At 41.4% G+C, this 144,179-nt stretch overlaps 3 protein-coding genes across 4 annotated transcripts in view; 1 reads left to right on the top strand and 2 right to left on the bottom strand.

Moving 5' to 3' along the window:
* Positions 1-12,794, bottom strand: part of NUP35 (nucleoporin 35) — an 18,877-nt gene extending 6,083 nt beyond the window's left edge. The window contains exons 1-4 of the mRNA XM_080928134.1: positions 12,700-12,794; positions 11,129-11,299; positions 9,264-9,391; positions 5,730-5,784 (exon numbers count right to left, since the gene is read on the bottom strand). Coding sequence (XP_080784260.1) covers positions 5,730-5,784; positions 9,264-9,391; positions 11,129-11,299; positions 12,700-12,739 — 394 coding nt within the window. The 5' untranslated portion in view covers positions 12,740-12,794. The remainder of the gene's footprint in view (positions 1-5,729; positions 5,785-9,263; positions 9,392-11,128; positions 11,300-12,699) is intronic.
* A 5,683-nt stretch (positions 12,795-18,477) lies between these two features.
* DUSP19 (dual specificity phosphatase 19) lies at positions 18,478-32,863 on the bottom strand. Of its 2 annotated transcripts, XM_080927028.1 has the most exons (5): positions 32,614-32,863; positions 29,414-29,460; positions 26,443-26,595; positions 21,397-21,595; positions 18,478-18,784 (listed from the first exon to the last, which is right to left on the bottom strand). In XM_080927028.1, the coding sequence occupies exons 1-5, from the start codon at positions 32,834-32,836 to the stop codon at positions 18,699-18,701; spliced, it is 708 nt and encodes a 235-aa protein (XP_080783154.1). In that variant the 5' UTR covers positions 32,837-32,863; the 3' UTR covers positions 18,478-18,698. The 2 variants fall into 2 exon arrangements, with proteins under 2 accessions (XP_080783154.1, XP_080783155.1); XM_080927029.1 differs by lacking the exon at positions 18,478-18,784 and having other exon boundaries at positions 21,194-21,595.
* Positions 32,864-69,640: 36,777 nt separating this feature from the next.
* On the top strand, positions 69,641-137,011 carry NCKAP1 (NCK associated protein 1). The gene is made up of 31 exons (XM_080927131.1): positions 69,641-69,978; positions 80,283-80,393; positions 93,312-93,404; positions 93,695-93,751; positions 94,331-94,473; positions 94,553-94,643; positions 97,178-97,315; positions 98,209-98,257; positions 100,738-100,894; positions 102,954-103,010; positions 103,860-103,956; positions 105,200-105,306; positions 106,995-107,127; positions 111,422-111,503; positions 113,071-113,129; positions 114,250-114,395; positions 116,079-116,211; positions 118,795-118,914; positions 119,561-119,700; positions 120,501-120,632; positions 121,382-121,600; positions 121,972-122,102; positions 122,287-122,384; positions 123,335-123,428; positions 126,151-126,233; positions 126,529-126,609; positions 129,362-129,455; positions 131,534-131,650; positions 132,057-132,166; positions 135,295-135,384; positions 136,174-137,011. Exons 1-31 carry the CDS (start codon positions 69,871-69,873, stop codon positions 136,288-136,290), a joined length of 3,387 nt encoding a protein of 1,128 aa, XP_080783257.1. The 5' UTR covers positions 69,641-69,870; the 3' UTR covers positions 136,291-137,011.
* Positions 137,012-144,179: the final 7,168 nt, after the last annotated feature.

The raw sequence follows: 144,179 nt of genomic DNA, 5'->3' as shown, positions 1-144,179 counted from the left end.
AGGGACAGTCATCAACAACCGGGGATCATCTGTCACTCTGTCTTTGAGATGGGCTTTCACTAGATAGCCTAGGCTAGCTTCAAACTTGCAATCCCATCATAAGCATGCTAAACATTTGCAAACTCCTAACAGAAAAGTAATAGAAGCTCCTTCTCCTCCCCTAGACCCCAGTGCTGGGGATGACTCCTAGTGTGTTACACACAAGTCCACTGCCTGCACTGTCACTGAGCTACACTCAACCCTTGGTTGTTTAAAGACACCTGATCAGGGTGCTGGATAAAAGCAGAGAGTCCACTTCTTCCACATGGAGCACACTGAGGAAGACTGGGACACCAGCTCATGTGGAAGCCCTGGTAAAATCCACTCTAAGGGTGTATATATACCCAAGGTCCAAAGAAATGGGGAGAGAGGAAGAAAACAAATAGCCTAAAAGACAGCTAACCATCTACACTGGGATCCTTAGCTCTGACTGTCTGGTTGACACAATGCAGTGTCAGTGAGGACGTGGCTACCCCTGTCGGTGTGGTCTGTAGGTGTGCTTGAGTAACTTTAAGTGGAAGGCTTATCTTCTCAGGGTATGCAGGTGAAAAGGCAGAGCACAGACACGCATGCGCTGACTCAGTTCTTTGCTCTTTAGAGTGGATGTACTTTGACCAGCTGCTTTAAGTCGACGTTGCCTCGGCTTCTCCACAATGATAGTCTGTAGCCTGGAACTGTGAGCCAAATCAACCTTTTCTCCCTTAAGCTGTTTTTGCTAGGGTGGTTGCATTAAATCACCACAACAGGAAGAGAAACTATAACATGTTATAACACGCTGAACAATTATTCTTCATGTCATCACAGATTTAATAGGTAAAAAGTTATTTTTAAAATGAGACATTAATAATGGAATATCCATTAATAATGGAATTAATAATGGAACTGCAGAGTTGGCTCAGAGGTTAAGAGCACATAAGCCTCTTGCAGAGGACCTAAGTTTAGTTCCCAGCACTCATATCAGCAACTCACAGCTGACTGCAATGCCAACTTCAAGAGACCCAATGTCCTCTGTGGACATACTTAAATGTACATTCAGGCTCTCACACACACACACACACACACACACACACACACACACACACACACACAGACAAAAACACAATTAAAAACACATCTTTCCAGTTACAGTGGCACACCTTTAGTCCCAGCACTTGGGTGGCAAAGGCAAGAATATCTCTGTGAGTTCAAAGCCAGCCTGGTCTAAATAGCAGCAAGGTAGAGGGCCAGCCAGGGCTACACAATGATAGATAGATAGATAAGCCTTATCAACCATCTCTTTAAAATCTAATTAGTTCTTACGAATAGATATGCCTTTAATAAGCCAAAGACAATAAAAGGTACATTAGTATAAAGCCAATTCAATTTTTTATGCCCTATATAACCATTAAGATGCAGCTTAGTTATGTTATTTATCATGTAATAACCTTCAAGCAAGAAATTAAATTAAGGCTCAAATTGAGACAACCATTATGACCTTTAAAAAGACAAATCAAAATTAAGTCTCAAATGAATAAGCAATCTAATCTTCGCCTTGTCAACTAATCTAAAAATTGCAATTACTTATACTAATGGAAAAGTATTTACATAAGTTTAGTGTAATTGCTCCACACCAAGCTAATATTTAATTGCTCCACTGATTTTACTTCCTTTAACTCAAACTTCCGGTACCTACACACTATGCTTAAGCTAAAAATAAAGTGCCTATCAAACCACATCAGTTTAGACTATAATATACTTCCCTTAGCAAATCACTATCCAAACATCCTTCACAAAATCAAATTAAAGTGAGGGCAAAAGCCCTTATTATCCTTCAATTAAAGAACAGATCCAATTATTCCAAAATAAGTGAAAACAAAAGAAAAATTAAAGAAATTTCAGAAAGTATGACAAATGAACACTAGAAAAATGAGGTCTTGATCATGACACCTTCTCACCAGGAAAACAAGTAGGACAGATCTGGAATAAAGGATTTTCCTCAGCCCAGTGGACACTCTAGAGCCACTGTATCAACACCTACACCAGGAAGTATTTTTCTTACTCACAGTAGGTTCCTCAGACTGAATGTGATAGCATACTGATTCGTGCTCACTGCAGACAGATTACAATAGCACTAGCAATGGTTTCTCAGAGCCTTTCATGTAAGTTATGAAAACATAGACTCATTTGGTAACCTCTAAGTTTATATCCAATCCATCTGAGGATATGAAAGTCCCGAATGTCCTCACACCCACAGCCTGTCTGAAGTGAGGATAAACTGGTGGGTACTTTCGTTACCAGTTAAGATGTGAGGTACTCAGGGATCCAAATGTTGGCTGGACCATGGATGAGGTGCCCAGCGAAGCACTGCTCCCTGCAGCCCGTCCAGACAACTAATAGCAATCACTCTAGACGTTCCACTGCCTTGACTTTCCCACAATTTCCTCATTACAGATGGATTTAGTAGGTAAAATAGATTTCTAAACTGAGAGATTTAGAACAGAGTACGTGAGGGTTGGAGAAATGGGAAGTTAACTTGAAGCACAGACAACAAGGAAGGTGGTGCTTAGGACCTGCTCATCTCGACCGCGTAATGACTGTCACTGTCTGCTTACCATGGCTTGTTTGGCTGGCTTCTTATAGAAGGCAGGACCACCTGCTAACGGGTGGCACTGCCCACCATGAGCTAGACCTGCCCAGACTAATCAGTGAATCAAAACATGCCCCACAGACTTCCTCAAATGAAGTTGCCTCTTCCCAGAAGATCCTGGCTTCCAACCCCATGAAACCAAAGATTCTGACTCTAAAGAAATGGAAGCTAAACACTTCATAGACGAGACAAGAGGGTAAGTGAAAATAACAAGAGGGTAAGGTAAAAATCTGCATACTAAAAATGAATTTGCCTCTCTAGACTCAATACTAGAGCCAGGCAACAATGACTAAAAACAAGTCCATTAAGACTTTTCTTTGAAAAAAAAAATTATAAGGGCAGGGGGAAAAAAACTACAGAAGCTAAAATTGTCCCCCCAGCGTCTCAACCCAAAATATTCGGCATATTATCCAATTATCTTATAGTGCCACGCAGTAAGAAACAAGAGTGTTTCTATTCATCTGACCCCAATCCCAATCCCTGCCTATGTAAAAGATTTCATGTGGCAGGCTTTTTAGTGTCATGTTCAATAAGTATGCTCTCAACAACAAGGACAAAATAAGTATAAAAAACTAGAAAGGAACAGAATGTAAGAGTACTATTAACCTCAGCTGGTGAGACATCTTTTTAAGAAAACAGGATGTTAGAATTTTCCAACTTCCTTCAAAGAAAACAAGTGGAAATGAAGACGCCACAGAGAAGACTCCTTGAGGAGGAAGTCTCTGAGAAGGCAGCATACAAATGTGAATGGTAACAGAGGAGAAAAACAAAAGTTCAAATCTTCAAGGGATCTAAGTACAAACAAAAGGAATTCCCCAAAGATAGAAGGTAAAAGAAAGCAAACAAGCATCCAAGATACATACAGAACTTCTTCAGCCTTAAGAAATCTATCTATCAGTACCCCAGTAAGGCCTGGAGAGATGGCTCAGCGGTTAAGAGCACTGACTGCTCTTCCAGAGGTCCTGAGTTCAAATCCCAGCAACCACATGGTGGCTCACAACCATCTGTAATAAGATCTAATGCCCTCTTCTGGTTTGTCTGAAGACAGCCATGAACTGTTGTGGTAAATAACTTCCACAAAACATTAGAAAATACATGATCAAGGAACTTTGTCTCTGAAATTCCAATCTCGTACAGGATTAAAAAGGAGCAATTCCCCCCGAGTTTGAGTTTTACTTATTCAGCAACCTTTATGATAAAACTACTCAAACATGAGCTTTGCTAAAACTATGAAGAATAAAGGAAATGGAGATAAATCATTATGAAAACAAGCTCAACACAGAAAATGAAGGTGAATCCTAGGACAACAGTTGTTCACTATCCCGAAACAGCAAACAGCCAAGAGAATGATGTTCTCAGCTTAAAACAAGTAACAGAACCGTGCCTGAAGCTGGTATAGTAACAGAAACCTTCCAGGGAGCAGTGGTGCTGTTAACTGTGCTTCACTGGGCACCTCATCCATGGTCCAGCCAACATTTGGATCCCTGAGTACCTCACATCTTAACTGGTAACGAAAGTACCCACCAGTTTATCCTCACTTCAGACAGGCTGTGGGTGTGAGGACATTCAGGACTTTCATATCCTCAGATGGATTGGATATAAACTTAGAGGTTACCAAATGAGTCTATGTTTTCATAACTTACGTGAAAGGCTCTCAGAATCAGCTGTTCCCTTTCCTTCTGTCTAGAACATTTTTTCTTTACCTCCCTCACTTCCAGTTTTGGAACAAAAAAAATTTTTCTCCTACCTATGAACAGGTAAACTAATGCCCCAATGATGTTCATAACCTGACCCCTCCTGAATATGGGGACTATTGTACTTGGCAGAAAGAAATCATAGCTGCAGGTGGTCCTTTTAACAGATTCGGGAGGACAATATATATATTCATAGAGCTACTAAATAAATAAAGGAATTGAGATGTAACTGCAAGAACGCTCAGTGTGGTGGTACGCACCTTTAATCCCATCACTTGGGAAACAGAGGTCTATCTCTGTGAACTGGGGCCAGCCTAATCTACACAGCCAGGGTCCATGACATCCAAAGCCTCATAGTGAGACCTAAGAGTAACTGCTAACACTGAAAGTGGAAGAAATGGACCATCACCCAAGGAAAGTGAGCCATCTCTAGAAACAGAAAGGGTGGAAACTGTACTCACAGTAGCCTCCTCCACAAATTACAACAGCCTTTCCAACGCCCTCATTTGGCACACTAAGAACTATGGCACGCTCTCGATCTTCAGAACAGCACAATACACAGTCCAACTTAAGCCATTGCTCCGTATATGTAACTAATAAAATAGCAACAGCAAACACTACTCTAGAAAACTCCAAGCCCAGCCAGACAGCTGGCACAGCTATAATCCAACACCCAAGAGGCTGAGACAGGAGGGCTGGAGTTAGGAGACTAGCCTGAGCTACATATTAGCAACACTCAGGTCCCATCCCTCCAAACACACACACACAAGCACACTCACATGCACACACAAAACCTTTAAATACCTTCTACCCCATACCTTCCCCTCTACACAAAACATATTAATTTCTAATGAGATTTCTAATCTTCTTATTGTTAATAAACATAAACCCTGTTGTCTATTTGAGGATTATCTACTGTGTTAGTTCTTTTCACACAAGTTGTTTCTGAGCAGCTGAATACATGGGAATGGTAAACATGTATTAAGGACCATGTCCTAAGAATGATACTGAGAGAAATTAGAATGCTGTTAAAGACAAACCAGGGATTAAACTCAGTGGCTGTTAGGCTTACAGCTCAGTGTCAATATCCCTTAAAACACGTATATTGTTTGATGTGAGTATTCTTTCCACGGTGGCAACTCTATTTTATACGGCTTTTAATAACTCAAGAACTACTTCAAAACTCTATTAAGTATGCATTCTTAAATTCTTAATGCTTTTGGAAGACTAGCCTAGCTGTAAATTCAAAGCATTCTCCACAAAGCACTGCCTTCCTAAAGACTACTGGCGTCTCAGGCAGCCTCCAAGTTTAAAGAGTGAAGGTGAGGGTGAACATCAGAGCAGAAAGCAAACACTGAGTAAGAACTCACCAGTCACAGGAGTTGTAACTCCAACAAGAGGACTCTGCAACACGGAAATGTTTGCCTACATGAAAAGAGTGCTAAGTTAAAAACACAGTTCTAACCAGACACAAACACAGTAATCACTAAAATTCAACAGGTGTCTTAAGACTTAAGACAACTAAATTCCTATAATTTACTACTAACTAGAGCTGTCTCCATTAACTCAAAAATATGGCAAGATCAAACTTCCTTTGGCTCCTGGTGACCTGAGGCTGGAGACCTGAGGCGGTGAGATGGCTTAGTGTTAAGTGCTCTTGCTGATGAGCCTAACACCTTAGTTCAATGCCCAGAACCCACATGGTGGGAAGAGAGCATCCCGTGGTCTCCACAGTGCATCTCAGCACTTGTGTGCCCACACACACACACACAAAAATAAATAAATAAATAAAAACCCAATTTAAAAGAAGTTACACTGGCAAATGAAAAACGTATAGGAATTAATAGCAACATAGTAGCTATTTGGTCTTATTTCACAATGAACAATATTCAAACTAATGGATATAATGATAATTTCTTCATCAAATCACACAGAAAAAGAGGAAAATAATGCAATTTTAAACACACATACTATAAAACAGAACATTCAAATGACAACAAAAGAGAACTTATTAACACTCAGTAAAATATTACTAAAAAAATATTATTAAGCATCTCTAAGTAAGAAAATATTTAGACTTAGAAATCCATTAATAGAAGCTTGACCATCAGGGAAATGCAAATCAAAACAACCCTGAGATACCACCTCACACCAGTCAGATTGGCCAAGATCCAAAACTCAGATGACAGCAGATGCTGGCAAGGCTGTGGAGAAAGAGGAACACTTCTCCACTGTTGGTGGGGTTGCAAGCTAATACAACCACTCTGGAAATCTGTCTGGCGATACCTCAGAAAATTGGATATAGTACTACCTGAAGACCCAGCTATTCCACTTCTGGGCATATACCCCAGAGACACTTTAATACACAACAAAGATATATGCACCACAATGTTCATAGCGGCTCTATTTATAATAGCCAGAAGCTGGAAGGAACCCAGATGTCCTTCAGAAGACGAATGGATACAAAAATTGTGGTACATATACACAATGGAATACTACTCAGCCACCAGAAACAATGACTTAACCAAATTCTTAAGAAAATGGCTGCATCTAGAGAATATCATCCTGAGATAACCCAGTCACAAAAGAACAGACATAATATGCAGTCACTGATAGTGGGATGCTAACCCCAGAGGCTTGCACTCCCCCAGAAACAACTCACAGACTGTATGAAGTCCAAGAAATAAAGAAAACAAAAAAATATACATATATTTACAAAACAAGAAGACTTTGACTATTTCCATGTTGCGTTTTGTTTTGCATGTACTTTACGCTTATTGTAACTATTAGGTTTTCAATGCATACTGTCAAGCCCTTGAAAAAAATCAAGTACTGACTAAAAAAATATATTCACATGGTTTTATGTAAAAATTATTTCAATGTCTGAAAAAACAGTACTGACAAAAATGTATAATTTTAAGCAAAAAATGTTTAAAATCTGTACATTTATCTTTGTTTTGTAAAATAAAGTCATTAAAAAAAATAGAAGCTGGAGATGACTCAGATATTAAAAGCACTTGCTGCTCTTCCAGAAGCCCTGAGTTCAGTTCCCAGCAACCATGACCGACAGTTTGCAGAGGCTTCTAAGACCAGCCCAAGGGGATCCAGGGCCGTCTTTTGACCTCCCAAGGCACTCACACCGTAGCACATATCCACAAAGCAATACACACATACTCACAAATAAAAATAAATCTGTTTTAAATCCTCCTATAAACAGAAGAAAAGAAACAAAAAACCCACCCACTATCCAACTATCTGATCCAAACCAGAGCTGAGCACAGTATCTTGGGAATGTAACTAATTTAGGCCTTCTTCTATTAATAACGTTCATACTTCAAATTCAAACACTGGTATATGCTATATGTATAAGTCTTGTCAACATTTCAAATGCGTTAGTAACTAATGCTAGTTCTTTCCATGAATCAGAAGAATAATGAGAGTAAGTCCTGAATCCAGAAGCCACTGATTCTCACACTAAGCTGCACATCGGATCTTACTTAACCTTTGGAATTATCCCCACTCAGGATGCTCTGGAAGCGGTAACCCTAGAACAGCACTGACCATTAACAATGTAACCGTACAAACCAGGCATGGCATTGCACACCTGCACCAAGAATCCTCACACACTGACTGAATACTAAATGATTAAATTTGCAGGAGGCAGTTTCTTTAGTAAAAGAATACTGGCCTTATGTAAATAAAATAATAATGAAACAAAGCTCTCAGGCTAGGCATGATGACACATACCTTTAATTCCTGCACATGAGAGGCAGAAACAGAGATCTGTGAAAATTCCAGGCCAGCCAGAACTACATGGTGATACCCCATCTCAAAACTACCACCGACAAAGCACTCAAATCATTATTAAACATTCAACCTCCAAATACAATACTAAATTTTTACTTACTTTTTTCAAAAAAAAAAAAAAAATCCCCACAAATCCTATGCTTAAACAAGTGAAATGACTTATACTCTACATTTACAATAATCAGGTTAGGAACACGGACAGGTTAGTAAGATATACCTAGCCCATAGAACTACTTACATGAGAAAACAATCTATAGTCTAGCACCTTCCTTTTTGGGCAATTACAGGATCTTACTATATAGAAGAGGCCAGTTTCCAGGAACCAGATAGGGGTGCCTCCTCAGGGGCTCTGCCAGAGTAATGCAGCTGAGCATGCTTGCAGCCAACCATCAGACTGAGTTCTGGGACCCCGGTGAGGGTGCTGGAGGTGGGGAGCGGGGAATGAAGGAGTTGAAGGGGGTTGTGGACTCATGGGAAGAACAACTTTGTCGACCACCAAATCCTCCAGAGCTCCCATGGACTAGATCACCAACCACTGAGCACACATGGAGAGACCCATGGCTCCAGTTGCATATGTAGTGGAGAATAGCAGTGTCTGGCATCAATGTGAGAAGAGGCCTTTGGTCCAGTGAGGGTACGTTTTCCCATTGTAGGGGAATGCCAAGGCACTGAGGTGGAGAGGGTGACTGGGGGCTAGTGCACCTTTGTGAAGACAAGTATAGGGGGAGGGGGGATGGGAACGGGGTAGGGGAAGGGGATAACATTTCAAATGTAAATACAGAGAGAATCTAATAAAAAAATTAAAAATAATAAATAAGAAGAGGGCAGCCTCAAAGTCTTCGTGCCCCTGGCTGCCTTGCCTCAGCCTGCCTAGTACTGCGACTACAGGTGTATGCCACCATGCCCACCTTAGGATCCTATGACATATTAAGTACATTTCATGTTAACTGAGTACATATGTACTTAATCTTTACTCTATGCTCATGGTTACTTCAGAATTAGTATTAAGGGAAGCTTTCTAATTACTGACCTTACTGTGTAACCACACAATATCACAATATAACCACCTATTCAGCATGGGAATTCGTTTTTATCACCTGTCTTCTTGAAGTCAAAGGTGTTGATCCAAGTCCTGGGCTGGAAATGTCATCATAGATACTTCGAACAGGCGGAGCCCCACTTTTATCTTTATGAGCAGGTACAACTGGCTGTGGTGGTGAGCCTCCTACAAGGTACAAAAACAAGTGAAAAACAAGGTAACTGTTCATCTCTCTTACAAGGTATATTAAGTTTGTGGTTTTTGTAGGGCTGGAGAGATGGCTCAGACACACCACAAGAGGGCATCAGATCTCATTACAAATGGTTGTAAGCCACCACGTGGTTGCTGGGATTTGAACTCAGGACCTCTGGAAAAGCAGTCAGTGCTCCTAACCACTGAGCCATCTCTCCAGGCCCCATGCTTTAATGTTTCAGTCACCTGGGGCTCTTGTTTGAAGTCAGGCTCTGATTCAAATAAATAGTGCGTGTGGAACCTGTGACTACACCTCTGATGGCTGCCAAGTGATGTCACAATGCTGATGAGCTGCAGAACGCACTTTGAACCAAAGGTTTCGGAATAAACTGCTATTGGAAACTTTAGTTTTTAAAAAACACATGTAACATTGCTTTTTCTACTATATGCTTAACATTCAATACTCAATGTGATCAATCTCAGGGCCACACATGGCGATTAATGCCCTTGGTCATAACTACCCAGGAGGCTAAGTTGGCAGATCATTACAACAAGGTCAAGACCAGGATAGACAACATATCAAAACCCTGTCTCAAAAGGAAATATAACCCATTTCCTTGAAAGTAGGTATCAAACAACTCCATTATATATTTACCTGAATAATTTAAATCACCCCCACATTGAATTTGACTATCAAAATTAAACAGATCCTATTTAACAGAGAAAAAGGACAACCTTTTTGTCAAAAAAGCAATGGTAAACAATAAAATAACCCCAGCCTTCACAGGCCACTGAACAGCTTCAACAGCCTCAGCCTCAGAGTCCAGACTAGAAAACGAAACTGACCTGGGGTCAGCATCATACTACCACTAAAGAGCAAGTTTGTCCAATTACTATTGAGTTTCAGATTCTTCTTCTGAAACTTTATAAATCAATATATATATTTGAAAAATGGAGCTCTTCTACCTATCAAGCTGATTCTTTTTTTTTTTTTTAGAGATTTAATTATTTATTTCATGTAAGTAAACTGTTGCTGTCTTCAGACACACCGGAAGAGATTATCGGATCCCCATTACAGATGGTTGTGAGCCACCATGTGGTTGCTGGGAATTGAACTCAGGACCTCTGGAAGAGCATTCAGCACTCTTAACCGCTGAGCCATCTCTCCAGGCCCAAGCTGACTCTTTAATGGGAAAAATATAAAAGGATTAGCACACAGAGTCCCTTACCACTTAGTCAAGAGCCTGAGGGGAAAAAAGTATACCTCCATTTCTTGTGGGGTTTTCTGGTAGTTCCCTATTAGTTTGTATTTTATTGTTTTGAGACAGGTCTCCTATGGCCCGAGCTGACCTCTGAGAATCCCAATGAGGGGAAGAATGTCCTTGAACACCCAATCCCCTTGCCTTTATTTCCTAGATGATGGATTATAGACTTCCACCACCATGCCTGGCTCTGTAAGACTTTTTAGAGAGGGTCTTACCCTATAGCCCCAGCTTGCCTAAAATAGCCTTTGTGACCCAGGCTAGTCTTGAACTCACAATTCTACATCAACCTCCTGAATGCTGGATTATAGGGCTCACTACCAGGCTGGGCTAAGGCATAGCTTTATCATAAAAGTATTTTAAAACCAATAACGACGTGTGGATGATGAAGAGTGCTCCACCATTACTTCTCTGAAACTCTACTATGCATACCCATGTACCACAAAACCACCGAAAGCAATTAACCCACCTGCAAGTAAAGGTGACCTCATCTCCATCACTCCTACTGAGGGGCCGCTAACTGATCGGGGCTGTGGAGTCACTGGAGCTGGTAGGTCCCCCATCAGAAACCCAGGTAAGAACTGGGCATTAACGCCTGACTTCGGAGATGTAGGTGAACCCAACATCATTGGTTCAGATCCTAAATTAATCAAAAATGGAAATAAAATGAAGCGGTCTCCATTATAGTACTTCGCAAACAGATACAGCAATTTATGATAAAAGTTGAATAATTTACCCAAAAAAATTAAATATTATGAACTTTAGTTGAATTCATTTTAAAAGCTATTAAAAATTCTTCCCAAAATGTGAAATGATCTTGTAATCACAATATTACTCTACCATCCATTTCTTCACTGTGCTAGAGATCCAGACCAGCAGACACCTGAAAAATGTGCATCTGACTCTCAACAGTTAACATCAGACAATGTCAGACCCTAACCTGGGTAACAGACTAAAATGTGTTTCTTCACATTTATTACACCTGGAAATATGCTCTCCAAAATATCACAGTTGAACAGAAAAAAATCTAGAACTGCTAATGAAGTATCCTGATCTCTAAATAGCATAAAAAGAAAATCTATAAACAAGTTTTAATGCAACAGTGTATCTACATAATTAACATTATTGATTCAGTTTTTATGATGCACTAAAAAAAAATCAAGTTACATTATTCTTTTTTCCCCTTTTGCTTTTTGTTTGCTTTGTCTGTTTTTTGTTTTTTGCTTGTTTTGTTTTTGATACAAGGTTTCCCGGTATATACTCCTAGATGTCTTGGAACTCCATCTGTAGAGCAGGCTGGCCTTAAACTCAAGAGATCTGTCTCTGCCTTCCAAATGCTCAAATCAAAGGCGTGCGGCACAGCCGCCCAGCAAAGTTACACTATTCGTAAAGCAACTTCTTGTTCAAAATGTGGCAAGCATTACAAGGCATTTGAATCTACAAAGTTAATTTTGCACAATATATACAATGCTTACTCACTTTAAAAGCTCAGCGATTTATAAACTAATACTACGATACGTCTACCAAACTGTGGACAGGTTGTTTTTGTTTTCAGTTGTAGAATAGGACCGTTGTCATTACTCACAAAACTCGGAGGGAGTGGGGAGTCAACCTGTTACTTTGTTTTTCCTAAATGCGGCATATTCCGAACGTTTCCCCAACTAATAATGGGATGAATCTTTAGAATCAACTGCCGTCCAATAGATCCACGTTCCAAAGTAAAAGGCGGGGGAGGTGGGGGAAGCCAGGTTGGTTCTAGGTCAGGCGTTCATAAACGTATTTCTTTTGTGACGTTAAAACAGGACTTAGAAATGTAGGTGGTCCCGCGGCAGCCGGTTACTACCGCAACCAGGGGTTCACCGCCCCCGCCCCCGTGCACGCTTTCGGGGTGCGAGGCAGGTGACCACAGCGGAGCCTAGCGTAGTGCTGGGCTCCCGGGTACTGCCGCCCAAATGTCACGCTCTCTCCGTAGCGTGTGGCGGCCACCTCCGGGTCCACAGCACGCTGGCTGTGCCACGGGGGAAGCCGCGGTTCACTCACCCAGCGAGGGCGCCTGTGGATCCACCGCAAACGCTGCCATCGCAACGGCCGCTACTACTCCAGCAAGGATCTCCCCAGTTTTCAAAAATGGCGGAAACGCGTCTCACCGTCAGAGCCGCGCGGCCTTATGGGTTGCGTAACTTCCGACCATGCTCTTTGCGGAGGCTGTGGGCGTTTCAGCCATTTTGGAAGAGGGCAAACTTCTTTACCCTGAGATTCTAAAGATTTTTATGAGGATACTGGGAGTAATGTGGGGATCTCTGGTTCTATGAATGGCAAGTCTCTTAATTTGTTGTTGTTTATGATTCATACAAACAGATTCCTTTGCTCTCTTCATAATTAGTCTGATTTTGCATCGACTTCTCTAACACCTGTTAAAGTAGATTTAATAAAACTATATATACCCTTTTTTTCAACTTGATTTTGGACGTTTGTTTCTCAAAGCATGGTTTCCATCATCTATATGTCATTTCCTTTAAATGGTGTTATGTAAGAGTAATTTTACATTAAAGCATAATCATAAATTATCACATCAAATAATTATAAATTTAAAATAATTTTATTTAAAAAGCCCTGGAGCCACATGCCATTCTGCCCACGACATCCCCATGCCTCCCTCTTCACTCTCCTATCTTTCCTTAGAGTATATTCATGTACTCATGTTTGTGTTAAAATACTTTTGGTTTTGGCTGGGTGTTAGGGCACACGCCTTTAATCCCAGCTCTCGGAAGTCAGAGGCAGGCAGATTTCTGAGTTCAAGGCCAGCCAGGTCCACAGGGGAGTTTCAAGACAGCCAGGGTTACACAGAGAATTCTATCTCAAAACAACAACAACAATAATAATGCAAAGGTCAATAGTAATAATAATAATAATAATGCAAAGGTCAATAGTAATAATAATAATAATAATAATGCAAAGGTCAATAGCCTTAAACCTGACATTGTGTTAAATTTATGAGTCACCACAAGGGAGTCAGGTATAAATCATTACACAGGCTTGACCTCTCTTGGGAAAGTGTCAGTAATGACTGGGAGATAACGGTTTATTCCTGGACAGGCAATACAACAGCGCCATTGGGTTAGAGCTGTCTGTCACATCTTTACAATAATGATTCCAACATTAAATGACAGATTCCTAGAAATCAGTTTTGCTTTTGTTTTATTGTTGTTTGCTTTGCTGAGATCTGTTTTCTTTGCATAGTCCTGGTGGTCCTGGAACTTGCTCTATAAACCAGGCTGGCCTCCTTGACACTGCTTCCAGAGTGCTGGACTTAAAGGTGTGCACCACCACCCAGCCAGAATAAAAAATTTAAAACCACTTCCATGTTCAATGTGTGCTTAGTGCAATGCTGTACACCTTTAATCCCAGCACTCAAGAAGCAGAGGCAAATCGATCTCTGCAAGTTCAGAGTCATCCTGGTCCTTGCATGGTGAGTTCCAGGAGAGCTAGACCTACCCTGTCCCCACCCCACCCCCAAAATAAATAAAAATAAATTTTAAAATGAGTGTGAGTTGTATGTACATGCCAAAAGACACATCTTGATCTTGTACATGTAAATGTCTACTCAACAATGGTCTTTATAGACACAGAAGCACATTGAGTTTGTGCTGGACCACTAGTAATTAATAACTTAAAGCATCACCAAAGTTTTTTGTTTTTTGTCTTTTTTTTTTTAAGGCCAGAAATCCAAACTATGTTTTAAAGGGTTCCTAACAAGGCAGTAAGTGAGATACAGAAGGAACTTGGGTTTCCTTTCACCTTCTACAGATTCCCTCTCTCTCTCTCTCTCTCTCTCTCTCTCTCTCTCTCTCTCTCTCTCCCTCCCTCCCTCCCTCCCTCTCCCTCTCCCTCTCCCTCCCTCTCCCTCTCCCTCCCTCCCTCCCTCCCTCCCTCTCTCTCTCTCTCTCTCTCTCCCTCCCTCCCTCCCTCCCTCCCTCTCCCTCTCCCTCTCCCTCTCCCTCTCCCTCCCTCCCTCCCTCCCTCCCCCTCTCTCTCTCTCTCTCCCTCTCCCTCCCTCTCCCTCCCTCTCCCTCTCTCTCTCTCTCTCTCTCTCTCTCTCTCTCTCTCTCTCCCTCTCTCCCCCTCCCCCTCACCTCTTCCTAATTACCATGTGACTAACACCACCATAGTGACTGACACATATCCCTCAGCCTCCTTTCTAATGCTTCTTAGGGCTCACTCTCAACCCAAGTAACCCATTTGAGGTAATTAAGTCAAAAGCCACATCTGTAAAACACTTGTGGATGTTTTTGAGAAAAGGAGCCACTATCTTTCCTTATTTTCATTTTATCAGTAAAGATATGAAAAAAATTAATCACAAGTTAAAACAAATATTGAACAAAGAATAATTATCTGACATAACTTATTTGATGCAATTTTGGATATTTTCTTTTAAAGGTATATTTATTATGTGTACAGTGTTCTGCCTGCATATATGTCAGCAGGCCAGAAGAGGGCACCAGATCTCACTACAGATGGTTGTGAGCCACCATGTGGTTGCTAGGAATTGATTCAAGGACCTCTGGAAGAAAAGCAGGTGCTCTTAACCACTGAGCATGTCTCTAGCCCAAGATTTTTCAATCATAAGCTTTGTACTTTATTTCTATCATAAATGCTTATTATCATAAACAAAGATTTGTATTTTTATATAATAAGAGTTTCAAAATTTGGATTATCTTGTATGAGAATCACTTGTTCAGTTTTTATCCTTCTTGTCACTCTTAAAGATGTTCATTTGGTTTAGTTTTGTTTGGTTTGGCTTTTAGAGAAAAGGTTTCTCTGTGTAGCCTTGGCTGTGCAGAACTCACTCTGTAGACCAAGCTGGCCTCCAGCTCAGAGACCTGCCTGCCTCTTCCTCTGAGTGGTGGGATTAAAGATGTGAGCCACCACCACCCACCTTAGATTAGCATTTTAACTACAATGCCTCACTGTTTTCTCCTCTGAACCAATTGAATGAAATGTCACACAGACTTCCTGCACATCTAAATTACTAGTTTACTCACAACATGAGATCTCAACAACATGCTGTTTTGTACTCTAGATTTTCAAGCTTAAATGGAGAACTCTTTCTTCAAAGCATGGTGCTCATGTCTGAGCAACACAGAAGTACTGCTCTAGTTTTTAAAAAAAAATACAGAAAATGTTCAAGCCAGACCAAGTCAGGGTTCTTGCCCACCAGCCTGTCATTTAACAGTACAGGAAACACAGGTGAGAAACTTGGTCTCCAAAGAATTCAACTTTAAAACTAATTCAAGGCTGGATATACAAGAATTTTCTTCTAAAATTAAGTTTTGAAATTTCAGAAATATATATCTCCAAATGTATTCACCTTTAATTGATACGGTGGGTTACACGTTTGTGTATCACATATACTCATAATTCATCAACTTCATTAAATCTCTATTAACATATTTATACATGAATACAAAATTAAGTTCTTAACACAACTGTCTATTTTGTAATTATATAAGAACACAATTTCAAAAAATTAAAGTGGGGCCTGGAGAGATGGCTCGGTGGTTAAGAACATCTACTGCTCTTCCAAAGATCTAGAGTTCAAGTCCCAGAGCCCACTCCAGGCAGCTCACAGCAACCTATGACCCCAGCTCCAGGGGGATGATGCTTCTGTGGGCACTTGCCCTCACAGGCACTTATCACACGCATTCATAGGATTAAAAATAATTTCAAAATCAAAAACTAAAACAAGAAGAAAAGATATCCACCTTTTGTTAGACTTTAGGAAAACGATGGGATTTGTCTTCTTCAGACAGAGAGCGAAGGGATGAAACATCATGTCTGTGCTTGTCACCTCTGCCTCTGGCAGCTTAGATGTGGTGGGTTGTCATTCACTTGGACTGTGACGTTACATAAAGCATCCACATGACTCATAGTGGCCAAGGTCATATGATCTCCAGAACAGTTTCATGTTTCACGGTTTAAACCATAAGGACCATCTCAACAAAAGTACAAACCATCCAGCTGGCACTGCGTTTCAGGGCTCCATGAACAGTAACAGCAGAAGCTGTATCTCTTAAATGTCTTAAAGAATTACAGAGACACGGCAGTGTGCTGCGGATCTCATTACAGGAAACCACAGACAGAAAAGACACAGCCAGACACCGGTGGAACATGAGCTCAGCTGATTTGCCTGCTCGTTTTTTTTTTTTTTAAACCAACTAAATGGATCCTTTTGCTATTTGGAAGCAAAGAGTAATTTCCAAACTTAAATAACTTACCTGTGCAATTCTGTACCCTGGTCTTGTATTCAGATACCAGTTAGGTTTAATTAGATATGATAAAGGCTCGGGAAGTTTTAACAGTCAAAACAGACTTCAGGGGAGGGAGAGTTGTCTCAGTTCTTGACAGTTACATCTGGAATTTACCTTGAGGGGACGTGTTCACTTGTTAAAGAGGATGACTGACAGGAAACAAGAATTGTGGTGATAAGTATGCTATTTTCTATCATTTTGTTTGACATTTTCTGTCTTTTTTTAATTCTAAGATATTTAAAAGTCATACATTCGTGTCTCCACTTATGTGAGAACTATTAGTGAAAAAAAATCAATGAAGCAATTACTCTTTGCCTGGTAATTATTTAGTGAGCAGGTATTTTGCAGAGGTCTTTGAACAGTTATAATCATGGGGCACTGGTAACTCTAGGATTTAGTTTAATCATCTGAATCATAGAAATTCTGTCCTTCTACATAATGCACTGGTTTGTTCGCCCCAAAATAGTTATGTTATTGCCTTATCAGTAATTCAACAAACTACGTAGCAGTGAAGAAACACCAGTCTGGCTTCTCCCATTACTGACTTCACCAAACTGATCTTTCCAAGGTCAACAGTAACCTCCATGATGCTGAGCCCAGACATCTTCTGTACACATTTGTCACACGTAAAGTCTCAGAGTCATTTGCTCTTACTCAGCATGCACTTTGAAGCCCTCCCTGCTTCCTCTGACCGAATGCTTTGCTTGCTATCTTCCATCTGGCCGTATCTCTTTTCTTGGCCCACCCTCCATCCAGCCTTTAAATGCGGTTGTTCTCCAAGCTCCAGTTTCATACCTTTAGTTTTACTCTACACTTTTTCCTTTTGTGATGCTACCCATTCCTGCTGCCCATTCATGCCAGTGCCCCAATGTTCCACCAAGTCACCCTCTTGACACCTCACTTCACCTGGGTCTCTCAAGGATGCCTCAAGGTAAATGTAAAGGGCCAACTTAGGAATGAATATTCATCCCAAAGAACGGGACCTGCAGTCCTCTCATTATTAAAGCTGGAGACCCTGGGGTGCTTTTTTGAAAACTTCTCTTTTCAGTAAAATACAATGCCACGGCTTGTAAGTTCTGGTCTCTAAATATTTTCCAAAGTACCCACTTCTTTTCTTTTTATAAGATTTGTTTTTATTCCATTGTGTGCATGTGTGTGCGTGGGGGGGGGGGGTATTTGCATGTGTGTGCCGGTGGCAGCAGTGAAAGGCTGGTCATATAATCTAGAAATGGAGCTGCAGCTACACGCTGTTGTGAGTTACCTGATAGTTGTGCTGGGAACCAAACCCTGGTCTTCTGACAGGGCAGTGAGTACTCTTAACCACTGAGGCCCCTCTCTAGCTTCGGCTTCTTTCCATCATTACTAAAGTTAGCATCGCCACTAGAAACCTGGACCTAACTTCCTTGCTGATCTTGCTTTTTCCCCTAATTCACTCTAGGCAATATACCCAGACTGAACTTTTTCAAAACACCCTAAAGATTAGGGATCTAGCTCAGTTGGTAGAGTGCGTACCGCGCATACAAGAAACCAGCACCAACCACCTAACCCAGGCTTGGTGGCCACGCCAGGAAGTCAGAGTGCACCAGTTAAACATCAGCCCCTGTCTCAAATGAGTGAACTACCATTTCTAAAGCTGGAGAGATGGTTCAATGGTTAAAGGCACTGGCTGTTCTTCCAGGTCCTCAGTTCAATTCTCTTTACCCACGTGGCAGCTCACAGCGATCTCAAATTCTAGTCCCATGGAATCCAACGTCCTCTGCTGGTCTCCAAGGACACCGACCACATCTGGTGCGCAGCCGCACATGCAGGCAAAATACCTATATACACGAAGTAAAAATAAAAATAAACAATAACAACAAAACATTCTAAGCAAAATCCCGATTACAACCTCTCGATCTCCTAATTAATCCAAAAGACTAACACCCCAAAACTCTGCCACGCTCCCGCTTGCCCGCCAACAGTCCCCCATCGCAGAGGGAACATCATGCCCTCCTCTGCTCCCCATCTCAGCGCTTCCCCTTCTCCAGCGTTCAGTGTTCCTCCTCAGTCCTTGGCCTTTCCATACATTCTTGACTCAGTTCTGAAAAATCTGCCACAGCCCACTCACCTTCAGTCAACACCCACTTATCGTTTTAGAACTTATCACAAATGTCACTCAAAAGGCACGAAAGATTTCCCTCATAACTAGACAAAGTTAAAGTTTTCGGTATGTACTTACATAAAAATTTAAAAGATCTCTTTGTGTGTGTGTGTGTGTGTGTGTGTGTGTGTGTGTGGTGTTGCTGATGATAAAGTCGGGGCCTTTTGCAAACTAAGCATGCACTCTGTCGCTTGATTTGCAATCTCCTGCCCCCAAGTTTAAAGTCAAAGCCTTGAAGCAAATTTACAATGCACATAGTTCAATGTGGTTAATGGAAATGTAAAAGGGGGCAAAAAGCTCTTCAAAGTGTTTCTAGGAAACAGTGTGTATGATGTTAAGCATCTTAACAATGTTTACAATTTTTATAGGGTTTTTCTCTAAAAAATATTTTCCAGCAGAGTACTAAAATATAAAACAGATCAATCTTAAGATTACATCTTTAAGTGCAGCCTCAGTGGCAATTAGTGCCCCAGGACTGACAGTAGTGTTCTGGAGATGCCAGTGCCATGAGATGACCACCAGGAACAGCAGCAGCAGTGGAGAACAGGCAGCTAGAGCCTAGAAGACAAGGTGAGTGCTACAAAGGGCAGAGCTGGAGAAGGGACCCAAGCCCTTGGAGGAGCCCAGACGTTCGTAAGTGGATTTCCAGACACTGGATGGTTAGAGATTGATTTTGCTTTTGATTGTAACTGTGCCCTGATATTTTTCCCTCTTGAAGGAAGAAGTGGAACCCACAGTTAAGAGACTTTGAATTGTAAAAAGACTTTAATTTTTAAAAGAGACTGGATATTTTAAAGGAATTTCAATTTTAATATGTAAGAATCTGTAAAGACTGTGGGACTCTTAAGGTTATTTAGATCCTGAGAATGAACAAGAAAGTGAGGGTTGAGGTTTAATAGTGATGTGTTTGTGTGCCAAGTTGACCAGGGGTCAATTGTACTGGCTGGTTTTGTGTCAACTTGACACAGCTGGAGTTATCACAGAGAAAGGAGCCTCAGTTGAGGAAATGCCTCCATGAGATCCAGCTGTAAGGCATTTTCTCAACTAGTGATCAAGGAGGAAGGGCCCAGCTCATTGTGGGTGGAGCCATCCCTGGGCTGGTAGACCTGGGTTCTGTAAGAAAGCAGGCTGAGCAAGCCAGAGGAAACAAGCCAGTAACATCCCTCCATGGCCTCTGCATCAGCTCCTTTTTCCTGACCTGCTTGAGTTCCAGTCCTGACTTTGGTGATAAAGAGCAATGTGGAAGTGTAAATTGAACAAACCCTTTCCTGCATCCACCCCCAAAATAAATTAATTTAAAAAAGGATTACATGTTTAAAACTTGGCTCTCACTATGAGGCAGTTTTTAGGGATCCAAGAAAAGCAAAACAGTATGGCAGGTGACCCATAAACAGAACATTTTAGCACCCAAGTTAAAAGGCTCAAAGCGTGGGGGAGTCAGTGCTGAAACCCCCTCTCAGAAGCAAAGGGGTAAGGGATGGAGTGAACAACTTTGGGAGAAGGGACCGAGATGGGGGTAACATTTGGAATGTAAGTAAATAAAATAATTTAATAAAAAGTTGAAGTTAAAAAAAGTTATTACACAGTATAAGTGAAAACACCTAATTTTATAAAATCATAAAATCTTCAGAGTATCTAAACAATAACTGGAGGAGAATACAAGAGAAATGTTTGTATTAGGACCAAATTATAAAGTCAAAATGAAAAATTAGGTTTTCATAAGAAGATATAAAGATCACATGAATTTATAACCATTACATAAATGTTTATATAACCCTTCTGATTCTGGTACTCCTGAGTGTGGGAGAGGCTAAAGGTATTATTTTTAACCTTAAAAATATTCTGAAAAATTCTACCACCCTTTGAAATGGTACCTTGGTAAGGCCATCATTCAAAGTTCCTCTGTCCAGAAAGTGTGTACGAGAGAAGAGTGAATTAGAAGGCTTCATGGCTTGTTTTTCTAACTCTAACAAAGGTTTTAGGTTTAAACTTTCTCCTACAAATCAGTGATTTTCTGACTTGATAATACACTGCTTTCTCTTAGAACTCAAAGAAAACACTTAACCAGATACTGAAATAACAAGGAAAAGGTAAAACTTAAAATGTATTAATTCAAGAGGACAAAAGTAACTTCCATTTCCACTGGTAAAAGACAACAGAACAGGGAAGTTTTACAAGTTTCCTTCTAAAACACAGGCGAGAGGACGGAGGCAGATGCAGAAGTTGTTAGCCACGGCTAAAGCACAGATCCCGGCCCACAGGCCGTGTCCACTGCGGGCACTTGGTCACCTCCACTGTGCTCTGTGCCCACTTGGTAGGTGCGGAGTTGTTCCATGAAGCCAGGATTCGGACATACGGACGGCCTTGCCTCTTTCACCACCGACAAAGCACTGGCGAAAGTGAGTCCTTCAGAGCTCATGAGGAAGCCGATGACAATCGCAGCAGCCCTGGAAACCCCTGCGTTACAGTGGACGAGCACCACGCCACCCTGAAATGGCGTCAAAACAAAAGTCACATCAGACACCCGGGAATGCTTAAGTTAACTACACATTCTTAGTAGACTCAAAACTACAAAGTAAATGACCCAATAAAGTTCATTGCAAAAAAAAAAAAAAAAAAAAAAAGAAGAAGAAGAAGAAGAAGAAGAAGAAGAAGAAGAAGAAGAAGAAGAAGAAGAAGAAGAAGAAGAAGAAAATTGCAAAAAAAAGTCATCCAACATTTGCTCTTGCCCAGGACTTAAATGCTCTGAGAATGTGGTTGGGATTCTGGAATGGCACTTTTTACAGGACTCAAGTGATTCAGTACACATAAAAGCCTACTAACTTACTGTGGATATAAATAACTGGTGTCGCTGGCTTGACATCTATGTACAAAATGACTGGCAAGGGGAAAAAAACCATGCCCTTGGGGATATTATTCTGTAAGGAAGTAAATTAAAAATGCTTTTAACCCATCAGTAAAAGATGGCATGGACCGCTCATAACAAAATGGAATGGAGAGGGTAACTAGATCCCAGCGGTGACGTCAGTAAGTGAGGAGCCTCCCGGGTAACCTGTACAGGATACTTTACCGGGGAAATGAACACGATCTGGGTGGGTGCTGATGCAGGCCATATTGTGTTAATAATGCATGCAGGAGCTCTGAGGGGTCAGCACTGATAAAGCCTGGCCGACTGCAGGCTTTTAAAAAGTTAATGATCTATAGTGAATGGAGCACACCCCACACAATCAACCCCTTCAGCAACTTTGTTTCTTCACTCTTCATTGGGTACAGCACAGAAAAGGGAGCGGGAGGGGGGAGTACCATATTACTGGAACCCCTACCCCCAAAGCACCGAACACACACTGTTGTTATGAGTCACTTGGCCACATTAGGTTGTCAAGGCAAGCTTCCTCACATCTGCCTATCTGTGGTAAAATTTCTTTCTTGACCCATTATATCAAACTTGCAAGGGTATCTCTTCGAAAGAATGATTAGCAACAAAATGAACAAGGTTTCAAAATTTCTTACATTAGCAAGTCTGCTTCAAATGTTTTCTTATAGATACCTGTAATTCACTTTTGAGTTTTGTTTCTATACCAGGAGAGGAAAAGAATGTTCATTAGATACATCTCTGTGTCAGGAAATGTTCTTGCTTTTAATTTTTTTTTTAATTTTTAAAAAATTATGTGTCTGTGTACACTCACAGACACAGTGGGTTTGTGCACATATGGTGCAGTGCACATGGGAGCCAGAAGATGGTTGTGAGCTGCAAAGTACTGAGAACGGGGGCATCTCCCTAACCCCATCTGTGGTTGTGTGTGTGCATGTGTGTGTGTGTGTGTGTGTGCATGTGCCTGTGTGTGTTTCTTTTTGCAGTACTGAGAATTAAATCTGCAGCTGTGCACACACTAGGAAACTACCCCAGACTTCCTTCCCTCCTTCCTTCCTTTCTTCCTTTCTTTAACATTTAATTTCAAGGCAGGTTTTTCCGGAAGTACGCCAGGGTGCCATGGTGGTTCCGAACTCAGTCAATACTTCTCAGTCCTCTTGCCTTAACCTTTTTTTTTTTCACTTTGTACCAGTAGCTAATCTTTTATGACTTAAAATGCTTAAAAACTATATTACAACAACTTAAAAACTACTAATATATATTATTCAGCTCAAAACAAATCTCCAGACCTCAAATTTACGTGTTTAAATGTTATTTCTCTTTCACTATGTTATATAACTACTTTTCTTTTTACGATTTATTTTATTTTCTATATATTGCCTGCCTGCATGCATGCATGTTCACTGTGTTGAATTCTGTGGAACTAGAGTTACAGATGGTTGTGACGTTACATACTGTGTAGAAACAAGAGCTCTTAACGGCTAAGCCAAGCCTCCAGCCCCAATTATTACTTCCTATAGCTTATAAATTATTTCCTTCTGATTTTTAAAAATTATTATATAGGGATCATATTGTGTATAAAGACATTTGTAAAAGAACAGTTGGGTTTTATTTCTTGTTCCCAGAGCTAAAAATAACAAAACAACGTTTTCCTTTACACTTACTACTATGCTACCTCTGACAGACCTCTATCTCTTCTTGGCAAGCTGACCCTGGCCCTTGTCCTAAGAAGACTGACTGCCCCTCAGCAAGTAAGACGAGAGAGGAGGGCTGTGTTACCCATTTTTGTATCTCTAGCACTAAGTTCAATTCTTAGCCCATAGTAGGAATTCTGTAAACTTTGACTAAGTAAATAAATAAATTTAGTGTGCATTTCTGTGAGTAAATCTAGTTAGCCTAAAAGTTCAGAGTAAGGGAAGATGAGATGTCCAGTAGGTAAAGATGTTGATTGTCAACTTTTCAGTCCTCAACCGGGGAACGGTCTTGGTAATACAGATACTCTTGGCCATTCAACATGCAAACAATAGATGTCTGCACAGTGCTCAGCCATAAGTGGAACATCTATGTGAACCGCCCCCCCCCCAGCATCTCGGAAGAGGGGGTGGAAAGACTGTAAGGGCCAGAAGTCCAGGGTGGGTGCAACGGTGTCTTCTGAACTTGTCAGGAATGCTGCAGTCAATCACCCATTGCAGCTGAAGTTGTCTGCAGCAGACCTGCGAAAGATCAAGCCAGTCAACACTCCAGCTGGGGTGGGAGGTTCATGAAGTCCGTTGACGGGTACTAGGGGAGGGAAGGGTCAGTTTTCTTTATACATGTAGGTTGACCATGTTCCAATGGGTGTCCCATGCCTGTGTTTATATGGGCAGTTACTTTTTGGACTCAGTGAATTATTTAAAAAACAAAACAAAAAAGAGGACATGAATTTGAGAGGGGTATGGAGGGAGAGAGTAGGGGAGAAATATGATTAAAATACATTGTATCCATGTATGAAATTCTCCAGAATTAAATTTAAAATGTTATATTGAAAAATAAAATGAAATAAATTAATGAAAAACTTCCAAACTCTTAGATTGACAATCAGTGAAGCAAGACTCAGGTCTGGCTTTCAGCATCTGGCAGCACAGGTCACGTTGACAACACTCACAGCTGTCTGTGGTGCTATGGTTTGAAAATGTTTTGAGCTTGTGCCCTAGAGGTTCATGGTTTCAAAGCTTGGGTTCATGTTGCAAGGTAAGGAGCTGGTAGGACCTGGGATGTGTAGCTGTCGTTTGCTACTGTGTGGTTCTGTCTTCTACCCTTCTCCACCCTTTTTCTTTTGCCCTTTCAACCTCCCAACACTAGACAGAGCTGAAGGGAGAGGAAAGCAGAGATCCCTGAATAAAGTCAGGAGGTGACATCATCGTTAGACCACTTCCTGCTGATTAGGGGTGTTGAGTTCCTTGAGGCAAGTCTGATCTTCCGCATGAAGATATCTAATTTCTCCTTCTTCTGGTTTCTTCTTTGCACATGACTACTTAACAAACCACAACCAACAACCAATCAATAACTCACACCGCATCTCAGGGTCCTAGTTTTTATATACCCTCTGAAAAGTCCCCAGAATGCCAAATGTCACCCAGTCACAGAAGGCATCTGCAGCTGGTAAAGTCGCACCCCAGCTAGATCATAGTCAGCTTCTATGAAGCAGTCCCATATCTCCACACCTGATATTAAAATGAAAATATATTTTTAAATTTCTGATTTTGTTTTTAAAAGAAACCAAAATTTCAAAACTGTCACTACAGAGATGTGCTCTTTTGTGGAAGGTAGTAACAGAATTACCATGGAACTCCTGATTAGCTCTTAGGGGAGGGAATTATTATATAACCTGTGGATGTGATATTGCTAACAATAAACAAGGCTATAAGGGTGAATTCTCTGATACTATTTATTCTGTATTAAAGATGTTTAAATATATCTTTATTATATTACATATAGTCAATTATATATAATAATTAAACTTAGTTATAATAAAAATGTAAAAAAAATTTATTGACAAAAACTATCATTTCAAGATTCAACTTTAGGTAATAACTGTCCTAGAAGCCCTGCTATCACAATGTTGATGTAGATCAAAAATTAAGATTAAAGTAATATGCCATGTTGGTCTTCTAAAATCACAAAACCAGTAGACCATTCCTGATTAGGATTCCATATAATCTCAGCACACATGCGCACACACACACACACACACACACACACACACACACACAAATGCATTCTTCCTTAAAAATCCTATGGTTCAAAACACACAAGGGCCTGAGATAAGGCTCGGTTGGTACACTACTTACTTGTCGTGAAAGCCCTGAGCTCCAGCCCAGTGCAGCATAGAAACAGGCACAATGAACGCCTGTGATTCCAGCACCCGGTAGTGGAGCCAGGAGAATGAAAAATCAAGCATCATCCTTGGCTATAACAGCAAGTCTGAGTCTTACCCTAAATCACACGAGCCCCTGCCTCAAACATAACCATAAACACATCAGTGCACAGATATACAGTCTCTGTGCCTTAGTCACTAAAATGAATGAATATTCACCACCACGGATACACTCACAAGACTAGAGAAGACTGTACCCTTTGGTCCATCTGGTTTCTTATGAATCTGTCAGAATGTGGGTCCCAATGCAGCTTCCGAGGATATCTGACTACATATTTGCAGAGAAAAAAAAACCATTAAGTGAGGGAGTTTATCCCCCAGTGTTCCTTGGTAAGGACTCAGAACAAAACTAAATTAATATGAGAAGCAACCTCATTAAGAAAGAAAAAAGCAAATTAATGAAAACCTTAAGGATTTAATATTACTAGAGGGAAAATTTCACAATAACGCTTCCCAAATTCATTGCAAAATGTACAAAGACTGGGTGGTGGTCCTATTTTTTTTTTTAATTTCTACTTCTGAAGAACTGTATCAGAATAAACCTCACCTTCAGTTTTGCTTGCTCAATAAACTCAAAGCATTCTGGAAAATAAGACAGGATATTGGTTTCAGGCACATCCAATATAGAGATGGTCTTATATGTAAACTCACTGAGGAAAGCATTTTCAACTCCATATGCAACATTGAGAATATGAGTCACCTTAAAGGAAAGGGGGGGGGAAAAGACAATTTTTAAGTTGTATGAATCAGATGACCTAAAAATAAACTATAATGTCATTTAATTCCTGGAACAAGAATGATCTGAAGTTTAACTCATCTCACTGGATGGTGAGTTGTCTTTGTGCCCTTTCCTCTGCCTCACCCCTTAACAGCAATGCTCTTTTACATGCACACCCCTTTTTTGGTACCCCAACTCCTTAGAGGTCCCTGCAGTAGAAACTCAGTGAAAACACAGACTAGGTTGAACTTAACTAACATAAGCAGAAAGGACTTAAAATATCTACTGGGGGGAAAAATAAAACAAACAAACAAAAAACCCTCAGTGCACATCCATACAAAACCTTAGGTGACAAAGGGGTGGTTTTGGAGTTGGTTGGTTAGTTGGTTGGTTAGTTGGTTGGTTAGTTGGTTGGTTGGTTGGTTAGTTAGTTGGTTGGTTGGTTGGTTGGTTTGGGTTTTGTTTTTTACTGCTAGTGAACCACAAACTGTAAAGCTAATGAAAGGCCCAACCTAAAAGGCCTTTTTTTTTTTCAAATAAAACTTATCTACACTACTCAGGTGGAGAACTGTTTGTTGATGCTGCCTTGGGATGGGATGCCCTCTATACTATGCACAGTGAGAAGAGTTCGCTTCTCCTAGGCATTATGAAGGGGATGACTGTGCAGAGAGCAAGCCGGAGCTGATAGAGATGCTCTTGTTTCCCACCCCAACAGTGAGGCTGAATGTGGACGAGTGTGCATTAACACAGGAGGAGTGATTAAAAAAATACTCGCCAATGCAAAGGCTTTCCAGATTCCATTTGCCACACTACCCTGAATAGCTCTGACCTATTACTGGAGCTAAGGCTGAAACTTCCTCTAGTTTTGTTGAACTGATAGTGTGTTAGGGTTCCGGTGGGAGATCCAGGCATTCTCATGCGTTTATACAATTAAGGGCCATTATTTCCCATTATCAGGTGGTAGTAAGTGTAATAAAGCAAAGAGAAGGGCTGGAGAGATGGCTCAGCGGTTAAGAGCGCCGACTGCTGTTCCAATGGTCCTGAGTTCAAATCCCAGCAACCACATGGTGGCTCACAACCATCTCTAATGGAACTGGTCATTAGATATCTTCCTTCGGGAAATAACTGCAAATAATTATCACGTCGTTTTCATCCTCCATTCAATCGATTTTTGTTTCCCTCAGAGCTAGGATGATAAACACAAAATGAGTAAGGTCTTTACCCTCTCGGAGTCTTGGTAGTAATAATATCAGGCAGACGGTGGTGAAAGCTAAGAGGCTAAGGGAGACCAATGAGAGGAAGAGATTACCCAGCAGTACCACTTGTCTCAGCCCACACCAATGTGGGGGCAGGGCAAGAGAGGTGACAATTGTGCATAGGGATTCGCTCAGCCTAAATGCTCTTCTCATCCACACCATGGTTGGCAGCTATGAGTGAAATGAACGCTCTCAGGGAAATTAGCTCGCGCAAGCTGCCTTATCAGCCCTCTTGCTGCTTTGTTTGATTCTTTCAGAGGAGATGATGCCATCGGAAAGTGTCACGTGGCAACCTTTACACCTTCCCGTCAGTCAGATCTCACCCATCTTACCCATACCCTTCCTTCCTGCCTTATTTCAATAAACGACACATCCCTGCCTCCTTTGCGGGCTCTTCCCAGTATGCGCGCTGGGACCTTACTGCTATCTCTGCACTTTTCTCTAGTGACTTCCAGCATCTTCCGTTTCTCTCTCTAACATGGACCTTAAAACATACTCAACACCTTCCCATCGCCACCCAATATCTCTTACTTGCAGCTGTGGTCCTAGGAAGAGACACCGTGAACAAGGCCACTCCTAATAGAAACCATTTAACGCGGGGATGGGGGGCGTGGGTTCTTGCAGTCTGGTAGCAGCCAGCCAGCCGCTGGAGCAGCAGCCGGGAGCTCACATCTGACCCACACGTTACACACTGAGAGAAGGCGTCACTCTGTGCCCCGTATGGGCTTTTGAAATCTCAAAGCCCAGTCCTAGTGAGACACCTCCTCCAACAAGGCCTCAGCAACTAAGAACCCCCTTCTCCCTGTAACGAGCCAATCACTGAATTGTGAGGATTGGGACATCCAAGAACGTCTCAAATCCACTACTATTACATTCTCTGAGCTACTAAAACCACTTCACACTTGGCCTCCCCAACTCTAGCTCAAACGATTCCCACAGTCGATTTCTAATGAGAAATCTTGTTTGCATGCACGTTTAACCTCGCTACTTCCCTGGGTTAAAACCCCTCTGGCTTTCTGCCACGTTTTGGATCAGGTGCAAACAATCGGCACCGGTTTGCGTGGCCCTGCATATTCTGTTGGTGTGCTCACCTCTCTCCATACCCTTGGCTCTCACACTGTTTTCTGAACTGCGTTTCTGTCCCTGAAAACATCCGCCTTTCTTTTCTCTAGCTTTGGGGTGTCTACACGCCCCGTCTCTTCTATCTGAATCCTCCAATGTCTGTTCCTTTTCTCACGCCCTTCCGAGAAAAATTGAAGATCTGTGACGAGCAGAGATGAGGGAAAGTCTGCCCCTCGCCTCCAGCAGAGGCAAGTCCGTGAAGGTGGGAAGGAACCAGAGAAGAACAGGAAGCCAAAAGGCTGAATGGCGGGCCTGTCTATTCAAAACAGAAGCAACGACGCGGGCAATGCTACTGAAAGGAAAGCCCAGATGATACAGATTAATCCAAAGTACGCAAAAGTGAGCAATTCAGTCCTTTCCGCGTTAGAACGGACATCCTCCTGTGTGTGGTGCCAGGGTTGAAAGCTCATTGTCTCGCTTACCTTGTGTTCTCTCAGTAGCTCCAGATCATGAGCAGCGTCCTGCGACCCTGAGGAAATAAGTCACATTACCTTGAACATAAGTGCCATCGTGGGAACTTTATGTAACGATTCTCTCAAAAGGCACCTCAGAGGGGCGAGAGTAAACACTGCGGGGCTTCAGTTCAGGTTTCGGAAGGGAAATTTGGTAATATTCATCATGGAAATGTATCTTTCAGAATCTATTTTGAATAATTTATACTAAAGTTACAGATGTTGCAGTGATCAGCTCTCAACACATGACAAATTAACAAAACCAGCAAGTAAAACAAAATCCAAGTCCAATAGAGGTGCTCAGATAAATTTTAAAAAAATTACCATAGTAAAATCTGTACCGTCATATGCACCATGAGAAATAAAAATTAAAATAGGTAAGGCCTGGGACACATGCTCTCAATATATTAGGAAATAAAATGTGCTTCAGGGGCTTTGGAAAGGGCTCAGCGGGAAAAGTAATTACTAACACAGGACCTGAGTTTAGATCCCTAATACACACATAAAATCCAGGCATGCTGTGAAATAAACAATAAAAAATACGTATATACTGAGTAACAAAGTGTACCAAACAGAGCACTAAATGCAGGGTTGCAAAAAATAAACCTTTCTTTTATAAAAGAAAAAAAAAGGTATTAAGGGAACCAGACACCCACAAAGTTCAGGGCAGCTGGTGAGGGAACACTCAGTAGCTTTGAGGTTCCCAGACGCCCACACACACACACCGCGAGCGCTCCTACGGTGCCTTTCACAGTCTCTTTCTGTTGAAGACAGTCTCTACTCTCCCACATTTGGAGTTAATAAGCAAATTTTTACCCAAGAATTTAGCAGGTAGAGCAGGTCTTGCAAATGATCAAATAGGATATTCACAATGAAAAATTTCAAGAATTTTGTTTTCCTGTGGTTCCATTTCCATAAACAATGTTCTATTTTCCCCTCTCCCATATCTAGGAATCAGCTTTTTTCAGAGGATAACCCAGGGCCACAAGTACAGCGATTCCCAGCTGAGAGGTTCTCCACTACACCTGATAAGCAGGATGTGCATTCTGCTGCTTTCTACTCGGAAGTTCGACTTCCAGTACATGAGCATTCGATAAATACAGATGGTGGGTACAGACACTGCCTGTTCTCTCTCCTTCCCGTGACTTGCTTTCAGTTTGAAATACTTCACGCCTAAATGACGATTCTCAGTTTTCTACTATTATAGGGCGCTTTAACGGTGTTGGGGTGGAAAAACAGGTTGAGATAAATTAACTTTATCTTAATAGTTTAGTAACATATCTTTTAACTCACTATTCTATTCTGTTTGTATTTGAAAATAGTACAAACTGTAACATGGCTCTCTCTCTCTCTCTCTCTCTCATCTATCTATCTATCTATCTATCTATCTATCTCTAAATCTGAAGCAGACAGCTCAGGTCGACTATACTGCAGGAACAGTGGCCGTATTTTCTAAGTGACTACTAAATTATGACAATACTGATCAAACACAAACGCCGTGTGTTTGGTGCATCTGTGGTGTTGAGGCCAGCATTCCATCACTGACTGGCACCACCTCGCTCTGGAGCCCAGGCAGGCCTTGAGCTAGTGATTGTCCTGCCTCAGCTTCTGGGACACCTACAACTGCCGCCAATCAAGATTCTTCTTCAAAATGGATTTGCTCACTTACTCTTTCCTGCTTATTGTGTGTGTGAGAGAGAGAAAGGCAAAGAGGGGGTGAGAGGGAGACAGATAAAGGACAGAGATGGTGTTTGTGATCAACTGTGGAGGTCAGAAAAGGATGCCAAGTGTGCATGTGTATATCCTCAGCCTTAGATACATACGACAGGATCTGAGCCATCCAGCTCAGCCAAATCATTCACTTAGCCTTTGCTTACCTTTGGTTAGAAGACGGTATTTTTCTTTTCTCTAAACTGCACATTTTTATCTGATCTTATTTATTTAGTCACTCTAAAGACAACATGTATGGCAATTCTTAAGATGCATGGCACAACTTAGAGGTTTTTCCCAATAAAATAAAATAAAATTCACAATGCCAGAACGACCTTATAGGGTACCACTTCAGTGAAAGCAGCCAGAGCTGGAGAGGCGGATCGGAGGTTGAGGGCTCGAGTTGCTCTCGCAGAGGACTGGGGTTCAGTTCCCAGCATCCACGTGTTGGTTTACAACCATCTAAACCAGCTAGAGAAAATCTAATGAGCTCTTCTGACCTCCAAGATTACCATGCACACACACAGTACATGTGCATACACACATGCACATAAAATAAACTAAAAGGTATTGTAAGCAGATTTTTTGGAAGTTTTGAGAGAATAAATGAACTGGAACACATACTGTTAGTCTAACCTAAACAACACAGTACTGTGACAGTGTGCAGGAGTCAGTCAGGCTTGGACCTAATCCCCTTGGACAATGCTATTTACCAAACCTATGGCCGGTGCAAATTACTTACCCAATCTTAGTGCCCAATTCTTATTTGTAATACGAAGATAACCACTACTTGAAGATCTTTAAAACAATTATATGCTGTGTAGAGTTCGTATTGTAGGTAAGTCTAACTCTTGGTTCTGTGTCCAAGTGTTAATTTCTCATTCATAAATGCACAATAGCACAGACTTACGCTGGGGTCTAAGGAACACCATACCAGACCAACAAGGCAACAATTCTCTTACAAGCTTGTTTCTTTTGTTATCGGTGGGTGATGACTGTACACGAATTCAGTATCTCCATATTAGAAGAGGTAAGACCAAAGGGTTCACAGCTGTGAAGCAGAAGTTTTTAACACCCAGACAGGCACCATGAACACATGCAGCCACAGGAAGAATGCTCTCAGCATCCTCTAAACAGACCAGGAAGCACTTGCTTTTTTGCATTTTTAAAGGATACCGTCTTTTTTTATATATAATACAAGAAAATAGAGCATCCCATTATCCTTTAAAGAAAGTCAGAAAAACAGAGGAACATTTCTTCTAAAACGCCGTAATCTGGCATTTTTAGAATGTTGTGGGGGCAGACAGGGCTCTACTTTGTTCCTAACAGAAAGAAGTAAACATTTCAACCCTTCATCAGGATGGCTGATATTGTTGTGCGTGGGGGATTAGTATGCGTAGGCCAGGCTGCTGGTAAACAATTCAGTCCTCCACAACGCAGTTGCAAGTAAGTCTACTCACCCAGAAGCAACCAGGGCTTAACAACGCCAACCTGCAGGTCCAAGGTAAGGTCCTGCACATAGCCACAACTGCCCCCATCGCTGGGTTCTGTTTCCACAACATGAACTGTGGCATCTTTCCAGGTCTCTATAAGTTTCTTTCCAGTTAGCGTGGTCACCCTGGTGCACTGCTTCCTGAGATTATCCCGGGAAAATGCTTTGATTTCTTGGCTCAGGGAATGCATTACATGAGCGGAGGAGAAAAAGCAGCAAGCACGGGGGCGGAGCGGGGGGGGGGGGCTGCACAGGCTACTCAGCCTCTAGTCATTTACTGGAACTGGCCCCGGCAGTGACAACCCCACCTCTTTGAGAGAGGAGAGCAGCCCAGCACGGTTGTCCCGAGCGCCTTTGTAAGGCGAGAGATGATTGGCCGCTAAGAAACGGGCACCGATTGGATGTTGTTTCTCCTCCGCTGAAGGAAGTTGTATGCCTTCCGGATCCCTTCAGATGCTTTTCCTCCGGGCCTGCCTTTACTCTTGTTTTTTTATCCTAGGTATATTTTGGACCGGAGGGATAGTCATTTCTAAGACTCATCTGGAGAGAGCTGATATCTCGTAGCTTTCTAAGTGATTTTCCTGGAAATGTTCGACTGGGTGGGGAGATGACAGTGAAGACATCAGCTGTCCCCACGGCCTTTTCCCACGCATGTCCTCCTGTGGCTCACAAAGGCCTTAGGCTGCAGAGGCTGCTCCTCACTTCTGCCCTCACCTTTTTCTCTCCGCTGTTACTCCTCGAAGAAACATTGACTAGATAAAGCCACTGAGTCTGTTAGTGAGGCTCCAACTGAATAGAATCTACATTTTAAAGGCGTTTTAATTATATGTTTCTACAAACTAGCAAGAGTTAAAATTTATGTGTATTCTGACTTTTCCATGCCTTATACAGAATGAGTGGTCATAATTCTATACATAGTTGGGGAAAGCATAAACATTTACCAAACAGATGAATGGCAGTTCTACCTGCAAACGGGATCAGCACTATTTCTTCAACTGAAATTTTTCTTATTAACCCTTAGTAAAATGCAATTTTAAGATACTGTAGGTACAATGTAAAACTTTAAGATATAGAAAAAAATGTATTCTTCAGCACTGCAGACAAACATTTTGTTGCTTTCCAAACCTTCTGACATAAAGTTGTTTATGGGCTGAATGTTTGTGCCCCTTCAAAATAAGTTGGAATTATGAGCCCAGGTGTTGAGATATTTGGAGATAGGACCTCTTGGAGATAATTAGTATGGTGTTAAACCATATGACAAGATTAATGGCTTCATGAAAATGAAGGAGAACTCGTCCTACCCTTATACTGTACTAGATAAAGTGGGATTAAGGGAGGAAGTTGGGAGAAGTGGGTGTCAAGGAAGACCAAACACACCAGGACCTTTGCATGGGCCAGCACCTTGATTTTGGACTTCTTGGCCTCCAAACCACAAGAAGTAAATTTCTCTTGCTTAAGCTAGCTTTTAGTTTTTTGTTATGGACACCTGAGTTATGGACAACTTTCCTTCAAATGGAGTTATCTGCCCACAAAACCCACTGGAAATTCCAAAGTGAACTGTAAATTGTTTGCTTCATTTAGTTGACCACAAGCTCATCAGAAACAACTCTAACCATAGATTATGTATTTAACAATGAGCACTTACTGTATGCACAAGACTCTGCTAACAACTTTCGCACATTTAATGGTACACACTCAGCATATAACAACACTTTAGACATTATATCATTTTAGATATAGATTGTACTGTACTGGCTGATTCTGTGTCAACTTGACACAAGCTGGAGTTATCACAGAGAAAGGAGCCTCCTTTGAGGAAACGCCTCCATGAGATCCAGCTGTAAGGCATTTTCTCAACTAGTAATCAAGGTGGGAGAGCCCGCCATTGTGGGTGGTGCCATCCCTGGGCTGGTAGACCTGGGTTCTATAAGAAAGCAAGCTGAGCAAGCCAGAGAAAACAGGCCAGTAAGTAACATCCCTTCATGGCCTCTGCATCAGCTCCTGCTTCCTGACCTGCTTGAGTTCCAGTCCTGACTTCCTTTGGTGATGAACAGCAATGTGGAAGTGTAAGCTGAATAAACCCTTTCCTCCACAACTTTCTTCTTGGTCATGATGTTTTGTGGAGGAATAGAAACCATGACTAAGACAACACACACACACACACACACACACACACACACACACACAGTTTACAACTCTGGAAAACTGGTTTCTTTACTATGGAATGCTGCACTGCCCTCAAGATAACAGCAACTGTATTAACAAATATTAATTGAACAGGTTGCTGCATGGATTAAACACATTAGTGGTTAACTCTGAGTAACCAATACTGTATTGGTGTCACATTAAAAAGAGAAATAAGTTGGGCAGTGGTGGCACACATCTTTAGTCCCAGCACTGGGGAGGCAGAGGCAGGTGGATCTTTATAGTTCCAGAATAGACAGGGCTACACAAAGAAATCCTATCTCCAAAAACAATAACAATAACAACAAAAAGAAATAAAAGCACTTCCTTTAGGGTCTTTGAACCAATAGTGAATCCAGATTTGAAATGTACACCATACTCCCTGTGTCTTCCTTCCTCTGTCTGTTATGAGTCTGAATCTGTGCCTGCCTGGATGCTGTCTTGTGACTCTGTCCCTGTCCTTGAATCTGTCCTAGTACCTGTATATCTGTACCTGTACCAGTGTCTGTATCTGTGCCTGCAATTGTCCCTGTGTCCCTATCTGTTGTCTGACTGTGTCTGTGTGTTCAATCTGTGTGTGTGTGTGTGTGCATGTTTGTGCATGTTTGTGCATGTGTGTGTATGTGTCTTTTAAGCAGCACAGAAATCATCACATAGGAAGGAATAGTAAACAGAACAGAAATCTTTAACAGGGGTTGAGAAGTGATTCAGTCATTGGCTCCAACTGACCCAGACAGTACTACAGATATTATTGTTTATCAGTCAATATGCAAATGTATTTTCAACGTTTATGGTGGAAATACATATTCATTTTTAGATTTCAATCTCTGTATTTGCTGCTTTCAGCAAATAATACACATTATTATGGGTCATGGGCCTAAAGAAATATTAAATTTTAATTCATGATTAGTTACATAATTTTAGATTACAGCTTATATTACCTTAGTTTCTAAATGTGATTACAGGGGGAATCTGGGCAAGTGAGGTTGATAGTTAGTTATATTGTTTTATTTTGCTTTGTTTTGTTTTGCCTTTACAGACAGGATTTTCCCTGTATATCCCTGGCTGTCTTGGAAGTTGCTTTGTAAAGCAGGCTGGCCTCAAACTCAGATCCCCTGCCTCTGACTCCAGAGCAGGAGGACTAAAGGTATGTATACGCCAACACTACCAGAATTACATTATTTTCTTTAAATTGGTTTAAACAAATTTATTCTATGCAATATAAATACACTGCTGTTTTCAAACACAAGAAGAAGGCATTGGATCCCATTACAGATGGTTGTGAGCCACCATATGGTTGCTAGGAATTGGACTCCAGACCTCAGACAGAGCAGTAGGTGCTCTTAACCTCTGAGCCATCTCTCCAGTCCCCAGCCTTAAGTCTTAAGTGACCTCAGTGTGTATCAGTGGCTGTGAGGTCCAGGAAAAGATCCAGTCTCATTGAATGTAAGGACATTTTATCGTAATGCATTGCAATGAGGTGCTGTTATACTCATGATTATTAGGAGGAATAAAACTCCTGCCGTTTCATGGAGTGTGGGTTGGTGTGAGAAGGTTCATTTAATAAAATAAGTCTTGAAATCGACCTGAGTGACATGCAGAAGCCAGCCTGAGAAGTATGTGGGTAAAAGTCATACACTTAATGCTGGTGCCACGAGCTTCAGCTAGTGTCCAGACGAGAGGAGGATGCTGGAAGTAGGAGAGGTGGGTGTGGAGGCTCAAGATCAGGCCAGGTGGGTAATACGGCTTCGGTGAGTCAGTTTTTTTAATATGTTGGAGGAGATAAGGTCAGGAGGTAGGAGAAGTGTTGGGCTATCTTCTAAGTGAAACCAATAACATGGTGGACCCTATGCTGTGTTAGCATAAGCCACTCAAGCAAACACCTCTCATTTCTACTGCTCTGAATACCACTGACCAACAAAGGGTCAATTTCTTCAAGGTCTTCCTCTGTTGCAGTAAATATTTAATAATGAGGTTTGACCTTTTATCAGCCCCCACCGTCTCACTCCACAGATGCCGCTCTAGTGTGGAGTACGGACTCTGTCACTCGGTCCACGAGCTTCACTCTCCCTGAGATTTCCTTTCCAGGGAGGTTCACTCCACCCACCTGCCCTGCTGTTTCTGTCCTGGGTGGATATGACTGCCCTAGCGTGTTTCTTTCTACTACTGCCCAGCACAAACATTACTTCAAAGTCTGGAAGCTTTTCATGGTTGTTTTATATATTAAATTCTCAGTCGACAAACCCTTTAAACAATATGATTATATCCAATGGACGAAATACAAACTGCCCTTCTATAAGAAATAAGAACTATAGAATCCCTTAAGAATATTCATATTTACCTATTGCCAATTATAGCCACGGGGATCTAGGTTGACTTTCTCCAGCTCCATCTTGATCACCCCTCCCAATCTCTACTCCTTTTCTGTTTTCCTACCTTTTCTCCATCTACATCACCACTGTTTAATTATGCATCACCCCAACATCAATCCACATTCCTCCTCTTTAGAATGCTACTATCTGAGGTCACACCCCTGAATGATTGATGTGGGAACCTAGAGGCCTGGTCATCTCAGCCTAAAAGGTCACTGTAACTCTAGGGGACAGAACATGGTTGCCCAAGGCTCTCATAAACTCTTTATAACCACTTGATTTTTACCTTCTCGGTCTTGCTTCCTTTCCCCTTTTACAAGCACTGATCTAAAAAAAAACAAAAACAAAAAAACCTTTAAAAAACGTATTTATTATTTATTTGGTGTACATGGGTGTTTTGCCTGCATGTTTGTATGTCTATGCACTGCATACATGCAGTGCCTATAGAGGCTAGAAGAGGGCATCAGATCCTCAGGAGTTATAGGCAGCTGTAACTCCTATGCCCTATGGATTCTAGGAACTGAATCTGGGTTCTCCTGTAGAGCAGTCAATGCTCTTAACCACTTAGCCATCTTTCCTAGGCCTAACTCCACCACCACCTCCACCAAAAGTACTTTTTTAATAAAAGAAACCTTGAATGGTGAACTATACCCTGCTCTGCTTGGAATGAAACCGAGTTTTTGACAAGCAATGTGTTGCTTATTCTCTGGAGGAATTAAGGAGTGACAAAGTTTGTGAGGGGACTGCTGTCTTAGTCAAGATGAAAGATGGCACCTGCTTACACGGGAACGGCACTAGAGAGGGACATAACAAGACTTTATTCTAGATACACATGTTTCTGAACTTACGATGAAATTATATCCCAAAAAAATCCATCTCATGTTGAAATACCGTTAAGTTGTGAGTGCGTTTGATACACTGAACCCTTTCCACACAGAAGCACAGCCACAGACCCTCAGTAGAACAGTGGGAGTTTTGTTTGCTTTTCTCCTCTGGTGGCTAACTTCCAGCTGGCCACTTTCACTGCCTCTGCCCGGCACCGCAAGACAGCACAGCAATTCACATTGCTAATCAAGGCAAAGATAAATTTTCAAAGTGCATCTTCCACAGAAAATTATCACTTTTGAATCATCATTAATTAAAGACATCATAAATCAACACATTACAACTAGGGGCTGTTTGTATAGGAGAATGAAGCCGCAGGGAATTGCTAACAAGATAAAGGATAGTTGAATAATTCCAAAATCACTGGCCTGGGCAATTGAGTAATAAATTTGCCATTTACTAATAAAGGATTAATACAAAAATGAGAAGCAATTTGGGATGTAGTCTGTGTGCCGGCTAGTGTCATGTCAACTGGACACACAAGAGTTATTTGAAAGGAGGACCCTCAATTGAGAAAATCTATGAGATCCAGCTATAAGGCATCTTCTTAATTAGTGATTGAAGGGGGAGAGCCCAGCACACTGTGGGTGGTGCCATCTGGGTTCTGTAGGACAGCAGGCTGAGCAAGCCATGGGGAGGAGGCAGATAAGCATCCCTTTGTGGCTTCTGCATCAGCTCTTCCTTCCAGGGACCACTCCCTATGTGGAATCCTGTCCTGACCACCTTCAAAGATGAACAGTGACACAGAAGTATAAGCCAAATAAATTCTTCCCTCCACAATCTGCTTTTGGTGGTGATATTTTGTCGAAACAATAAAAACCCCAACTAAGACAGCATGGGCAGAATAATGTTTGAGTATTGATGCTGGTTGGGCAGCTAACTATCCACAGGACCCTGAACCCCCTAAGGCAGCTAACTATCCACAGGACCCTGAACTCCCTAAGAAGGTTATCTCTGAAAATATAAGTTTTGGATGCCATTACAGCTACTCAACTGAGTAAGGGGATCTGGTTGCACAAGACTGTGAAGCCCCATATATGGTCTCATTCAGGTATCAGAAAAATGGGGCTGTGGGGGGGGGCTCAACAAAGGAAAGCTGTAAGGAGAGGTCAGGGAGTAGGAAACAAAGAATCCTGAGACTTCAAGAAATGGTGTGACTTTGCAGGTTTTGCAGAGGATGTGTAGAATTATTGCTTACGTTTTGATAACCACAGCCATTCTTGATAATGCCGAATCACCCATAGACATGTCTGCAGGCTGGTCGGATCTAGAAGATACGTCAATTGGGATTCCTTTCCCTGAAGACTCTAGGGTATGTCAAGTTGACAGATCAGGCTAACGAGGACAGACGTTAACCCCTCTGCTCTCTCAGTGTTTCTACTTGAATGCATCCTGTTTCCGGAGCGAAGGTTCAGGAAAATAAACTGGTTGGCCAAGTGTCACATCACTTGCCATCCCAGATCCCTCGATTCAATGCATAGTGAATATTCTACCCTATTGAAAGGACTTTAAGGGTCAAAGTCTTTGCTAAGCTAGCCGGGGTGCAGAGCTGCTCACTGCTCTCCATCCTGCTCCTAAGAGGGAAAAAAAAAAAAAGCAACAAAATGCCAAGAGAACCAGGCCAGGAGAAAAGGAGGAATTTCACCCTGGAGTGCGTGTGGTGTTCCACTATGACCAGTAAGGGGTTGTTCTGGGAAAGGAGGTACTTCCCTATTTGCTGTCAGTAACAACATTTAACCTCTGGTGCTAACTTGTATGGGAGCATGAGGTGAGGTCAAGCTATTAACACTCCCCTGTGGAGGGGTGGAGGCTCACAAGGCTGCTCCCTCCCCTGGAATTATGTGATCCAAGCATTGACTATGGGCCCGGTTCTCCAGCTGTGCGGCTTTATGTGAGTCATTCAGGGGTGCTGGGGAGTCCTTCCGTGCTGTCTCTGTGGCTTCCACGCTTCTGTAACCAACCCCAATCAACTCACTGATTCACCAAAAGGGACCCAGATAGAATCCTTCCGCTGTACCTGAAGTGATCAGACCGTGTTTCTGTTTCCCCAGAAAACATGAATCACTTGAAACCTGGGCAGGAACCGACAGACTCAAAGATGCGTGGGAAAACATTCTAGCATCTTCATCTTCGTTGTGGGATGGCGAGCTTCCTCGACATGACTGCACTTGCGCAGTGACCCACACTCCGCCCCTGCCAAGGAAGAGTGGACCACAGCGGGAACTGGCCCACGGAAGGGAGGGATTAAAATGGAAAACAGGCGTATAGGAGGCATGCTCCATGTTTGGCTCTGATCTGGGAGGAAAAGTGGCAGACGTGAGGATCAGACCGTTGCTGGCTGCTTCTCTCAGCCGTGGCTGTGTCAGGCAAAGCAAAGGACTCTGAGCTACTCAAAGCAGCGGTGGAGATGGTGGCAAGGTGTGTGTCGAGCCAGATCTCTAAAATTTCCGTTCTGAAAATGTATCAAAAAGCTGGAAGGCGAGTTTGTAAGCGTCTGGGCAGCTTTAAAACCCGCACGAGAGTCTAGTGAAGGGGTGAAGGCTCTCTTTCTCTTGTTCTTACCCCTTTGTCCCTCCTCTTCCCACTCCCTCCGCCTTCTCTCTCCAAGTGCTCATGGCTGACCTCTACTCCTCTTCTTTCTCTTTCTCTGCCCCTACTACCTCTTAACTCCCCCCTCCCCATGCTCTGAATAAACTCTACTCTATACTTTAAAAAAAAAGAGGCCCATACACCCACTGTACCCTTTAAAAAGGTGTAGGAACTTCTTAATCTCCTAGGTAGGAACTTCCTAATCTCCTAGGTAGGAACTTCCTAATCTCCTAGGTAGGAACTTCCTAATCTCCTAGGTAGGAACTTCCTAATCTCCTAGGTAGGAATTTCCTAATCTCCTAGGTAGGAACTTCCTAATCTCCTAGGTAGGAACTTCCTAATCTCCTAGGTAGGAACTTCCTAAGAGGGTAACCAAGGTTTCTAACAGGTGAGGATTGCACAGGGTGATGAGGGAAACCGTGATGAATTATAGATCGTTTTGGTTGAAGGACCCTAGAAGCTTTCAGCAGCCTTACACCCACCGCCTCAGGTCAAGGCTAGGCCAAGTTCCATTCTCCACCCACAGTTCTCAGGAGGAGCAGGAACATTCTTGGAAAAAGAAAAAGCTGCAGAATGTACTGACTGATAATCACCTGACCCTCTGGTCCCAGATAGAGTTGGAATGCCTTTCACATGCTCACTAGCCAGTAGATTCAAAGGCCAATACGCTTAGCCAATAAGTTTAAACTGTAACCTTGCCGATGTAACCTGTACCCCTAAAAAGTATAAAAACTGCTTGTAACAGCCTTTCGGGGTCGCCTGTCCTTTGGATGTAGGCCACCCCAGTGCTGGACAAATAAACCTCTTGCTTTTGCATCGATCCCCGATCTCTCATCTCATTCTTGGGAGCTTCAAATAGATCAGACTCTATTTGGGTCTTACATGTTTACCCACTAATAGAAAGAAGAGTCAGGATTTGCTTGGGTCTGGAAGTTGAGCGCATCTTAATGCATGGTAACCTCTGAAAGCCTTGGAGCTGGTGGGGGGTGAATTTCAGGAGGTCAGTAGGGAGTTAAAGCAAAGAGAGGATTAAGCCTGATCTGGGGGTAGACTGTTCACATCAACAGTTCATTTCTTCCCTGCAAGAAAGTGTTCTGGGAATGGACATTCTACTGGGGAACACATTGCATATCACACTTGGAGAAATTTTGTTTGAGGGTACAGATTGTAAAATCAGTCCTGTGTAGTTGAGTGAAACTGGAACCAATAAAGTTGAGAGACCCAGTCTGAGGCCGTTTCAGTGACAAAGTATGGTCAGTGAGGAGCCCAGACAGCTCCAAGAAAACGATCACTGTTTATGAAATCGTAGATTTCCTAATCAATGTTGCTGTAGCCACTACAACCTTTTTAAAGATGTCTTCCTCCCTTTCTGATCTATTAAAAAAGGTGTGTGTTTGAGAGCGAGAGAGAGAGACAGAGAAAGAGACAGAGAGAGACAGAGAGAAAGAGACAGAGAGACAGAGACAGAAAGATACAGAGAGAGACAAAGAGACAGAGACAGAGAGAGTGCATATTGCCTGTGTAAAAGATTTTAATTATTTTCTTTTCTCTCTGGGCCCTGAAGAAGTAATGAGTTCTAAGCCTCTTGCCTGACCAGTGAGAGGGCCTTGAAAAAAGAAGCCAGCTCTTATTCAAGCACAAATACCAAGAAACCAGTGCTTATTAAAGCACAACTAATAAGATTATAAGGCCAGAGATCATCAGTCTTTAGCCTTCATCCAACACTGTCCCACCCAGTACCACAAAAGGCTGAGGCAGGTCCCCAGCAGGGTAACATTTCGTTTCTCTCAAATTTCTAACCGGTTACTTTGTCTTTAGCATACTCGTGGCTTTTTTCTACAAAGTTCAATTCATGGTTCCTTGGTTGGGTGAATATCACATTTTGTTCAGGTGAACGACAAATGTTGAAATAGTTACACCTATGTTTCCAGTGGGACTTCCTAGTTTAATTAACCAAATTTTAAAAATCCCTTACAAGTATGCCTAGAGGTTGTATCCATAGTGAACCTAAAATTTTCAGGTTAAGATTAACTATTATAATAATTCCTAGCTATACATTTTCCCCTTGTGTGTATACTATGAACTATTTCATTTAATACTTGGAATATTTAACATAATTTATTTTAGTTTAGTTTATCAGAGGGATTATTTCATAGCTATAGTCTCATGTAGAGGGTTTTAATATTTGGTAAGATTGGTCTTTCAAGTCTATTTTAGTCACTGTTCTATTGCTGTGAAGAGACATCATGACCAAGACAACTCTTATGAAAGAAAGCATTTAATTAGGGGCTTGCTTACAGTTTCAGAGGTGTAAAAGTAACTTGTTTTAAAAGCAGAATTCTAAACGTTTGGTTTTCCAAATGAAGACTCATGAGCTAGACACTGTGGCGAAGGTCTGCTATCTCAGAGAGGCAGCAAAGCTCCTGGCTGACCTTCCTACGATACCAACGACTTCCCAGGGAAGAAGCTCCTTCTTCACTCTGTCTTAAATACCCTTCATCTCAAACACCCTCCTCTCTGGGTTTCCTTATGTTCAATCCCTGTCAGCGGGTTTCTTGTTTTACTTCTTTGACTTTCTTTGGCTCTGGTTTACAGAAATCTCTTGAGTTAAAGGTGTGTGATAAGACTGAGCCACACCACAACAAGAAACAGATTATTTCAGTTCACAAGGTGATGAAATAGCCTTCGACAGTAACTTTAATTCTCTGATGTAATTGTCATCTTGGAGGCTTACTGCTGAATAAGCTCTTTCTGAACTCTGGCTGGTTCAAGTTAGCTGTTTTAGCCAAACAAGTTGTTTTTCCTCTCAAGTTGACTGATTCAAACTGACTTCTCTCTTAGCTTCTGACTGACTTGCTCTGCATGTCCTCAAATCAACTCTGTCAATCTCAATGAGACATCACTTTCAAACATGGCTGCTTCCTTCTACAAACTAACTTAGTCTTCACTGGTTGGGATTAAAGCTCTATATTAAAGGTGAATCCATATTCCAGCCAGAAGGATTAAAAGTCTGTCATTCCAGCAGTATCACACAGACTTAGAAGATCTTTGGATATGATCCCTTGCTAGCATCTATTTTTCTGGGTTAAAATTCCTCCACCCAGAGCATCGATCCATTATGTCAGGGAGCATGGTAGAATGCAGACAGGTACTAGTGCAGTAGCTGAGAGTCATATTCTGATCTATAGGCAGAGGGAGGTGAGGAGGGGAGAGGGGAGAGGGGAAGGGCTAGGCCTAGCATGGGTTTTTGGAACCTTACAGCTCACCCTTATTGAAATACTCCCTCCAACAAGGCCACACCTCCTAATCCTTGCGATCCTTTCATATAATGCTATTTCCATTTGAATGCAAGGATTCAAATATCTGAAATGCAGCCATTCTTATTCAAACCCCCAAAAGGCCCAAATTATTAAAATTTTATTTATGATTAGTAATTTAATTTGTTTTATTATTTTGGCATTGTACTAGATTCCAACCTGGGAAGTTAAAGGACAGTTACATCACAGAAGAAAAATCAAATAACAATATAACTTTAATTTCTTTTCTAATGAAATGGGACTTTATTGTAATAAATAGTATTAGTAATATTAGTAGAAACGAGAAGCTAGAATTGTGAGAAATCTGGATTTCATTGACTTTGTGAGGTAATTTTAGCTCTGAATTTACAGCATTCCAACTCTCTACCATCACAAAATTCTCATCGGCCAAGGTTTATCAAATCTAGATGTGGATTCTTCCCCCCCTCCCCGCCCCCAAGGTCTCATTATATAATGCTACTCACTGAGTGACTTACAGATTTGAAAAAGGCATACCGAAAAATAATGAAAACAGAAGGTTTTTTGTTTTTTTTTAAGACAACCTGCATAGGTGGGAAAAGGCACTTTAAGGAGACTGTGCAAAATGTCCCAGTGCTGGGAGTACAACCCCTTGATTACCCCTGCCTAGAGATTTGTTGAAATGTCCACATTTCTGAAGAACATGAAGAAGTAAGGCTGGGACAGAGTTAGAAGCTCCCTCCTGACTGTGTGGCATGCACAGTAAGCAGACTGCTTTGAAAGACTTGTAAATGGTTCTTCCCAGCTACGGACACTGTGTTTTATGCTAGATAGGTAATATGTGGCCGCCGGTGCAATCATAGCATAACTTTTATCAATAAAACCAACTCTCCCAGTTATATCTCAGTACCTCCCCAAAAGAAGAGGCCTACGTTTGTTACTGTAAGGGCAGGCAAAAATCTCTGAGGAAATCACAGGTCCCAAGCCAAGGCTACTACCATTTGTTATGCCGTATGACTGTCAAATTTCCACACACATATTGTTGCTGCTGTCAGTACCAGTCAAAGGTGGTTTCTGTTTTGCAGTAGGCAGTGTTTACTATAGAAGCTTATGGCTGGTGTGATGGTTTGAATGATGATGCCCCCCAATAGGCCCATGTGACTTAATGTTTGGTTAGTGGAACTGTTTGGGAAGGATTAGGAGGTGTGACTTTGTTGGAAAGCTGTATCACTGGAATGGATGGGCTTTGAGGTTTCAAAAGCCCATGTAATGCCTATTGGCCCTGCTTCACAAAATTCAGTTTGTCCCCTCTCCCTCCCACCTGCTGCCAACAGTATGTAACGCTGTGAACTACTTGTCCAGCTCCGTGGCTACCTGAAAATCCATGCCATGATCCCCACCATGACGGCAATGGACTAACACTCTGAAATGGTAAGCACGCTCCCAGCTAAATACTTTCTTTTATAAGAGTTGCCTTGGTTATGGTGTCTCTTCACAGCAATTGAACAGTGACTAAGACAACTGGTCAGGCTGCTGAGAGGGTTTGGTGCTGGGACACAAGAAATAATAAATATCACACACTTACACACACACACACACACACAAACTCTCTCACACACACAAACTCTCTCTCACACACACACTCACACACACACACTCACACACACTCACACTGTCACACACATACACACACAGAGATCACTGTGGAAAAGAAGTAGACAGAACGAATGTAAGGGAAGGGGTAGAGTTTGGTGAAGCCTTCTTGGAGCAAATCAGTTGTGACTACCCACATCAGAGTCTCGTGCGATCAAGATTATTAATATTCCCTTGAGAGCTGGGCATGGTGGCTCATGTCTTTAATCCCAATACTTGAGAGTCAGAGGCAGGAGGATCTGTGTGAGTTTGAGGTCAGTCTGGTCTTCATAGTAAGCTCAAGGCCAGTCAGAGATATTTAAAGACCCTACCACAAACAAAACAAACAATAAAATAAAATAAAAATCCCTCATGGAGGGAGGGTGTAGGTTCCCGAAGCTGTCAAAGTTCCCAAGGCATCCTTTCCTTGGAGTAACATCAGCAGTAAGCTATGCTTGAGGCAGTGGGGGTGGGGCCCCTTCAGTAGCACAGCTGCCTTCAGGAAGACATGAATGTGTGGGATGCGCTGGGCCTGCAGCTGCCTTTTCACTGAGTTACCCATGCTCCTGTATGTAAGTCTGATACAATAGGTGACTCTCTGCGATGGATACAAGTGGAGCTCTTTCTCTGGTGTGCCTATGCCCTCTATCTGGGACGCATGTCTTTAGAGCTTCTCAGGAAGAGTCACACAACAAGGGGACTGGGGGTAAGTCACCTGAAGTGTGTCTGCTCTGCAGATGATTTCCTCACGCTTCTCTTCCCTTTTCTTTTTCCTCCTTGCCTCCCGAAATTATATGTACTAAGCCTGGGTTTCTGAACACAAAAGTACTCAACCAGCCCGCCTTTTGCTTTTCATTTTAGAAATGGTCTAAGATGTTCAGGCTGACATTAAACTCGGTATGTGGAGCTCCTCCAGGCCCTGAGCCGATGTGTTCCTTCTTCCTCAGACTCCTGGGTATCTGGGATTATGGGCCCGTGCCACCAGGACTGGCTTCGTTTCTCTGTCTTGGCAGATTTAAAATGCCTATGCCAAGTAGTACACTGGGCATTTTCCCAGCATTGGCTCTAATCTATCTGAAAACCTCAGTTTCAATAAAGTAACTAAAATGCACATAACTAGTGAGCTGCAGACTTGGTATTGGGTGGAAGGTCTGCTGGGATTTAAGGCTCGCTTTCATTTTCCTGCATAACGTGGCCTGACATTTTGCATGATAAAATCTGCCATGGTAATATATAACTTTTATTAATTCAGAATGACTACACGGGTAAAATCTTTTTATGAATGTTGCTGTCAGAATCCTTCACTTTGCGTTACGGTTTCTGGCCGGCATCAGTGATCCCATCTGCAATGCGCTAGGGCAGAACAGGCACAGCCTGCAGTGAATTCTGGGAAAGCAGCTCGTGAGGGTCTTAGCACCTGCTCTCTGATCTTTTGAAAGACATTTAGAAATTAGTTCAATTAAAGCCAGCTTGAGTGCAAATTTCCTTTGTGAATTCAATGCCTCATAAATGAATTTGCTAATGGAACATTTTGGTTCCACAATATATTTGCGTCATATTTCTATGGTCTCTGTAAAGAGAAGCAATAAAACAGAAATAGCTCCTTCTGCCTTCCCTACTAATATTAATTATTTGAAAATTTGGGGTAGTATTTAACTACTTTGCGCTGCCTAAAAAAGCAGGATTTTTTTTTTTTTTTAAACATAGAGAAAAGCAGCTTAGGCCAGAATTCAGAACTCCATTTTCCTAGAAACAATTTATTTATTCACATAAAAAAGTCGGCTTAGCATAATTGTCGATTTCCTTCTCATCTGTTCTTACTTTCCTCAGAAAGTAAACGATTTTTAAACTTTTTTTTACATTAATGATATGCAATTATGCGGATTATTTTTGTTACAGCCATTTATGCTTCTAAAACCTCATTCATGAAACCCACTGATCCACACTTCTGGAGTGTCTGCAGTTAGTACAGTGCCTTCATCAGAGGCTAGTGAGGCGCAGAAGAATATATCTCACTGAACTTTCCAGAGCATTCATGATAAGACCTGTCATTATTTATATACCAACCCAGAGAAATATTTCCAGTTTAACAATACTACACTTCAGACACTACTGCTCTTAAGATGTATTCTAATTTCGGGAAAATCTGACAAAATCTTTTAAAATCAACTCAGAGGGGCAGAAGAAATGGCTCTACAGTTAAGAGTATTTTGTTGTTCTTGCAGAGTTCGCTTCCCAGCATCCACGTGGCAACCAGCTCACTCCGTAACTACAGTTCCAGGAGATCTGATGCTTTCTTTGTGAACTTCATGGGTTCCTGCACACATATGGTGCAGGCATAAACATAGATGTGCACATAAAACACATAGGTATTTATGAAAAAATAGATAGAAAAAAGAAATCTCAGGGGCTGGAGAGATGGCCCAGCGGTTAAGAGCACTGGCTGCTCTTCCAGAGGTCCTGAGTTCAATTCCCAGCAACCACATGGTGGCTCACAACCATCTGTAATGAGATCTGATGCCCTCTTCTGGTGTCTGAAGACCACTACAGTGGTACTCATATACAAAATAAATAAATAAATCTTAATATTTGTATTATATAAAGGGTGCGGGCTTAAATTAATATTTACATTGTGTATTCATCAGAGTTCCCTAGAGAAACAAATTTAAAGGATGAAAACACATTACAAAGGGGATTTATTAGATTGGTTTACAGGATACGGGCTGTCTGACTTGCTGGAGAGACTGAGAAATTGGTGGGTGCTCAATTCACAGGGTGGAATGCCCATTCTGTTCCAATCCAGTACAGAAGGAGGAGTCCTGGAGAGACGTCAGTCTTCGGTCCAAGTGGAAGGATGCGAGAGCTGGGCTGTGGCTAGTGGAGGTTGGCCACGGCAACAGTAACGAAGTAGACACGGAGGAGCTGAGGTGTAAGCAAAGGTCAACAGTGCCTTTCCTTCTTAGCTACTCTCAGAAGAATGTTGCCTGCTTCCTTGTCTTCCTCCTCATTTAATCCTTCCAGGAAATGCCCCTGGGCCTGCCTTAGTTGACAGCCAAGATTATGCATTATATACATACTAGATTACATACGTGTCAAAGACAATGGTAATTATTTGGGTTTAGAGTGTTTGTGAACATGAGGAATGCCATGATCAAATAGTATTACAAGCATTGAAGAAAATATGTCTGAGGACCAATTAGAAAACTAATTAATTTAGTTATAAGTGACATGAATAACTTGACTTGGTTAAAAACCCTTTCAAAAACGGATTCACAAGCATTGTTTTCTTTAAAAAGGGATGGGGTGGGCTGGGCTGGAGAAATGGCTCTGGCCCTCACTGCTCTTCCAGAGGACCTGGAATCAGTTTCTAGTACTCACATGGTTAACTTATACCAACCATCCATAACTTCAGTTCTAGGGGATCGGACTTCTCCCGACATCTATGGGCGCCAGGCACACATGTGGTGTAGGAGGTAAGACACTCAAACACAGTAAGAAAAATAGGTAAATGTAAGTACAATAAAAGAAATTTAATAAGTAACCAAATTATTCAAACAAAGGCTATAGGAATCAAATACAGATGCCATCACATGAATTGTGTGTGTGTGTGTGTGTGTGTGTGTGTGTGTGTGTGTACACTAAAGTGTGTCTTTGTATTACAGGCAGAGACAGGAACACAGGCGACCCATTAAACAACTCTACCAAGATTCCCACTCCAGTCAATTGTTTGCTTCTTTAGCAGTGATGACTGGAACCTTGGGAGGAATCAAATAAGGGTCTATGAGCCTCTTGAGTCTGTCTCATAAAGCTCTCCTCCCTCTTCATAAAGGAATGTTAATCTCATAAGGGTCTCATGCAGGTCAACATAGGTGCCTTACTTCAAAATGAACTGGGAGCCTCCTTATCTGAACAAGATAAAACTACAGAAGTCCATCAAAGATAACTTGGCTGTGTCTTGTTAATGAAACATGACATTGGTACTTAATTTATATGTTTTCTGTTTATTTATTCTCATGTTTGGGGATACGATGGTTCTATTCCAGCTAGCTTTGAATTGGTTCTGTAGTTAAGGATGGTTTTGAATGACCTGCCTGCTTCCAACTTCCAAGCACTAGTATTACTAGTATTACTAGTATTACTAAAGGTGTACCACCATGTTGAGCCCTTATTTTACAAGTACATTAGTAACTTTTGAATTTGATTCAGACTGCATTTTAAAAATGGTTTTGGTGACATTGTACATTTTTGGATGTGTAGGCTTTCCAGTCCCTTCTACTACCAGGGGTGTTGCTGAAATAAATGTTACTTTACAGGAACCGGGGAAAGGTACGGCTTCGGTGTATATGGGTTGTTGAGTATCTGTATATATAGCTATTTATGTCTTAGTAACACAGATGATTCTGACTTACCAGATGTAGAGTCACACAATGTGTGCCCATCTCTATGGTAACCATTTCTAAGATAAATGTGTTCTGAACAATGGGCCCAAAATAGTCTATTACCCGTTTTAGTAGATTTCCACTGTAGCAGCCAAAAACAATTTAGGAAAACCTGAACAATCCCTTAACCAATCAGCAAACAGACAACAAACACACCTAAACCTGCAGAGAAAATACATCTAAGTGTATCTCTGGGTTTAGGGAGAGCTACCTTTACATTAGTGTGTGGAAGCATGTGCGGAGGTACATATAATAGGTGTGTGTGCACACATGCTACAGTGCATACATGAAGGTCAGAGGACAACTTGTGGGAGTCCATTTTCTCCTCTCACGGTGTGGGCTCCAGAAATCCATCGTAGATCCCTGAGACTTGAGAGCAGGAGCCTTTACCCCGAGTCACCTCTCCGGCTCTGCTTCATGTTTTGGGAGTTTAAAGCCTCATCACCTAAGGAGAGTTTTAGATAGCAGGTGGACTCAATGCTTCAGCATACGTTTGCAGATGTGTGTGTTATGTGCATGCCTGTGTTTGAGTGTGTAAGAATGCATACTCATGCCTGAGGGCACACAACTACTTTGGGTGTCATCCGCAGGAAGGCTGCCTACCTCCCTCAAAACGAAGTCTTTTGTTGGCCTGAAGCTCATGATGGTTTTACTTTGGATTCACTAGCAAGCAAACTTCGGGGGTCCTTCTGTCTCTGCATCCCCAGAGCAGATTGTGGAAACACACTGCCAAGCTCAGCATTTTATGTGGGTTCTAGGGTCAAACTCATGCATTGTCCTAGCAAGGCGAGTGTTTTTCTAACTGAACCATCTCCCAGCCCAGGTCTGCTTTTGTTTTTTATGGCAGTTGGTTGCTTTTCCTTAAATATTAGAATATCTTAAATATCTCAGTTTCCCTCAGGAGGAGAGATTGCAAAGGGTTCAGGGTTCTTATACTGGGGCAAACACATCACATAGTTTTACGGGCAGCACAAGTTGGTCTTGAAAGGTTTATAAGAACAAAAGAACTCGAAGTCTGGATGGGTAGAGAAAGGGTAGCTATGGGAAAATTTGGGGGTAGAGGGTGAAGAGTCTGATCAAAACATTGTGTGAAACTCTCAAAGAACCAATAAAAATAAACCCACTGACAAAACCCACATGTGCTTACTCTGTAAACACACATCTCCATTCCCCTACTGGGGTTTCAACCTCAGAGTCCCCCAAAGAGCAAGAAACACTCTGGGACCCTGATATGAGTGTGACCAGAAAAACATCCCTACATAGATAGACTCTTGGCAAAGCTGACTCTATTCAACCCTTTCCACTGCCTGTGGGTAGAAACCTGCCTCCTTGGTTTTATGGCTTTACTGTTCAATACTACACCACAGTTTCCAGCCCCTTTGTGATCTCTGTGCTCTAGGATTTGCATAGTCAGCTATATGGTAAGCTTTAGTAAGATACAGTACCCAGGCATTCCTTTATCGGTGTGAATTTACTTAGAAGTTTCTGGTGTAAGTATGCTATGTGCCTCCTATTAGCAGAGCCTTTTTGAGACCCTACATGTGTTTAATCTACATGAAACACATATGTTGTATACTTGTACATAATTTGGAGAGTGAATTTCTCTTAAAGGCAATTTTCAGTAGAAGTTGAAATGTAGGAGTACTTGTTCAAATTTAGAAGTCATTAATAGTTTGAATGCTCTTGACAAATATATAAAAAGTAATCTCCAAAAAGGTTATAGTAAATTTGTAAATACCTCTTTTACTCAAAATCATCCTGGGGTAGTGAAATGGCTCCGCTAAAAGGCATTCCAATCAAGACTGACGATGCAGGTCCAACCTCTGGGAGGTGCTCTGACACGGAGTGCTCTGCCCTCCACGTAAGTTCCTTGGAACCTACACACCCACTAAGAATAAATAAAAATGTAGCAAAGATTTTTAAAAGTGACTCATTTATAAACTTAATTTTTTTCTGTTTACTAAAATATAGACTCTTATCGCTCTTAATTTCTAAGATCACTTTTTCCTCACACAGTAAGGAAAGGAAGAAAACTAGGTGTGCGTACTTACGTGCATTAGCAACAGCACACATTGTACCTCACAAATTACATAGAAGTTACTATGTCTCTATTTTATCAGAGCTCCACTATCAGTGGCTTGTGTTAAAATGAACTAAATAAGAGCTAGATGCACAAACTGTCAAGTTCGCTGACTTTGTCCTAAAGCTGCAGCTAATATAACCAGAAAAGAAAATCTCACTGGCTGAACCAAATTATCTTATCGTTCGTTCTCTTGTTGGTATAAACCCCTAGCAAATGTTTAATACTGAGAGAAACAGTCAAATAATACTTCACCATGGGTAGGAGTGTTATCTGATTAGAAAATCACAAGTTGTTTTTCCTTATACCCGTGGGGCAGCCAGAGCGCTCTTCCCAGAGTCAACCCCTCCCTGCTCATGCCTCACTGCCGTGTACACTGGACAGGCAATGGTTGAGGAGTGCTAGGACAGGACAGGACAGGACAGGCAGCATAAGGCAGGGCTGCTTCATCCTGTGAGTTCAGAAATGATAAACTGCCAAGAAGGAAAGGCAGTTTATCCTGGAGGAGGAGAGTTGTTCTTCCCTGCCAGTGACTCAGCACATTGAAAACACCACTGTGTTCTTCATCTGATTATCAGAGATACAAACAGTTAGAAAGCAAGAGTCATGTGTCTTCCATATCACATGCTGTCAGCTTGGGTTCTGTTTGCTAGAGATATGTATACTTAACTGATCACATAAGGTTTACCCTGGCTGCTGCCAGGAGCTTTACTTTAAAAAAGATTTACTTATTTGTGTGCTTGTGTGTGTGTGTGTGTGTGTGTGTGTGTGTGTGTGTGTATGTGTGTGACTGTATGTCTGCACATGTATGTGCACCGTGCTTGCGTGTGTATGGAGCAGAAGAAGGCATCATGTTCTGCCTACCTATCTTTAAGGCAGGATCTCTCCTTGAACCTGAGTTTGTGTCTTTTCTGCCAGGCTGGAAGCCAGCAAGTCAGTAATGCCCCAGTAATGCTGCATCCTCATGGGTCTGCTTACAGACCTGTGTGGGCCTCTGGGCTTGTCCCAAAGGTGTTGTGATCAAAACTCTGGGGTTCATGATTCCGTGCCAAACACTCAGCAGTCTCTCCGGCCTCCAGGACTGTCACTTTGATATTTATTCTTGGTTCTTCTTTCAAAGCTTGCCAATAATTACCACTAAGAAATTTGAAGGAAAAAAAAAACCTGGATCAGCAAGATGGCTCCGATGGTAAAAAAAAAAAAAAAAAAAAAGTGACAAACCATGGAGCCGTCTCTCCAGCACCCATTAAAACATCTTTAAGGAACAAAACTGAAAATGAAATTAACCTCATTTTGAAAATGTTTATAACTTCAGTGCCTGAGGGAATTAAAGATGGTTGTCTTTGAAAACTATTTTCGAACTTACTTGAAGAATCCTTGAGGGCCAGTGAGGTGGCTTAGGGGTAGAGGCACGTGCCAACTGAATTCAAGTCCCAGGACACACATGGCGGAAGGAGAAGACCAACTCCTGTTAGCTGTCCTCTGATCTCTACCCAAATACCGTGGGACACACCACATACATACATACATACATACATACATACATACATACATACATACATACATAATCAGAATAAATAACGGGGCTGGAGAGATGTCCAGAGGGGTGAGAACGTGTACCGTTTTTGCAGAGGATCCAAGGTTGACACCCAGCACCCAAATTATTTGACTAAGAACTCTAAAACTCTTCAGGGCATTTGAAACACTCTTCCAGCCTGCAGGGCACCCGCTCGCCTCTCTCTCTCTCTCTCTCTCTCTCTCTCTCTCTCTCTCTCTCTCTTTCTCTCACACACACACACACACACACACACACACACACACACTCGCTTCATTCTTACACACACACTCATAAATAAACAATTTAAAATAGTTTTTAACATAGAGGAAAAAGTTGTTTATTGTTATTTATATTTTTATCTTATCATGAGTTTAAAAGTCTGGTTTAGAATATAAGGAAATAAATTATGTCATACTCACATACATCATTAACGAGGTAAAGCTGGCTAGGCATTGTGATGCACACCTGTAATCCCAGGACTTAGATGGCTGAGGCGAGAGGATCTCTATGAGTTTGAGGTCAGCATGGGCCACATTTCAAACCCCTGTCTCAAAAACAAAAATAAAAATAAGAAATAGAAGGAGGCAGCCTGGTGGTGGTATCACATGCCTTTCATTTCAGCACTCAAGAGGCAGAAGCAGGTGGGGCTCTGACTGACCTGTAGCCTCCTCTGCAGAGCAAATTCCAAGACAGCCACGCCTCCACAGAGAACCCTGTCTCAGAAAACCAAACAAAACAAACGGAAGGAGGGAAAAAATCAGCTTGGTAATGGGAACTCTTCCCCCTTCCATCCCCGACTGCTCACCACCCCCCACCCCCACCTCCTAACTCGAGGAAACTTCCCATTAAAGGCAAGACTGTTTCTTTAAGAGAATAGGAGGCCCTGAAAAAGAAACCATTCTTGTGAATTGAACTAATTTGTTTCCCACTGAGCGAAGAGAACAAATACTGGTAACTGAGTATCTTTTTGTACAGTCGTGTTTCACAAAGAAACCAGGTCACTGACCTAACGTGGTTAGTCACCATAACCTGGCACAGACTGCTCTTTAATGTCACAGAAACTAATCAATGACTTTTTACATCCTGTTTTTCTCTACCTAAAGAAAACACCAGCATGAGACAGAGGATCAACTGTATCAGTGGGTGGGAATGCCACTTGTCCCCGAGGTCAAGGGGAGGTATTTTCTGGGAGGCTGTCCTCAGCACTGAAACCCCTGGCCTGCTGTTTGAAAGGCTCTGGACACTCCTGCTTCTTCTCTGATCACTGTGATCTTTGCACATAGCATTACCTCTTTCTCACGTCAAGTCTTCTTAGGAAAGAATCTGAAGTGGGTTCACCAGCAACAGATTTCCTGACGTACTGCTTGCTTCACACACAGCAGCTTTGAAAGCTGAAAAACTGGCTTCAGCAGCAGGTTTCAGAGTCTAAATTTGCAATGTTTCTGCCTTCGTTCTAAGGCAAACTAAGTATGGCTTGTGTCATGTGCAGAAACCATGCACTTGCTATAAAACACTGCATTTAATTTAGGACAGAACAGCCAACCCTGTGCTACTGAGAGCAACAAGAGAGAGAAGTGCAGACAAATGACAACCTGCAGATAGTTTAAAGCCTTGTGCTAACCAGCAGTTCCCATGGCTTCCTTTCCATGAAGACCTTTGGCCAAGGTGCTCCACTGAAAAGCAGCCGGGTTTCACATTCCCAGCTCCTCCCTCCTGTGGGAGGTGCCAGCCTGGCAGGCAAAGCGTGTGAAAGAGGGAGCCTGAGAGGGTGGATCTACCGTGGGATATTTGGCTTTGGCAAAGCACTGATCAGAGAGGCTGCCCCATGGCAGAGGCTAATGTACCAAAGGGAAAACGCCAGCAGTCTAGATGATGTAAAAACGTCGATTTGGCCACTGACGTCCACATGGACGCTTCACACGGTCACTTGCTCCAGTGACGCCTCTTTTCTTTTTCTCGTTTTCTCTTTTTAAAAAGGGTTTTCACTATACAGTCCCCGTGGACTGGGGCGCTGCGTAAGCTCGCCTCTGCCTGCTGTGTTCCCAACGGGCTGAGTGCAGGGACTACAGGCACAGGTCACCGTGGCTGCCTCGTGTTGTATCTCTTCGTGGATGTTATCGTGGAGAGTTCCCATTACCCTCTGAAGCCTCGGTACACTTTGTGAAACGACAGAGTCCTTAGAACCTTGCAAGGAAACGATGGATGTTGCTCACATGTGCAAAGTCCCAGGTTTGATGCTTAGCACCAAACAAACAACAACCACAAACCCCACAAAGACAGCAAACTGTGCTATGAGTCACACCCTGCGCCTGGATAGTGTGAGGGTTTGACAGCTCCTCAGATTCCCCAGTCAGGACCGAAAGCTACTGAGGAATAAATAGCATGCCAACAAGTAAAGGAGTGAGGGTGGCAGTCACTGCACTCACAGGACACAGTGGCCTGCTATGCATGGCTGCAGGAACACCGCAGTCTTATATCTGTCTTCTTGGACTCCTGGGGAAATGCGTGCAGATGGCTTCTTCTTTATGATCCTCCCTTCTTAGGCAATTCCTAGGAGCCAAAGCACCTCACTCTCTTTTATAGCGAAGCAGCCCAGATGAACTCCATCATTTCCAAGTTGGGTTGTGTCAGCCAAGATCTGACATATGCAATGTCTGTAGTTTACAAACAAGCACATGCGTGTTTATCTCATACGGTACATGACAGAATTGCTAGTACTTTACATCAACATACCAGCGTTTCCTGCTCAGGTCAATGGCAAGATTACAGTCCAAGACAAGAACGTATTTATGAATACATAATAAGAGCTAAATTTCCCTTTGATATTTGTAGAATCAACTATTGGACATAGGTTGGCAAACTGGGTAACAGGAGATGGGAGTTTCTTCTCTTCACAAGCTAAAAATCACTTGTTGAGTCTTTAGTTTCACATACATACAAGCTAAGGCCATGGGATGGAAAGATGTGAAAAGAGCAGCTGTGGAATTTCCTAGTACATGTTGAGTCTAAAGGGCTGTGGAGCAGCAGTGGGTGAATGTAAGCGATGTACAACCTTTGGGTGGAGACAGCCTAAGCAACACAGTCTGTCTTCCTGTTTTTAATTCTAACATTCCTTCTCTAACCCTTTCATGCACCTGCACCTCCCATGACTTCTCCAGTTCATGACCTCTTCTACAGTTACTGTTTCTCACACACACACACACACACACACACAACCTATTGACTTGACTTAGTGTTGCTCTGTTGTCCATATTTTAAAGTAGACCAATTTGTTTGGGGACCTATCAAAGGGCTGTAGTTGCTGGAGAAAACAGATTCTCGGATTCTCTCTACCTCAGTGGCAACTGACTTCCTGGAGCTTTTTATCTAGGCCTGGGTCCTTGTGAGAATTTCCCCCATCCATGCTGGCAATTAACTAGTATAGTCTTGTGCAGGTAACTACACTGTGGAGTTCATGAACAGAGCATCCCTGTTATATCCAGAAGACACTATCCTGCAGCAGGCGTCCTGGCCCACTGGCTCTTACAATTTTTGCAGTCCTGCTCCCATGGTGTTCCCTGATGAGTCATAGGGCTGCACTGCAGATGTGTCTGCTTGGGTTGGACACTACAGAGCAACTCACTCTCTCAGCTTTGACCAGTTGTGATTCTCCGAAATAGTCTCCATTTGCTGCAAAAGAGAAGCTTCTTCAATGAGTCACAAGAGCTGCATTTATCTTTGGGTATAAGTAGTAATTTTCAAAAGGCAGTTAGAAACCATATTGGTTTAAGAAAACTATAGTAGTAGGCTCTTCTCCAGGGTCTGTGACATCTCCAGCCATGGTTAGAAAGCTAAGTTTCTAGTACCAAGAATGGCTTCCATTCTATTGACTGAACCTTAAGTCATATTAGAAAGTTGTTAGTTGCCCCAGGATACAAGTGCCACTTTCACATTCGTGGGGATATCTTGCCATACTCCTCCTTGGCATGGTTCACAGCCCTCCCATCTGGATGGGGCTTTTGATTGCTTTTCTTTTGCACATCACCTTTCCATATTATGTGAGCCAATCCTCAGCGAGAAGGATTCCAAGTCAGTTTCAGCTTAGTTACTCCAAGTCTTGCATCCAAAGTGTGTGGTGTCCTTAGCTATAAAGGCTCACCTTCAAGTTCTGTGACGGAACCAAGGAGAATGTCAATAGCCTGCATTGTTTTGGGAGTCTCTTGGAACCCTGGCTGTAGGTGGTCCTACAACCATTCGTGTTTTGATATTAATCCCACTTCCCCAAGAAGGGCTGCCTAGTCACATACTCATGAAGGGGACTCCATCTGAACCTTCCTATTTTAATTAGTAAAATAAACCAAGAGCCGGTGATTTGGCAGGGAAAGGAGGTGGAGAGAGAGGGTCAGAGGTCAGGGGAGGACTGAGAGAAAGGTTCCAAGATGGATGTCGGGAAGGATGAATTAGATCCAGGTGGGCTTAATTGGCATTAAGTAGCTATGAACATTTTAGGACTTTTTAGGTCTTGTATCTCTCATATTAGAAAGGCAGTTTGTATCTTTGTCTATTTGATGTAATCTTATTGTGTAAAGGGTTTGTGGGTGGAGAGTTTCATATATAAACCTATACGAAGCTATCGGGCCTTAGAGTTGTGTTTGTGTTGGGATTTGGGGAAAAGAAACACCCCGGGATGCAGGCAGTAGGCAGGTGGAGTAAACAGCCAGGGAAGGGAGTCCTGTGGACAGAGTGAGATGGGGTGGCGTGGACCGAGTGACAAAGGCTGTGCTCTCGGCTCCATACTAGAAGCAGCAACTGTGGAGAACAAGGGGCAATAAAAAAATAAGGTTTTTTAAAAATATTTACTGCAACACCTGACCAACAATTTTAAGAGAGCTTTCCCATGCCTGGCACTGGTGTGTTTGTTAGTCTATGACTTTGGGGGTAAGCATTATCAGTCTATGTCATATAACTCCATTTAATATATATTAAATATACAATATGTTTTGCTACTACACATAACATAAAATATATATTAATCATATATTATATGTATATATTATAATACATAATATACATTTATATCATTATGCACTATTATACACTTAATATATATTAGTATATATTGCACATGTGTTTTTAAGTAAGCTTATAAAACACTGTTTCCCTATGGCTTTATCAAACATCTTTAGTATATATCTCTCCCCTTCCTCCCTCTCTTTCAGTACTACCCTCCCTCCTTTTCCTCTGGTGTGACTGTGGTAACACTGGATTTGCATTTAAGTGGAATATGAAGTTGAATTTATTTAATTTTTAAATTGTATTAATTTTGTGTATATATGTATATATGGTCTGGCAGTGTGTATGTGTGCATGTGCGTGTGCTCATGTGCATGAACTATGATGCAGGCGTGGAGGTCAGAGAAAACTTTTATAGGGTCTTTTGTCCCTTGCCACCTTTACATGGATGGATTACTGGGTCTACACTTGGGTCATTAGCGTTACATAGCAAACGCTGAGCCACCTCTCTGGCCCAACAATGGATTACTGTAAACATTTAGATGGCAATGATCTCTTTATGAGGAAAACTTATCTTATGATGAGTTTATATACTTTAACATAATGTATATTTTATAATGAAGAAAGAAGCTAATGCCCTTAACATTTGCATATAATCACCTTAGAATTATAGTGATTATGGTGTGTGCTTCACGTGAAACAGTGAAAATATCATTTTCAGAAATTATTGCTTTGAAATAGAGTTTTTCAAGCAAGGTAATTTAATGTAATTAGGTAGGTTTTTAATTTTTTTTGCTTGAATGCTAAGACAGAATGTGTTAGTTATTTAAAGAAGGTATTATGTATGCCATAGCTGTCACCCCACTCCTTTCCTGCTCTCTGCCTTCACTGTACTCAACTAAAAAAAGAAAAACCCACAAGCTTCTATTTTTTTTTCTGCATGCAAATGCGTGTCCCTGTGTACAGTGTACAACGCACAGAGGGCAGTAATGACACTGATGATAACCGTGAGGATGCTGACAGCAGCAGTATTTACAGCTCGTCTCACTGAACGTGTGCATCTCACACCACGATCTAGTGTAGTAAGTCCAGTGACCTCAGCAGCCACACTGCAGAGAGGCAGAGCCAGGATTCCACCTTTGTGCATCTGACCTTCAGCTTGAGGCTTTTCCTTCTAACCACTTAAGTGTACTTGACTCAAGGGAGTACTGAATGTTTGTGATTGGGCTTGGGGTGGAACTTAGAACCCTTACATGCTGGGCTTGTGGTCACCATTGAGTTATTCCACCTACTTCAAATATTTAATATTTTCTCACATATGCCTAGAGTTTTGAGAAATTACTTTTATTGTACCGAAGAACTGGAAGATACAACAAAACTTTTCTAATTCTCCCAAGCAAATTATTTTTTTAAATTGTGAGTATACCTGTGTGTGTAGTGGTGAGGGTGTATGTGCCCACAGAGTCCAAAAGAAGGGGTCATATCCCCTGAAGTTGGAGTTACAGGAGGCTATGGGCCCCTTGATGTGAGGATGTGAGTCCTGGGAGCAAAACTCTGGTCCTCTGCAAGCGTCAAATGTGCTCTAAAGTACAGAGCTGTCATTTCTCCACCCACAATATTCTTATGTTGATAATGATGGTGTGTGTGTGTGTGTGTGTGTGTGTGTGTGTGTGTGTGTGTGATGCCCATGAATGCAGGTCAAAGGAGAATTTTGTGGCATTCTCTTACTTTTACATGGGTGGGTGCTGAAGATGGGACTCAGGCTGTTGCCTCGTCTCTTTCTCAGTATGAGTTTAGGCAAGATTCCATTATCTGCTTTACAGGAGCAATAAGATCTAGCTACTTACAAGAGTTTGTTATGAAGATGGAATTCATTAACCTGATTCAGCAGCTGTAACGGCATGCATATTCCAAGTGCTCAAAACCGACGCCTTTCCATCATTACCTGGGTTTCTTTTGCCCCCACCCTCACCAAAACAAATTTTTTTTTCTGGCTTTGTGTCATCTGCTTCCTCGCTATCTCTTCCCCTAGTCTTCTTCCCGCTTTCTTTAAAGTGCCATGAACTTACAGATTGCCGAATTCAGTAGTGCACCGCTGCCTAGGTCTCTCATTCAACTACCCAACAGAGCAGGGATATGGCTCCGTAGAGGACATGCCTGGCATGTGTTGATCGACCTGAGTTCAACTCCCCGCACTACAATGAAAACAAAGCAGGGTAGTCTTGAAAAACATCTTAGTTAACCACAACTTGCTGAAACACTTTCTCCTCCTGGGTCCCAAACTTCGTTTGTGCATGGTTCGCTGGTACCTAACAGGGCACTCACTACTTGCATGTCCTTTACCTGGGGCTGACAGTTTTGTTCTATCATTAATCTTGTCAAAACTGTATGTCACACTCTAACATATATTTGTATATGAGGTGTTGAGAATTGAGGTGAGGTCTTTGCATAGGCTACGGAAGCACACTACTGTGAGTTTCATTGCCAGATATACAGTCTAAGATTTAAAAGTAAATCTAGCCAAAAAGATCAATATTTGTATACACTAATATGGATTCCATTATGTTATTCAAATATACATAATAAAAGCTCATGATTATGAAAATAACGAGGAAATTTTTAAAAAATCACACACTTAAAGCGTCCATTAGACCAGACTTATTCCCACAGAACAAAGCTGAGTTCTTTGGATAATTTTGAACAGGAGTCTAAGTTGGATCCTTGGCTGTGCAGTACAGAGGGTAAGCATGCTTGAAGTGTATCACTAAAGATGCAGTAAGCTGTAAGCTGGCTCTGTCTGGATGTGAATGATTAAGCTTGGGGCTGTAATTAATTTTTCATTGCTTTCTTTTAATCTTTTTGTATTGGTTCTATTTCTGGCATTCCTCTGCTGACTACTGCAGATGGCTGAGTTTCCTGAGGCTTTTCTTTCTTTCTCTTCTGTCAAACCACGTTGCACTCTCTGGCTAAGTGTCAACTCCTTACTCCACTTTCTGCAGATACTAGAACTGCGTTGCTCCATTTTCTTAGTGGAACAAATCTCATACCCTATAGTCTCTGCCATCCTGGAAAACAGAATCCACAGCGATGACTTAGTATGCTTCTTAGCATCCATTCTTTCCATGACGAGTGTTGAAGCTACAATAAAATCCCCCTCGGTCGCAGAGTTAATTCCTCTCTTTACATCACTGCCTTGCGGCACGCCATCTTTCACAGGTTTTAGAAATGAGAACTCACTGAAACCTTCATTAGTGTGCTGTGCACTTCTGCTTGACTGCTCTCACCATTTGCCCCACAGTTCTCCTCTCCATTCCATTTTGGCAGAATGCTGCCATTTCCCAACGGAGGAGATGGATGTATGTAATTAACATTTGTATCTTAGGTGCCTTTAAAGAGAAATTTGTCCATCTATTTCAAGCCAGGAGGGTCTTATTTGTGATCTAATAGAAGGGAACTGTTGTATTTGTCTTTGAGAACAGGGATTATCACCTTTGACTGAAGACTCCTGATCAAAGGGTGTCTAACCTACACACTCAAGGAAATGCCAGCAATTGTTCTCTGTTCTACATGATGTAAGAAAACAACAGAGGGTTGAGTCAGAAAACTGATTTCGAAATGATCCCAATGAAGGAGTTAGGGGAAGGGCTGAAGGAGCTGAAGGGGTTTGCAACTGCTTAGGAAGAACACTATCAACTAACCAGACCCTCCAGAGCTCCCAGGGAGTAAAGCACCATCCATGGCTCCAGCTGCATATGTAGCAAAGGATTGCTTTTTCTGGCATCAGTGGGAGGAGAAGCCCTTAGTCCTGTGGAGGCTTGATGCCCCAGTGTAGCGGAATGCCAAGGCAGTGAGGCAGGAGTGGGTGGGTGGGGGAGCAGGGGAAGGAGGAAGGAGATAGGGAGTTTGCAGAGGGGAGACTAGGAAGGGAGATAAAATTTGAAATGTAAATAAATAAAATAACCAGTAAAAATGAAAATCAAATCAAAGAAAGAAACAAACAAACAAATCACAGTAGGACCAAAACAACAACAAAGCCAAAACAAAACACGGGAGCTTCCGTGTTGGTCAACTGCTCCTGGGCATGGGGTCCTGCCCCAGAGTGTGGCTGATATACTCAGTGACACTCCATTGGGGAAAAATCTGATTTTTATTTTGAGTAAGGGAAGGAAGAATAATTTATTTGAGTAAGGGAGGGAGAAATACCACATGAATGTCATATGAAGTTGTCCTGTAAGGAGGCAGGGAGGACATAGGAAGAGTTGGCAGATGGGGAAACAGGATCAGAATATATTGTATGAAAAAAACAACCCCCAAAATCTCCCACAACACCAAAAGGCTCCACAGGCTGTGGGGCTGTGGGATGCAATTTCTACATGAAAAATAAAATATAATATAATAATAAACAATAACAATAATAATAACCTTCACAATTAGTAAAGAGTCTTATGTAAGCAATTCTCTATAGTTTTTGGAGAAAACAAAGTTAAAGAAAGTGATTATGTACCTATTGTATCTGTCAGGGAAAATAAGTCAGACATTAGCTGTGAACTGGAGAATAGCAACCGAGGGAAATATTCATGGAGATTGGATAGCGTTAAGAGGCTACAAAGGAAAATGTACAGCCTTGTTGACCAGATGAAACAAAAGGTAGAATCTTACCCAACTATTATTATAGTAAACAACATGCATGACTTTTGTCAGATGAATAAGGAATCCAAAATACCAGATCTGCTACTGTGTATGCGGTGGCCCCACAGCAGTTAATAATAAACAATAACATATCAGTGTCCTTCCTAACGTATAGTGCAGTGCTTGCTCAGCATTCATTAGGACCTCCGGCATTGGAAAGGAGGGAGAGAAGTGAGGTGAGAGAGAGTGTGACAATCTGTCACATCCCATGCTTCCTCTTGAGCGAAATACTTATTAAAACCTGACTCGTAGTTTAAGAGTAACTGATAAACACTAATTTAATTTCTAGTTATTTTATCCGTAATAGAAATTATGTTAGTTGAAGAAACTATTGTCATTAAAATTAGGTTTTGCTGCAATAAACCCATCTCCTAAAAGAGGTCTCTAATTTATGACATCTTTAATTGTTGTTACACATACACACACACACACACACACTTGCATATATAAATACAATCTATTGAGCTGTTGCCTGTATGTATCTTTGTTTAGGGCCGAACACTTGGAATTGGATACCCCATGAGGGAGCTCATCCTTAGAGAAGACTGATTCTTCCTCTCCCCGCAGCCATTAATTAACTGACTAAAGCTCTTCATTTAGGATAGGGCCTTGTGAGATTTCTCCAGCCCACAGTGACATGTCGGTTGGTGTTATCATTGTGTGGGCTTTGTTTGGGGACCGTATTATTGAGATTTCATGGTGTAGCTTGCCAGTCATACGTAGAACATACTATATGGAAGCAGATCTCTGTTCCTACACTCCTTCTACCCCTCCTTTCTCAATGTTTCATGAGCTTTAGTTGTAGAGGTTGTATTGCAGAATCGTCAGGTGGGTTGGGCACCCCACAGCCATGGATTCTCTGCATTTTGACAAGTTGGTGAATCCCTGTAGTAATTTCCATCTGCTGTAAAAAGAAGCTTCTCTGATGAGAAGTGGGAGTTACTTATCTATAGGCATACGTAGTAGCATTTAGAATGCAGTTATGAATTATATTGGCTTGGAAAAACTGCAGTAGTAGGTTCTTCTCCAGGGTCTATGACATCTCCAACCACAGTTAGTTAAGCTAAGTTTCCAGTACCAGGCATGACCTCCATTCTATTGAGTGACCCTTAAGTCCAGTTAGAGTTCTTACTCCTAATACATAAGTGCCACCATTGCACCTTTGTGGATGTCTGGTCAGAGTGGTCATTGTTGGGGTTGGTAGGCTGACATCTGGGTGGGACAACTGATTTTTTTTCTTCTCTTGTTAGCTTATTTAACACCTTATCATATTATGAAGGCCAGTCCTCGGGTAGGAAGGAGGTTTTCAGGTCAGTCCCAGCTCAATTCTGCAAAGTCCTGTGTCTGAAGTGTATGGTGTCTTCAGCTATAAGTCTTATCCTATAGTTTTGCTCTGTTTAGAGGTGACCAAGCACCATGGCTATCGCCTACATTATTTGGGATAGCTAATTCTCTCGACTAAGTGAAAACAACTGTTTTAAAGTGTGTGTGTGTGTGTGTGTGTGTGTGTGTGTGTGTTGGAGGATGTTGCTGTGCACTGTGTATTCAAATGCTGATTTCTGTACCGGAAGATCAGGTAGCAGTCTGGACCTCCAGATTGTCATTTTTATGAAGAATTTCTGGACTCTATTTTGTAAAACACTGGTCTCCATCAACTTCAGCTTGGTTAATAAAAGAGCTGATCATCCAGCTGGGCAGAAGAGGAAAAGGAGGGACTTTTGAGCCCAGAGGCAGGGAAAGGGCCACAGGTGGGACCTGGGGAGTTGCCATTGGACACATGAAGAAGGTTAGGGTGAAACCAAGAAGGTGGGTAATGGGCTACCTGGCTAGGAAGTAGGCCAGGTCAACATAGTAGGGTTAGCATATAGAATAGCTGAATATCTGCACAACTATAGTGCTTCAAGCTCATTAATATAAAGGTCTCCACAGCATTATTCAGAATAAGGGAGGGCATAGAAAAGCCCATACTTGTGTGTGTGTGTGTGTGTGTGTGTTTGCAGGACAACTTGTGGGAATGATTTCTTTCTTCCTATCATAAAGGTCCTAGAGATCATCAGACTTGGTAGTGAGCTTCATTATCCATTGAACCATCTCAGCATCCCTGTAAATTCTTTTTATTTTTATTTTTCAGAAATGAAAGATTAGTTTGTCTAAAAATTCGTTGTCTAAAAATCAAGTTAAGAGTAGTGTGCTGGTTAGTTTTATGTCAACTTGACACAAGCTAGGGTCATTGGAGAGGAGGAAGCTTCAGTTGAGAAAATGCTTCCATAAGATCAGGCTGTATGGTGGCTGGTGAGATGGTGCAGCAGGTAAGAGCACTGACTGCTCTTCCAGAGGTTGTGAGTTCAAATCTCAGCAACCACATGGTGGTTCACAACCATCTGTAATGAGATCTGATGCCGTCTTCTAGCGTGTCTGAAGACAGCTACAGTGTACCTATATAATAAATAAATAAATATTTTTTAAAAATCAGGCTGTATGTAAGCCTATAGGTCATTTTCTTAATTAGCGATTGATGTGGGTTGGCCCAGCCCATCGTAGGCCACCCCTGATCAGTGATTCTGGTTGTTCTGGGTTATATAAGAAAACCCAGATGTTCTTCAACAGAGGAATGGATACAGAAAATGTGGTACATTTACACAATGGAATACTACTCAGCTATTAAAAACAATGACTTCATGGCATTCTTAGGCAAATGGATGGAATTAGAAAATATCCTAAGTGAGGTAACCCAGTCACTAAAGAACACACGGTATGTACTCACTGATAAGTGGATTTTAGCTCAAAAGCTCAAAATACCCAAGATATAATCCATAGACCATATAAAGCTCAAGAAGTTGGAAGACCAAACAGTAGATGCTTTAGTCCTTCTTAGAAGGAGGAACACAATATTCACAGGAGGAAAATACAGAGACAAAGTGTGGAGCAGAAACTGAAGGAAAGGTCATAGCGACAGCCCCACCGGGGGGATCCATCCCATATACAGTTACCAAACCCAGACAATATTGTGGTTGCCAAGAAGTGCATGCTGACAGGAGCCTGATATAGCTGCCTCCTGAGAGGCTCTGCCAGAGCCTGAAAAATAGAGTCAGATGCTCTCAACCAACCACTGAACTGAGAACATGGTCTCCAGTGGAAGAGTTAGAGAAAGGACTGAAGGAGCTTAAGGAGTTTTCAACCCCATAGGAAGAACAACAATATCAACCAATCAGACCACCAGGACCTCCCAGAGACTAAATCACCAACCAAAGAGTACACACGGAGGGACCCATGGCTCTAGCCACATATGTAGCAAAGGATGGCTATATTGGGCATCAACAAGAGGAGAGAGGCCCTTGGCCCTGTGAAGGCTTGATGTCAGAGTGTAGGGGAATGCCAAGGTGTAGAGATGGGAGGGAGTGGGTGAGTGGGGGGGCACTCTCATAGAGGGGAAACCAGGAAAGGGAATAATATATGAAATTTAAAAAGTATCCAACAAAAAATGTAAAAGAAAAGAGCTGAAGCCAGGAAATAGTGGAATGTGCTTTTAATCCCAGCATTCATGAAACAGAGATAAGTACAGTGAGTTCCAGGACAGCCAAGGCTACATAAAGAAACCCTGTTTTGAAGGGATGGGGAAAGGAAACAGGCTGAGCAAGCTGTGAGGAGCAAGCAAGGAAGCAGCACTCCTTCATGGCCTCTGCATCAGCACCTGCCTCCAGGTTCCTGCCCTCCTTGAGTCCTTGTCCTGACTTCGATGATGAACTGTGATGTAGAAGTATAAATCCAATAAACCCTTTCCTCCCCAAGTTACATTGCTATGTTTTACCATAGCAAAAGTAACTGTGGTGGTCTGAACAAGAATGGCCAACATAGGTTCATATAATTGAATGTTTAGTCACCAAGGAGTGGCACTATTTGAAAGGATTAGGATTAGGGTGTGGCCCTACTGTTAGTGTGAGTGTGGATTTTGAGGTTTCAAATGCCCATACCAACCCTAAATAACTTTTTTTTTCTCTCTCTCTCTGTCTCTCTGCCTTTGAATCAGGATGTAGCTCTCAACTACTTCTCTAGCATCAACATGCCATGCTGTACCGTGCTTCTTTCTGTCATGCTTTCTTCCATGGTGACAATGGATTAGTCCTCTAAAACTGTAAGCAAGCCCCCCCCCCCAATTAAATGTCTTTTTTTATGAGATGCTTTAGTCACAGTGTCTCTTCACAGCAACAGGACAGTGACTGTGACAGTAACACTGACAAACACAGTTATTATCTACAGATTTCTTCTATTGGATACTCTAAAACCAGGCATGTTAGACATGTCTATACTCTCAGCATGAGAGGAAAACTGTGGTTGTTTGAATGAGAATGATCTCCATAGGCTTATGTTTGAATACTTGGTCTCCAGTTGGTGGAAGGATTAGGAGGTGTGGCCTTGTTGGAAGAGGCATCACTGAGAATGGATGAGCTTTGAGGTTTCAAAAGCACATGGCATTCCTAGTTAGGTCTTTCTACCTCATACTTGGAGATGGAGAAGCGCTCAGTTATTGCTACAGCACCAGGCTAGCCTGCTCCTGGCGCATCTCCGGAAATGGTCATGAACTCTAATGCTCTGGATGTGAGTTCCCAACTAAACAAGTTATTTTATAAGTTGCCTTGGATATAGTATTTGGTCACAACATTAGAAAAGTAACTAAGACAACATCTAAGCATTCAAGGCAGCCTGAGTTATAGAGTGAGAAAGTATTGTAAAACACAACAAAACAAAATAACAACCTCTTCTACCTCAAACCACAAAGGAACAAAAGTTATGTAACAGTTTTGTTACATCTGACAGCCTAGTCTGTCCTCTGGGTGCATCAGACTTGCACAGTGCATTTATACACTCTTGGCTAAAACACTCATACGTATAAAATAAAAATAAATGCATCTTTGAAAAGTACTGTTGTCCACCTTGATAGAGATGATCCCTGTCCCTAAAGACACATATACTACTCTCTATATCCCCGACCTTTACATTTTCTTATCTGGCTGTCCCCAAATCCTCACAGCAGCTCTTCCCTCTCAGTCTCTTAAGCGTCTCCGACTGCCCCTAGTCTCTGGTAAATTTAAATGTTAGCTATCAGCTTGTAAAGTAACCAAGTAAATTAAATTCCCTAATTAGTCAATAGCAGAGCAAATGACATTTGAGATGTGAGAGAGAGAGAGAGAGAGAGAGAGAGAGAGAGAGAGAGAGAGGGAGAGAGAGAATATGCATTCAGAGACCTGCCCATCTCTGCCTCCTGAGTGCTGGCATTTTAAGTGTGGGTCATCAGGAGCCTTTAACAGCCCTTAAGGAAAATTTGTTCTGTATACATTTTCTTGTAGAGTTGTCCCAGACTAGTCGCTACAGTAGCCTTTTAAAATGTCTTAAAAGCAACTTGTTACATTTCACTACAAAGTTGCTTTGATGAATCCGGTTTCTTACTAACTTCAGAAGGCCTTATTATTGAAGGTGGCGGGACTCTGTGTGATGAATACAATATACAATTAGTTTATATTAGTTAGGAGTGAACAGGTCCCCTGGGATGGAAGTTTTCACTGTAGTCATTCACTTGAAGACACAATTCTTTCTAGTTTGAGACCCTGTGTGATCAGAAAGAGTGGACATGGAGTGAGATGATGACAAACAATCTTTGGTAGGTGGTAGGATGGAAAAGTAGAATTGTTTCCAGAAAGGACTGGGATTTAAGGAGGAGGCTGGGAGCGAACCCTGTTACACGGAACACTGTTGTTGATTTAGTATTTTGTTTTTGCCTACCACATGCCAGAGCCTATTCGTGTCTCCTCCGGATGGGTGCTGGGTCCCCGATAAGTCCCTTTAGGATAAGCTAAGGAACTCGAGCTGCCCTTACTTCCGACCCCCTTCCTCTGAAGCCCGCTGGAGGCGGGAGCGAGCACCGGGAGGCGCTGCCGGTCCCCCGGAGCACACATCTGCCGAGTTGTCCCCGGAGCGTCTGTCTAGGCGTGGGAGAAAAAACACGCTCCGAGCCGCCAGGCCGCCCTCGGGGCCAAAGTGTCCCGAAACACAGCCTCCCCGCCCCCACGGCGGTGCGGGCCCCGGGGCGTGGGGAGCGGGGCCGACTTCGGGGGAAGTCGAGGACCACGGCCTCCCGGAGCGGAGGAGGCCGGGCGGGGCGCACCCGGCTCCGGGCCGCAGTTCTCCCGGCGGCCTCGCGGGGGCGCCGGCGCGGCCGGTCAGGTGACCGAGCGCCGGTCCCGGCTGCGGGAAGCCGTCTCGTTCTCAGCCGCCGCCGCCGGCCGCCACACCTAGCGGAGGAGCAGGGAAAGGCGGCCCGGGAGTTGGGGGGTGTGCTGGGGCGGAGAGCGCCTCGGGTGGAGGCGGAAGGGCGGCGGGCGGAAGCGAGCGCCGCGGCTGCTGTGTCACGGCGCGGGTGGGCGCACGGCATGGGCGCGCCGCGCTGAGGCGGAGGTCGCGGGCGGGCAGGCGGGCGGGCCTGAGGGAGGCGGCGAACCGGGGAGTAGCGCGCCCGGCGGCGGCGGCGGCCGCACCATGTCGCGCTCCGTGCTGCAGCCCAGTCAGCAGAAGCTGGCGGAGAAGCTCACCATCCTCAACGACCGGGGCGTCGGCATGCTCACGCGCCTCTACAACATCAAGAAGGTGCGCACGGGCCGGCGAGGCGAGGCCGGGCGGGGTGCGGCGGGGGAAAGGCCGCGGGCGCGAGCTCGGCCTGCTCGCGCAGGGGGCCTCCGGGACGCGCCGCGGCCTGGAGTGAGCCGCCGGGCCGGCAGGCGGGGGCCATTTGTCGGCTCCGGGCGGCGGGAACCGGCCGGGCCGCGCATGGCTGCCGGGCGCGCTGGTTTGCGGGGAGGGAGGGCGCGCGGCCTTCCGGGGCTGCGGCGAACGAGCCCCGGGTTCTTGGCGTGCGAGTGTGGGGATGTGGCGACCGACCTTCCGGTCCGCACTTTGGCCACTTGATTTTTCGTTCCCCCGAATAAAGACACCCCCCCCCCCAAGTCCCCGACAGCGTGTTGACGTTTGGGATAATTTCATTTTGAAGATGGACCGGAGGGGGAAGTGAGGGTGGAACCGGTTTTCGTCTGAAATACTTGTAGGCAGTGAGTCACTAGAACAGGAATAACCACCTTTCCTCTCTACTCCTCCTCATTTCAGTTTTCCCAGCCCTATCTGATTAGCAGCAAAGCTCCATTCCTTAAAGTACAATGGCTGTGTCAGATAAAGACCAAGTGTGCTCCCATTCCTATCCCCTTCGCCACATAGGACGGTGATTTGAGCAACTAGACAGTGGACCCATTGAAAATCCGAGTGTCTTCAGGTTAAGGAGTGGAAGGCTGTATCGAAGTTGGAAAAGTAGGTTTAAAGGTGGAAAAGAAGAATTGCCATTAATTGACCTTAGAGGAAAACAACCCTAAATCCATTTATTTTTAAGGCCACTTTGATAAGCCTCACTGAATTTGGTAAAGAGAAAAAGTTTCCTTTTGGTTCAGTTTATATCTGATACATCCTTGTGGGGTTCTGAGTATCTGTGTCCTATCTTTCATAATCTCGTTTATAACAAAAGTAGCGCAAATAGCGATAGAATATAGGTTGTTTGTGAGTATGCTGAAGATGCTTTTTTAAAAAGCATCCCAGTATAAACTTGTTTTATTCGATTTATCCATGGCCATTCTGAAGCACACCGCTTTAAGTTAGTGGTGCTGATCGCTGGGGATGGGTAGCTGTGTTCTGCTTACTCGCTTGCTATCAATGATCGTCTCTAAACCCAGTACGATTTGGAGCTAGGATGAACCCATTGAGTTTGTTGTACCCTGACCGTGACATTCACCCCTTGATCGTGACTTCATGTGGTTAGGTTAAGCCAGTATAAGTTGCATTGATGAGAGCCTTTGGATTTCAGTGCTTAAGAAATTTGGAAATCAAGTTATATGTGGACTTTAAAAAAATTTTTTTAATTGAAACCCCAGCAAGTCAGATGTTACTAAAAGTTACCAGACGTGTGGTTTTGTGGTTAAAGGAAATGGTTTTGATGGTTTCTAGAAGAGGAAGTGAGAGTAACATTGAAAGTGATTTGAGTATTTGAGTAAAATACTTTCTTAAGTTGGCCAAGTCACTAAACATTTTTATAGTATAAGCATAAACAGAGTTTAATACTTTATTTCCATGGGTCATAGTACAGGGACTTCTAAGCATTTAAACTTATAATTCCAGTTCACTGCCTTTTTTTTTTTTTTCAAAGTGTTTTTCACTTCCTGTTTTGAGAAAGTTCAGGCTCTTGGGTTGACTAGAATGGGAAATTCGTAAATGTAATTGACCTAATTGTCAAGCATTTGAGTTATAGAAATACTGTATATTTATTTCAGCACTTACATATTTTTATAGCTTTTTGAAATATTTTGCCTACTTGGCTTATGAGTTTCTTTTGGAGAGAGTAATACTTAGGGTGTTATCTAGCACACAAGGCTTTCATCTGATGTTTATGTTGTGAGAGGAAGAGAGAGAGAAAGAGAGCAGGTATGTGTGGAGTTAGGGAAAACTTGTGAGAATGTTCTTCCACCTTGAGGGTTTCTGGGATCAGACTAGGCCATCAGGCTTAGCAGCAGGTGCCTTTCTGCTCTGCGCCACTTTGGTGGCCTTTTAGATTGACTTTGAATCCTTTAGCCTGTGGAATCGCCTGTCTGCATCTCCCTAGCTGGCTACAGGGAGAACCATTTGTCCAGATACCTTGCCAAAGAAGCAGGATGTGTTCACTGTGCGCCTCTCAGGCTTGTGTTGTCTACTTTGTTATGACAGTAGAAATCACAGTCTTTTATTTATTTTTATTTTTTTAGATCTTTTTTAGCTTTGTATGTATGTTACGAATGCATGTGTTTCTGCAGCATGTGCACGCCTGGTGTGCACAGAGGCTAGGAGAACGTGTTAGATCCCCTGGAATGGAATTTAAATGGCTGTGAGCTACTGTTCATCTTTCAAAAACTGGCATAAATGGTTCTACCCAGCCTCCCGCCGTCCCACCTACACACTGCACTTGGTTAACTAGCTGCACATCTCTCCATCAAGACGAGAATGTCTCAACGCTGGAGGTAATGTACCTGTTTCTCCAGTGCTGGAGAAAACATTCAGCAGAAGGATGAGTCGGGAAGCCTCAACATTGAGAATACCTAAAAGATTAACTTACAAGGAACCATTTCTTAAAGAGATCATTTGAAATTATCATATATACAGATCTGTTCACACATTAGTAATGTAAGATTTTATGAAGTTTGATAGTAAAATACTACAGTATTACGCTTTAACAGAGAATAGTTCATCATTCTCTAATTTAGTATACACAAGTATACAAATATACCGAAGCCTACAATATTGTTAAATTCTTAATAACAGTATCAACCCTTACAATCTTAAGAGCTCACTGTATTCACTAACAGATGCAATACTGAAAACAGTGGCCTATGGTTACTAGTAATTGAACTTATTTTACTATTAATGAAGCAAACTTAGGCCAATTGTGATTCCTAATTGCATTTCTAGTACTGCAGATTACATAGTTTTTCATTGTATAAGTTAAGCTTTGACTTTGTGATTTGATACCCCAGAGAGTGCTGGGAATCAAGTTTATGTTTTAAGTATACTCTCCATTTTAAGCAAAAATGCCCTATTTCTGTTGGTGTTACTTCTGTTCTTTCATCTTGGACAACTTAAAATGTATCAGGGACTGAATCTTAATAGTAACCATAGAGAGAGCTGAGGAGTCAGCTTGGCTGGTAAAGGGCTTTCTACACAAGCCTAAGACCCTGAGCTTAGTCCCCAGTGCTGACCTAAGATGCCAGGTTTGTGATCCCCGCCCCAGGGAGATAAGAGACAGGTGGATTCCTGGGGCTTGGAGAGTAGCCAGCCAGTCTGACCTAGTCAGCCAGATTGTGCCGCCCCATGTCTCAAAAAAAAAAAAAAAAAAAAAAAAAAAAAGGCAAAGCAGAACAGCAACAACAAAAAGACCTCATGAGAAATGACACCAACGGCGACCTCTGGCCTCTACATGTACCTGCAGGTGCACACACACCTACACTCAACCCACTTAAAATCAGAAAGAAAAAAATAAATGTAACCTGCAAAGTTACTACCAAAATACATCTTACCAAGGAAATTTGAGTTAAAAATTTAAATTCTCCTTTTAAAACATTGCAAAAGCAAACAGGATCTTCATTAATAGTCACTGATATACTGATAACATGATGAAAATAATCTTTTCATCCAGGTCCATAAAATTTCGTCACAAGTAGTCCGTAATAAAAAGGGGAATTATTCCTGTGCTTGCACTCTGCTGTATGATTATCACACACATATATCACTATAGTTACATAATCCTTTCAGAGTAAAAAGTGAATTGGATCTATTCATCGTCAGGTTTTAAAGGAGCTACTATGCAAATTTATAAGCAGTTAGTTGGCTTAGTGAGTAAAGGTCTCATGACTTCCGTCAGGCCTGACGACCCGAGAATGAGCCTTAGGATCCACACTGAGCACTTGAGGCAGAGGCAGGTAGATCTCTGCGTTTGAGGTCAGCTTGGTCTACACAAGTTCCAGGACAGCCAGGAAGGAGAGTACACAAAAAACTCTGACTTGAAAAACCAAACAAAGAAAGAAGAAAGAAAAGAGATGCATATGGTGGAAGGAAAGAACAGAATGACTCGGGAAGCTGTCTTCTGACCTCCACCTGTGCTCCATGACACACATGAGCTTTGTCCCCACCCCACAAAATAAAAAGGTAAATGCTTTGGAACTGGAGAGATGGATTAGTAGTTAAGAGCACTAGTTGCTCTTCCAGAAGTTTGAGGTTTGTTTCCCAGCACCCACATGGTAGTTCACAACTGTTCTTAACTTCAGTTCCAGGGGATCTGACACTTTCTGGCCTCTGGAGGTACCAGATATGACCTTAGCTAATATTTTCTACTTCTTTGTGTGTGTGTGTGTGTGTGTGTGTGGTGTTTGGTGCTTAGTGTGCAGGGGTGTGTGTGTGTGTGTGTGTGTGTGTGTGTGTGTGTGGTGTTTGGTGCTTAGTGTGTGTGTGTGTGTGGTGTGCGGTGTGTGGGGTGTGTGTGTGTGTGTGTCTGTGTGTGTGTGTCTGTGTGTGTGTGTGTGTACACCAGTGTTGAAGTCAGAGGACATCTTGGGGGAGTTTATTCTTTTCATCCATCTTGTGGGGCTAGGGATTGAACTCTGGTCATCAGGCATGGTGGTAAGAGTCTTTACCAGCTGAGCCGTCTCTCCAACCTTGTAATTTTTTTTTTATGTGCATACAGATTATACTTCCCTGTCCTTAGATTTCCTTTTTCCAAGTCTTAATGACATTTTGGGGGTAGAGAGTTACATTCTAGTAAAAAGTTTTAATACTAATTTGTTTTAACTTTGAACAAATCATTTATCCTCCTTGGCTGTAAATTCTAAAGAGAGGTTAGTAGTTCTTAGCCACAACTGAGTTATTTTATTTTCAGTACACATTAGAATTCTCTTGGAGAAACTTTGAAAATGTTGATCTTCGTGTGACTCTGAGTGAACAGTTCTGATCATGGCAGTGCTGTTCCCTTCAGAGCAGTGTTGTCACTAGGCTGTGTGACTGAGTTCCTGGACGTCGTCCGTGTCTTCTGTATACACGTGCCCTCAGTACTAGATGACAACCTGCATATTTCTACACATCCCCCCTTTTTGGTTTTGTTTTTTGAGATAGGGTTTCTCTGGTACTTGCTTTAGAGACCAGGCTGGCCTTGAAGTCAAGAGATTTTCCTCCTCCCAGCCGTGCTGATCTAAACTAGCACTCTACTACTGTGCTGTACCTCCAGTCATTACTATTACTGATCTCCCACAGCGTGCAGTATGTTAATAACTTCATATTTTGAGAAGTAAAAAGGTTTATATATGCAAAGTATTCGTGAAAGGATAAATGCACTTGGAGAGATGGTTCACGGATGGCTCTTACTGCTCTTCCAGTGGATGTGAGATTGGTTCCTAGCACCCAACAACCTGTAGTTCCAACTTCAGGGGGGCAGCATTGTCTTCTGGCCTTTGCAGGTACTTGTAGCCCCCCCCCAGTGTGTGTGTGTGTGTGTGTGTCTGTCTGTCTGTCTGTCTGTCTTTTATATACACATGAATAGAATAAAAGTAAGCTTTAAAAACAAAGAATAAACGTAATAAATGCTGACTGCTGTTTTTGCTCTTGGATTAGAGCAGGTACTTCATAAATTCTCAGACTCCCTCCTATTAAATCTAGCTTGGTTCCACCTTTAGGAAACATAAGAACCGTTTTTACTACTTACTGTTCACACTGCAGTGTGTTCTGTAGTAGTTAAAGATCGGTTTAATAAAAGCATTAGTATGTTAGTGTATTAAACTTTAAAAAATTCTGTTTCATAAACTGAGATAGTCTATTTTTTAGAACTCAGATATAAGGAATGTAATGACATAGTTCTTCTGAACTGAGTAATTGTTAGAAACTTTAATTTGAGAAGAGTTTATTACAAATTTTAAATTTATATATATGGTAAGTACGTATGTGTACCGTGTGTGCCTTGTGCTGAGGAAGTCAGAAGAGGGCTTTGGATCCCCTGAAATTGGAGTTCACAGGTGGTTATGAATCAAGGTTTGGGTGCTAGGAATTGAACCAGGGTCCTCTTGCTGAGCCATCTTTCCACTCCAGAATCATGGAAAATTGTAGTAAAGGATTTTGAAGAATGTAATGGTTTGAACATCTTAGATTATGATTTTCTCAAGATTTATGATTTATATTAACCTATAACATAATATCCTTAATTAAATAAGATGGACTATGGGCCACTTGGGCCAAAAGACAGGTCCTCTTCCCTTCCTGTCCCTTAGGTCTTCTCCCCTCCCTCTTTCCTTCTTTTCTTCCTCCCTCCCTTCCTTCCTTCCTTCCTTCCTTTGTCTCCCTCCCCCTTTCTTTCTTTCTTTCTTTCTTTCTTTCTTTCTTTCTTTCTTTCTTTCTTTCTTTCTCTCTTCCTTCCTTCCTTCCTTTCTTTCTCTCTCCCTTCCTTCCTTCCTTCCTTCCTTCCTTCCTTCCTTCCTTCCTTCCTTCCTTTCTTTCTTTCTTTCTTTCTTTCTTTCTTTCTCTCTCTCTTTCTTTCTTTCTCTCTTTTTCTTTCTCTCTCTCTCTTTCTCTCTCTCTCTCTCTCTCTCTCTCTCTCTCTCTCTCTCTCTCTCTATTTATTTGTTTTCTGCAGTGTGCATCCAAATTGGAGAAGGGTTGGGGGTAAGATGCTTAGTATGCTGGACAAGTTACATAGCCAGTTTACCAAGATGGCGTTCAGGCCAGTCTGGCTAGCCATCCAGTCTCTAGGACCTGCCTGTCTCTACCCACCCCAGTGCTGGGCTGCAGGCATGCTGCTTTTGTTTGGTTGCTAGGATCTGAACTCAGGTCCTCATGCTTGCACTTGACCTGCTGAGCCATTTCTCAGCTCCTTTTGTTACCATGTTTACATCCAGCCAAGTAGAGTGATGTTTTTTAGTTTTTTAAAAAATTTGTTTTTCCAGGATGACTATTTAAAAGTAAAGGATTAGTTGTAATTTTAATAGCATGAGATGCATTCAAATATATGAACAATTTCTGTTCTAAAACAGTATAAGTAATTTTCTTCCAAGTTTTCTGTCCCATAAATGAGTTGTTTTTATGAATTAATCTTTATGGACAAATTTCTGGTGAGTTAGAATTTTCCTACTGTGGTAGTACTGTGTAAAAGCCGTAGCCGAGTTACAGTCACAGCTCCTTGCTAGAATGTATCTTACCAGGTAACTTCATCCTATCATAGTTTGGTTTTTCTTGTGCTTTTCCCTGAGAATTCTTCATGTAAAGTATCTTTCTTTTGATTAAGTAAATATGTCAGTAAGCTGGTCTTAGAGTGGAACGGACTGTGTACTCCTTCTATTAGTGTTCATCTTTCAAAGCATTCATTGTAGTCAGAACACACCTGTAAGTTCCCCCACAGACACACCACACGCTGTAGTGAATATAGAACTTTTTAGGGCCGGTTAAAATGTTAATCTCCAGTTTAGTAGATGAAGACGTCAAGATCTGAAGGCTGAAGTCATCTGCTGTGGTTCCACAGCATTATGTGGCACAGTCAGGACATAGTTGTCCTGCCTTAAAACTCATGTCCTCTGGCTTTAGGGATGTAATGGTAGAATTTGTTCTTAATGTACTTGAGTTCCTGAGTTCAATCCTCAGCACCTAAACCCCTAAATAAAACATAAAGCTATATTCTTTCTATAAGTAAAACAAATACAGTATGTTAGACCTAGGGTGAGTGACTGAGAAGGGGAATCACAGTTGTTAAGGGAGTTACACTAAATGTACTGGTTCTAGGTTCTGTGACAGACTGATACTGATGACAGTCTCTATAGTAGATTTCTAGGTAATTATCTTAACCTGTATAGCCATTCTTAATAACAGCATACAGTTTTGATCACCTATGTCTTAGTTACTTTGCTAAATGCTTTACATGAATTATCTAAGCCTTTCCAACCCTCATAATGACATGGTGAGGTAAGTGTTCTCCTTTCCACATCTTACAAAAAAGAAAGACTAGGGGAGATCTATCTATCTATCTATCTATCTATCTATCTATCTATCTATCCATCCATCCATCCATATATCTACCTGTCTGTCTGTCTGTCTATCATCTATCTATGTATCTATGTATCTATGTATCTATGTATCTATCTATCTATCTATCTACCTACCTACCTACCTACCTACCTACCTACCTACCTACCTACCTACCCATCTATCTATCTCCCCAGACTAGTGAGTGAGAAATTAGAAGCCTAGCTGCTTTTAGCAGAATCTGTCAACTCAGGGATGCTTTTTACATATGGCCCACTGAGCAGGCAGAGAGCTAATCCAATTCTGAAAGAAGTTATATATAATTTTATTTTTCCCATTGAAATGGAATTCCTTTTTCATTTTGTTGTCAATATAAGAGGGCATATTTCTTTTGTGACCTTGGGAATGCGTGTTGTTTTTACTGATAGTTACTAATAGTACTGTTGATAATAAATACTGTTTAAGTACCCAGATTTTTAAATAAGTAGAATATAAAAGATGTATATCATGAAAAGACAACGTATTGAATCACTGTAGATTCTGTGCTGTCGTAGGCTTGGTTTATAAAAGGTTATGTTAATCTGTAGCTGTTTTTTAACGGGCAGTATCTTAGTTGTGTGAGTCCTGGTTACTAGTTTATGTTATACATGATATCTTGAAAAAAGAAGACAAATTAGAAAACTAGTCTGTAAGAAGCTATTTCAAAAAATATAGTCTGACAGAAACTCAGAATATGCTGTTATGTAGAAATGGGTTTGCATAGTAGCCTTGTCAAACTCATTAAAGGTTAAGTTCTAACTTTAAAAAAATGTTTGATTTAATTATACTGAGAATTGGTACTGCGTTCCTATTTCCATTTATAAAAATAGGAATGTTTTTATTGGCTTAGAAGCTCAGTGATATTTGAAAAATAGTTTCAGTGTGAGCTAAAGTACAAAGTTCATCCTGTAACGATTAATTATTTTTATTCTTGGCTACCGTTTCTTTTTAAGGTATGTAAAATTTCACTGATGATTTTGCGCCTATTTTTATAGCTGCATGTAGTCTTTATTTTTCTTTCTTTCTAGTATTATTTTAAGTTGGTTTAGGAGGACCCCAAGATACTGACATGGTTATACACTTACACAGTAATATTTAGATCTATATGCATAGTATAAACTATATAAATCTATTGTCTACTAGAACTCGCTACTTAAGTACCTTATAAATTGTAGCACCATACAGTTTTCATCTTGTGTTGTTACTCATAGTCTGCAGTGCATAAGTTTTCTACTGAAAAAGTATGTCATAACTTGACAATCATTGTTTACACGTAATCTTCTCTCTTTTTATTACAATGCTTCCCCAGCAAGGACAAGTTTGGAAGGTTTGCAAAGCTTTTCACCTTCCCTCTGCCCGCTTGCCCGCTTCCAGATCAGTCTCATGTTTCATAATTTCTCTTTCTGTAATCCACAACATAGCCATAGTAGACTAGAGGTCAGGCTACAGAGCTGTATCTCCTCTCACACCGCAGTCATCACTGGGAAAACACATGCTTTAAAACGGAATAAACATTTAAATAGGAATGGTAAGGTTTTCGATATTTCCCAGAGAGAAAGCATCTCACTTACACACGCCGTTGTCCGTAACTGTGCTGTTAATAGTCTGTCAGAGCTGTCCAGTGACACTGTAGAGTGCTTTCCAGTGCACTGCGGGGAAGGCTGCTGCTGCGGTCAGGTGCAGACACTTATCCTTCCAGCCAGTGAGCCTCAGGACAGATGACCTGCTTGAGGTGCTGCTGGCGTGAAGGAACAGTGTTGAGGCTCGTGTGATCAGAGGGACAGGCAGCCTGGAGGGTAGGGCAGCTTCAGCATAGCAGCTTCCTCTTCCGAAGGAGGCTCTCGTAGTCATTGAATGTGGGAAGGGAATGAGGAAAACATTTTGGAAAAGACATTCAAACATATAAGCCTTCATTTTATAACACTTAGAAACATTTTAGGATTCTCCTTAATACTTAATTTTGTAATACTTTATCAGCTTCAGATGAATACAATCCTACCTCAAACCAAAAAGGTTTTCATTTTCTTTTCCTTTTTTTAGGTTTGAGCTTTTTCCTTCACTGCTGTTCTGCGCTAACTGCTTTAAAACTTTCCATGCGTTTTTTTCAGTAGAAGAGCATCTCTGTACTGTCTCCCATTGCATCTCTCAGCTGTGACAACCCCTGCACTGTGCCTGTTCATTTTATCACCTGCTCACCAAAACCAAGAAACCTTCCTAATTTCTGATTTCAGATTTACTCTTCCTCCTTGAATTTAGGAAGATACATTTGACTTTTTTCATTGCTGTTGTTTTTGTAGGCATGTGGCGATCCCAAGGCTAAACCATCCTACCTTATTGACAAAAACCTGGAATCTGCTGTGAAATTCATAGTCAGAAAATTTCCTGCTGTAGAAACACGCAACAACAATGTAAGTCGTCCCAACTTTCTACTTAACCTTTCTCATCTATGAGAACAGCAATGCTCAGTGGAATGTTTTATCTCCTGTTAATCTAATGTTGTGTGCAGCATTTGATGCACAGCTTTTAGACCTTGCTTAAATGCTTTTAAAGACACCATTTGCTTTTCTGAAATTGGAAAAGCTCTAGCTACATTATATGTGGAAAATATTGAATCTTAATTTCTTGCACTATTTTCTTGGAAGAATAGGTAATGGGTAGATAAACAGCATCCGGAATGTGTGTGACTATTCAGGTCATCTTTTTATCCTTGTATCATGAACCTAAGTTTGTTTTGAAGTTGGCAGTGGCTTAATGGAGCTTCATTGCTTTAGTAATCAGCCTTTAAAATGTGTTTGCTTACCTGCCGTTTTCATAGTTCGCAAGAGCACTTGTAGGAAAATGGTTGTGGTCTTGATGGTCATGCTAGCTCCCGTGTGGAGGCGTTCTCTTGGAAAGTCTGGTCATGTTTAGTCTTCCTGCTGTGTTTGGTTTTGGTGGTTTTTATATAGTAATCTTACAAATGAACAATTTTAGAAAGAGTTGGTTTACTGTAACATTTGTAAAAGTTTTATTGGAATCTTTTCACAGGTCATTATTTTGTCCCATATCTCAACTCTTGCTGTCTTTTTGCTTTATATAAAAATTAAATTTAACAATTTCCCTTTATGAGCTTCCCAATCTTGAGAATCTTCTTAAAAGATAAATCGTCATGTTTTTGTCCTGAAATGATATATGATCATTGAAGATTTATATTTCACTTGTTGATAGTACTTACTTAAAAATTTTCTAATCTTTAAAAAAGGGGAGTGCTGAAGAGATGGCTTATAGGTTAAGACCACTGACTGCTCCCCCAAAGGTTCTGAGTTCAAATCCAGCAAACAACCATCTGTAATGAGATCTGATGCCCTCTTCTAGTGTGTCTGAAGACAGCCACAGTGTACTTATAATAAATAAATAAATAAATAAATAAATAAATAGATAGATAGATAAATCTTTTAAAAACTTTTAAGCTTATAGATAGAAATGTTAGAATTAGTAAAATAAGTCAGATGCTTTTCAGAAAGTCTTGGTTTAGGTTTCTTAAGATTTTTAAAATACTATTTTAAGTCTTTTTTATGCTTATGTTGGTAAAAATCTTGGTTTTATTAAAAATATTGTATTAATACTTTATAATTGATCATATAAAGCAATCATCAAGGTCCTACTAGGAAAAAATTGATTCAAAGCACACACTTTTAAAATGACAATTAGTTAATGTGGATAATTAAAAAAAAAACAAGAAACAGAGCATGATGGTATCTCATAGAATGATTTACTACAACCAAAAGTTAAAATATGAAAGTGAATAGGAAACATGTATTTTTTAAAAAGGAAAGAACAGTTGGGGGTGGCACAGGCCTCTAGTCCCAGCACTGTGGAGGCTGAGGCCAGTGTGGTCTAAAGAGTGAGCTAGGGACAGCCAGGGCTAGAGAAACACTGTCTGGAAAAGCATTAGCAACAACAGATAAACCTGTATTCATCTGCAGTTTGCAGTAAGTTGTCACACAGTCTTTCAGGTGTGGTGATGCACTCTTTTGGGCGGGGGCAGCCAGCCTGGTCTACACTGAGAGTTTCAGGTGCCCAGGGCTGCACAATTCGACTGTCTCACAGAAATGTAAAAGTTACAGGCTCTCTGGAAAGGACAAGTGAGCTAGAGATAATCAGTAATCTGCTGTGTCTTTGGAGAGATCACATACTCACCCGAAATGAGTTTTAATGAAAACAGTAATTTGTTGTCTCTTCTGAGAGATTCCATACTCACTGGAATTGAGTTTTAATGAAAAGCTGTCACTTAATTCTGTATATACTTGTTCCTAATAAAGTATCTGACATGGAAATCTCTTAAATTTAGTTTATGTTAATTTTCATATGGTACATTTACTGGATGTAAGTAAGATCTAGACAGTTATTAGGAGCTGATAGGTACATATTAACTGTTGTAATAGTAAGCATTTTTAAAGGGCCAGTTAATTAATAGTTTTAGTGTTCTTAATATGCTTGGCAAGCTGCTTGTAATGATAGTACCCTGCTAATCTTTGTTCTTTTATAGTTTTACTTCCCTTTTCAAAATTAAATGCACAAAATTGAAATTGTTGATGCTCTTTTGAGGTGATTCACATGCCATACAGTTTATTTCTTTGAAGTGTATGGTTTAGGGTTTTTAGAATCTCTACAGAATTATATTCTGTACCATACTGTTGGCCTACATGAAGTTAAAATGTTCATTGGTTTTTAGTGCATTCACGACTCAGTTTTAGAGCAGTTAATCACCCAGAAGAGATTCTGCTTCCTGAGCCTCTCATCAGGCAGGCGCTAAGCACTATCTGCGTCTGTGTCTGTGTCTAGCCTAGAGGCTAGTCCAGAGTTAGGAAAATATGTGACATGTAATACTCAGTGACTGGCTTCTCTCATTTAACACAGTGCTTTGGAGGTTTATCCAAATGCTTGTTTAGTGGCAGCTACCCCACTGTGAATACAAAGTACTTTATGTATTATTCATGAGTTGATGGATGCTTGTGTTTTTTTACTTAGCTTGGGTCATGAATGATAGTATTGTGGACATATATTGTACATTTTAATGCATACATTTGTGATATGTGTTTTTTCTGTGTTGAATCTATACAATTGATAACAGGTTAACTGCTGTGACTGTGTGGAATTTACTCTGGAGTCTGTCGAGTGCTTTTACAGTTATTCTGTGGATTGATTATTCTGTGGTATTTTTTGCTTGGCTGTTTGGGTTTTCAAGACAGGGCTTCTCTGTGTAACAGCCCTGGCTGTTTTAGAACTTACTTTGTGTAACAAACTGACCTCAAAACAGATCCTACCTCTGCCTCCCTTCAGTGCAGGGATTAAAAGCATGAGTCACAGCTGTGTTTGTTTTTAAATACATGTCATTGTACTGTGTATTGTGAGTCTTACCTCAGCCTCTGTCTGAACCTGTTCAAATGGTGAGGAGAAACTCCTCGAGACTTAGCATTGTAATTATTTTTTTCATGTCCATAAAATTATTTGATGAAGGCTAAGTGTGGAGGTGCACACCTTTATTGCAGTACACGAGAGGCAGAGGCAGGTGGATATCTGAGTGTGAGGTTAGCCTGGTCTACCAAGTGATTTTAGGTCAGCTAGGGCTGTATAGGAGACAAAAACAACAAAACATAGTTAATGAAAAGTTTAAAGGCTTGAGTGATAGGAAGTGGCGGATGTCCTCCTGCCCCAGAGCTCGCTTGTGCTTTTCCCGGGACTGGCACTAGTTCCAGTTTGCTTCATGCCTTACAAATAGTACTTATCCTTCACTTAAGGGATTCAAGAACAGAGATTGTTTAGTGAAAATTAACATTTTTTTGAAGTCTCTAAAATAGATTCTTTTAAGAAAAAGTTACTCTCTATCAACATTGTAGCTAAAAATGTTTCTGGTTTTAGTTCTTTCTTTAGCAACTGGCCTTGTCTTAGCTCCCAGCATTTTAAGCCAGGAGCACCTGACTGAGTATATCAAAGAGAGAATTGTTGTTAGCAGCGGGACTGGCGTATAATGGTCCCTGTTGTTCTTACTTTTATTCCTGTTCAGGCCTCTCGTGAGCATTCGCTGTGTATTTAGTTCTGGATTTAGGGGGAGAAACTGTACCTCACACCCCTATTAGGATGTTGAATCAAATGCCTTCTAGGCTTCAACGTATGCTCCTGAAACGCAGTTTTGTTATAATGGTCACATAGTAGTTTATAATTACAGTTCCACTTATTTTGTCTCTGTATGTGCTGGGCTGTGCGTGTTGCTAGATTGCATTTAATTGCAGACTATCCAAAATTACTGAATTTCCCAGTACCATGAAAGTTTAGCTGTGAAGATGTCCATGTTTTCCCTTGATGTCTGAAGCTGTTATGATTCAGTACAAGGAAATCAGTAGAAACCCTTTTTAAAACAGTAATAGGAAATTTTCAAGAATCCCCACATTGTCCGAGTGTGTACCTAAAAAGTCTTACTTTTTTTTTCAAATAATTTTAACTTCAAACTTTCTTCTGTTTTCTCCCTTTGAACTAACATCTAAAATTCAGTTTATCATTTAAAAAGAAAGAAAGGAAGGAAGAAAGAAATTGTGACCCTGTAATTCCTGTCCCTAGGAGGTGGAGGCAAGAAGGTCAGGAGTTCAAGTTCATCCTCAGTTACAGCAAGTTCCAAGCCAAAATACAAATAAGAGTAAAAACATTCTGCCATTATAGAATTTTCCTATTGTGTGTTTGAGTATAATATCTTGATTTTAATTTCCAAAGAAATTAGAAGATATTAATGCCATGAAATCCATAATTTACGGTCTCTAAGAGCAAGTGTATGGGTGGTGAGTAAGGGGCAAAGGTGACGGAGGGATTCTGCAGTAGAACACAGGCCGTTGTCACAAGACTCTGAAGATCTTGTATCATTTAACCAAAGACATTTGAGGTTATGGATATTACTTCTCCTTAGGGAGCACAATATCACAAGAGGCAAGAACAAGTGTTTTCTGTTTTAAGTAGTTCACAGCCACTCAAAGAGAGATAAAACCCACAGTAAAGTAGATGTGGTTGTACACAATCACTGTTTTAAACATTTTTGTTCCTGGTGCCTGATAACAGAGACTATCAAATATCCAGTGAAAGAACTCGTTGTACATGCTAGCTGACTTTCACTTGTATTAAATGCTTCCTTAGACTTATAGCACGACCTTGAGTCTTTTAAAGCAAAAAATCCCAGTAGTTTTAAAAAGTAAAGCTAATGCAGCTCTCATTAAGGATGCTCTATGATCCCTGAAAGTAACCTTGTAGAAGGGTAAGATTCCCAGCTTTAAAAGCACGTGTCTAGAGGTGGATTATTGGTTCTGAGCAGAGGACCTGGATTCTGTCCCCAGCACCTACATGGCAGCTCACAGCTGTCTGTAACTCCAGTTAGAGGATCTGATGTCCTCACACAGACACACATGCCCACAAAGCACCAGCATGAAGTGAAGTTAAGAACATGTCTGGTGGGTATGGTCGAAGTGTTGGGAATGCTGTAGGAGCCCTTGATGTGCCTGCTGTGGGAAGGTTTAGGAGGGACATATAAAGACATTGTCTTTAAGGGACTTTCCTAGTTTTGCCATGGCTTCCATTTTGAGAGTAGTATAGTGCTTAGAGGTGGACTTCAGAGTCACGATTTGAGGTCACATTTTAGTTAAGAGATTGTAGGTAAATCATTTGGCATCTGAAGGCATCATTTTTTTTTTTTTTATGTCTAACGTGAAAATAATTAATCCCTGTCTGGAGGAGCAGTTCAATATGCCTGAAGCATTTAGTACAGTCTGGCAAATGGCTTTAAAAGGGGCAGCCATTGTTTATACTATACATCCAACTCCCTGCTTTACTTCAAAGCCAGAGTTTCCAAATGCTCCACCCCCCAAAATCCCACTTTGGCTTTGATGAAAGAACATGCTGCTATCTCTTATTTGAATTTCTGCTGGCTTTTGAATAGCTCCAAGGCAAACAGCAAACTAACATTGAGCACCATTATTTCTCTGTTGTGTTTCTTTCTTTGAGCCATTATCCTGTGAATCTTTATAGTCTCCTTTGACTTTTATAAAACATCAAGCTGGTTATTTCGGGCTTGTCTTCCACAGTTTCATGAACTTTCTCCATTCAGGTACATGTTATGTGTTGAGACAAGCTCCATCTGTCATAAACTGAACATTGCTTTTCATGTTTCCTTGTTTTCTCCATTTGCCATGTCTTCTATTCTCTAACGTGGGTAATAAACCATTTACTCGTTGTTGAATCTCTGATGTCCAATTAAACTTGGGTTTAAGCGGAATGAGTGTGATATACGGTATGGTGCATGCTGTAGCAGTGTGCCTCAGTGTGACTGGATGTACTCCCCGTGGGAACTTGACAGATGTTGTTCTTAACTAAACTGACCTTGAATTCTAAGAGACTAAAAGAATTTCAGTGCAGTGAAAAATAACAGCAAGAAAGAAGGCATGCTAGTCTTAAACAAAGTGTGTGCTCTGTAGACAGCTCAATGTTAGGCTTGAGAGGCCCATAGAAATGCACTGAGCAACAAATCGTAGGACTCAGACTAGGGATACGCTGAGAACCAAGAGAGCTGAACTGCTGGGGATTTGAGGGACTTAGCGTCAGTTCTCGGGGACAGCAGGAGAGCAGCTCTGCAGTAGGACCTGAAGGAATGCTCCAGTCACTGGTGATGCTCATGAACTTGGACTATGACCGAGTCTGCGCATGCAGATTTCCTCACTGTCGTCAGGCAGCTGTGACAGAGAAAGAGAAGGGTCACAATAACCAGGGGGGAAGGAAAGGATCTGAGGAGTGACAGTGGAAGACAGAGGGTGATCGTGAAGGGGTGAGAGAGAGGTGTGGGTGTTCTCCCTCTAATGCCATGTAATCTCTCCAAACTGTGCAAGAACAGTAGATGTCCAAAAGCAATTAAGAGAAGCCAAGATGACTGAAGAGATACATTTTATATTTTTGTTTTTGACTTGCCGATGAAGGAAATTATCATTCTATCCTATGAGTATATACCCCAGATAGTCCATGGGTGACCTCAGCTCTAGGCTTGCTTATCTTTAACTTCCTCCACCAGGCTCACTGTCCTCAAGGCTCTTTGCAGCTGTGGCCTTTTTTCTGTGGGTTTTCGTATACTGCAACACAAGGTCTTACCCATGTCCTAGCAGTGAGTCAATGTGGCTTCAAGCAAATGTGGAACTGACTTCAGCAACACACATGAGGGTGTCTTGTGCATGTGAATGTATATCCCTCGGGATACTTTATGTCTCATTTAAAGTCTGCTCATACTTAGTTTTTGGCTCAGCTTCTTCCATGATGCCTGATACTTTGTTTGCAGTATTTGTTCACAAATAATAAACGATGCATTATTACTGATCATATTTCATTCACTTGGCTGAGTGCATCACTCCTGAGAACTGAGAAAGAAAACAGTTCTGATTCAAACACTCTTCTCAAACAAAATAAAAATGTCATTGTTTGTAGCAGCATTCATTATGTATAATTCCAAACTGGAAGCTGTTCAAATCATCAAGTTAATCATCAACTAACTGATTAATTAATAAAATTTATTAATACCCTCCTTCCAAACTGAGTATCTGCAAGCTCAAAGGAAAACACTATTGATACATATTTTTGCTACAACTAAACATTAAGTACGTTGTGTTAAGTTAAAGGGTCAGATAAACCAAGCTCTACGTACTGTTTGATTCTGTGCGGTAGAAGTGCCTAGGGAAGGAGAGGTTGCTGAGAGAGCTGGTTATTCACACAGGGCTGAGTCAAGTCTGAATTAATTGCCAGAAGGCAGTGTACTCTGCACTCTGGATGCTGAAGCCCCAGAAGTAAGATAAATCCCCCGTTCTTACAGAATTTAGTTCAAATGGGCAATGTAGGTGACAAAGTATGTACTTTCTTCTTGAGATTAAGTAGAAGAAGGAACTAGGAAGCAGGAGTAAAGGTTATGTTAGCAAAGTTTTCCTCCACAGTTTGAGTCAGAGTGTTAAGCCTAGGTGAGGCTAGGCTTCCTGGTTGCTGGAGTTGTAGATGTGTGCCACCATAAAATAATAAGGAAGGTGATAGCTACACGTTTTTGTTTGTAGGATTAAGTAACATTTAATTGCAATAAGAAATAGGTGTATCTGCAGTTCAAAGTACTAAGCACAATAGTATACAGTTGATCCTGTCTTCTTTATTTCTTTTCCTGTCTCTGTATTGCTCTCCCACTCCTCCATTTCTTCTCTCTCCTTCCAACTTGACTGCCTTTCTTTTTTGCGTTCATTCTTTTGTTGGGTGTTGAGCTCAGTGACCTGCACACACTAGGCTATTAATCCATACGCTGCCTGTGAGGTGTGTGCTTCGACATCACATGTTTAATGTTGTTCCCGAGTTCTCTGGCTCATCGAGATAGGAAACTGAATGATAATATGCAAGTATAGGCAGGAGCAGGAACTTTCTGAAAGAAGCTTCAATAGCACGGGAGATAGCCTGAAAAACTCCAAATTTAGCTTCACAGAATTGAAAAGCAGAGTGAAAACACAAGCTGCAAAATGGCAGATAATCTTTGACAGCTTTGTTTCATATGGGAACTAATGTCTAATTACATTCAATACATAAGAACCTTCCAGTCAGTAATGGGTAATTGTTGGCTTGGATCTTTAAAAGCCTACTTTGATAACGGATCTCAAATGCTTCGACCTCCCGTCTAGCCCACCACCCAGAGTTGGGTGGGTTAATCGGAGATGGGGCTTGTGGACTGTTAAGAAATAGTTCTCTGGGGTTCTTCCAGTCTTTGTTGTCAGCAGTCTAGTCTTCTAGCAAAACTCCAACACGAACAGCAGCTGCAATCCAGTGCACTGGACAATCACCACTCACAAATCAGCAAAGCAGTTTGATCCAGAAGAGACAACAAGGGTCTGTCAGTCAGCCTGAGTGTGAGAAGGTGCAGGAAGCCCCTGGAATATCATGAGACGTTCTCTACAGAGTCACTACAAAGACTGCAATGTGGTGCAGGGGGACCAGTGCCAGAGCCTCTCCCACTGTCTGCGGGTCATATGTACATCCTTTCTAAACATCACCCATCCTCTCACGTGCCTGCTTCAGCAAAACATCGTATGCTATAACTGAGTTTCCAAATACACCGGAAATTTCCACTTCAGTTAATGAACTAAACAGTTCAAAAGAACCACAAATCATTAGTTTTTAAAGTGTTCAACATTTTTAGCTTTCAGAGAAATGTAAACTTGAACATTTCATCTTTGAAGAGCTACTGGCATCAAAAAAACTATTTTGAGATTTGATCTTAACCATGTTATGATGGCTCTCATTGAGAAAGCAAGTGAGTTTGTGAGTGCAGTGGCTATGGAATGTTCAGGAAACTATACTTCCCAGAGCTTCTCACTCTCATGCTCTGGAAAATACACTGCGTATGTGTAGGGAAAAAACACGAAGGAAGAAAGGGAAATAATGAATTTTTAAAAGGAACAAAGGAGAAGAAATGCTGGCAAGGATGTTGGTGGGAGCTTCCTCAGTGCTAAAGTGGAATTGCCACGTGGGCCAGCTCCACTGCTCCTGAGCTTGCACACAGTGGACGCCACATCCAACTGCAGAGATAGCTGCACAGCAACCTTTCCCCTTCCTGTCACACAGCACCAAGTGGAACCAGCCTCGGGGCCCACTCACAGTTGAATGCATGTGAAAATTTGGTGCATGCACACAGTGATTTTAAGCAGCAACAAGTATGGAATGCTTCCCGAATTTGCATGTCATCCTTGTGCAGGGGCCATGTAATCTCTGTATCTTTCCAGTATTACATGTGCCGCTGAAGTGAGCAGGGTGACTGTACTGAAACCTGTAGCCATGTTTCTTATGTTGGAGATTAGTGAGTTAGCTTTGCTAAGTGTTCGTTCCTTCAGTAATTTGCCTTTTTTAGAAAAAAAAAAACAAAAAGTAGGAAATGCTAAATTTCAATTCCATTTAATTTTGTCTTTGAAAAATGCTTATTAATTGAACCGAGCAAGATTCATCAACAAAATATTTCAGGTTAAAGATATACAATTTCTATGACTTAAGGTGTGTCTTACTTATTTCATTTTTTGTATATTTTATTTTAATGTTAAGAATAAAGGCACCAAGCTGGAAAATAAACAATTATACAAATGTCTTGTTAAATATTTTCATATATTACAGGATTATGCTTTAAAATTGTTGAATGTGTGGTTTTCAAAGTAGTGCCTCTAATGTCCTGCTGTTTAGCAATATCAGTAATTATTACCTATGTATATTTTCAGTCATCTCTGAGCTCATTAGTGCTTTTTAGGTGCGTCATTCACCTTGAAAAATAGAGTTCTTTTTTTTTTCTTTGTAGTTAAAGCCTGAGAATTCTAATATTTGACATCTTTCATGCATAGTTTTATGAAGCTTATTTTCACTAAAATATGAAACATAATTTTTACTATTAAGTAGAAATTGTGTGATCCTTATAAAATATTAGGAGTAATGCCAGACACACAGTACATATTCAGCAAATATTTGTTTACTGCAAGTACGAGCAGTGGTGTTAGGATTGCTTACAAGATAATTTGGTTTTGCTTATTTGTAGAAATGGTCGGTAGCCTCCATTATTAGTCCGAGGACACGAAATGTGTAGTTTCTAGGTGTTGGCCACTGTTCAGTGTTGTCGAGTGCCAGTTTATCTGCTTGCCTTGGGTATTTGTGCAAACGTGTTCCCACATGATGATGGGCACGTGGGACTTCGTGTGCACAGTTGGAGAGGGACTTTCTAAATAGTTTTCCAATATGTCTTCTGGCCGTCTGCATTATGGTCCTTTATTTCATGCGTTTGGATTGGACTCTTGTACTCCAGAATTGTTGAGTATGGAGAGACTGACCCTGTGAGTCTTCTGCACTGTCTGTACTGTCAATGACAATGACTAGAAAACAATGGCTGCCATCAGGAGGGAGTTAGTCTAGGCTGGTTCCTGGAAAATGGGGTCAGTATTGAAGCTGAGTGGTTTAGGATAGTGGGGTTTGGGTGTAAGTGGTGAGATTGTGATACCCCGCAGGGGAACAGAGCAATCATGAACTGTGCATAGCGAATGCCAGTTTGCTGCTGGGCAGTCTGCGGGCGGGTGTAGGAGACTGAGTCTGGGGAAGTGAAGGGAGCAGAACTCACTCACGTGGGACTTCCCATGTAGTCACTGTGGCTGATGCAGAGCCTAGTGACAATATAGACTAAGGGGATTTTATTATTGACCAGAGAGATAGCAGATAAGAACAGAACACATTTGAGAAGAAACTGATTTCTGATCTTGGCTGATACTAAGTATTTAGCCATTTGTTTTGGATTTTGTAGGTGGCATACCCTTTTATAAACATTACAGTCTTGATATGTGAAATGAAGTTTTGTGTAAAAGGTCATTAGTGTTTATAAAAGTCTGATGGCCATTAACTTCAGACTGGGAAACTGAGGTGGGAAGGGTAGCACAGTTGATAATGACCTCAGTGCCGTTGAAATTAATTAGGTTTAAGAAGTCACCTAGTAACCATATTTTTCTCCTTATATCTTTTTGTTTATTTGTTTCTTGAGAATCTACATAGATTTCACTATCCTGGAACTCAATATGTAGATCAGGCTGGCCTTGAACTCAGAGATCCCTCTGCCTCTAATGATGGGATTAAAAGTAGATGCCACCATGCTTTCTATATCCTTTGGGGTGGGGGTGGAGGACAGGGTTCTTCTATATAATAGCCTTGGCTGTCTCATGATCTGCCTGTCTCTGCCTGCCAAGTGCTGGATTAAAGATGTTCATTTCCACACCTGGCTCATATCTTATTTTTTGAGCCTACTTTTTCCTCTTTTATGTTGGAACTCAAATTTATAGAATTAAATACCAGAAAAGAATTATGATGCCAGTCAGAAGTGTTTAATAAAGTTATTGAACAAGGTAAAGGTATAGCCTGAGGACAGGGGATCATGTTTAAGTTATACACCTGATAATTCTGGAATAGTCGTGATTAAAAATGCAGAGAAAGATGGAATTGTTTTAAAATGATATATTGTACAAAAGCAGTTAATTATTCTCACAGAGGAAGCTGCACATGGAAGTTTCCCATCACTGCATGTGCATCTCTCGAATGTGTAAGGAGAAGTGAGATTGTAGTTCCGCTTTCTGCACACAATCCCTTCTTTAGTTGCCCTTACTCGGAGGCGTTTAGGGTGGTATGCCAGATGGCTTGCTGTTTTCAGTTTACCTTTCCTGAAGCATCTTCTCTTGATGTTAGGTTCACGTTTGTACATGTTCTGACTTAACAAACGGCTCATTAGAGTTCCGATTAGGCATCTCTTTTCCAGTGCTCACATGTAAGTAAATATGACCTTATGAGGACCTCAGAACTGTGTGGACTCTGACAGCATGTTGGGGATTTTTAAATGTTTTCTTGTATTTTCTAGTGTTCTCAGACATTTCATGTATATTTAGATCACCTGGGCTACGTTGTGTAAAACGCAGAGTCTTACTCAGCAGGCCTGAGGTGGGCAAGAGATTCCACCTTTCTACTGAGGTCCTAGCTGATGTCCATTAGAAAACATGCAGACTATCCAGGACTGTCTGGATGACTCCCTGGGATCCTGGGCGCCCCGTTAAATTAACATCAGAAAGACTAGTCTTGCAGAGATGATGGTGATCATTGATTTCATAAGAAAAGGCAGTATTTGTAGGCTCAGTAATTTAAGTGAATGGAATACCTTTTTTCACATTTCCTTCACTCATGTCTAAACTCTATTCTTGCTTTTTTTTTTCATTTCTTTTTTGTTCTTGTGACTTTTTTCTTTTGTTTGATATATTATTGTGTTCTGTGGGTCTGATCAGAAAACCGTTACTGTATTTTATGTTTGTATCTACATTTTATTTTGCATGCGTAACGTGGCTTTGCCTGGATGTTCTTTTTGGTAAGTTCCAAATCTATCTAGCATATTGTTTTCTTGTAGTGTAAGCTGTTTTCATCTTGTTTTCTCCCACTTCTAGTGAACATAGTCATGATTTGTTTTTAAGTTTTTGAAAAGAGTTCATTTGATGTATTTTCTCCTAACATTTTTCAGTTTTCCGCTGTAGTGCAGTTTGGTACTAATCCGCCTTGGTCTGTTTTATGGCCCTCCCTGTCAGCTGCTGATCACATTAGCAGTTGCTCTCTCAAGTGATTGGGTTTGAAAAAACCTTAATCATTTAGAAGTCTAAAAAAGTGCTTTCATATAGCAACCATACAAAAAGATAGTGTACAATGAAACTTGATACTTCTGTCTGAAAATAAACTCTATTTTTTTTTTACAGCAACAGCTTGCACAACTACAGAAAGAAAAATCAGAGATTCTGAAAAATCTGGCATTATATTACTTTACATTTGTAGATGTTATGGAATTTAAGGTATGTATTTTAACATGTAAACTTTACAAAAATTTTTGTAAGATTACAAAAATTGATTTACAATTTGCTAATTTTGCTAATTGTATAAATTGCTTTGTCCATTATGTGGTAAAGGAATTTCAGAGCCAAAGTCTAAAGTATACTTTATCCATTTGTGTTTTCTGAATTTAAAGTTACTTATTCAGTGCTGAAGATGTGGCTCAGTGTTTGGAGGAATGCTTGCTAAGAATGCAGAAACTCTGGCTTTAATCCTCCACACTTCCTCCTGCTTAGTTAAGCTTTCTTTTCAGGATCACGTCTGTGACTTGCTGAACACTATTGACGTCTGCCAAGTCTTCTTTGATATTGTGAGTATCATTTTTGGGAAATTTTCCTAATTCTCTGTTTCTAAAGAACTCAGGGAACCAATTGCTTTTCTTTAGCAGAGGTTTATACGTAGCAGTATAAAGTTCTAACATTGGTTATTTGCCGAATAACTGTTTTAAAAGTAAAACTATTGACATATTTTTGTGTGTTTTAAAATAGCTGTTAGTTTTAGTTTTTTATCTTAATATACCTAACTATAAACTCTGGACAATATTTTGCTATAAATTCATACTTTAGTTGGAGTTTTCTTTTTATGACATTTTATAGATATAAGAGGTAAAGGTGAGAAATATATCCATTTACTTAATAGTACAAATATTGAACTTTAAATGCTACTTTTTGCTTTGGTGCCATAGGTACCAGTGCTGGTTTTGGTTTTGTTCCTTTCAGCTATTACCAGCTTGAATACAGTAGCCAAAGTCCTTTTTTCGGTAATTCCCAATTTTCAGGCTTAGAAAAAGAAGTTAGAAACACAGAATTGGGGATAAGCTAAGTATGTAGAGTTTAATGTTTTAGAGTTTAGCAGGAAGGAAATAAACTTGATTTTTTTTTTTTTTAAGACTGTGAACTTTGATTTAACAAAGAACTACTTAGACTTGACTGTAACTTATACAACATTAATGATACTGCTGTCCCGGATTGAAGAAAGGAAGGCAATCATTGGACTGTACAACTATGCACATGAAATGACCCATGGAGCAAGGTAGGCAGACAGCACACAGAATGCTTCTTAAGTTCTCAGAGCCTTACAACTCATTTGAATTTGATGTGTGTATTTTAAGTGACCGAGAATATCCACGCCTTGGTCAGATGATTGTGGACTATGAAAACCCTTTAAAAAAGATGATGGAAGAATTTGTGCCCCATAGCAAGGTAAGAGTGGTTTTCTTGTTTTGTCTGTTGTTGTTGGTTTTTTTTTCCTTGGATTTTGGGTTTTTGGATATATATATATATATATAAATATATATATATGTAGCCCTTGCTGTTCTGGAAGTAACTTTATAAACCAGGTTGGCCTTGAACCCACAGAGATCCATCTGCACTTGCCTTCTGAGTGCTGAGATTAAAGTTCTGCACCACTACTGCCAGACAAGGGCTGTTTATTAGATGTGCAACGGCACATGTAAGGAATTGTTTACCCACAGGGAGTTAAAGAGATAACTTAGTTTGGGTAAAAATTATGTGTTATGGAAAATTGTGTTTATTTTTCTATTGAGTTAACTGATTCAGATTCATGATTGTGTAAAGACTCAGGAGTATATTGATTATAGTTATTAGTTGAATTACTTATTAAATGGAGTGTAGTATTTGGAGGTAGTAAAAGGTGTAGTGCAGAATTCTCAGGTCTACCAATATACTCTGAAATATTGTATAATTCACTTAGACAATTTAATTGTCTATCACTTTTCCTTTTGGGTAAAAATAGTCTTAAAGTAGCAGTTATCCCACGTGGTTATTATCAAAACTGAAGCAATCATTCCTTGAAAAGAATTTAGATACATAATATTGCACTAAGAATTTAGATACAAGCCAAACAGTGGTGGTGCACACCTTTAATCCCAGCACTGGGGAGGCAGAGGCAGGCAGATCTGGTCTATAGAGAGAGTTTCAGGACAGCCAGGGGTACCAGAGAAGAAAGAATTTACGTGACGCTAGAGAAAGAGAGCTCAGCGGTTAAGAGCACCGACCGCCCTTTCAGAGGTCCCAGGTTTGATCTCAGCACATACACGGCAGCTCACCACCACCTCTAATTCCAGTTGCAAGAGGCCTTTTCTCGCCTTTTCAGGTACTGCACATATATGATACACAGATACACATTGCAAAACCCATATAAATGCAGGACATTTCAAAAAACATTTTAAAAGGAGTTGATATACATAGTATTTCATCTTTAGACCTCAGAGTCACCATGTTGAATCAGTTTTAGGTGTATTGTGTCTTACTCTCTTGATGAAAAAGATGACAGGAATTTTTAGGGAAATTATATGAAATATCCTTTTTTAAAGGATATATTGAAAGACATTTCTTAATAAATGTGACGGGAAGAAATCATCGTGGTAACTGCCCTGCAGCAGGACCTGTCATAGATCTGAATGCTTCCACAAAGCTTCAGGCATCTCATCCAGCATCATCCCAATAGGCAGAGAGTAGGAAGATGACCACGTAAGCCCCTTGGCAAAAGGAGTGCCAAAACAGAACAAAGGCTCAGAGTATTTGAGTCTTGGTCACTGTTCTCTTTTTTAACCCAGCCTTTGAGTGATACCATGTTTATGTGATGCTATACTTTCTCTTGATGTTTGGTTGTTATCAGGTTATTTCCCTAATGTTTTCTCGCATAAAAATTTGAAGATACTTTTCCAATTTAATTTCTTTGCATAGTTGTATTAAGTAGTTGAACATTTCTAATTTGAAAATTGTGAACTTAAAATATCCAAAGTCTAAAGCATTTCCCTTGTGGACACTGACCTGACCTCACCTGTGGGAAACCCCTTTTCCTCGTGGTCAGGTTGCTGTGAGAACACAGGTCCCTCGAAACTGTTATACAAAGCCATCGGGAGAAGAGAGAGAGAAAGAAAATCTGTTTTCCAGGTAGAGTCAAGGCAGGTCAGGGCCTGTTGGCAGATTTCTCACCCTTCTGAGGCATGGAACAATAAGAGGAGGTGCATTTGAGGCTCCAGCCGAGGGGCTGAGGATTCTGGTGACCTTGGTGGAAGGAACAGGACATTTTTTGGTGTGTGTGAGAACAAATGTCTTGTGTATGTTTTAACCAATTTGTTTCTGTTGCCTTGTGGCTTTGCTTCCCACAGTACTGTATAATAAGAAGGCTGTGAGAGATACACTCAGGGTTGGCATGGTAATGACAGGCAGCCGTCCTGTAGCTGCCTCTTGCATCTTTTTTCTGTCTCTTGCAATCAGCCTCACTCCCCCCTTGGAGCACAGTTTGGCTTCATACTGGTCTGGAAGTCTAACAAAGCTCCTTTCGAGCTCTGTGTAGAAGTACATGACATATAAATGTATTTTGTGTTTGAAAATGGATATATACAAATTCCAGAATTAAAAACTACATCAGCATTCTACTTAAGGGATACTCAGCCTAAATGCACAAGTTTATGTAAAAACTTAAAATATCTTAGAGTTACTCATTTGAAAGAGTTTGAAACAAGCTGGTGGATGTCATCACTTTTGGATTAAGAACATTTGTTTTTCTAAGGGGAGTAACATGGTTTCCTGAGTGCAACTCGTTCACAGGAATATCGACTAACTTGTATAGAATTTAAAACTTAGAGGAGACTTGTGACCTTAATAGGGAGTGTGGTTGGAGTCAGTTGAACATCCACAGACTGTTAGGCTGAAGTCTCAGCAGAAGAGGAGCACACTGTTCTTCAGCTGGTTTCCTGTTTTATCAGTCTCTTTCAGATGCACTGATTTCTCTTCAGATGGTATATCCTAGACGGAACCTCTCCGCAGACCAGTGGAGGAATGCCCAGTTGTTGAGTCTCATCAGTGCACCCAGTACAATGCTGAATCCTGCTCAGTCTGACACTGTATGGCTCCATTCTACCTTCTAGATACACACTCACCTGTTTAGACAGTGCTGTCCAGTGTTCTTCTAGTTAACATTAGCGTGTCAAGTTTCTTGAATAAAAATCATGCAGGGTTTAATTTTTTTCTTAACTCTCAAAAACTGGAGGTTAATGCAAGCAACTGTTTGGTTCTGGGCTGGGGAGTAGTAGGTAGAAGCACTTGCCAGCAGACCTGACAGCCAGAGTAGGTTCCCAAGACCCCAGGCCTGAGGAAAAGAAGGAGCCAATGCACTGTGGCATGTGTACCTACAGAAATGAAAGTAATCTGTAAAAAACTGTAAAAACAAAGTTTCTGTCTTGTTACAGAAATTCGAAGATACAGACAAATAAAAAAAAAATACAAGCAGAAACATGTCAGATCTTACCAGTTAGAGAAAATCATTATTATAGTCTGTTACAGTTCTTTTCAAGTGTCATGGCATATGAATGGATATGATGATTACAAAAATAATCATAATGCACACAGACTATTGGTTCACCTGAGAGGGATACTGAGCATCCAGGCACAGAATTCTGTTCTCACACGATTCAAATACAGTATTTGAAAAAACATAAACTCCTTTTGTGAGCTTGAGAGATCTGGGAGTTTGTCATCTGCCACAAGGCAGTTTGACAGTGATGTTGTTCAAAGATGGTTGAGGGTGTGCAACCATGAAAGGCCACAGCTCATTGTCCTCTGCCAGTGACAGTTTAGACAGTTATTACGTTTTTACCCAGTGTCTCAAATTTCCTGTGGTATTTGAACCAAGAATGGAACAGTAAGAATTCTTAGGAGCTTCAAAGAGGCAGAGCGATTAAGGAGGAAATTATTTAAAGAGTTTATGTTAAGCACAGATGTGTCTTCTCTTTTTAAGATGCCTTGTGAATATCTCTCTTTGGATGCAATGGAGAAATGGATTATCTGTAAGTAAAACGGGTTAGTTCCAGGACTACCTGTCGTTTGGAGCGTTATTGAGGAAATGCCTGATTCTGCCCTCTCTCTGCCCTTCACCCTGCAGTGATCACCTATGTGCTTTCCCTCAGACTAACCCCATCAGGCGGTAGACAGTCATACACATGAGGATGCTAAAGTTAGGTCACACAGCTCGTTAGTGACAGAGAGACCAAGGAAGAGCTGAGGCCAAAACTCAGAAGCCATGTTGTCTCTAGTAGCTCCGTTTAAACTTCTGCTTTTAGTGTCATGTTCTTAATTCCACATGTATTTAGTTTTTAATTTACATGTGATAAGTGGCTTATTGTTTGGCAGTTTGATAGCTATATGAGGGATAAAATTACTAGTGTGTGCTTTAGGTAGCTCACACGCTTCAGCCATGTATGGCACAATAAAGCGTGAGAACTGCTGTGTGTATGTAGGCAGGCTCCTTCTCCCCCTGCTCATCAGAGGGGAGAGTGGAATAGTTGGGGCTTTAGACTTATTATAGTGCAGGGGTTCTCAAGCTTCCTAACACTACAACTCTTTAATGTAGTCTTCCTGTTGGGGTGACTCCAACTGTAAGATGATTTGGTTGCTACTTCATATCTGTAATTTTGCTCCTGTTTTGAATGTGAATTTCTGATATGCAGGATGTCTGTCTGCAACCCTGAGAAGGGGCTGCCCCACCTCCGTGAGAACACTGTTCCGGTGTTTCTCTAGTGGTGGTGAAGAACTATGTATGGTTAATGCCGTGGTACAATTCTTTGGTGAAATAATGAATAACATTTTTTACCAGAAAAACAAGTATCCCACAGTTTTGTTATGTGTGGCTTAATCTAAAAATTAGATATTATTAATTTGTACTTAAAATGCCTACAGGTTTTGAGTACTCTAAACTTACATACATTATCTCATAGACTGGAATTCTTAATAATACTCACAAATATGAAAGGAATTTACTAGCACATTCTACCTGCACTTAGACATTTTAGCTAGTTTTGTTACTTCTCAGATTTCTGATAGCAATATTTTTTTCTAGAAAAATAGTTTACATGTCTATGCTTTTGAAGATTGATCTTGCTTGGTTATATAACGATTCTTAGTTTTTACATTATATTCATGTCTATGATGGAAGAACTGAGTTGAATAGTAAGTAGGGTTAATGGTATGGATAACTGTTTGTCTTAGTTAGGATCTCTGTCACTGTGATAAAATACCATGACTAAAAGCAGCTTGAGGGGAGGGTTTATTTCAGCTACATGTCCTGATTAAAGAGGGAAGTCTTGACAGGACTGAAGCAGAGACAGAGGGGTGCCTGTTGGCTTGTTCAGGGGGTGGCCCCACCCTCACGGGGCTGTACCCTCCCACTTCAGTCACTAAGAAGATAGCCTACAGGGTAACTTAGAGCTCCATCTTATGGAGACATTTCTCACCTCTTCCAACCTGACACTAGCTGTGTAAAAAACGATACAAAACTAGCCAACACCTTGCAGTCTAGTTTAGTTTTTAAATGGGAATGACTATCATGAAGCAGGAAAATCTCAAGAAAAGAAACTTTGTGCATGTGTAGCAAGTGCTACCGAGTAAATGTTGAGTGAATGAACAGCGAGGCTTCCTGTCTTGTAGGCTACAGAAGGCATTTTCAAGCATATATAGCATTACACATTGGTGTAGGTTTTCCACATTGGTAACCAAAAGATATTTAAAATTCATATGAAGAAGACAGCAAATACATTGTGGGAATATTGAACTTCAGTAAGTAGATGCTTCCCTTTTTTAAACAATCTCCTGGCCTAGCCTTGGCTAGCCCAGGACTCATGCAGACCAGGCTGGATTTGAACTCACTGCCTGCCTGCCTTTGCTACTTTAGTAGTACTGAGCTTTACTCCCTCCGCTGTAAAAGAATGACACTGTACAGATTAATCATGTTCAGTAATATGTGTGCAAAGATTAGTCAAGAAGAAAGAAAACAGCCGAGACAGGCTATGCTGTTACCTTAGCATTTCTTCTGGTGACAAAAAAGCCAATTGCTTTTATTTTTCACTTACTTTAACAGCAGTAAGGATTACTATATCATGTGTTAATTTTTGATCTTTTGCTTAAACTAACATTTTTAATGCTTCATTTTAAAAAAAATTAATTCATACCCCCCCAAAGGATATTTTTGTTCCTTTAGTGTGGCTTCAAAGAACTTACTTTGCAGAATATAAAAAACCATAAATAAATTTTAAAATATTGTTTGCACACACTCACACACACTCATATATGTATACATACAGTGTGTGTGTGCGTGTGTGTGTGTGTGTGTGTGTGTGTGTGTGTGTGTGTGTGTATTACAGTATGAATCATTAGCTAATGAACCTCTATTCAGTGATGGTAGTTGTTCTCCATTTGTAGAACGTTACACTGTAACCAAAGGAACTTGTCTGTGCAGTACTCGTAACTTGTACTTGTTTTTCTTTGTTTGAAGTTGGCTTTATTCTGTGCCATGGGATGCTAAATACGGAGGCCACAGCACTGAACCTTTGGAAGCTAGCTCTTCAGAGTAGCTCTTGCCTCTCTCTCTTTCGGGATGAAGTTTTCCACATTCACAAGGCTGCAGAAGATTTATTTGTAAACATTCGGGGGTATGGTGCTTTCAGTTTTATTCATTTGGGGGAAGGAGGTGGTGAATGAGATATCTTTAGTACCAGAGGTGTTGGGATTATAATTGGTCACATCACACAAGAAGGTGTAGACTAGACTGTCTTACTTTGGTCCCAGCAAGATAATGTTAACAAATTCACATCCTGATAATGGTAGAAATAATATTCTTACATGTAACTTTACTAATTACAAATCTTTACAGTTTCTTACCTTTTTGAAATTTGTATTCTAGAGAAATAAGCCTTTTCTTTTTAATTCGTACTTCATTTTATACGTGAATAAGACTAAAAACAAAACATAGAGTGTATTGCCCAGCGTGGTGGCTTATGCCTTTAACCCCACTTGGGAGACAGAGGCAAGCACGCCTCTGACCTTGAGGTTCGCTTGGTCTACAGTGTTGGCTCCAAGTCAGGCAGGGCTACACAGAGAAATTTTGTCTCAGCCCTGTCCCCAAAGGGAACAGTAGATTTATATCGTCGTGCTGGGAAGCGTGGCAGTCTACAGGCAGACATGGTGCAGGAGGAGCCGAGAGTTCTACACGTTGATCTAAAGACAGCAGAAGGAGACTGTCTGCAGCAGGCAGCCGGGAAGACCGTGTCTGAAATTCCACACTGAGTGGAGCTTGAACATGGGAAGCGTTAAAGCCACATAGTGACACACGCTTCCTAATAGTGCCACTCCCTGTAGTCAAGCATCAAAACTCTGGAATCAAACCACCATAACCAGTTAATGTGTTTATATTCAGTGAACTTATGTGTGAGTTGTCTTTATCCTGTTAGGCATTTTTAAGTTATATTTTATTTTTATTTTATTTGAATGAAGGTTTTGCATGCATGCGTGTGTATCTGCACTATGTGCATGCTTGTTCCGGAAGCCAGAAGAAGGTAGTGAAGTCTCTGGAACTAGAGTTATAGACAGTTGTTCACGTGTAAGCTGCCAGGTGGATGTTGGAAACCAAACCTGATTCTCTGCAAGAATAGCATTTCCTCTGAATTGCTGAAACACTTCTTCAGCCTGCTCCTGTGTTGTTTGGCCCACCTCCTCCCCATCCTGCTTAGTTCCTTCCTTCCTTTTCCTTTGCTGAGCTATCAGTCACATTAAGAAAGAAGTCAAGTCACAGTCAAGTTATAAGTATGAAAATGTATTTATTTCAAGGGCCCATATTATAGGTTTTAGACAGTTTCTCAAAGGAAAATAAATCTTACATATAGAAATTGTTTTTTTTATGTAAATGGCTCAGCTGTCAGGGATATGTTTTTTTCCTGTTATGAATTTTGAGTATCACTAATGCTCATAACATTATTTATTATTTATTGATATGTTTATTTTAGTGATACATCTGAGGTGTTTAGTTAATATTGGAGCTTTGTCTCATAGTTTTTATTAGAAGGCGCTTATTATGTATATCTGTGTGTGTGTGTGTGTGTGTGTGTGTGTGTATATATATATATATATACACACACATGGATAGATATAGATAAATATGTAGATGTGTTTGTGCATTTATATGTGTGTAGTACATAGTATATAAGAATAAACCACAGTTTTCTCTCTTAAAATTAAAAAAAAAACTTAAAGTAATATAAATGCTTTCCTGCCTTAGCTTTCTGTACTACAAACCCCTTCATTCAAAGTTGTGCTGTTGAGTTTTCATGTATATCTTTTTAGGATTTATCTGTGCTTATGAGTGACCTCACTAGATTCAGAAGCAATCAGTTTTGAGTACTTTAGATGCTTGGAAATGACTTAATTGCATCAAAAGGAAATTTTAATATATCTAGGGCTTTTGAAAATTATAAAATTTAATTAAAGCTTGTATTATAAAGTTTCATTTTATTTTCAGATTTGCTGTAACTAATATTTTTCTAGGAAGAAGTACTAGAAACGTCATTTTAGATGGAGTTCCCTCCTCATTTCCTTTGTAAACCATCGTGATTGTTGAAAATAAGGATTTCAAAATGACTTTTCATATTTCACTCATTCTCTTTGGCTTTCTTTTCAGAGTAAGATTGACAGGCTTTATTTTTTTCTTGCACACAGCTACAATAAGCGTATTAACGACATAAGAGAATGTAAGGAGGCGGCTGTATCCCATGCGTAAGTAGTTCCATTTGTGAAGAGCTTCTTAAGACATGGCGTCGATGTGTGAGCACAGGTTAGTGACCTGGAAAGGAAAGATGAGAACTTGAACTGATGGAAAAGTAAGTGTATCACCTCTGTACCTAGTACCTGGTGAGCATTGTAGGTCTCAGATGCTTTGGTACTGGTAATCCAGAAGTACATGGAACAGACTTAGGTTGTTAACAGCTTCATAAGCCTTGTTTGTGTATTAGAGTAGCCATAGTGCGTGCCTATGCTTACACCACAACGCATGTGCTGTGCTCAGAGGACGTCCTGGGGAAGTTGATTCTCCACCCACCGTGGGCTCTGGGGATCAAGCTGGCATGGTCTGTGTTGAAGGCAGGCACTGTTTCTAGCTGTGCTATCTCTGCGGGTCCTGCCATTGTGTTCCCCATAGCAGCGCTTTGCAAGCTGTGCTGACTGTTGAACAATCTCAGGAACATCATTACATTTTTACACTGCAGACAGTGTGAGAACATGACGTTCTTTCAAAAGTATGTCAGCCCCACAACTTTCTCCAGTTGAATATGCTTAAGTCAATGAATATATAGAAATTAGTGTTTTAAGACCTATAACCTATTTACCAGTTTTCTCATGAAATAGTTTGATATATCAGCTTAGTTGTTGTGGGTGATTGTATTCTCCCATGAACTTAGACAAGAGGAAATGGTGACACTGCCTAGTCCATGAGTTTCTTCAAGGCAGAGCAAAGACAAGCACCATTGCATGGATGAGGACAGCGTGTCTCAAGTTGTAATTGCTCATTCTTGGTCCCCATTCTCTGCTGAACGGAGCACAGGTGACATCCTGTATCTTTCCTTACAGTGGCTCAATGCACAGAGAAAGACGCAAGTTTTTACGATCTGCACTGAAAGAACTAGCGACTGTCCTCTCTGACCAGCCTGGCCTGCTTGGTCCCAAGGTAACTGATTGATGACTGTATGCTGTCCACCCTGTAAAAGCAGGTTTTCTGTATGAATGGGACTAAAATGTGAGCCAAGAATGGATTTGCTGGCTTAGGGCTGAGCATCACACTTCTGTCTTTCCTTCATTTCTTACATGTGCGCTCTGTCAGTGTGCACACTGCTGTGCTCTGTGTGTGTGCACACTGCTGTGCTCTGTCTGTATTCACACTGCTGTGCTCTGTCTGTGTGCACACTGCTGTGCTCTGTCTGTGTGCACACTACTGTGTGCTCTGTATTCACACTGCTGTGCTCTGTCTGTATTCACACTGCTGTGCTCTGTCTGTGTGTACACTGCTGTGCTCTGTCTGTGTGCACACTGCTGTGCTCTGTCTGTATTCACACTGCTGTGCTCTGTCTGTGTGCACACTGCTGTGCTCTGTCTGTGTGCACACTGCTGTGCTCTGTCTGTATTCACACTGCTGTGCTCTGTCTGTGTGCACACTGCTGTGCTCTGTCTGTATTCACACTGCTGTGCTCTGTCTGTATTCACACTGCTGTGCTCTGTCTGTGTGCACACTGCTGTGCTCTGTCTGTGTGCACACTGCTGTGCTCTGTGTGTGTGCACACTGCTGTGCTCTGTCTGTGTGCACACTGCTGTGCTCTGTCTGTATTCACACTGCTGTGCTCTGTGTGCACACTGCTGTGCTCTGTCTGTATTCACACTGCTGTGCTCTGTCTGTGTGCACACTACTGTGTGCTCTGTATTCACACTGCTGTGCTCTGTCTGTATTCACACTGCTGTGCTCTGTGTGTGTGCACACTGCTGTGCTCTGTCTGTGTGCACACTGCTGTGCTCTGTCTGTATTCACACTGCTGTGCTCTGTCTGTGTGCACACTGCTGTGCTCTGTCTGTATTCACACTGCTGTGCTCTGTCTGTATTCACACTGCTGTGCTCTGTCTGTATTCACACTGCTGTGCTCTGTCTGTGTGCACACTGCTGTGCTCTGTCTGTGTGCACACTGCTGTGCTCTGTGTGTGCACACTGCTGTGCTCTGTCTGTGTGCACACTGCTGTGCTCTGTCTGTATTCACACTGCTGTGCTCTGTCTGTGTGCACACTGCTGTGCTCTGTCTTGTGCTGACTGGCTCTTTTAAATTTAGTGTTATTCCTTGTCAGAGACTTTCACTTAGAGCAAGCCTATGAGTAAACTTGGTTTTTAGTTGTTGAATAATCAGTTTTGTTGTTTTGCTTTTCAATAGGCACTTTTTGTCTTCATGGCGTTATCTTTTGCCCGTGACGAAATTATATGGCTACTCCGTCATGCAGACAACATGCCAAAGAAGAGCGCGGATGACTTCATAGACAAGTGAGTGCATAGCGGGGCGGCGTTTATTTCTTGTTTATGCTGGTTGATGGGTCTGACGTCCGAGGACTTATATTAAAGCAAAGATGTTTTTTAAAAACTCTTTGGGGGTCTTTATATTTGTAATAGAATATATGTTGGCAATATAATATTAATGATATAAATTAGAATCCTAAAGCTCTATAAGACTTTTACTATTTCTGTTATAGTAGTGGTAAGAAAGTTGTTCTTGGGCTCTGCCAAATAATATTTCCTATGCATTTGCTCTCAAATAAACATTAAATAAAAATTACTAATGGTCTGGTTGCCATCGATGCGACATTTGAAATACCTTCTTTTAGTCTCTAGTGTCTTATTCAGAGTTAGATACTTGGAACTAGAAAAAAAGCAGACTGAAAATCTTATATTTTGTTAATATTCTTTAACCAATTAAAAAATATGTATATGAAAAGTGAAAATTGTACTTTCATTTGAATATTCCACATTTTTTTTCTGTGAAAAAAAAATTGTTTATATAAAAGAACTTTTTAAAAAGATTTATTTATTTAATGTATGTGAGTACACTGTAGCTGTCTTCAGACACACCAGAAGAGGGCATCGGATCCCTTTACAGATGGTTGTGAGCCACCATGTGGTTGCTGGGATTTGAACTTAGGATCTCTGGAAGAGCAGTCCAATGTTTCTACCCAGCTGAGCCATCTCTCCAGCCCATGAAAGATTTTTTAAAGGAAGTAGTTGACATTAAAAATTAATGGCCTTTCTTAGGGAAAAGTTCTACCCACAAGCATATACATATACCACACACACACAGTCACATACACATACAAAAACACTTATTTTGTCTGTGACAATAGTGTAAAAAGCTGTCTTTGACTACTTTATGGGATCTTAGTTTTTCCACTCATATCTACATTTTCCCCACCTTTTTAACCCCCTTACACTAGGTAGGAGAGAAGGGGATAGAAGGGAAAGGGGACAATATCGTTAGAGTACTTCCTGCTGACTGGGGTGCTGAGTTGCTTGGGAAAAATTTAATATTTCCTGTCTTAATTTTCCTTTCTTCCTTCCTTCCTTCCTTCCTTCCTTCCTTCCTTCCTTCCTTCCTGTCTTTCCTTCCTTTCCTCTTCCTACTTCATTTAGTTTCTTATGACAGTTCTCCCCATTTTTTAATTGTTTTATTTATTTGCGTTCCAACTGTCCCCTTCTCAGTCCTGCATCTCAGAGTTCTTCGTCCCTTCTCCTTAGTCTCTGACAGGGTGCGACCCCCACTTGACCCACTCACACCACCTCCGCTCACCCCCTCCCCACCCCCAGGGATCCCCCTTCCCTGGAGCTTCAAGTTGACAGGTTTAGGTACTTCATCTCCTACGTTGTTCACCACGACTTAGCAAACCAGCAACAGCCCCACCCCTCTTGGTGCACCAGATTTCCTATACCCTTGCAGAAGTCCCCAGGACTCCAGCCATCACATACACAGCTGCAGGAAGTGTCTGCAGCTGCACGTCAGGCCCTTAGTAGAGCACGAGGTAAACCTGTCGCCTGCTGTGCACAACCTGACGCAGCTTCACATCCATACCTAGGACTAAAATGAAACATATTCTTAAAATATTTATCTGTTTTTTAAAGAAACCAAAGTTCTCACTGCAACAGTAAACTTACTGTCTGAAATGTTTCTTTGGACTTTTCACAAGGCACATTGCTGAGCTGATATTTTACATGGAAGAGCTTAGAGCACATGTCAGGAAGTATGGGCCTGTCATGCAGAGGTACTACGTGCAGTACCTCTCTGGCTTTGACGCTGTTGTCCTCAATGAACTTGTGCAGGTAAGAAGTCTCCTATCTTTATATGAACTACAACCGTGTACCAAATGATGTAAATAGAAATGAGCTGTGGTCACATCTGCCCGAGATCATTGTCTACAGGTGAAAGTACAGGTACTGCTGCTGCAGTGTGTCTGCTGCTGCAGTGTGTCTGCTGCTGCAGTGTGTCTGCTGCTGCAGTGTGTCTGCTGCTGCAGTGTGTCTGCTGCTGCAGTGTGTCTGCTGCTGCAGTGTGCTGGTGCTGCAGTGTGTTGATGCTGCAGTGTGCTGGTGCTGCAGTGTGTCTGCTGCTGCAGTGTGCTGGTGCTGCAGTGTGTCTGCTGCTACAGTGTGTTGCTGCTGCAGTGTGTCTGCTGCTGCAGTGTGTTGCTGCTACAGTGTGTCTGCTGCTGCCGTGTGTTGCTGCCGCAGTGTGCTGGTGCTGCAGTGTGTCTGCTGCAGTTTGTTTGCTGCTGCAGTGTGCTGGTGCTGCAGTGTGTTGATGCTGCAGTGTGCTGGTGCTGCAGTGTGTTGATGCTGCAGTGTGCTGGTGCTGCAGTGTGCTGGTGCTGCAGTGTGTCTGCTGCAGTGTGTTTGCTGCTGCAGTGTGCTGGTGCTGCAGTGTGTTGATGCTGCAGTGTGCTGGTGCTGCAGTGTGCTGATGCTGCAGTGTGCTGGTGCTGCAGTGTGCTGGTGCTGCAGTGTGTTGGTGCTGCAGTGTGTCTGCTGCTGCAGTGTGTTTGCTGCTGCAGTGTGCTGGTGCTGCAGTGTGTTGGTGCTGCAGTGTGTCTGCTGCTGCAGTGTGTCTGCTGCTGCAGTGTGTCTGCTGCTGCAGTGTGCTGGTGCTGCAGTGTGTTGATGCTGCAGTGTGTTTGCTGCTGCAGTGTGCTGGTGCTGCAGTGTGTTGGTGCTGCAGTGTGTCTGCTGCTGCAGTGTGTCTGCTGCTGCAGTGTGTCTGCTGCTGCAGTGTGCTGGTGCTGCAGTGTGTTGATGCTGCAGTGTGCTGGTACTGCAGTGTGCTGGTGCTGCAGTGTGTCTGCTGCTGCAGTGTGCTGGTGCTGCAGTGTGTTGCTGCTGCAGTGTGCTGGTCCTGCAGTGTGTTGGTGCTGCAGTGTGTTTGCTGCAGTGTGTTTGCTGCTGCAGTGTGTTTGCTGCAGTGTGTTGGTGCTGCAGTGTGTCTGCTGCTGCAGTGTGTCTGCTGCTGCAGTGTGTCTTCTGCTGTAGTGTGTCTGCTGCTGCAGTGTGTCTGCTGCTGCAGTGTGTTGGTGCTGCAGTGTGTCTGCTGCTGTAGTGTGTTGGTGCTGCAGTGTGTCTGCTGCTGCAGTGTGTCTGCTGCTGCAGTGTGTCTGCTGCTGCAGTGTGTCTGCTGCTGCAGTGTGTTGGTACTGCAGTGTGTTTGCTGCTGCAGTGTGTTGGTGATGCAGTGTGTTTGCTGCTGCAGTGTGTCTGCTGCTGCAGTGTGTCTGCTGCTGCAGTGTGTCTGGTGCTGTAGTGTGTCTGCTGCTGCAGTGTGTTGCTGCTGCAGTGTGTCTGCTGCTGCAGTGTGTTGGTACTGCAGTGTGTCTGGTACTGCAGTGTGTCTGCTGCTGCAGTGTGTCTGCTGCTGCAGTGTGTCTGCTGCTGTAGTGTGTCTGCTGCTGCAGTGTGTTGGTACTGCAGTGTGTCTGGTACTGCAGTGTGTCTGCTGCTGCAGTGTGTTGCTGCTGCAGTGTGTCTGCTGCTGCAGTGTGTTGGTACTGCAGTGTGTCTGCTGCTGCAGTGTGTCTGGTACTGCAGTGTGTCTGCTGCTGCAGTGTGTCTGCTGCTGCAGTGTGTTGCTGCTGCAGTGTGTCTGCTGCTGCAGTGTGTTGGTACTGCAGTGTGTCTGCTGCTGCAGTGTGTCTGGTACTGCAGTGTGTCTGCTGCTGCAGTGTGTCTGCTGCTGCAGTGTGTTGCTGCTGCAGTGTGTCTGCTGCTGCAGTGTGTTGGTACTGCAGTGTGTCTGCTGCTGCAGTGTGTTGGTACTGCAGTGTGTCTGCTGCTGTAGTGTGTCTGCTGCTGCAGTGTGTCTGCTGCTTCAGTGTGTTGCTGCTGCAGTGTGTTGGTACTGCAGTGTGTTGGTACTGCAGTGTGTCTGCTGCTGCAGTGTGTTGGTACTGCAGTGTGTTTGCTACTGCAGTGTGCTGGTGCTGCTGATGTTCACCTGAGCTTGTCAGTGACAGGCTGATGACAGGTGAGAGGCGACAGGCAGGCTAAGGGGTGGTTATTAGACTGAATAACCTGCTACAAGGGTCAGAAAATGAATAATTCTTTTGGACTCTGAATTCAAATGTCCTAATTTTATTTTTATTTGGGATTTTCCTCTTTGGTTTTTAATGTTTGGTTTTTACTAAATTTTTTCTGTAATTTTGTCTTTTTTAACTATAACAAATTTCTTTAATTTTATTGCAAGTGAACTGCAATGAAAAAAAATTTTTTTAAATTTTGTCTTACCATATAAACTCACAGGGGCCTAAAACTATTATAAACTAATGAACAATACAAATAAAGGAGTAATAAAATTTTCTTAAAAAACAAAAACAAACAAAAAACCACCCCCCCCCCCGAATTTTTCTAGGCTCATTTATCTTATCCACTAGATGGCGCATAGACACCCTTTAAAAAAATACAATTATTAAAGAGTACTCATTAAAGGAACCAGGACACCATAATTTTTATTTACAGTTATTCACTAGCTGAACTTTGGCCTGCCATTACTACTTCTTATGTATTTATATAATATATAATATTAAAACAAACTTAAACTTCCTGGTTTCATGCAATTTTTGAAACTATGATGTAGCTCTTTGGATATTTACTAAGAAACTTTAAATGATTTTTGATGCATTACTAAAACGTTTAAGCCACTTAGAATGTATTGAAGTGCTTTATATAAAACAGAGTACACTAATGCTGGGAAAATGTTGTACTTTCTCCTGGACATAGTAGTTTAGTCGCAATAGCAAGAATAGTAATGTTAAAGTCACTGTCCCCAGGGATGGTATAGCTGTGAGGGTAGATAATGTAATTACTGTTGAAGAAAAGTTAATATAAATTGATTGGTATCTCATCGGGAGCAGAGCCAGTGTTCAAACTTAAACTGTAACATGAACGGCAGTGTTTATTTCTCTCTCCTTATGGATAAGTTATGGTGTGTTTAACTGGCCGCTAAGGTATAAATATAAAAGTAAGATTACAAACCTGGTAATGAAGTTTCTTCTTATAAATGTAACTTTTGTACTGTATTTTTGTTTAAGAAACAAAATTGAACATTTTGGCCATTTTTAGTGCATAGCTCAAAGACAAGTGCTCACAGGTTGATGTGTAAAGTTAATGTTTTCATAAACTATATTTTATATATTGTTTATGAGCTAAGCACCTGTCTCTGTTTAACTTTTTTACCTTATAAAAAGGATGTATTTTTTTTATACTTCGTAAGGGTGCCTTGGTTACCTGTTTGTCAGTGTACTGTGTGCAGGGCATTGGGTGGCCCTGAACTGAGTTCAGACAGTTGAGCAATGCCACGCGGTGCTAGGGTTCCTATCCCAGAACTGCAGCCGGCGCTGACCACTGAGCTAGCTCCAGCGCAGACGTGCTTTTTGTTTTTAATAACTCAGTTTTTTGCTTTTGAAGTGCTGTGGATTAAACTAAGGGCATGTTACCTGCCCGCCAAGAGCTTTGCTGCTCAGCGACATTCCAAGTTCCCTGGTGTACATTTTCTTAACCAGATAAAAAGAATTTTATTTGCGGATTTTACTGTTTGATTGTGGCCTTTTCACATTGAACAGGCTTAGTCACACCTGAAAATTTGGTGTGGGTTTCTTTGTCTCTTTGGTTTTTTGTATTTTGTTTGGTTGTGTGTGTTTTTCTTTCTTTCTTTTTGTTTGTTTTTCTGTTTTTGAGGCATATATTTACAAATATATTTAAAATCTGTGTTGTAGTTTTGATGCAGTGCATATTCGTGTACCACATTTACACAGAGTATTCCCAGCATCTCTGTGCTTCAGGGGAGGTTTCTCAGAGCTCTTTAACAGTGGTGTCTTGTCAGTACAGCTTTAGCTTCCTGAGACTTTGTCATACATATAAAATTATGCTTTATAATCTTTTTGGTTTATTTCTTTCTGTTAACATAGTGTTGTTGAGATTTATTTTTGGTACAGATCAGCATTTAATTCTTTTTTTTTTTTTTTCCTGAAAAATAATTCTGTGGTGTTGATATACAAGTTTATCATCATCCGAGTTTATCCGTCCATGAGCCAATAGATCTTAAATGGCTTTCACATTACTTTGTTGTTCTCAGAATCTCTCTGTTTGCCCTGAAGATGAATCAATCATCATGTCCTCTTTTGTTAACACTATGACGTCCCTAAGTGTAAAACAAGGTAAGTCGCACGATGTTGTCTTTCAGTTAAGCTTCAAGTTGGGTGGTTAAAAAAATGTTAACAGTTAAATTTTATAAAATCATTTTCCTTTCATTTTTGGTTTTATCTGTTACCTTTGTCTTAATTTAGTTCTGTTAGAGGAAGGTTTTTCAAAATAGGTTTTGAATGGGGTTCATAAAATGTTATTTTATAATATTTATTAGTTAGGAGAAAAAGACAAGAAGGTGAACTGGGAGTCCTGAGCATGTGTGTGTCTCTGGCACACCCGGGACAGCACTGTGCTGTTGGTAATCAATGGCAGAAGTGGTGGGACCTTTCGTGCCAGTACTGGGGAAACTGGAACAGGCCAGCTTGCTGCACATAGTGTGTTCCAATGAGGCCCTGATCAAAAGGGCAAATGGTAACCATGATTTAAGGTCTGTCCCGTTATTTTATAGGTACTGTCCTCTTTGATCCGCAGCATTCAAAGGGAGTTATTGCTTTTGTCGGGTTCGGAAACTATACGTTTCCCTAAGGGGTTTGAGAGTTAACCTTTCAGTTATTTGTAAGTACGAAGTTATTTGAAATTAGATATGCCAACTCGAAAATGAGTATTGTGCCCACACCAGCAGACCTGTGCTCCTGTTGTCACTGGTGTCTTACCAAGACTCAGTTCTCCAAGGAAGCTGACGTATTGCAGGCTTAGCTCTCACATTAAATTTTGTTGCTTTCATGGTCTTACTTAGAAAATTTACTTAGCACAGGCCATCCTAACTAATGTTCCATGTGTTATCAGTTAGGAATCTCAGGATCTCAGTACCAGTCTCCAAAGATTTTTTATTTATGAAAATTGGAACTTTGGTGCTTAAATTTCATTTTCCACTCCTGCACCCTATAGCGACATCAGTCTACAGACATAGTGCTTTTGTAAAGTGCTTGGAAACACTTGTTAATGGGGGTGTGGAGTTGGATCTTTGTGATTGACTGGATGCTTTTGGGGGGGGTCTCTTTTTCTTCCAACTCTACATAGTCCTTTTACCTCGGCCCCTACCTGATCAATTAACCACACTTTTATTTCTGAGCTACCATAGTGTGGATAGGACTTAGGCAGGAGCCACTCTGCTGCGCAGCTCTGACTCACTGAGCACAATGTCAGCCTATGTAGAACCCCTTCCTATTCAAGGCTGGTTTTCTTTTGTAATTACTGTGACGTTGTATTAAAATCCTTATTTTCAGCAAACATGTAAGTTGCTTTCTGTTTGGGTCATTTTGAACTACCCTGGCATGGGTGTGTGAATAACACTTTTTTTTTTTCCTTTTCAGTTATATACCCAGGAATTGAATTGTCTTCTCTCTTTACTGTGTTTATTTTGGTTTTGTGGTTTTGAGATGGAGCTCACTAGGTGGCTCTGGCTGTCCTAGAACTGTGCAGACCAGGCTGGCCTCAAGTAAAGAATTCTGCCTGCATCTGCCTCCTACTTGATGGGATGAAAGACCTGCACCACTATATATATCTTAGCTCTTAAAGGATACGATAGAATTAGTGAATTTTAAAATCATTAATTTGCCCCCCCTCCTGTTATTGCAGTTGAAGATGGGGAAGTGTTTGATTTCAGAGGAATGAGATTAGATTGGTTTCGGTTACAGGTAAGGATAACTTGATTTGTGGTGTTCTGTTTTCTTTGAATACATTAAAGTTTTATAACTTTATGAATTAACTTACTGAAAAATGTCTTATGTGCTGAACCACAAGAAACGTTTTGTAAATTATTAAACCTATATAAATATATTTCTAACAGGCCAATATAGGTTTTTAATAAAATAGGTTGTGATTTTATAATACCCATAAAGCTGCACCTTTTCTCATATTTAACAAAATGGTGGAGTTAGTGAGACCCACAGAGGAGAAGCTCCTAACAGCCAGAACTGTCGTCAGCAGCTGGTTCTGTTGCCCGTCACATCTAGTTTTTCCTACCTGAGTTACTTGAGTAACCGTCACTCTCAAGCAGGTCATGGTGCGCTGTCGGAATGCTGGCAGCATGGCCTCTAAGGGCTCTGCCTCTTTGCTTTCTAGCCACATCTGCCTTCCCTGTTCCTTCCATGCACAGCCAGCTTTCTTAAATATGGACCCGAGTCCTTTCTGTGGTCTATAACCTGGAAGTCGTTCCTTAGCACTTTCTTCCTTCGTTTGCACTGGACTCTGGTCACTGTGGCCAGTGTTGACCTGTGAGCACTGTGCTCCCTCCTGTTACTCTCCGCCCTTCCGAAGTGTCCAGTGTTCACGGACAGGATTCTGGTTTCTCTTTGGTATCTTAGTTATGGAGTTTCTTTTTCCACAACCTGCCTGAGAATTTTAGTTAAATCTTACAACTTTCTTCATGTGGCCCATCTTAATTTACTTATTTGCATATGTCTGTAGACGTTATTAAATTAGTTTAGTCTATTATATCACCCAGTTTCATGTTTGTGTGTAGACATTTCTGGACAGGTACACATGTGGAGGCAGGAAAAGAACTCTTGGGAGTAAGTTTTTTCTTCCACCGTGTGGGTTCAAGGTATTGAACTAGATCATTTGGATCAACTATAAACAAGCCCACCGGTTAAGCCCGTGTACCAGCTCCTACTGTGAGCGCTGGTGGGAAATGATGTTTTAATGCAGTAGCGAGGTTTAAATGCTTTCCAGTGATGGGCTCTTTCCTCTGTAATGACAAACTTTGAGTCATTAGTCTACTCCTAACTACTGTTACTTGTGGTTGAACTGCCGCAGGCTTACACCAGTGTCTCCAAAGCTTCACTTAGCCTTGCAGATCACCGAGAACTTGGGAAGATGATGAACACAATAATATTCCACACAAAAATGGTAGATTCCTTGGTGGAAATGTTGGTAGAAACATCGGATCTCTCCATATTTTGGTATGTTGTAATTTCCCTTAAGTCTAAACTAGAAATGTTCATTATGAAGCTGCTTGTTTTCTGTTAGTGTAGTCGTCAAGACCGTTCAGTGCCATATTTGAGACCGTAAAAGGCACACTTCTATGAAAGCCTTGGGACAGCTGGGTGGCCTGCACAGGTGTGAGAACTGATGGCTCGCACCTTTAGTCCTGGCACTTGGGAAACAGAGGCAGGTGTCTGTCTGAGTTCCAGCATAGCCAGGGACACAGAGAAACAGTATCCGGGAAAAACAAACAAAAACAGAAGCTACTCCTAAGATCAGCCAACTCTTCCTGGTGTGAAGTTCCTTGCATTTTGTTTGAAGATGAAAGTCTCACGTTAATGGCTCATGTACATATGTAGTCCTAGTACAAAAAGATTGTGGATACATCAAGGAGAGCCAGTGTGGGAGTTAATGCCTGGTAACGTGACCCTGCCGTGTCAGACACTTGTGTCCTGGTGGTGTGCCGGCTGCTCTCTGCACTGTTGTAAGCACAGCTCCTCCACTTAGCACTGCATTCTCTCATTTCTTCTTACCCTCTTGAGAGAACTTTCTTTTTTCAAAAGATTTATTATTATTTATTATTGATAGTGTTCTGCCTACTCATTACAGATGGGTGTGAGCTGCCGTGTGGGTGGGAATTGAACTCATGACCCCTGGAAGAGCAGTCAGGGCTCTTAACCACTGAGCCGTCTCTCTGCCCTATAAATTTATTTCTTAAAGGTTATGTTGTTGTTTCCTTTTGTCTAACATACACATAACATAACATATTTAGTAAATGTTGGACCAAATGACAGAATGGGGTCAGACCCATAAACAAATAAACAAAGCCTTTCTATCTGTAGCTATGGTACAAGTTTGAGTCCCTGCTTCTTGGTACTTGTAAAGCGGTGAGATGTGTCTGAGTGCATAGTGGGAATGTGTCTAGCTGTCGCATAAAGAGGATGATCAGAAGCATTTGGATTTTAGCAGCTTCTTACGATAGCGTTTATTACCTGTGCTGGAGAAGAAATCTCCAGGAGTGGAGGCCTGACTCTCTGAGAGGTAGATTCATCTATTCACTTTTGGGTTTATATTTTGACTATATGTTAATGTACAAGAATTTTAAGATTACTCAGAACCCTCTGTTACTGTCTCAAAGCCTATCCTAGAAAGAGAGTGAAATGTTTTTTTGTTTTAACTCTTTTTTTAGCTCTAAAAGTGTTCCTGTTGTAAAGGAATATAATTTTCCTGCTTTCTTAGAGATAGAATTTTATACAATGTTTAAATTTTTGTAGCTTTCATATTTGGTTAATTCTCATAGTATTTTAAAAATTGATGATATGATTGTTTAGTTGCTAATATTTTTCTCAGTAATACTTTGAAATAATAGTGGTACTTATGATTGACAATTCCTTAACCCATGATAAAATTTGAAGATAAGAATTTTGAATGTTGTGTGCTCATATTGTATTGATATTGTATATTACCTGTTTTTAAGTTTCTATTTAAAATGTCTTGGTGTTATACAAAGAGTATTATTCTGGATGAATGGTTGACATGTAAAAGGTAGTTTGAAGGGAAAATAACTCTTCTTAAGGGAATAGATGTGATCCTGTGCTGAATCATCTGTGTGCGTGTGAACTGTGAGTGTAGCTGTTGCTCTGTTTTCTCTTTCCTGACAGTTTCTACAGCCGCGCCTTTGAGAAGATGTTTCAGCAGTGCTTGGAGCTGCCCTCTCAGTCAAGATACTCCATCGCCTTTCCTCTGCTCTGCACGCACTTCATGAGCTGTACACACGAGCTGTGTCCCGAAGAGGTAACTGCAGTGAACCTTTGTATAGAGTGGATAGTGTGATAAAACAGTGACCAGTAAGCTGTGTGATGTGTGGATATGCACATGTATCTATCATTTGTCTTTAAATGACTGTTCATAGATTGATTCACATATATGCACGAGGTAAATTTCTATGCTTTTCAATGTAATACTACTGACAGGACTTGAAAATTGAATTTATGGATTACTGACTTGTTAGCATGGATGCGCTAGACAGAGCCCAGGCTTGCTGACACTTGGGAGACGGATATAAACCCACAGTTCCTGAGGACAGCTAATCAGTAATTTTGGAGATCCCTAATATCTGTCAAAAATGTACTGTACACCAAAAGGTGCAAAGTTCTGACTTGGAAACCAGAGGCTCAGTGATCCGTCACACAGCATGGTGACACGGTCGCTAATAAAGAGCTGGGCATGGTGCTGTCCCAGCTCTCAGGAGGACGAGCAGACACTGCAAGTCAAGGCCAGCCTAAGCTACCTCGAGAGACCATCTCAGAAAATAATGAAAATTTTAAATAGCTAAATTGCTGGGTGTGCACAGTGTGGTGGAGTGCTCGCTGGGTGTGCACAGTGTGGTACAGTGCTCACTGGGTGTGCACAGTGTGGTACAGTGCTCACTGGGTGTGCACAGGAGTGCAGTGTGGTGGAGTGCTCACTGGGTGTGCACAGTGTGGTGGAGTGCTTGCTGGGTGTGCACAGTGTGGTGGAGTGCTTGCTGGGTGTGCATAGGAGTGCAGTGTGGTAGAGTGCTCACTGGGTGTGCACAGGAGTGCAGTGTGGTAGAGTGCTCACTGGGTGTGCACAGGAGTGCAGTGTGGTAGAGTGCTCACTGGGTGTGCACAGTGTGGTGGAGTGCTTGCTGGGTGTGCACAGGCTCTCATTTTATACCCAAAGTAAAAGAAAACTATAAAAACATGACACATCGCATCAGATCCCTAATAGATGTCGTTATCATTTGACAACCAGTAAGAGAATAAATTGAAAAGATGTTTTCTCTGGTCTTGAAAGAAATATTTATTTTCAAGTGTGGCTTTACTTATAAAAAACTATACATTAAAAATTGAGTACTGCATTTTTTGTAACTTAGTGTTTATTCTTATCTTAGAACTGTAGGATATGTTGAAAAGAAACTTGAGGTAGCATATTTCTAGTTTGTGAGTATTCTGTGGGAAGAGCACTTGGAGAGAAATGAGGTCAGAGGAAGCTTTCGGGAACTGGAAGAAAGACTTGTGTGACATGTTAAGAGACAGTTGAGCCTGGTGACCCAAGCCTGTTATTCCCACTTCTTCAGAGGCTGAGGCAAGAGGATTACATGGTTAAACATGGTTAAAGGCATCACAGTAAGAGCGTGTCTCACAATTTAAAAAGGGAATAAAATGTTGAAGATTTATTGGTAGAATGCTTGCCCAGTTAAATGTGCATGGTTCTGGATTCAGCCCATTACGCCCCCCCACCCCAATCCTCTAAGCCGCCTCCCCACATACAGATTGACCAATATTTTATTATTTCTTGCTACAGTGTTTGGATTCCTATTACGGCTTGTAGGTCATTTGAAATTAATCTCAAGGTTGCAGATTCAGGAAAGACCTTCTTGTGGGTCAGATATTTCTTTGTTCTATACCTTTATTTCAACAACAAAGAGACTTTCTGTATGTTACATGAATATGAAAGACAGAAGGAAATATTTCTTCTCTTTGTAAAATTTCTCATATATAGTGGAGAATTTGACTTCATATACAAAATATTCTTGTTATTTTTGACAAAAATTCACCAAACAGCTAAATACACCACTAAACAGCTACAAACCACCAAAACTAAATATACACTGACTCCTGTAGGAATAAGTAGGTTGCATATTCCATAGACGGATGTAAATATGCATCCATGCAGGTATATTAGCAATACCCTGAAATGAAGCACACCCTTCCCACTCTGCCGAGCTCAGAGAATCCATGCTCGGTTTGGTCGTCTTCTTTTCCCATTCCCAGGAAGGGGGAAAGGAGGAGATAATTCCACAAATTTTAAATGTCTCCTTTATTTTTCCAACTTGATTTCTAATACTTCTTTTATTTATGTATTTGAGTTCTTGTGTGTTTATTACAGAACTGTGTCAGAATTTTGTGTGTTAGATGTAAATATTAACGTGATTTAAGATTAGAAAACTAACACAAATCTACACATGTGCATAATGTACCTTATTTTTAAATATTGAAGAACGAGATTTGGAACATGGCAAGTTTGAATGATGAAGTACATATTTATTATCTTCCTTTTTGAGATCAGGTCTCGGTCTGTGATCCTTCTGCTTCAGTCTCCCCAGTGCTGGGATTACCAGTGCATGCTGCCGTGCCTGGCTAAATACAGTTTTATGCTTTATAAATAAAGACTTTAGAATATTGTTTCAGAATACATAATATTGTATATGAAGCCACATTGCTTCGTTTGAGATGTAGAGAAAGCAGCACACACACTCCCCAGCCCTTAGAGCCGACCAGGACTTCACCTGAATCTCCATGTGCGTACTTTTGTTGGTCATGTTCCTGTGCTACCCCATCTTCTCCACAGCGCCATCATATAGGAGATCGAAGTCTTTCCCTGTGCAACATGTTCCTGGATGAGATGGCCAAGCAAGCTCGAAACCTCATCACCGATATCTGCACAGAACAGTGTACTCTCAGTGACCAGGTAAGGATTTTAAGTCTTTCTATTATTTCTTCTGTCAGTGTTAGAATTAACCTTAGAAGAAATCGCTCTGCCAGGCGATGGTGCCACACACCTTTAATCCCAGCCCTTGAGAGACAGATCTCTGTGAGTTCAAAGACAGCCTGGTTTACACAGTGAGTTCTATACACAGAGAAATCCTATCCTGGGGGTGGGGGGAAGAAGGAAAATGTCTGTGTCTCCATCTGTAAAACCTGCCCGTCTCCCAGATTGCTCGCAGTATAAAACCGTAGCTCTGGCTTCACTCTCAGGACACTCGATAGCAAAGCTACCATGTCCTCTGCACTTTCTGCCCCATTAGATAGTGCGCCCACTACATACTGAACGGATCTAGTTTCTTTGTAGGCCATTTACCTAATTATAGTGACTGTGGATCTTCCTCCACACTTGCCTGGCTTGCCTTTATTTGTCTTTTGAATAATAACTTGAATAAACCTTGGTACTTTAAAGTCTCTGCCTTCGACCATGCGGTGTAGGCCTGAGATGTAGCCAGCAAAGTCCTCCCTCGTTTCTGTCCTGCTGCTTGCGTGCCGGCCCAGCAAAGGGCTCCTGCAGCAGTGTGTCCAGAGAACGTGGTGCAGCGCTGTAACATCGTGTTTCCCAATTCCAGCTACTGCCGAAGCACTGTGCCAAAACCATCAGTCAGGCGGTGAATAAGAAATCCAAAAAGCAGACTGGCAAGAAAGGCGAACCTGAAAGGGAGAAGCCGGGTGTCGAGAGCATGAGGAAAAACAGGCTGGTAGTCACCAAGTAAGCCTCCTGCTTCTGTATCTGCTCTGGTAGCGATTCTTTCCTTTTGCGGTGTTAGAACTGAGACAGAAATAGGAAGGAAAGAGATTCTATTTTCTAACAGTTACCAAACAAACAAAACACAACAAAAATCTTTTAAGGTTAATTAGCTGTTAGTAATACGTTCTAAAATGTGGACTTTGGAAGACTCATCCATTGTGCCATTGCTGTGACAGCGCACCCCACTGAAGGGATGGAGGAAGAGGTCGGAGGCCCTGGACACGCAGTACCTGCAGCCAGGAAGCAGGGAGCGGAGGGGCTGCCGCCCAGCCTGCTTTTAACTTAAGTCAGGGCATGGACTGAGCAATTAGTGATCCGTCAGAGTGTCTGGTAGCACTGTTTGAAAACACAAACATGCTAGCTCACACTCACAGGCACTCGTAGGATTTTGATCGGTGGTTAGGAAGGCAGAGGTGGACAGGAATTGGCGAATGTTTTCTTGTTGAATGTTCTCCTGGTTCCTGAGATGAGAGGCCGCTTTAGAGCCAGTGCTTCTGCTCCCGCAGCGGAGCACCATGAGAAGCCGCTGCGGAGGCTGGAAGCGCTCTTCTCCTGTTGCTCAGCATATTTACTGTGAGCTCATGGACGCAGATACGAATGATGCTGCTCAAAAGCTGCTTGAGTTGGACGTAAACATCTTGAACTATCAGTTTAAGAATAAAAAGTAAAATTCTGCTGTTTCCTCTGTAAGTCTTGCTATTTTTATGAAAGTGAGTTGGGATGAAATGCAATTCTGATTATTATTTATTACTGTTTTTTAGCCTTGATAAGTTGCACACTGCACTTTCGGAGTTATGCTTCTCCATAAATTACGTTCCAAACATGGCGGTGTGGGAGCACACCTTCACACCGCGGGAGTACCTGACCTCTCATCTGGAAATCCGATTCACGAAGTAAGAGAGCACACAGACTGCCGCGTGGCTTCATTGACAGGCTGCTTGTTAAGTGTTACTGACTTTGATTAGGCATGTGGAGGCGCACTGCTGCCCTGCAGGGGGCAGCAGACCAAGCTTGTGTCCATGAACTTCCCACCCTTACTGCTCATGACTGACGCTGACAGTCACTTCTGAGGCTGAGCTGTCGTACACAGTCAGTTGTTTATTAGCTTAATTTGTGTTCATTATGCAGGGTGAGTGTGTAATGCCAGGAGGTCACTAGGATGTAGTCAGTAGAGATCAGGGTATATAACTTTACAAATGGTTTAATTAAACTGTTTCTCTAGTTACGTATATACATTCTCTTTTTAGGTGTTTGATTCCTTTTATGGTTTACTTACCGTCTGAACCTTAGCTTATTTCATCTGTGAGATGCTACCGATGACAACGGCATGTCCATAAATACTGGGATTTCTTTCATTCTCGTAAATCCAAAACACTTCAAGCAGCAGAGCCAAGTAACTTTAGGCTGTAGGGTGAATGTCTCACTGCCCCTGCTATAGTAATGCAGTTTTTAAAGTCCTTTTCATGTTTAATTATTTGTATTCCTATTTCATCACTTTTAGGTTATGAGATAACAGTAATTTCATGGCTCTATTTTAAAAATATTTAAAATTAATTTTATTGCTTTATTGATATTAGATGTTAGCAGATTGAGTAGCTTGTTTACATATGTGAGAAAGTCTTACGTCTTTTATTATCCCCAGATCAATTGTTGGAATGACTATGTATAATCAAGCTACACAAGAAATCGCAAAGCCATCAGAGCTTCTAACAAGCGTAAGAGCATATATGACTGTGCTCCAGTCCATAGAGAACTATGTGCAGATTGATATCACCAGAGTATTTAATAATGTTCTTCTTCAACAAACACAACACTTAGACAGCCATGGAGAACCAACCATCACGAGTCTATACACAAATTGGTAAGGAGCACTTTTAGAAGTTTTAAATGATGGAAAATTTTGTTTTGTAATGAACTCCTTAGGAAAACCATTTTATGGCTAAGTTCTTATGTATGAATCCTTTGCCCGCATGTATGTATGTGCACCACATGTGTTACTGGTGCCTTCATAGGCCAGACGGAGGCATCAGGTCCCCTGAAACCAGAGTCAGAGTTATGAACCAACATGCCTGTTCTAGGAGCCAGTCCCAGGCCTTGAGAGGAGCAGCCAGTGTTCTCCCTCCCAGCAGCATGTTCAGTTACTCTCTCAGTCTAAACATAGATGCCGGGATGGCGGCCATGATAAACACTCGGACCAATCGTCTCCACTTATCCATTTGCTTTGCTTTTTAGGTACTTGGAAACCTTATTAAGACAAGTCAGCAATGGCCATATAGCTTATTTTCCTGCAATGAAAGCATTTGTGAATTTGCCCACAGAAAATGAATTAACATTCAATGCAGAGGAATATTCTGATATATCAGGTGAATATTATATGCAAGATTTAGAAAATGAAGAAAACCTGATTGTTTTATGTGGTTACTTGATTTGGCTTGGTTGTTTTGACTATTAATTAGTTTGTAAGCTGGGATAGACCTGTCGGTATGTCAGGGTATCTTAATAGATGTGCTCTGTCAAGAAACTGAAATTTAATTAATTTCTTTTCAGAAATGAGATCATTATCAGAGCTCTTAGGCCCATATGGGATGAAGTTCCTAAGTGAGAGTCTTATGTGGCACATTTCGTCACAAGTTGCTGAACTTAAGGTACAGTCTTCACCACTATCCTTGTTTTTAGTGTTGGGCTTTGAACCTCTGACCTCACACTCTTAGATTAGACAAGTGCTCTACCACTGGGCTACAGCTCCAGCCTTTTTCTCATCTTTTATTTTCAAACAGGGTCTTGTTAATTTCCCAGGCTGGCCTCAAACCTTCTGCACCAGACTCACAATAGCTTGTATTTTGAATGTAGGCTGCTGTACATGGCTTTAATTCACCTTTAAACTTCAGTTCTTATGAAACATTCAGGAATGTGAAAATACTAGAGTTTTAGACTAGCCTGACATGAAGGTACTAGCATGTAAAACAGCTAGCCTGCAAACCTCGCTTACTATGCTTTATCTTAAACCCTTTAAGCTGGCTGAAAAGTATCTTTGGATGGCTTAAATTTAAGTAAAGCTATTAATGGCCGCAACATTTTAAATTACTATTTTTATAATTTTGGAATATGTCAGTGCTAAGATGAATTATATTGAATAAGCACATGTCCACATATTCTGTCCCCCCCTTCTCTCTCTCTGTCTCTCTCTTTCTCTCTCTCTCACACACACACATTTATAAAGTGAGTATATTTTGAGAGAATTTTAATGTGGGTCACTGGAAGGAACTCTTAGAACTTGCCAGTCTAGGAACGGCGTGTTTTAAAGTGCCAGAGTGTGTCTCAGCGTGTGCTGGTCCTGACTCTACCTACTTATTCTGCTACATTTATCCTGACCTCTTCATGAACGGGAAAACTGAAGGAAAATGTTAGTCTTGTATAAGTCATTGTGGAATTCTTTAATTAATACAATTGTATAGCATAGAATCTCTAGGCTTGGTGAATTTTGTTTTTTGTCTTTCAAATGCTAACTCACAAACAAGTACTTAAGTAATTAACACATGCCTGACCTGGCTCCTTCTTCTTCTTCTCCTTTTTTTTTTTTTTTTTTTTTTTTAAGAAACTTGTGGTGGAGAATGTTGATGTTCTAACACAAATGAGGACCAGCTTTGACAAACCAGACCAGATGGCCGCACTCTTTAAAAGATTATCATGTGGGTAACCCATGGTACTTCTTATAAATATTTAAAAGATTTAATGTGCAATATGTTATCTGTAGCCAAAATTTGTAACGTAAATGCAAACAACAAACTATGAAAAGCACTCTTTGGCATGAAGAGAGATAGCAAAAATGTTAGTCACAGCTTCAGTGTACACGTGCAGGCCAAGCTGCATTTCTAGCATTGGTGTATCTGAAACAGTGTCAGTAACTGGAAACAAAGCATGCATTGAGTACTCCTGATACTTTTCAGATACTTACAGTATCACTTTAATGCTGCCTTTTGATTTTAAAACCTCACTTAATAAAAATCATGATAAAATTAGTACTATAAAACTGCAAAGATGGTCTTGTAAAACACAGTAGTGGCCGGGATGTCAAGGAAGCATTATGGGATGTGATAGAGCTGTTCCCTATGGAAGTAGGGTCCGTAACAAATATATATATTGTCATTTCATAGAACTGGAGACCAAGATAGGGACTGGGAAGCTGAGTTTATTATGTGGTTGTTTCAAAAAGAAAGTTCAGCTTGACAGTCACAGGGGGAAAGTGTTTCAGTCTTTAATCTTCATTATTATCCTGCTAGTTCAGTGTTTTCTTCATTGATATTGTTTCTCTCGTCTTCTGGGGGTCAGCTGACCATAGTCACACTACCTGCCTTGGCTGTACTGAACTTTCTTAGCAGTCTTTTGATTAGACCTTGCCATTTGAAGCAATTAATACATTGAAATGTTTAGTAGCACAGTGTTTAACTCTGCTGTGTTGAAACAAAATAGAACTTACTAAAGTTCCAAAGAGAATTTGCAGTCTTAAAATATAATTCACTGTTTCTTTCACAAAATTACGAGTGATTAAATTTTGTGTGTAAGATGACTTTGGAATTTACTAAAACTAAAATTTAAATTATTGAATCATTAAGAAAGTATATTAAGCCTATTTTGTGTTTCATTAGGAAAAGAAAAAATGTGCTTGAGAGAGGCTTTAGAGTAGACGGCTATTCTTTGGGGTGAAATGCTCTATGACCCATCTCATCTTGAGCTTTCTTCACCCCATTTCCAGAAAGCCAGATGCTCAATTTAGAATCAGGAAGTCATTCTGTTAAGGAGACAAGACATTATGAGTTGTGAAGTGACTGAATTTGGGATCAGTGTGGAATTGCTTCTCACTTTAAGGCTTCTTTATCTCTCCGATCTCAGGACAGTACTCTGTCCTCAGACAGATGGAAGATCAATAGATCTTTTGATTATGTGAAGCAAACCATGAGTTTGTGTTGGTTTTTTTTTTTTAGCATGTTTTACATTTAGTTCAGATTATGCTCATTTACACTGCCTAATACTGCATTTAAAGTTGGGAATTTACATTCGTAGAAAGTCCAAACAAAACACCCCAATTCCTGCTCTTCAGTTGGCATCTCTGGTTAAGTTTTCCTTACATCTCTTTCTAGAAATTTGTTTGTTTGAATTTTTCTCATATAAATGCAGTCATAGTGTGTGTGTGTGTGTGTGTGTGTGTGTGTGTGTAGGAGATGCACATGCCCTGTGACCTATGGCAGGTGCCTTCCTTGGTTGTTGTGCTCGTTGTTTGACACTGGGTCCCAGGCCCTGCAGCCTATGAGTTGTGCAGGATGGCCGTCCAGTGCTGCGTGGAGCTTCCTGTTTCCACCCCACAGCGTCAGAGTTCCATGAGCTTGTGCCCGCCCAGCTTCTCCAGCTTTCCCAGCTTTTCCATGGGCACTCAAGATCCAAACCATACTTGCAGAGCAACCACGTTACCCACTGAGTCGGCTTCCCAGCCTTGTAACTTTTGTATCTGTTTGCATTGAAGCCCAGGCTATTTCTGTGTTTCTATAGTGTGTCGTTAGTACACAATGTAACGTATATAGTTTATTGCCTGTTTAGGGTAATCATTTTCAAAACAATTCTCTCTGAGCTCAAGTCCCTCACCATGGGTTCCCGACTGCTTGAAATCTCCCATCCAACACTGACATGGACGGCCCTGCATAGCTTCTGAGATCATAGGCCTCCTCATGATCTTAATGAACATTCCTTTTCCTTTTTTGGCCACAACTTAAGAATTCTCTTTAGGCGGCTAAAGACCTAGCTCTGTAGCACTGCTGTTCCTGCAGGGACTGGAGTTTGGTACAGGTTTCCAGTGCCTACATCACTGTCACACAGCCTCCAGTAAGCACAGGTCCCAATTCCAGGACATCTGAAGCCTTCTGGCCTCCTTAGAGCCACATATACATAAGATAGATAAACAAATCCTAACAGAGAGAGAGAAAAGCACTGGAGAGATGATTTGTGCTTAAGAGCACTGGCTGCTCTTCCACAGAACCTGGGTTCTGCTTCCCAATTGTCAATATTTCCTGTACCATCTGAGGGTGTGACTCCTGGTCATCCCACACCTTTGTTCCTAGCTTAATCCCTAGTCTCCTGACTTCCAGATCAGGAGTAATGTGAACTCCTAATACATTCAAAAGAACAGAGCAGGTAGGGTGTGTGTGTGTGTGTGTGTGTGTGTGTGTGTGTGTGTGTGTGTGTGTAGAGAGAGAGAGAGAGAGAACTGATAAATATTTTAAAGTTTAAATATTGGCTATCTGAGTTTTTAAACATTTGTTGATACAAATTGCTATTATAGAAATTTTGATTTTGAGTGTTTTCTCCAAAGCTGAAAGTCAATTTATTTTTTCTTCTCTTTTCCCCTTCCTTGCACTTTAGCTGTTGACAGTGTCTTGAAAAGGATGACAATAATTGGTGTCATTTTATCCTTCCGGTCATTGGCACAAGAAGCTCTGAGAGATGTAAGAAACCATTTCCTCATCATCTCTTCATTTTCCCAAAACTAAACTTCACAGATAGCAGTAATAAGAGTAAAATGACACTTACTGTGGTAAATGCAGTACATTTTTTGGCTTGGTATTGAATTTGGCTAATGCACTATTTCAGCCGTGTCACACACTAAAGCCTTCCTTTAGAACCGTGCTCACTCACTCCGGATGCATGTCATTTCCATGTGACCCGGTGACTGTCACAGGGTAGATCAGTAGCTGTTCGAGCCACCGTGAGCATGACGTGTTTTCATGTGTTTCCTCCTAGGTTTTGTCCTATCACATTCCTTTTCTCGTGAGCTCCATTGAAGATTTCAAGGATCACATTCCACGGGAAACTGATATGAAGGTAGAGATTTTGTTAGATTGCAGTTTTAATGAGACATTCAAGTCACCTGTGAAAAATGTAAAACCTGAAAACAGCATGCCTGCCACACCTCTAACACTGCGTCTCTGAGCTCTTAGCTCTTATTCCTAACTGTTCTGAAAACCAGCCTTCTGATCAACGTTATGGTTGTAAGGACATGGCATTTGTTAAAAATGGATCTTTTGTCCCTTCCTGTGATAGGATTTTTGTTCATAGTCATAAAGCAGAAAGATGAGTTGTAAACTCGTATTCAGTTTTTAAAAGCCTTATAAAACATGGCTATAATCATAATCTGGTTTTGTTTTTAGCATTTTATTTTTTCCTTAATGACTATAACAAAGTTGATAGCTTTTGAAGGGTCTGTAGTTATTTGTTTTAAAACTTTTGATCCATGTGATCAAAACCTGATTTAATTCCAGCTGTGATTTCATAGTATATTTAAATCACATGATGTACAAGAAATTATGGCTATTGCAAGTATCCATGTTTGAGACGTGATTTTATACTTGGTATGCACACGTTCGTGCACATGCACATAAGTGTCTGTTCACCCCACGGATCAAACACATGTCAGACTTAGTGGCAGAAGCCTCTGCCTGATGAGCCATCTTGATAGACTACCTTGCATATCTCTACTGTTGAACAGTGTTTAAGTTTCAAAATGATGCCTTTCAAACTTTAGGGTGGGATGGGGTTTGAATGTCTTCCTAGGTAGCTCAGACTCCCCGTACACTCTAAATAATCCTCCTGCCTCTGCTTGGCTTCCCAAATGCTGGGATTACAGACTTGTGCCTCTGTGCTTGCTTTATTCAAGTTGTTTATCACCCTTCATTTTCTCTGTTTTCAGTGTGTCTCTCTTCATATGTATCTTCTGACCTTAGTTCCACTTGGGCCTCTTCCCTCCTCTGCCTGTCTGAGCCCAGCTGCACTTGTTATTCCCTAGGAACCATTGCCAGACTCCCCAGTGATAAAGCAGCTTTTCTTAGTGAGAGTGGACAGCTGATTTTCCTTCTGTCTATACTGATACTAGATAATAAGCATCTTAAAAGCCTTGTTTCCTTGAATACACTGTAGTTTGTTTATTGAGTCATCAGTTAGGGATAGGGTTGTCTTTACTTCTTAGATAGTGTAAATAATGCTGCGTTTTTCATCCATATTGGTATATTTGTTCTCTTGTATACGAATGGAACTTGGTTTCGGTATCCAATCCTGGTCTTCTTGATGAGAGCCATTTTAGTAAGTATGCAGTGGTATCACACTGTTTAATTTGCATCTCCTTCCTTCAGAAGGCTGCCACACATCTATTGATGTGTCCCTTGGCTTCTTTAGACTCTCCTGTTACCTGTGCCTGGCCTCTAGGGGTTGAACTCCATTGCCAGGCTTATACTAGGGAAACGTGCTTTTTCCCATTGAGCTGCCACTGCCCACATAATTCTGATTTTGAAATATCAAGGGGTAATCTTTCTCTAGTAAAGTCATGGTTCTGAATTCTCTTCAGTTTCTTGGTAGTATGCAAGAATCAAAAATCTTCACTTCAGCGTTCTTGGGTTCTCTGCTTTGGCCTTTGCTTACAGTTTTGCTGTCAAGCAAACAAATATTGTCTTGACAATGGTCATCAAGATTTATGTCTATTTTCTTTCAGATTTTTGAAATTTTAGCTTTTATGTTTATATCTTTGGTGCACTTTGAATTTGTGTTGGTGTGTGGTGATCAGTGTGTCTGCAACTTAGTTCCTGGTTGTTTCTACTTTGTCGCTACCGTCTCCGACCAGCAGAGAAGGAGCGACCACACAGCGTTCTTCTCAAAGCGGTTTATTCAGGAACCTTACAGCATGTCAGTGAAAATCTTTCTGTCTCTCTGTCTCTCTCTCCTAGTTTCTCTTTCTGTTTCTCTTTCTCCTCCCCCCCCCCCCCCCCAACACACTATTATCCTGATCTCGGTCCTGCGCTCACACAGTGGGCGTGGCTAATCTGGGGGCGTGGCAGGAGGAAGTCAGGTGCTAGTGCCGAGTCCCAAGCATCATCTTGGGACTGCTGCCACACCCACTCTCCACGCTATCTGTCTGAGCTTTAGTAACTGTTCATATCAAAGATAGCTAATTATACAAACAATTTTAACCCAAATGTCAGTCACCATATCTTGACTAATTAAAATCTATGCATGATGTATATACTTAACAGAAATTGCTTTATCAGATTCGTAGAGTGTTTTTTTTTTTTTTTTTTTTTTTTTTTTTTTTGCAATTAATTTGCTGTTTATAGGTCTGACCGAGCATTGAATGCTTGAAGTTTTCACTAAGTAACTGGGTGTAAGGATAGGTTCGGTAGTATTAATTTACTTTTCTTTGTTTATTCATCTCTTGGTCTTTAGCCGAAGCTGCTTCTATAGCCCAGGCTAGCCTCCCACTCAGAAGTGTTGATATTTCGGGTGTGACCCACCAGCAACTGCCTTCATTTACTTATTTCTTTTGACTAGATATTTTGCTCCATGTTTGCAAGACAGAAAATAACTAGAATGAATGTATGGAGCTTTCCACAGAGGGCAAGGAGCAGGGCTAGAGCATTGTCTAGTGTGGGTCACCTGCACTGTCGGCCCCGCTTCAGCCAGGGTGCTGAAGTCTTCTAGTGTGTTTGCAGGCAGACTCATTTGTGCCATGAGTATTTTCTTACTGAAGTAAACTTTCTCAGAGGTTTGTTAAGACATTAATTTCTCTGTAACCCATGTGTTTTGTCAGGTTGCAATGAATGTGTATGAGCTGTCGTCGGCTGCTGGGCTGCCATGTGAGATTGACCCTGCCTTAGTAGTGGCTCTTTCCTCACAGAAATCAGGTAAAATGCCTTAAAATACATAGCTTTCTTATTGAAGTCATAGGCAGCCTAGGCAAACATGTAGTACTTGTTTTCCAAAATGTCTTCTTAGTGTTAAGCTTTATGTATCCATCATTCATTCATTCATTCATTTTTAATTGGAATATATCAGGACACAAAAAAACAAAATGCCTTGCTTTGAAATTTCTGCTGTGCCATAGTCATTACATACTGTCCAAGCTGTACCACCGGATGAGGCTGTTAACGTGAGTTAGTGCAGAGGGGCGGTGCCAATCAGCTTGACTGAGCTCAGACAGAAGAAACACACATAAAAATCGGAGAAGAAGCACTTGGAAGAAAGCGAATCAACCTGTGATGGTGAGATCGGTGTTGGTGGAGTGAGTCATTGCAAGCACACCCAGATGAGTGTGAGAAAAGGACTGGAGATGCTTCTCAAGACATAGCACGTGTGTTAGGAATCACATGTGGGTCCTGCACACTCTACATGTTAGCTAGACCCCAGCTTGTGAAAAGGACTTCTGAGAGGGAGAAGATGAGAACAAGTGTGTGCTAGTGGAAGACAGCCCTTACGATAGCCAGGGAGCTAGGAACTTGAAAACGGTCATCTTTTAATTAGCATAGATGTTCGACATAAAAAGCTGCTGTGTTACACAATACTGACCATTTAGAAAATTTAAGGCCAGTCCTTTGAAACTTAGTATCAAAAAATGTTTCAAATCTTGATTTCTCTACAGTGTAAATGAGGTGGTTTTTATTGTTGATGATGTTTTTTGTGTTTGGTTTTGGTATTGAAATGCCCTCTCTCTTTTGATTTTAATTTCTTTTTAAGATTTTTTCACTTAAAAGAACAGACATAATATGCAGTCACTGATAATTGGATAATAACCCCAGAAAGCTCTGAACACCCCAGAAACAACTCACAGACTGTGTGAAGTTCAAGAAAAGCAAAGGCCAAAAAAAAAAAAAGAAAAAATGAAAAACCATTATGCTTAATCTTTACACACCAAGAAAACTTTGACTATTTCCAGGTTACATCTTGTTTTACATGTACTTTATGCTCATTGTAACTAGTCAGATTTTAAGACATACGATCAAACCTTTAAAAAAAATCAAGTACTGACAAAAATGTGTTCATATACATTTATGCAAAAATGCTTAAAATCTGTACATTTATCTTTGTTTTTTTAAATAAAGTTGTTCAATTTAAAAAAATAAAGGCCAATGAGGGGGAAAAAGATTTTTCACTTACTTTATGAGTATTTTGCCTGCCCTTACTTAATGTGCACCATATACATGCCTGGTGCCCAAGGCGTGAAGAAGAGGGCATCAGGCTTGGAGCTAGAATTACAAATGGTTGTGAGCCATCATGTGGGTACTGGGAACTGAGCCCAGGTCCTCTGCCAGAGCGGCAAGTGCTCTTAGCCTCTGAGCCCCTTTTCTGCTCTTTTGAGCCAACTTGCAGTCATTATGTTTATTAGTTTTTTTCTTAATTACACTGTTTCTTCTCATTCAAATAGTGTATAAATATTGCTTATTGGTATTTTTATGATCAACCAAAGTTTAAAAAAAAATATCCTGTGGGTTTTTTTTTTTTTTTCGTGATTGACCCATAGTTTCAGATAATTGCCAACTGCAGGGTAACTCCCAAGTTCTCAGGTGTCAGATAACAGTCAAGTCCTAGACAGAACAGTTTAAATACTGTAAGGATTTTACTGAAGGTTAGTGTCTTCCGGCTCCAGAGGGTGTTAGATACTTTCATTCGTAACTTCTCCCTTCTGTTTTTAGAATAAAAAATAAGTAATGCAGTCCCCTTTTCAGTACTGATAACTTTGAAGCAATATATTTAAAATTATCATCTTAGCTATTCTAGGGAAAGGAAGGGTTTTTTTTTTTTCCCTTCTGGTGAATTTTCATGTCATAAGATAAAAATTAATAAATGATAATTGTATGGTGTTCTCATAAGTATTCAAGTTTTTGGTTAGGAAATTTAAATAAAATATATTACCTTTAATTTTTAGGTTAGATTATTAACTTTCAGATAATCCTGAAGGAAAGCTTGATTCTTTATTTTTCTTTAGAGAACATTAGTCCAGAAGAAGAGTATAAGATTGCTTGCCTCCTGATGGTCTTTGTAGCAGTTTCCTTGCCTACGCTGGCCAGCAATGTGATGTCCCAGTACAGCCCCGCAATAGAAGGTACTTGGTTTACAATTCACAACGAAAGAACCAGTGTTTTTAGTCTTACGTATTAGTATTGGTACTTCTACTGATAATTAGTTCTACATTCTTCACTTTGGGTAATTAATTTTTTTTTCTGTTAAAATGGTGCTCAAATTCTGCTACGTAGTAACTTTGGAGTGGGTATCATAATTTTCTGAAATGTGAAATGTGTGTAATTCAGCTCAGAAGTGCACCAGAGGATAGTGTGCAAGCTGAGATGATGGCGTGGTTTTAGGGACTAAGGATGTACCGTTTACATTTCCAAGGTGTAGGACTAGGCGTCACCCGTCTGACTCTTACGTCACACTGCTGTTCGTGTATGTTTCAGTCATCAGTATCTTGGGGTCTTGCAGACTACACAACCCTGTTTCTTCTTTCCCAGGGCACTGCAACAATATACATTGTTTGGCCAAAGCCATCAACCAGATTGCTGCAGCTTTGTTTACAATTCACAAAGGAAGTATTGAAGACCGACTTAAAGAATTCCTGGCGGTATGTGTTATCAAATATCATGACATTTTACAAAGAAAACAAAAATTATGCCTATGTTATACAACAGTAAATTCCCATTATTAGTACATTATCATTACGTTATCGTTTTCCCCCAGCTTGGATGTCTTTCCTTATAGAACTCTGCTCTATGGTGTGTTTGCTCACCTAATGTTCGGACTGGAGATTGTCTTCACAGTCAAAAGATTTTTTTTTCTTTAAAGAAAAATGGAAGCCTAGAGAGCTAATGTGGTTTTAAAAGATAAATGACAACATAATCATTTCCATTTACTTAGTAAGAACACTGTCTGTGAGCTGGGAAAGCACACACAATCCGCTAATGGGGAGGCAGAGGTAGGATTACAAGTTCTAGACCAGCCTGGGCTAACGGGTGAGACCCTCTTTCCAAAAAATGAAGGGCTGGAGTGACGGCTCCTCAGGTAAAATTATTACCTACGTTGTCCAGCTCACAGGCCCCTTTAACTTCCTACTAGGGACCAGCCAGCATGGGCACTGTATACACGGCACACATATTATATTCAGGTACTTACATGGGAAATAGAAATAACTATTTAAAACAGTGCCAAAGGTATTTTCCTTATTTCTACCGTTTGAAGAAATGCTACTAATAGGTACAAAGTCAATAAAAGTATGACTCCCAGGGCTAGAAATGGCCCAGCAGTAAGGGTGCTTACTGCTCCTCCACCCACATTACACATCTCACAACTGCCTCTGCCTACAGCTCTTGGGATCTGATGCCCAATTGTACACAAACGTTGCCTATAATAATTAAAAACAATCCATGCTATCACAGGCTACTCTCTGGCCCCCGCGGTCCCCCTGCCTCCATGGCTAACCGCACGTGGAGTCCACCCAACTTCTCTACAACAGTAATTTAAGAAGGAACTCAAGTTTGATATTACAGTTCAGTTGTTTTCCTTTTATTTACTGTATTTCTTTTCAGAGTTTAATGTCTTGTCTTAAAATTAGTATGAATACAAACCCAGATTGAAATTGTCTTTCTATTTAGGATCTAAGCGTACACAGTACATTTACCTCTCATCTGTAGACTATGCATTCCAAGTTCCCACAGCCACGACAAGAGGGCACTGGAAGCCAGGGCAGCACTGCAGACGTGCACATGCATGTACACCACTGCAGACGTGCACACACACGTACACCAGTGATAGACAGACTGTTAAAGCACATATGTTATTATTAGAAATGATAGAAAGGTTCACCGGTATGCACGCCATAATAAAAGTCAGAGTGGCGTCCCTCAAAACACTGTACTGTCCTGTGTCCACCATTCTTGTGACCCTGAGATGACACTGGTGTGGGTGAGCTAAGTGAAGGTGATGATGCGGACACAGAACTGTGAGGATGGGCACTGACTGTACACAGTTCCTGAGGAGGATCCTATGCTTTGAGAATGTCATGACTTGATACCAGAAGAGAGTAGTGTACTGAAGTGCACCCGTCAGACGTGGCTGCATGTAGTTCTTGGACATTATTGATGATGCTAATGGCTGCGGATTCTCAACAGCCTTTAACAGAGATCTTTGGAAGAATATTGTAATCGGGGCTTACCGTATTTTCAACCCATGAAAGCATTGGTGCGGAGATTATAATCTTTCAGTGACCATGTGGCTGACCTCAGTGCTGTATTCTACCCAGAGACCTTACTCCATTAATCCCGCCCTTTACAGCCCATGCAGTGCAGAATACTTTGGTATACTTCAGTAGCACGTGCTTGGTGCTTCACCAAGTACTTCAGCAGGTCCTGGCCCACCAACTTGTCTTTTTAAAGCAGCTCATCCATCACTGTATCCATGAGCTCCTCATATCAGTTCTAGTTTTTACTAACCCATTGCAGCTTTAATGAATATTACTGTGTCCACAAAGCAAATAGTTTTCAATACCACATTATGTCCAGATTGGGGCTTGCTTTGATTTCTAGTTGATTAGAATCAAATACCAGGGAGGAAATACGGATATCAAATACCTTAATGAGCTAAAATACTCTGGTCAGATTAAAATACTCAGCATCACATTTTCTTCTCCCTCCCTCCCGCCCTCCCTCCTTTCATCATCATTATTGGGATCATTGAGATGGGGTCTCTACGTAGTCCTGCTGTCCTGGAATGTGTGGACCAGACTTGCCTCTAACTCACAGAGATCCATCTGATCTGTCTGTGTCCTGAGTGCTGAAATTAGAGGCATGCACACCGTGCCTGGTCAGCATTACGTTTCATTGTCTCCTTGCGAAGTTCAGGCGGTCAGAGATTGTCTATTAGTTATGGGCCTTTTCATTGAATCCTTCCAGCAGTGACTGTCGGCCACTACGCTTTTCATTCCTGAGGTCCTGTGTCCATCACCCTCTACAGTGGCTGTGACCTTCAGTTTGACATGTGGCAGCCGCATTAGAACAAATCCCTTCCACAGATAAATTAGCTTTTCCTGGAGATTTCAGAGTCTTGATAGAAACTTGTTCTTCCTCTGAAAATGTCTGTGTTCTCCCAGAGAGGAAAGACTGACTTCTCCTCAGCTCCACATTTGCATGCAGCCTTGCCGATGTGTGAGCACTATTATACCAAAAGGGTTACTTGAGCAGAAACACTGCGTTACCGTGCCATTCAGCTAGGTCACTAATGACCAAGTGACTGCCATGCAGGTCTGTACAGAGTGTGGATGTGCTGGACAGAGGCACAACTCTGCTCCTGGGGACGATGGGGCCAAGTCATACATAGAATGGCGTGGAATTCAAATTTAGGAACTGATCATTGGAAATTGGGAAATTCTGGAATTTTCTATTTTGTTTTGCAACGGTGCTTGGCCATCAAAAGCAAAACTATTTGTTAAAGGAAATGGGGGAGAGGCTGCTGTAAAATATTATGGATCTTGGGAAGAGAGAAAACAACTTGAATCATTTTAAGAAACAAACTCAAGGAAAATGTTAGTTTTAGTGAATATTTGATTATGTGTAGATCTTAATTGTTGGTTGAGGTTTCCAGCTCATCATACTTTATACACTGAGCAAGGAGGTTTGTTGGAGGTGCACTGTACTGAAAATGAACACGTGAGCGTCGTTCCTTTGCCAGCCTCATTGACCACATGTGTGTACTTTTAAGCTTGCGTCCTCCAGTCTACTGAAAATCGGCCAAGAGACAGATAAGACTACAACAAGAAATAGAGAATCTGTCTATTTGCTACTGGATATGGTATGTCTCATTTCAGTACAATTAACTTTGACTGATAACAAATGTTCCAGTCCTTAGCATGCCTCTTCTTGGCAAGTGAAAGTTTGGTTGGTGTTTTGTTTCTTTTGTGATTTTTGGTTTTTCTCCATTTCTTGTGGTCATTCCACACTTTGAAATTTTCTGCAAAGACTGGCATGACTCCTGTTTATCTATAGGTCAAAAACAGGAAGTTATAAGACCAAAGGTGAGTGTTAACCATGTGATGTCCTATAAGGATGTGCTTGGGCCTTTTATTTTCCCGCTAACTAAGTATAGTTCTTTGAGCTTCCACGGCAGGGCATAAGAGACTCTTAGTTTCCTTTGCCTACAGAGATCTGTGTCTGTCTGGAAACTCAGCTGGACTCAGAACTCCATTTTCTTCCCCAGGTGATCTTTCCCACTCACACAGGCCGATATTAAACTTTCTTTGTTTTGAACTCTAGAATTTACTGCTTTCTAATTGTAGTTGGTCTTACTTTTTACTTTACTCTCTAGCTTGATTTTGAGCTTCTTAAAATGTACCATTACATTTGTGATATGTTTGTATTCACGTTGTGTTTAGAGCATTGCTGAAGGTGTGTGTTCTCTGTGTTCCTGTTGATTACTTCAGAATCTAAAATGCAAACATGCTACAGTGAAGTCTATCGAAATGATGCTTTTAGGTTTATCAGTTAAGTTGCTTTGTGTCTCACAAATGAGAAGAATATAGAGTTGTTTACTACTCTCATTGAGGAACTTGAATTTTGACTTTTTTTTTTTTTACTTTTTCAGATTGTACAAGAATCACCATTCCTGACAATGGATCTCTTAGAATCTTGTTTTCCTTATGTGTTGCTGAGAAATGCATACCATGCTGTCTACAAACAAAGTGTTACATCTTCTGCATAGGATACTCGCTCAAGACAAGCACGAGTTTTTGTTGCCTTGTTTTATCTGTAAACTGTGGAACTATTTTACCTTAAGGCCTGAAAACAGTTGTGTGGATTAAACCTTCTTCATGCTCTTGTACTTTCTGATCACTGGCTTCCTAACATGGTTGACTTACTTATACGTTCTCAACACGCAGTGAGTTCTATGATTTTAGAGTATCATTTGTTTGAAGTACCATTAACACTATGTTTTTGATAACTGATAATGAAAAAACTTGCTTGTTTATTTCTGAAGGAGACTTGTATTTAGTGATTATTTTAGATAGTGATATGGTAGCACCCATCTGTGTGTAAATTATTTCATATAGGGAGAGCTCTGATCTGCACCCATGGTTTTCTGAGGTCAAGACTGGATATGCATATTGGTGATGCTTACGGATCCATTTCTACTTTACTTCCAACATTTGCCAAACTAAGTACCTAACACTGTTTAACCGCAGAGGTGAAGGACATCGAGCGTCTCCAGCAGCAGCATATGCTGTCCTGCAGAAAGCCGACTGATGGTCTCATCCCGTGCTGCCTGACTGGCGTCTGCACTGTGGTACCCTGCTGTATGATAAACAACCAGACACGTGTCAACTGTTGATACAGAGCTAGTCCCGAATCACTTTTTATATGTTTTAAAATTTGAGATTCAAGTGTACCTGCCATAACATAAATAAACACTAGACTGTATCACATTTTGAATGCTCTCTTTAAAATCTTTGGAAACCTTTTTGACAATATGAAATTTTTAATTTAAACTTTGCTAAAGTAAACATAGATTTAGGGATGTCTTAATGCATTTGCTAGCAGATCTGTTGTTACAGAGTTTGTTAAAATGTGTGAAAAAAAACTGAAACTAGGAGTGTGTGCATACGAGCCTGAGTGGTCAGCTTGGTAATTGTATCTATTAGCAGATGGAGTTGTCGAGGGATAATGAGAAATGGAGTGGCCGTGGGGCTAGGCTGTTGTCAAGGACGGGTCCGTGCTACTGGGAAGTTCACGTGTTTGGCCTGGACGGCAGAGTGCGACTTTACCTTCTGATTAGTGTGAGATAGCCTCCTTTGCTGCTGTTGGTATGAGATAGCCTCCTCTGCTCCTGTTGGTATGAGATAGCCTTCGCTGTTCCAGTTGGTATGAGATAGCCTCCTCTGCTCCTGTTGGTATGAGATAGCCTCCTCTGCTCCTGTTGGTATGAGATAGCCTCCTCTGCTCCTGTTGGTATGAGATAGCCTCCGCTGCTCCTGTTGGTATGAGATAGCCTTCGCTGTTCCAGTTGGTATGAGATAGCCTCCTCTGCTCCTGTTGGTATGAGATAGCCTCCTCTGCTGCTGTTGGTATGAGATAGCCTCCGCTGCTCCTGTTGGTATGAGATAGCCTCTGCTGCTCCTGTTGGTATGAGATAGCCTCCGCTGCTCCTGTTGGTATGAGATAGCCTCTGCTGCTCCTGTTGGTATGAGATAGCCTCCACTGCTCCTGTTGGTATGAGATAGCCTCTGCTGCTCCTGTTGGTATGAGATAGCCTCCGCTGCTCCTGTTGGTATGAGATAGTCTCCGCTGCTCCTGTTGGTATGAGATAGCCCCTGCTGCTCTGTGTCTGGACAGCACAGAGCTGCCATTCACAGCTTCTTACGTACAGTGCTCACTGGGTTGAGATAAGCAAAACTGTGTAAGAGCCCATTTTGTTTCCCTTGTTCAGATACAGAAAGTGGGGTGGGATCACGGGGCCACGTGTCTCTCATACTCTTTCTTGTACACTTCAGGTTTAGAACAGTAAATAGCCATTATTAAGGAGTTGAAGTAGTTTGATAAGGATTTCTTAAAGGGAGTTTTAAAAAAGAATAGTTTCTACTATTCCCCATGTAATTATACTAACATTTAATGTTGTTTGCTTCAAAATACTATACTGGGCAAGAAAGGTGGCTCAGCTGGTAAAGGTGCTTGCCACTGGGCCTGGTGACCTAAAGTCAGTCCCTTGGAGTGCCAGCACCTCAAGGTTGTCCTGTGACCTTCACTTGGACATGGCACACACATTCCCGCCCCCAACTAAGTAATAAGTTTTTAAAATAAATACCACACTGTCATCTCCAGTTTGATTCCTGCATGGCTGACTCTAGAATCTTTCATTTTCATCCAACTGTTCAGCCAATCATTAGGCCTAAAAGTAACAAAATTCGATAGGTAAATCACTAATCTGGAGTCCCAAGACCTAACCCTAGAGGGCCATGCCTTGTTTCTGATTTAAATGTGTGCCCTGCTCTCCTTGTGCACCTTCTCCTAACCTGTCACTGCTGTAGACATGTCCTCGTGCTGGAGAGCGGAAAGCTGTAGGTGACGCTGTGCAGTGCACGCTAGAGACCAGGTTTCACTCGTGAGTGGTTAGCATTCACTCACTATGCAGCCCGGCCAGATGCTCTGTGGCTGGCTGTTGAAATCGCCGTTTGGCCTAGACTTGAACTGGAGAGGATCAGAATAAGCTTTTGGATGTTTATATGAATAAATAAGGAAATTTTGTTTAAAAGCTAGTTTTGCTTGTTTTTTAATGTTAGTGTTAGATCAGTTAGTTGGTCAGCTACTACATGGCTTCCAAACTCATTGAGTCACCCATATAAGGAGCTCATGCTCAAATCCCCTAAGTCTGGGCTACACCTCCTGGTGGCAGCCCACATAAAAAGATGGGGAAGAAGGAAGTAGTTTTTACCTGTTTGACCTTAGTCTCTATAGCAAGTTCCTAAGCCCTGCTACTGAGGAATTTCTTCCCTGGTATTAGAGCCCATTTGTTTGGGACTCTGATATATATTGAAGACCAGCTGACATTTCTACCCTTCTGGAGTGAACAGCTATTAAATTCTTGGATTTACTATCCAGAGACAGCCAGTATTGAACTATCTGGACTACAGCCTGTAAGCCACTTTTAATATATGTATATTATACATACATACATACATATATAACATCTACAATCTACACACACACATACACACACACACACACACATATATCAACCAAATTGCTCACTGGGAATTTTCCCCAGTTGTATATGAGTGAAGGACTATCTCTCAAGTAGGACTCCTGCCCAGTATCAGAATTATTAAAGACTGATGTGGACACGTATGAATGTTGTAGTATATGTATTCAAAGATACACTTTGTTCTATTTCTCCAGAGACGCCTCATACCTCAACCAGTCTAGAAGCGCTCACAGATATTAGCCACACATTTAAAATCATGGTGATTCTAAATCCAGTCAATCTGTTAGTCAAGATCACCATGACAGACTCTGGCCTAAGAAGCAGATTCATCCCTAATGGATTCATAATATGGCATCATTCCTAGCCATCAATAGAAATCGGAGATGGGGACACAATGTCCCCAGTCCCTTCTACCTGCTTTTGCTACTTCCTGCCTGCTGTGGAATGAGAAACCCCGTTCCACCATGTCTCTACACTGTACAGAAGCCATTCCACCGTGTCTCTACACTGTACAGAAGCCCTGTTCTACCGTGTCTCTATACTATACAGAAGCCATTCCACCGTGTCTCTACACTGTACAGAAGCCCTGTTCTACCGTGTCTCTATACTATACAGAAGCCATTCCACCGTGTCTCTACACTGTACAGAAGCCATTCCACCATGTCTCTACACTGTACAGAAGCCATTCCACCATGTCTCTACACTGTACAGAAGCCCTGTTCTACCGTGTCTCTATACTATACAGAAGCCATTCCACCGTGTCTCTACACTGTACAGAAGCCATTCCACCGTGTCTCTACACTGTACAGAAGCCATTCCACCATGTCTCTACACTGTACAGAAGCCCTGTTCTACCGTGTCTCTATACTATACAGAAGCCATTCCACCGTGTCTCTACACTGTACAGAAGCCATTCCACCATGCCTCTACACTGTATAGCTCCATCTCATCACACACCAGCAGGGGGCAGCTGAGACTGCACCAAAATTTATTTCCCCCTCTTAATTGTGTCACGTGCCATCACTGATGACACCAATGGCGTAGGTACTAGGTCACATACTATCAATAATAATAATACACCCCTTTTAATTTTTAATGTGGAACAGTGTTCTGTGTGCCTGGTACCCCTAGAGGCGAGAAGGTGTCAGATCCCAGGACTGGAATGTCAGATGGTTGTGAGCCCCGATATGGACGCTGGGAATTGAACCCAGGTCTTCTTAAAGAATAAGCCTATGTTCTTAACCACTGAGGCATCTCACACTGTTTGCTTTTGCTTCTTTCGGAAATTGTCTTTTCAAAGAGTTTTATCTTCTTTGAAGTATAGTTTCACATTTTTTTTATTCATGGGGATGTGACAGGTTCATGTCTAGCTCTGATCTGAAAATTCTACATTATCTTAAATGAGAAAGGATAGTTTCCTTAATTTTAGCACATCTACAAAGCTGAAACTGATTTTAGACTACACTGAGGCAGATGTGCATTATAAATGTATGTATGCTACACTTAATGCATAAGATGTAGAACTTGCACCTTCAAGTATCATTGTGACATTCAAAACAATTATTAAATGTATGTATTCTACACTTAACGCATATGATGTAGAACTTACACCCAAAAGCATCATTGTGACATTCAAAACAATTGTGACTGTTGTTCCCCAGGAAACCCCTCTTCTGCCCTCACGATGGAGAATGTTCTCTTACATTCTGAGTGGCAGACTCCTGATCATATTCTAGATGGTGAGTGCAAATATCTATAACCTTTTCCCTTAATGCACTATCCTGTTTCTTTTCTACCTTGCAACTGCCTTTATTATAAAACTTAATTGTAATGCAATTGATACATGCCATTCTCATTCTGGGAATATCTGAGGTCAGGGTCTGTTGATTTCACCTGTCTGTATGGCCAGATCTCAACCCAGAAACTCATAGCTTGGACACTGGGATGAGATTTGTGACTGGAAGGGCACTACAGATTTCATTGGGTAGAGTTACCCTTCCTTTCTCTCCATGTGGAAAAACGGTAATTTGTTATATTTCTCTTGGTTCTGGCAGGATGCTGAGAGTCGTGAGTTACAGGGGATGAGGGCATTTCCAGTACCTAGGATACTGGAATCTTAGTGATGGCAGAAAGGAGTGGTTTCTTCTATTTCTTACAGCAAAATAATTTGTTTGCCTGAGGATGTGGGGTAAGAGGCAGAATCTGGGTATGTTTATGAGATTGGTGATGGGAGCATCAGCAAGATACCAAAAAGGTTTTCCTTGCTGCAGACAAAAGAATTTTTTTAATTTGGAAATATAGACACACACACACACACACACACACACACACACACACACAAAACCAAAACCAAAACAAATCCTGAAGATGAAAGAGCAACCAAAGAGGAATCACAGAAGTGGTGTTTGAGGGTCCTGAATAGATGATCTTTCTATTCTGGTGGCTCACCTCTAACGAGAGCCAATGCATCATAAAAAGCGCTGGAGCTCTGTGGCGCTGAACTGTAATCTTACCCCTTCGCTGAAATTCCTCCTGCACTCAGGCTAGCCTGCTGATCTGATGTCACCAGGCGCAAGGGATTAATGAGTCTTGACATTTTACCCCTTCCGTGGAACACCCCAGCTTTTCTCAAGACGGCACCGGCCGACGGCTTGGCAGTTGATCACACAGGGAGAACTGGAACGGCTCGGAGGCTTTCAAGGCTGCAGAACAACCTTGGAGGACGAACGCCCTGGCTGCAGGTCACGGCACCAGAGGAGGCAGCTGATGTCATCTTGGAGATGTCCTGGAGTGAGCCTTGATGACTCTAGCAATCGAGCTGGTGTCGCTTTTCCATCCTGAAGGAGAATACAGCTCTAATCTGGACTCTCTTCAGCTGTGAACCATAAACCATGTTTTTTTTTTCCCTCTGTTGTGACACTGTATAGGGCTCAACCACTTGTTTTGAGAGTTCTGAGAGCCTGGGTCAAGCACCCGGGTACAGGTGTCAGGCAAAAGGACTCTGACAACCCGTGAGATCGGACTCCTAGTTCAGATCATCACATACGGTCTTGGCTTTATCACCCTTTACAAGCTCAAGATGTAAACTTATTTTATGTGTGTTCACTTTATGTGTGTGCACATGCTCATACACCACAGCATGCTTGTGTGGTCAGAGGACTACTTGTGGGAGCTAGTTCTCTTCTATTTTCTTAGCCCCACTGAGCAAGGACTTAGGGTTTTTGTTTTCTCCTTGGGGAGAATTTATTTACTTTGAGGGACAACTACTTCTTAGCATATTCTCTCCATGTGGGCAAGCCCGTCTTCTGAAGTCTGATCTCTGCTTTTGATCATGTTCATTTTAACAGCCAAAGGGCTGAACAGTGCCTGCTGCTGTGGCCATTGGATGTCCTCTGCGTTTGATGAGCTCGCTTATGAGGGTACAGGTCTTTCCCGTCTTTGTTTCTCTCTGTGACTCTTGCTGACCATCACTGACTTCGGTGTGATTGTGCACACTGATTTAACTTACTGATGTCATTTCATTAACGGAAACAGAGGAGTAGGCAGTTCATGTGGCCATGTGAGTATTAAAGGCAGTGTGTCAGGAGATCTGGGCTGGGGATGTGGCTCAGAGATACAGAGCTTGCCTAGCCAGTGAAAAGCCCTGGGTTAAACCTTCACCAGGAGGGGAAGGGAGAGGGACATGTGGGGGGGGGGGGAGAAAGGGAGTGGGGTGGATGGGTCAGACGATTGGAAATCTACAATAAACTATAGTTTGCTGGTACTTTGTTTTCCTATTATGACCCACACATTATCATCCTCCACTCTGAACTATGAGCCTATTTGTTTTCCTTTTTAAAAAATGAATATATTTTATTTACACTCCAAATACTATCCCCTTTTCCAGTTTCCCCTCTATAACCTCTCTATCCCTCCCCCTGCTTCTATGAGGGTGTGCCACCACCCCCTCCCACCTCCCTGCCCTAACATTCCCCTACATTGGGGCATTGAACCTTGGCAGGACCAAGGGTTTTTATCATTGCAATGAAACACCATGATCCAAAGCATGTAAAGGAGGAAAGGGTTTGTTTGGCTCATGCTTCCTTATTGAGGTCTATCACTGAGGAAAGACTGGACAGAGACTCGAGCAGAGCTTGGAACCTGGAGGCAGGAACTCCATGCAGAGACTGTGGAAGCATGCTGCTTACTGGCTTGTTCCCATGGCTTTCTCAGCCAGTTTCCTATAGAACCCAGGGCCACCAGCCCAGGGTTAGCACCATCCACAATGGACTGGGTCCTTTCCTGTGGATTTTACAGTGTTTACATATTAGTGGAGACAGATTATATGTGGTGGGAATTTTGGTTTCTTTAAGAACACAGAAACATTATGAAAATATGTTTTTGTTTTAATCCCAGATGTGGGATATGCTTCAGATTGTCCACAGCTGTCGACTATAAATTTGCTTTGTGCTCTGGAAGCCACAGAAAGTTCTTGCAAGTGTATGCCATTTAAATTTCTGGGGACTCTTGAGAGGGTATATAAATGCAAGAGGCCCAAGAGTGGTGTAGCCACTGCACTGCTGCTGCTGCTGCTGGTGTCTACTGCTTGTTGATGCTGCTGGTTGCTGGTTGCTGGTTGCTGCTACTTGTTTCTGTTTGCTGTTTGCTGGCTTCTGTCTGTTGGCTGCTGGTTGGAGATATCTTGATGAAGAAGATCAACATTGCTCCAAGGAACTTGGGACCCCTAATCTGCAGAAAGTGGTTTAACCATATCGATGCCCCCTTTCTCTCTAACCTTTCTCTCCTTCCTAGTGTTGGGGCATTGGAAGGAATAAGGGTAGAGAAGGGTGGTAGAAAAAAGAACCCAATAAAGTAGCCAAAAGCCTGGTTATAATTATACATTTCACTTTTCCCAT

This window comes from Micromys minutus (genome assembly GCF_963924665.1).
Source record: "Micromys minutus genome assembly, chromosome: 13".
In the NCBI taxonomy this organism is placed as follows: Eukaryota; Metazoa; Chordata; class Mammalia; order Rodentia; family Muridae; genus Micromys; species Micromys minutus.
Note: the sequence above shows the minus strand (reverse complement) of the source record. Positions and strands in the feature narration are given on the sequence as shown.

Excerpts from the sequence above, each read along its gene's own strand:
- NCKAP1 (XM_080927131.1), top strand. The coding sequence starts at position 69,871 with ATGTCGCGCTCCGTGCTGCAGCCCAGTCAGCAGAAGCTGGCGGAGAAG. Across the intron at positions 111,504-113,070 it reads GTCCCTAAGTGTAAAACAAG|TTGAAGATGGGGAAGTGTTT; the intron begins GTAAGTCGCACG and ends CTGTTATTGCAG. Across the intron at positions 132,167-135,294 it reads GACTTAAAGAATTCCTGGCG|CTTGCGTCCTCCAGTCTACT; the intron begins GTATGTGTTATC and ends TGTACTTTTAAG.
- DUSP19 (XM_080927028.1), bottom strand. The coding sequence starts at position 32,836 with ATGCATTCCCTGAGCCAAGAAATCAAAGCATTTTCCCGGGATAATCTC. Across the intron at positions 21,596-26,442 it reads TTGAGCAAGCAAAACTGAAG|GGTGGCGTGGTGCTCGTCCA; the intron begins GTGAGGTTTATT and ends ACGCCATTTCAG. Across the intron at positions 18,785-21,396 it reads GGGCACAGAGCACAGTGGAG|GTATTTTGCCTGCATGTGCG; the intron begins GTGACCAAGTGC and ends TCGTGTATATAG.